General features: G+C 36.5%; 3 protein-coding genes across 7 annotated transcripts; 1 reads left to right on the top strand and 2 right to left on the bottom strand.

Moving 5' to 3' along the window:
* Positions 1-7,206: 7,206 nt before the first annotated feature.
* On the bottom strand, positions 7,207-83,824 carry LOC101744031 (cadherin-89D). 2 transcript variants are annotated; one of them, XM_062669178.1, is made up of 22 exons: positions 83,659-83,824; positions 76,018-76,187; positions 58,586-58,685; positions 44,558-44,771; positions 40,611-40,719; positions 38,979-39,181; positions 38,343-38,471; positions 37,038-37,230; positions 36,107-36,265; positions 35,649-35,782; positions 34,501-35,095; positions 34,079-34,237; positions 33,681-33,861; positions 32,814-32,977; positions 30,177-32,332; positions 29,479-29,688; positions 14,089-14,258; positions 13,592-13,660; positions 12,909-13,115; positions 10,591-10,902; positions 9,075-9,191; positions 7,207-8,791 (listed from the first exon to the last, which is right to left on the bottom strand). In XM_062669178.1, exons 2-22 carry the CDS (start codon positions 76,076-76,078, stop codon positions 8,308-8,310), a joined length of 6,126 nt encoding a protein of 2,041 aa, XP_062525162.1. In that variant the 5' UTR covers positions 76,079-76,187; positions 83,659-83,824; the 3' UTR covers positions 7,207-8,307. The 2 variants fall into 2 exon arrangements, with proteins under 2 accessions (XP_062525162.1, XP_062525163.1); XM_062669179.1 differs by lacking the exons at positions 7,207-8,791; positions 9,075-9,191; positions 10,591-10,902; positions 83,659-83,824 and adding an exon at positions 11,436-11,576 and having other exon boundaries at positions 44,585-44,771.
* Positions 19,099-27,266, bottom strand: LOC134199071 (uncharacterized). Its single transcript, XM_062669210.1, has 2 exons — positions 27,159-27,266; positions 19,099-21,517 (listed from the first exon to the last, which is right to left on the bottom strand). The coding sequence occupies exons 1-2, from the start codon at positions 27,185-27,187 to the stop codon at positions 19,624-19,626; spliced, it is 1,923 nt and encodes a 640-aa protein (XP_062525194.1). The 5' UTR covers positions 27,188-27,266; the 3' UTR covers positions 19,099-19,623.
* Positions 80,570-101,866, top strand: LOC110385287 (uncharacterized). 4 transcript variants are annotated; one of them, XR_009973421.1, is made up of 3 exons: positions 80,570-80,721; positions 80,801-80,904; positions 87,714-88,056. XR_009973421.1 is itself a non-coding variant. In XM_062669221.1 (2 exons), exons 1-2 carry the CDS (start codon positions 82,827-82,829, stop codon positions 101,198-101,200), a joined length of 1,002 nt encoding a protein of 333 aa, XP_062525205.1. In that variant the 5' UTR covers positions 82,695-82,826; the 3' UTR covers positions 101,201-101,866. The 4 variants fall into 4 exon arrangements, 2 of the variants coding, with proteins under 2 accessions (XP_062525205.1, XP_021204034.1); XR_009973422.1 differs by lacking the exons at positions 80,570-80,721; positions 80,801-80,904 and adding an exon at positions 82,695-82,865; XM_062669221.1 differs by lacking the exons at positions 80,570-80,721; positions 80,801-80,904; positions 87,714-88,056 and adding exons at positions 82,695-82,865; positions 100,238-101,866.
* The last annotated feature ends 3,713 nt before the right edge of the window (positions 101,867-105,579 follow it).

The raw sequence follows: 105,579 nt of genomic DNA on the forward strand, positions 1-105,579 counted from the left end.
TTATTGTCCGTGGTCAAATTGAGAATAGATTAAATATTGTTTGTCTTTATTAAAGTTTGTCTAAAGTGTAGTCTTTGCGAAATCTGTGATTATAGAAGTATAATAAATAGTCTTTGACAATAGAACCCTAATAATGTTCAAACTCATGATTTCAATTAATTACAGTCGATTTTCGACTACTGCGGGTCCACTAGTTTTAATAATATCTTATTGTTGTGTGCAATTTGTTTTTGTGAGATCGACAGCTCAATACCTTATTCAAAACCATTTGATATGGAGTTTAGATCGTTTTCTGTAGTGCGGTGAAGATTTTTATTGTTTACAATAAAGACAAGAATAATTTACAAGAACATCCTACCAGCTACAGCTACGAAACATTCATAATATTCTGTCTGATGGGTAGGGCGGTCGTCAGAGCATCAAATCAACCTCAAGTCTCAAGACGGGTCATGCTTTTTTTTTATTGCTTAGATGGGTGGACGAGCTCACATCCCACCTGGTGTTAAGTGATTACTGGAGCCCATAGACATCCACAACGTAAATGCGCCACCCACCTTGAGATATAAGTTCTAAGGTCTCAAGTATAGTTACAACGGCTGCCCCACCCTTCAAACCGAAACGCATTACTGCTTCACGGCAGAAATAGGCAGGGCGGTGGTACCTACCCGCGCGGACTCACAAGAGGTCCTACCACCAGTAAAAGCGAGCATAAAATTTTACAATTTTTTGTTCCCGAGTAAATTTTGTAAAGCTCTGAATATATCAAGTAGAGTTCATTCTAGCTTCAGCGTACGTGGGAAAAAAAACCTCTGAAAGTGCTCTGGAATATAAAACGAAGCTTAAATTTTATTGAATGCAGTTAGGATTTCCGATAGCTTGATCATACAAATTTTTCTATCAAAACTTTATTTAAATTCAACTAAAACCCTTCGTCTGCAGTATTTTCACTTAAGCGTTCAAATATTTGAGGTTTCAATTCATAAAGTTTTATCAGATTTTTCTTTTAATTCTTAAAAATACATTGATAGTTTTGATTCATGATTAAAAAACAATGAAGAATTGAATTTTTATAGTTCAAGGAAAATTTAAGAAAAATCTGTTTCTTTGTGTTTCGTTTCGATCGAGTAGAATATGATAAAATTTTGTTTTCTTAAATATTTAACTATTATCATAATATTATTTTTATTTTTATTCTTGGCCATCTGATGGTAAGTGGTTACCGTCGCTCACAAGCTCGTCGACCAATATATGCAATAAAAAATATATAAATAAACGTGGGGTGCGACCGAGGATGCCTCTCCTTCGTCTCGTGCAACTAATGATCGAACTGGATTGAATCGGAATGCATTAATGTCTCGTGATTCAAACTCCGTACGATGTATCTTGTAATATTATTTCATTATATTAGGGGTTAAAGTATTAAATTGTCGATTTGTACTAAAAAATTGAAATTCGTTTTTTTTTTCATTTAACATATTCATTTAATCAAAACATCTACCAATAAAAAAAAAGCATTATTTTGATTACCATGCCCAATAACTTTGCATAGTTTTAACCAAACGTAGAAGCGATGAGGGTTAGCGCTTATGCTGGTTTTTGTTCAAACTTTTGATTTGTCCACTACGTTAATGAAAATTGCCTGAAAATTGAAAATGTTTATTTTATTTTACTTATTTAAGTAGGTATTTATTTATAGACGTTTTCTAATAGATATACAAAAAACTAGCAAAGTAGCTTCCTCGCTAAGAACCTACAGAAATTCACTCCACACACACACTTCACACATTCAGTTCTTAAAAATATGTAAATTATATTTTCGCACGTGCAGAATCAACGCGTGACCAAAGGTCCGTGTGCCACTCTATTGTAAAGGTCTCGATTAATTGATTAATTAAAACTTTTGTTAAAGCGCTTATAACGCTTTTAAATTAATGGTCGGTCGGTCCACTTAAAGGTCCCTTTGTTCTTGACCGGAAAACTCTCTTCAGATTGGGTTCATCGAACTTTGGCCAAATTTAATTCAAATCAATTAGTGATCAGCTGAACTTAGTTTCATAAAGTCGCTTCTGTCACAAGTATGATGGTCATTAGTGAGGTCGATTCCCTATACGGGTATTAATATTATAGTTTTCCTAGTTATTCCCTCCGTTATTTCCGTGTAACATTGTGTGTTGCATTGCATTCAAATATTTTAATGCATTTTGGTTTAAGGATAAACCTTGTTCTTTCATGGTTTTCTACCAAAATTCTATCAAAATTCTCTCAGAAACAAGAGATCGTGTTAATATTTGTCATTATCCAGTGTTCGACTATCCTGAGATGGATGGACGAACTCACAGCTCACTTGGTGTTAAGTGGTTACTGGAGCCCATAGATATTTACAACGTAAATGCGCCACCCACATTGAGATTAAGTTCTAAAGTCTCAAGTATAGTTACAACGGCTGCCCTACCCTTCAAGCCGAAACTTATTACTACGGCAGAAATAGGCGGCGTGGTGGTACTTACCCGTGCGGACTTACAAGAGATCCTACAACCAGTATTAATATTTTTTTTAATATCTTATTTTGGTGTGCTACTAATCCAGAGAGAATAATTGAAGAAAGTAATTTATTTAATATAAGTAAATTCTTTGACCAGTTTCATTAATTCGTGATAAAATTTTATATACTTATTTACTTATTAATAGTATAACACCTATCTCAGAATCGAACCACGGCTTGGTTTTTTTATTACAACTGTACCATAGGGATTTTTTAAAATATTTTGTAGACAGAAAGGTCTAAGCAGAATTTCTGTACGATAAAGCAAGTAAGCCAAAACGCACATAATAAATTACTAGTGGGTCGCAGTCCTACCCACACACGCTCGTGAACTTAATACTTTTGGGACACTTCATAATAATATCATAACTCGATACCCAAATATTTTGTCAAGCGTTTCACTCTTATGTACGTTCGTATTTAGAGGGCTAGTTAGAGCTACCAGCGAAACGATCTTTTTCAGATCAATCTTTCCACATCTTTGATGAATATAATGAAATATTTTAATTTGCATTGTTTTGTTATTATATTTATTTTATTTTATTACATTACTAGCGACCCGCCCTCGCTTCGCTTCGGAAACTGTAATTATTGATATCTCCACAATTTTATTGGGTGTTATTAAACACATAAACCTTCCTCTTCAATCACTATATCTATTAAAAAAAATCATCAAAATCCGTTGCGTAGTTTTAAAGATTTAAGCATACATAGGGACAGACTGATATAGGGACAGAGAAAGCGACTTTGTTTTATACTATGTAGTGATGTTACAATTTAGTATTTACACATTATGGTCCTGTCAAGCGGATGTAATGGTTCCAGAAACCGGGTCGGTTCCAGGTAACGAAAAGATAATATTTTTTTAACAGCTACTCATAACAAAATTTGTTTTTTTTTGTTTAACTGTTAACAATTTTGGAGCTATGTTGTTATTTTATTCTCTAAATGGATACATTAATTGAATTTTGGAACGAAGTTCCTTATGGGACGATGAGGAGGGGTACCCTAACCGGGAAAAAAAGTCCATAACGTAAGATTTTTATTATTTATAATATGTATAGTCTTAGTATGATGGCTATACAGTGTCTAATGTATAGTCTACGTGATGACGGTTATTATTATTATTCATATAAATAGCCGTTTCTTTGTATATTATTATTATATATATTTTATAAATCATTGTCAATAAAATAAAGTTGATAACTTTGTAAAGTAGTTTTTTTGTTGTTTTTATCAATAAAAAAATCATAATAAAAATGTATACCCCAATAATTATTTTCTTTATACCTCGAATAGAACTTAAAATTAATATTTTTATAATAAGGTAATTCGTTCCTATCCGGTGTCCCACGACCCCACACATCATTTTTTATTTGATTGACTGTAATCATCATTGTGTGATTAATTATTTTTTAATTGAGATCATGTTCGTAATGTGTGGACGAACTTATCTATTTTTAAGTTGTTGCTGTAAAGCATCTTGAGACATGAGGTCGAATCTCAATTTTATTATATTTATATTCAAATATTTTATTGTTAAGATTCAATAATGTACTTTAAATTAAAATAATATAATTTGCTTATACTTTAAATAGCATTTGACTCTTTTAACGCAATTAATATAAGATTTGGGAGAAGGTACCCGAGGGTCGCCTTGTCCTTAATCCTTTGACATGTAAAATGTTCAGCTTTGAATGCTGACTTAGATTAATCCTGTTCAGAGCGGTCCTACAAAATTTACTGTCCTAGTTTTTTGAATAAAATCAAATTGAAACTCCTCGCAGCTTTGTCAACTTTGTTGGTTGTATCTTATGGCCAGGTGTCGACAATAATAGAGATCACTATAGCTCAAATCTTAGCCAGTGTACTTAACAGTGAAATTTTAAAATTATCTCAGCGACAATTACTGGAAAGTTGAACGAACCCTAACTAGAATGACTGAGACGTAGCAACTCAATGGTTAGTTTATCTCCCGGGTCTAATAGGCAGTAAATTCTCTCGTACATATGTATATGTGGAAAATAAAATATGTTTCCTGTACCTCCTTGTAAATATCTTACGACTTCATTTGGTATCATAATGAGACCAACTCCATACGTTTTCTACCCAGGCTAATTCTGCCTGAAACAGTCATAGCACAGCCTTTTTTTTATTGCTTAGATGGGTGGACGAGCTCACAGCCCACCTGGTGTTAAGTGGTTACTGGAGCCCATAGACATCCACAACGTAAATGCGCCACCCACCTTGAGATATAAGTTCTAAGGTCTCGAGTATAGTTACAACAGCTGCCCCGCCCTTTAGACCGGAACGCATTACTGTTTCACGGCAGAAATAGGCAGGGTGGTGATACCCACCCGCGTGGACTCACAAGAGGTCCTAAACCAGTAATTACGCAAATTATAATTTTTCGGGTTTGATCTTTATTACACGATGTTATTCCTTCACCGTGGAAGTCAATCGCGAACAATTGTTAAGTACGTATTTCATTAAAAAAATTGGTACCCGCCTGAGATTCGAACATCGGTGCATCATTCAACACGAATGCACCGGAAGTCTAATCCGTTAGGCCACGACAACTTCATAAACATAGGTAGTTATAATATGAATATTGTTTAAGTACAAGATTAATTTTCGCCTAAAAATCAGTAATAATAATTCCTCGGTAAAGATGCCTTAATCCGTCATATACCTATATTATTTTTGCCAGCATATTACATTATTTTACTACTTATTTGATAAGTTCGTTCGTCTTGTATCATTTTTCTGGTGACAGGGCGCCCTGTGAACTCACACGGCTGGGTAAGTGTTTCAGTCGCGAAGTATTACAAGCTGTAATTGAACTTCATTTACGATATGTTTAGATAAATACTTAGTCTGGCCATAAATACTGTTACAATTAAAAATAAACAAATTATTACATTTGAATTTGGAATCTGTCATTTTTATATGATTGCTCATTGAGTTTTCTCATTTTGGCGCCAATACATTGTACAATATTTTGCGATATTAAAATGGAGTGGGGTGAGAAAGAGAACCGAATCGCTGTGATTGCATTACACAAAGTAGGTATGGAGCCAAATGCAATTTTTAAAACTCTCCATACGTTTGGTATTAGTAAAATGTTTGTGTACCGGGCTATTAGTAGGTGCAATGAGACCTCCTCTGCTTGCGATAGAAAAAGATCTGGCCGTCCACTTAGTGTTCGTACGAAAAAGGTGGTCAAAACAGTAAGGGAAAGAATTCGAAGAAATCCTGTCCGAAAGCAAAATATTTTATCTCGGGAGATGAAGATAGCACCTAGAACCATGTCGCGTATTTTAAAAGATTACTTAGGACTTGCAGCCTATAAAAGACGTACTGGTCATTTCTTAACTGATAATTTAAAAGATAATAGGGTGGTAAAATCGAAACAACTACTGAAGCGGTACGCAGAGGGAGGTCATAGAAAATTTTTGTTTACGAATGAGAAAATTTTTACAATTGACCAACATTTTAACAAACAAAATGACCGTATTTATGCTCAAAGCTCTAAGGAAGCTTCCCAATTAGTCAACAGAGTGCAACGTGGGCACTATCTGACTTCAGTAATGGTTTGGTAGGGTATTAGCTATGAAACGGTGACTGAGTCATACTTTTGTGAAAAAGGTATCAAAACATCGGCACAAGTGTATCAAGATACCATTCCTGAGAAGTTAGTGAAGCCCTTTAACAACGGCATGTTCAATAATCAAGAATGGTCCTTCCAGCAAGACTCGGCGCCAGGTCATAAAGCTCGGTCTAGGCAGTCTTGGTTGGAAACGAACGTTTCGGACTTCATCAGAGCTGAAGACTGGCCGTCGTCTAGTCCCGATCTTAATTCGCTGGATTATGATTTATGGTCAGTTTTAGAGAGTACGGCTTGCTCTAAACGCCATGATAATTTGGAGTCCCTAAAACAATCCGTACGATTGGCATTGAAAAATTTTCCCATGGAAAGAGTGCGTGCTTCTATTGATAACTGGCCTCAACGTTTAAAGGACTGTATTGCAGCCAATGGAGACCACTTCGAATAAGCTTTTTATACTTTAAATTGTTTTATATTTATGTATTTAACTAACACACTGTAAAAGTAATAAATGTTATCTATACTAATATTATAAAGAGGAAAGATTTGTTTGTTTGTTTGTTTCGAATAGGCTCCGAAAGTACTGGACCGATTTGAAAAATTCTTTTTCCATTAGAAGCCGACATTGTCCCTGATGAACATAGGCAACTTTTTTTTTTTTTTTTTTTTTAAATGTTTGTTATAATGTTTCCGAAGCGAAGCGAGGGCGGGTCGCTAGTTTGCAATATAATTTTTTTTTTCTTTGTCTCAGTATTTATGGCAAGACTAGGTATATTACAGAATTATTCTTTTTTGCTTTTTAGTTAGTGTATTTAACACCTCTCTTTATTTTAATGAATTCTTTTACTTAATCCGGCTCAAACCGGAGAGTTTCTATACTGACCCTAGCAAGAGCAGTGCTTCGCAGAATCTACCACCGGATCGGAAACGCGACCCACTGAGAAGATCCGGCGAGAAACTCAGTGGGCTGTGTCCGTGGGTTGCTCAGTGGGTTGTTCGTCCTACCATTTACTTAATTTATAACTGGATAATGAACGAAAGAAAATGAAAAAAAATGTGTATATAACATTCACTTATTTTATTACGAGCAGTACCTATTTACATAAAAATTATACTTTACAATCTCTATTCATAAGGTGGTTACATAGTTAAAACTCTACGATACACTCCAAAATGGCACTTAACGATTAAAACAGAAAATTCATTATTCTTTGGACTTTAAAAACCGAAAACGTAAGGACAAAAGGCATACAAAAAGTAGAAAATTCAACTATTGTTTTTTATACGTTTTGCTAGATGTGACAAAATCCAAAAAATATACTCTACAACTAATTTAGTTTTAATAATATCTTAAATATATAAATTTAATAGTCTTGGAATTCGTCCGTGGACATCAGCATGACTAATGAATTCTTTAGATTAAAACAAACGATTCAATCTGGCACTAAGAATCTAAATTACAATTAAACATTGCCTTATCGTTTTTCCTTTCACGACGGGCTTGCTTCACCGACTTTACTATTTGTTACTGGGTCACAATTGTGTGTTTGGATAATAAGGATATAATCATAAGAGCTGGCCTCTCGTTTGGCCATTGTTCAAGCTTCAAATTTTGTGGCCATCGCCTATTGCGTACGGACAATAAAAGTGGTTTTAATTGTACAAAGTATTTGTTTTCTTACTGATATTGTTCTCTCAAAGAACATCATTGTTATTTATTTATATTTCATTTTTAAAATTACGTTTCGAATTCAAACTTTTAGGCTAAACAATCTTTAAATACAAATTTTAGACGCACGTTTTGAATCCGAATTTTAAACAAAGTTATTTTACTTCCTTAGAAGTTTCACAGTCAAATTTGTATCCTTCTTATTGACACAACTCTAATTACTTTAAGCCATTTTCAGACTCTATATTTATTTCTGACGATCTATCGCAATACGCTACAACTAAGCAGACTATGTCGGTTAACAAAATATTTTTATTGAGGCTAGCAATCAAGATGTGACATCTTTCAATAGTCCATTCGCCATTTTCTGAAGAACATCGAAATTATTATAGAATTTACAAGAACAAGCGTCATGTGAGCAAACATTGAAGACCGTCTTGTGAAAGTCGGCAAAGATCACATTAAATAAAGTTATAATGCCAACTGTTACTATAAAGGCCTCGCGAACATGAGCCTTTCACTCCCCTGCCTCCTCACGGCGTCGGCGGCAGCCGGGGTCGCCACGAAAAGCTCCACGAACTTCCCTCGCTTGAGCTTGCCGCTCGCTCTCCTGTCCATCCTCGTGTCAAACACATCTTCTCCTTCACTGTTGTCGTAATCCGCTGCCGGCTCGTTCAGAGCTTCTTTCCTTCTCAATTCTTTCTTATGGTTATGAATGAAGTAAGGTTGACCAACATTGGAGACGTTGGGAGTGGATATTTGTCTGGTGATCTTTGTACCAGAGCCTACTCTTTCGAACGAAGGAAAGTGCCTCTGCATATTTTCGGAGAAGGACTGCCTTCTGTAATGGTACTGCCGGGTGTCGAGCGGTTGGTGCGCGAATGAGGCTCGTCGTCGAGGGTCCTCTTGTCGGTAGGGCTTGCTTCTTGCCTCTTGATTTCTATTCGATTTGAGTGAGTCTTCATAGCTGCCTCTGCAATGTTAATAGCAAACGCTTAATATGATTGTGCTGTCCAAAGTTTTTGTAGGTATAGATTTTAATACAGTGCTGTTGTTTTCACATACTTCTGTGGTGGCAATAACATGTTTTGTATAGCTATACGATTTCACCCACTATTATGCATATTTCTACGCTTCCGCGGGTTGAAATACCAATTCGCAAAGTAGGTTAAACATTCTCAGTGTGAGTTTACGTACTTAAGGCTAGTGCTAAACAAAAAAATGCAAAACTATTTTCAAATGTTAGTTATACATACCCGCTGCTCTCTTCCGAGGTGTGAAGGCTGGAGTGGCCACACGGGCAGCGGGCCTCAGCGATGCCGGAGTCTTGTCCACTGGAATTCACTGAGGTTATCGACGTGTCTTGTCCTTTCCTATTGGGATTGTGTGTTCATTATGTTCGTGTTTTAGTGTACGGAGTAAGATATGAGAAAATTTAATGTCAAATGTCTATTGCGTAGTTGAAAATAGTCAAGACGCCTCGGTTGATTCTGGGGCGAATTTGAATTTATGTGCATAAGATATACAATAGCTTTATTATCAGCGAAAACGGAAAGGCCTGCTTAACGTTAAGTGTAGCCACTTGCGGTAGCCACTGCAACCCAGAGTCATTAAAATTTGGGGAAAAGATTGAAGCACATATTTTTATTTTACTATCAGATGACCAACTTTTTAAATTGGTATGTATTAATAGCCTTTTGGCAAACACAGACCAGGATGCTGGTATCATTCTGTATGGAATTTGACAAGTTTCAGATGAGATGAACTTGTATTGTGACTGAAGTAAAATTTTATTGATATAAGTAATTAAGTTTACCGATTGTGTTAGTTATTTTTGAATTTTAAATCAGTTTCAATTATATCATTAATTACTTTAAGACACAAGCAAATGGCTCAAACTCAACGAAAGATATATTAAGAGGTAATCCTTGGCACTTGTGAACACATTTTACATACGATGATACAATCAAAATGCCAACTATCGTGTAAGATGTTACAATGAGCTACAGGATATAGCTGGACCAAGACTTCACCAAATTAATATTCATACACCAATTATTTTAAACCGCTTGAACTTAGTTGAAATTAAACTTTCGATTGGAGCTTTTGATGTTAAAGTGAATTGTTGTTAACTTCGATTGGACTTTTGATGTTAAAATGAATTGTTGTTAACTTTGATAGCGAGCCTTCAACTATTTGAAAGCTCTAATAAGTTTGTAACTTTATACACAATTACTGCAAAAACTGCGAATGTTACAAGCTTTTATTGGCCTTTACGATGCGCATCTTTATGGGGTGCTAGTTCGATACAGGGTTATGTCTTTTTACTTTTTGAAATCCATTTTTACTGATCCTATTTCGTATTCGAAGAAATGGATGGACTCAGCCAATTGTGGCGAACTGAAAGAGGTGTATGTTCAGAACGATGTATTGATCATGTGCTCAAACCCTCAGAACCCAAAATCAAATTGCTGTTTCGTTCTTCTGTGGTCTTATAAAGTACCATACCACAAGATCAGAGAGAGGCATTTTGCAATGATGCCATTTTCTCATTCCCATTAATATCACTAAAAAATCACGATCACGTTGTCTGTTTCTATTGCACAGCACACAAGTTACCAGAATGTTGGCAGCATCGTATAGCTGTTATCCGAAAGAAAATTACACTCTGATCTCAAGATGTGGGCTCTAGTAATTATTAATACTAATCAGTAGCTTTGATTTCATTGTTTCATAGGAGTTAGTAATTGTTCTAAAAATACAAAGACTCACCTTTTCTGCATGGGTCGTTGATTGAACTTGATGCACATTCTCTCGTGCTTCTGATTCAAGCCGTCTCCCTCCGCGAATTGGGTTTTCACGCATTTCTGATGAGCCTTCCCGAACTCCTCAACGGTGTTGCCGTGGGGACAAACTTTCTTGGCGTTGTGGTTGATCACGTCTATGTATGAATCCGCTTCGCTGTAAGACTGGTTCAGCTCCTGGCACTGGTTCCCCCCCGACGGGAAAAGGCCTCCGTATTTTGTTAAGTGCTCAGTTGAGAAAGCGTTAAGACGTTGTTGGGAATATGGCTTTCTGTGTTGTCTGTTAGGAAAATATTTGCGGGTTTAGAGTATATACAATAGGACGTACTCCGAAGTTATTTATAAAAATATGTTTTTAAGGGCTTATGGCTCCCGAAACATTAGGAATATATAGGTGGAATATTATTAATTACTATCAACTATAAACATTAAATATGAAATCTTCTTTAAGTCCAAAACACTCCACAGATTAGATTTCACTATTACTTTAAAATAGGCCTGCGGCTCATCTGTAGGTCATGACTGTTTGCCAAATTGGCGGGGTCAATGAAATGTGATTTTCATTTATTGCTTTTATAGGCAGACGATCATTATTTTAAATAGGTATTGCGTTTGGTACCACTACTATTATACAATTAGTTTCTAGAATTAAAAAGTCAACAAATTAGGTATTCGATGCATAAATAATTTCGGAGTTTTTATTGCGTAAAATGTAAGCAAATAATAAGATAAATAACGAAAGAGAGTTGTACGGTTAGCGCCGCGTGCTGTTCACCTAAATAGGAGTGCACAAAATTAAATAAACTAACTACATTTATAGTGAAGATGTTTATTAATAAAAAATAAATTAAATAAATAACCATCTACAGAAGCTAAGGATTTATAGTTTAATAATATTTTTCTCTTCATTTCAAGTATTTAGTGACGTGCTTTCGTCTTTTTCTCTTGTGACGTCTGAAAGGAGAATAAAACAACGAAAAAGAAGAAGTAATTTAATTGTTTTAGTTTATATTAAATCAATGTAATATAACTGTTCAAAATTTAATTCGTTTTAATTATTTTTGCGAGGTGCTTAATTATACAGATTTAATTTGGGATGAATTAAAAAAACTAATGACATTTTACTTGATCGATTTCACGGCTGGTCAAAGAAGCCTTAATTAAATAACGAATTGCAAAGCCAATTCAAGGTTAATTTAACGTTTTTAATTGCCTTTGTTTTTTCCCGGTCCGTCGCGATATGCAAATATGTTCTTTGTCAAAGTAATTTCAGTTAAAATCGACTTGTAAGTGAAAATAAAGTTTCTTTGTAAATCAAGTTTCACTTCGAATGTTCTCCGCGGCTCGTTTGAACAATCTTCGCTTATTAAAATTATTTCTTACTAACGAAAATTCAATTTATTTCAAATTTGAATTCAAATAAACAAAATAAATTTACAATAGGATTCGGAATAAGTGTGAGTAATAAGTATATTCAACTATGTCCAGGCGAGTAAGAAAATCATTTATGCAAAAACTTAATTGCATCTGTAAAATGCAGCTACAAACGGATATAGTTTCAAAGTACAAAAACATAAGATACAAGTCTCCCCCTCAAGGCCGTTGGAGCTCGGTTGCAGTGTTATGAAATTGTAATTCTATGTGGCAGGACCTCTTGTGAGTGCGCACAGGTAGGTACTACCACCCTGCTAATTACTGCCGTGAAGCAGTAATGCGTTGCGCTTTGGTGGGGCAGCCGTTGTAACTATACTGAGACCTTAGAACTTATATCTCAAGTTGGGTGGCGCATTTACGTTGTAAAAGTCTATGGGCTCCAGTAACCACTTAACACCAGGTGGGCTGTGAGGTGTCGTCCACCCATCTAAGCAATACAAAAATATATATTTAATTTTAAGTTATATTCGAGGTATAAAGAAAATAAAACTGCAGGATTCGCAACAACCCACGGTCATTCGGTAACGTGCGAACTTATTGTGGTACACTTCATTCACGGTTGTTTGCATAAGAGTTAGTGTATTGCGCAAACGAACGCTCTGAGATCGTGGTCAATTAATGATAAAAAAATATGTAATTTTTTGTACGTTATTACAAAGTTAAGTCGTACACTGTGTGCATTACTAATAAAAATCTTACGTTACGGACGTTTTTTCCCGGTTAGGGTACCCCTCCGCATCGTCCCATAAGGAACTTCGTTCCAAAAATAATAATAATAATAAGTACAGCTGCTGGATACTGCATATTTGTGACGAGCTCTGCGGTTGGGAATGTTAGATGATGAAGCCTCACCTTCGGCTCCTCCGCACGCAGAGCACGCACACGGCCGTGGTGCAGGCGCCCACGAACACGATGCAGCCGAGCGCCACCACGCTCAGCTCCAGAGTGCTGAGCAGCTTCCCGCCACCGCGCGCCTGCACCATCGCCGCGCCTCCCACCTCCAGAACCTTGAACCCTGGCAAGCTGTGCCGAAGCTCGGACTCGCGCTTCAACAGCGACCTGCGACGAGTTACGACTTAATTAAAACGAAACAGTTTTAAAAACGATCCAAATTTGTATACATAAATAATGAGTGAATTTTGAAAAATGAAAAAATTTACTGATGGTAGGACCTATTGTGATTTTGCATGGGTAGGTACCACCGCCCCGCCTATTTCTGCCGTGAAGCAGTAATGCGTTTCGGTTTGAAGGGTGGGGCAGCCGTTGTAACTATACTGAGACCTTAGAACTTCTATCTCAAGGTGGGTGGCGCATTTACGTTGTAGATGTCTATGGGCTCCAGTAACCACTTCACACCAGGTGGGCTGTGAGCTCGTCCACATCTCTAGCAATAAAAATATATTTGAATTTGTTGATTTTGGTCTGTTTTAAGTTTTAATACTATGGAATTAAAATCCAAATTTGCGTTCCAACTGACAGAGACATGAAATAAACCAAAGGTCTCTTACCTTCAGTTTATTTCATGTCACACTTACTTCTGAAGTTCATCCATGTCGATGATCGCGTTGGAGAGCGGGTCCACCGCGTAGATGTACATGTCGGTCCTGAAAGAAAGCAGCGGCTTACAATTTAATTCATAAAGGATAATTAACTGGTGAAAACTCTCGGCTAAATTCTGTACAGGTCAGTGTATCGACGCTATGAACTAAAATACATATTACAGCTATAATAAGTTGGTCAGACTAGATACGCTTTACTCTCAACACTTTAGTCCACGATGCTATCCACACAGCCGAGGATAGGCGGGAGTGGCGCAGGATAATCCAGGAGGCCACGACCCTCAGAATTGAGGATTATCGACATAAGAACGAGCAGTAGCTGGGATAACGATTAAAATTAAATTGTTTGCAGCAAGAATAACTCTTGAATTAAGGCAGACTTTGATATATATTATAGAGATGGGATTGGCTCAGGGGCTCTGAGGGCAGACTGAATTCTGCACTCCTGGATCAAACAAGAGAAGCTGACGTACGCATGGCCGTCTCCAGCCGCCTTGGTGTTGGCTTCAAGTCGCCGGACTCGGATGTCGTAGCCGGTAATGGCGGTCAGAGAACGAGTGATATTTTCTAAGCCTTTCTCGACCTCCATCGGTCTCGCGCCAACGACCAGAACCAGCTGTTTGTTTTCATCCAACACGTAGACCTGATGAAGATAAAGGTTTCTGAGTATTTAGGCTGAATCTCTCTGAATAAATATACGTTTGGAATAATTGAGTTTGTTAACGCCTTTGCCGTATCTGCGTGTCGTCTATAATCTATATTAAGCTAACTACTCTGTAATTAAAATATAATCTGTCTCCTAACACTTTTACGAGGAACAATGTCGTTCCCGCTTCTTTTTCTACCTACTTAATTCAATTTATACAAGCTTCTTGCTTCTATACTTAATTACTTCATGTAATTCATCAAAATACAAACTAAACATCTCTACTCTAAACAAATTATTGTACAAATATAAAATAAAGTCTCGTTATAGAAAACAACGGGATTTCATTGTATCATCAGATACAAAATTTGGCGCCCGAACAGGGACCTGATCCTGGACTCTTGGATGGAACAACCCCTGGAAGACGTATACCAGTTCTCAGACACATCAACTGCAAGAAGGTGTCGTCGACTTGAGGAGCGTGAGCCATTTTAATTTTATAAGTTTTCTCCAAAATCAAAATGTCTAACAAGGAAGACAAAGCCCTCTCATCTAAATTGAAGGAATTAGTAGCCAAACGTAGCTCTATCAAAGGCCAGTTAACTAAATTTAAAAACTATGTAGACAATGTAACCAAATTGTCTCATTTGACTAATGTTCAACTAACTGAACTTACTTTGAAAATTAGCAAACTTGAAGCCCTTTCGACCAGATTCGATGAGTTGCAGACTGAGATCGAGGTTCTCAACCTTGAAAATTTGGAGAATGAAATCCAAGATCGTGATGACATTGAAACTACCATCATTCTTAACCTTGCCAATGCCAAGGCCTTGCTTGAGACTCATTCTGAGTCGTCAAGACGTGATTCAATAGCTCAGAACATTCAGTGTCATCATGATCAAAATTATATCGGATTCAAGCTGCCACAAATGCATCTGCCAAAGTTTGATGGCTCATATTTCCGCTGGTTGGAATTCCGTGACACATTTACCTCTATTGTTCACAACAACGACCGTATTCCCATAATTCACAAATTTCACTACATGTTATCTTATCTAGATGGTGATGCAGCCCGCTTAGTATCCAATCTTGAGGTCTCCACAAATAATTATGCTGAGGCCTGGAAATTGCTATGTGACAGATATGATAACAAACGTCTGTTAATTAATCACCATATTAGCTCATTATTTAACATTCAGCTTGTTCGAGAGTCTGAAAAATCTTTAAGATACTTGGTTGATCATGTGACTAAGAATTTGAGAGCATTATCCAGCTTAGGGCAACCAACTGATAAATGGGATGTTTTATTGATATTTATGTTAACTTCTAAACTAGACAGTAACACCCTTACTAAATGGGAAGAGTTGCGCAATACATTTGAGGATGTCCCAACATTGGAACAATTTCAGAGATTCTTATCGGACCGTGCAGACGTTCTAGAATCCTTGAATCATAATAAAGCTTTACAACTTACACAGGAGCACAAACGGATAACACCACGTTTTGTACCACGCTCTAATACTAATCAACATTACAATAAAGATATAACCACAAAGTCATTCACTGCTACAACTGATAAAAATGTTTATGTCAAAGTTCCACCATGTGTTGTTTGTAAGGGTGATCACCGAATATATAATTGTCCCATATTCAAATCTAAAAGTTTTGAGGATCGTTTAAAGGAAGTAAAGATTCATGAACTTTGCTTTAACTGTCTGAGACAAGGACACACCACATCAAACTGTCGCTTAGGACCTTGTCGTGAATGCAAGAAACGTCATAACACTCTACTACATGATCCTAAAGGTTCAGTAAATTTAGTCACTGATCTCACTTCTAACCAATCACAGTCAGTGGTTAATTTTACAAAATCATCAAATCAAGTTCTTCTATCTACTGCACTTGTAAGGGTTTGCAACCCTGTTACACATCAATCATTGAATGTTAGAGCACTCTTAGATTGTGGAAGTCAATCCACCTTCATTTCAAATACACTTAAAGAAAAGTTATCTTTAGCTTCTAAATCTATTGATTCACTTAATGTCATAGGTATTGGCAATCAATTGTCAAAGAATGTTGTTGAGATTTGTACTACACAAATAAAATCAAATAATGATTCTTACAACATAATTACTTCTTGCTATGTTTTAGATGAGTTAACAGGAAAACTTCCTCAATCTCCTGTTAATTTAAAAAACATTTCTATTCCTTCAAATTTACAATTAGCTGACCCCGACTTTCATATCCCTGCACCAGTGGACTTGTTGATGGGGCTGACATTTTTTGGGATATTCTAGGAAGTGATGAAAAATGTCTTGGTCAAGATCATCCTAAACTAAGAAATTCTAAGTTTGGCTGGCTTATAGCTGGTCCTATAAATAGCAATATATACAAGAACATTCAATGTCACAATGCTCATATGAGTGCATCTGATTACACAGACCTTGATAGAGCTGTATCTAAATTCTGGGAACTAGAGAGTGTTCCCCAACACAACAATTTAAGTGCAAGAGAAAAGGCATGTGAACAGCATTTTAAATGTCACACCTTTCGTCTGAGTACAGGGAGGTTTTGTGTAAAACTACCCCTAATTGAATCTCCTGATTGTTTAGGAGACTCCTATAAGTTAGCGAAGCAACGTTTCCTAAATCTAGAAAAAAGATTTAGACGAAATTTTGATTTAAAGAAACAATATGTTGAGTTCATAAATGAATATAGGGAATTAGGCCATTTATCAAAGTCACCTCAAAAGATTCCTAAGTTATCATATTTTCTCTGTCATCATGCAGTATTTAAAAATGACAGTGAATCAACAAAGATTCGAGTAGTGTTTGATGGTTCTGCTCCCACTACTTCTGGCTTCTCTCTTAATGATATTCAAATGATTGGGCCTAATATGCAGGACTCCCTTTTCTCTATCCTTTTAAGAGTCCGTCAGTACAAATACATTTTATGCGGTGATATTGAAAAAATGTATCGCCAAGTTGAAGTAGCTCCTGAAGACCGTAACTTGCAGTTAATATTATGGAGAGAAAGTGAGTCCTTACCCATTGAAACATTACGATTAAATACAATCACTTATGGTACTGCCAGTGCAAGTTTTTTAAGCACAAGATGTCTTTGGCAGATCGGAGAAGAATGTACAGATCCTTTAATTAAAAATATTATACAACATGATTTCTATGTTGATGACCTCATTACCGGTTCAAACAATCCAGAAACATTAAAATACATTCACAAATCTGTTGTACATGCATTAAATTCAGGATGTTTTAAATTAAGAAAATTCAAACTAACTTACTGTCACTGTTTAATGATATTCATACTGTTACACAAGAAAATCTAGCATTGAGTGAGTCAACTAATACTCTTGGTCTAGGATGGAGTCCCTCGAATGATAAGTTATACTTTCCTATATCTTTACCACCTCCAGATAACATAACAACTAAAAGAAGCATAATGTCAAATTCATTTAAAATATTTGATCCTCTTGGTTTACTGAGTCCTTGCACAATTCAACCTAAAATAATTATACAAAAACTATGGTCACAAAAATATGACTGGGATCAAGCTGTGCCCCAGGACATCATCAAGTCCTGGAACAATTTCTGTGATAATTTACCTTTTTTATCTAGTCTTCAGATTTCTAGATATGTCCTCTGTGATTCACCAGATGTTATAGAAATACATGCCTTTAGTGATGCTTCTCAGTATGCCTATGGAGCATGTCTTTATGCAAGATCAATTACCTGCGAAGGCAAAGTAACAGTTAACTTACTATGTGCCAAATCTAAGGTAGTTCCTTTGAAACCTGTAACCATACCACGTCTAGAGTTATGTGCAGCCCTTCTCTCTGCTAGGCTTTGTAGGAGTGTACTTGACTCCATTAGATACTCACCGTCTCGAGTTGTTTACTGGAGTGATTCTAGTATAGTTCTAGGATGGCTTCACAGTGAACCTAATAAACTGAAACAATTTGTTGCTAACAGAATTAGTGAAATCTTAGAATCTACTCATCCAGACTCTTGGCGGCATGTACCTACCAAGGAAAATCCTGCTGACCTCATATCCAGAGGTATCAGTCCTAAAGACTTACCTAATCTAGGTTTATGGTGGACAGGGCCTGAATATTTATACAAACCTGAAATAGAATGGCCAGTACTCAAAAATATTACTTACCTTGACTTACCTGAGTTTAAATCAAATCAAACCATATCAAATGTGTCTGCAATGATGAACCCTATAATAAACATTAAAAAATATTCCAAATTAAGCAAAATTAAAAGAGTATTAGCTTGGATTAAGCGTTTCATGCACAACATTAAAAATCCTTTAATGAAGATAACTGGCAACTTAACACCAGAAGAGTTAAATCAATCTTTTTATTATTTATGTTTTATTGCACAGCAGGAAACGTTTATGCAAGAATTCATCTCAATAAATAATAATAATTCATTACATCATAAGTCAAAATTATTGCCTTTGTCACCTTTTATAGAAAATAATTTAATAAGAGTTGGTGGAAGAATTAAAGCATCAAATTACATTTATGACAAAAAACATCCCATTGTTCTCAGTTCTTCTCACCACCTTACAAAATTGATTTTTGAACATGAACATACACGCAATATGCATGCTGGTCCTCAACTCTTACTAGCTTCAGTCAGGCAGTATATTTGGCCTATTAATGGTAGGAACCTAGCTAAACGTGTAGTCCGCAATTGCGTACTCTGTAGACGCTTGCAGGGTAAGACTCTCTTTCCTAAAATGGGTGATCTCCCTTCACAACGTATTGTTACGGGGTGGGTCCAGGAGCTCTTTTTAAAAAAGGACACGGTGACTGGCACGGAGTTTATTTTATTAAAGAAGTAGTACAAAGGATGTATGTTTCCGCTACTCAAGCCAAATCTGTTCTGCCGCGCTTAAGCAATATATTGTCTTTATATAGAGACAATGCATTCAAGAATGCCTTAGTCGGCATTATTATTTATATTACGTTATTACTGAGGGGCATATGTAACATCCCCCTCCTTAAGATTCATCGTCACCGATGAATGGTCACGGACGTTGACGTTGAGATAAACTAGAGCGGTAAGTATAGAATTTGGCTTTTGTTTTGGATAACAAAATAGGAAAACTAAAACATACGATACAGGATAAAACAAGTAAGTACTTAAAATAAAATAGTAACTATATCTTAAAGAAATAAACGTTAAGTACAATATCAAAAACACTTAAGTAATTATTAAGTAAAATACGAAAACAGGATATAGTAAGTAAATCTATAATTATTAAAGGTCTTAATTATAATTATTAATTAAACTTATACAATTTATTTAAAAGAATATAATTTATTATAACCTTACTCGACGACGACATTATTGGACGAATTTGACAACATAAGATTTCTCCTAAAAGGCCTAGGGCATGAATAATCTTTTTCACTATTTATTTGCACAGTTTGTGTAACATTATTATGATCGTTTTTACGATCTTTGTTGCATTGATTAAAGATTTGTATACAACAATGAGAATTATGTTTACTTGAACAAAACCATCTACGAAATCTAAATATAAGGTACAAGAAAAATAGAACAGTAAGAGAATAACTTATAGACATATAATGAACAGCATATTTTTGAAAGTGCGAAGGACTTTCCAAATGATTTAATTCTTTTTCTAGAGTATCTAGATGAATACTGGCATGTAACAATGAGTCTAAATTATTAAGGTTATTTAATTTTAACAAGGGAAGTCTAGTAAAAGTTTTATTTAGTTTTGTACGTTCGCAACAATCATCTTCCAAAATGTTGAAATTAGCTACTTGAGTTGTTACATTAGAAATAAATGTTTCACTAGACGAAAATTGTAAAGTTTTGAAGAAAGCTTTACAGTCTTTAAACAGGGACATTATTCCTGTTCCTAACAAAACATAATCATAGTTGAGACTATTACTAGAACAAGTTACATGTAATTTTCCAGGCTCAGATTGAACAAATATCCATCTATTTTTATTAAGTTTAAAGAAGGAATCTACGTGACCCCTTAAGAGTTTTACCGAACATGAACTTGGAACTTTATTGACAACTTCGGTTAAGATAACTGTCTCACACGTTGGGTTCGCAAGCGTCGAATACACATTACCCAATTCACAAATATAACACTTTTCACTCACGAATTTGCACTTGTCTAAGTCATCTAACAGTGAGTAAAGCATACGATCTGTTGTTAATGCCATGTATGGCTTGTTTGGTGCTATAAGTGCATAAGTGTCTGGTTTTGTTAAGTCATAAGGAACTGGCATAGGAACAATATGGTAAAGGTTATAGACTTGAGGTAACACGAGGGGTATCTTAATTATAGTGATAATACGATTATTATGATAGTAGCATACTAGTTTAGAAATATCGATAACTTCGTGAATGTTCTGTAAAGATATTGATATAGGAAGTTCGCAATGCTTAGGTAGGTCATTTATATGTTTCTCCAACTCGACATATAATTGATATGGGCTGAGTACAGTCGGGTGCAAAATATTCATTTTACTAAATAAAATAGCGTTGTTTATGTCTTCGATATCGAAAGACAATGCAATGATTATACTTTCTAAGGACTGGAATAAAGAATTAAATTTTGTTTTTATTTGTAATTTATCGTTAGAATTTATAATATATTCGAATGCCGAATTTATGATTTCTAGATTTTTATTTAGACGTTTCTCGTTTTCACTGAATTTTAACATTGAATTATTAAATGTGGAAATTGTAGATTTTATCACATGTATATTATCACGCATAAGATGCGCTAAAGCTTTTTCGTCTGACTGTACTTGGTCGATAGCATCAGAGAACTTGACACCGTCGTTGGAATCTAGAGTGCCAAAGAATGTTTTAAGAACAGAGCCACCAAAGTCGAGTAGCCCACGTTTTGATCTATTTTGTTGACTACTAGTAAGATAGGATACAGATGCAAACTTTTTGATGTTATTATCGTGTTGACTTTGTAATGACGAAATGGCGTTCATGCAATCGAACTGGATTTTGGAGGACTCGAAGTCCTTACAGAAAGAGTTTACTTTTCCAAATAATTGATCTACTTTATCAAGATGAGACTGTATGTTATTAGTGTTTAAATAAGTTACAACATTCCAGTTATCATTAGTAAATTTGACGTCAGATAGTCTATCGTAGTATAGACCGGGACTATCTGTTATCTGGGTTATGATTTGATGACTTGTACATAGCACTAAGATGGGCCTGAAAGGGAACAGAAATAGTAATAAGTAAGCATTCGTTTATTATCACCACTAAATCAAATATTGTAAAATAGTAAACATATAAAATAGTAAAAGTTTCAAATAGTTATTCAGTGTAAGATTATTATTATAATTATAATATATATATATTTTTTTTTTTTGAGTAACAGAATTAAGTATGTTCGAAAATAAAGGGATTATTTAAACGAGTTAGCTTTTAATAAGACTATAGTGCGTCGTCATTTGCTAATTTTATTTCATCATAATGGTGACGCACGTGTTTACGGTTCATTAATAAGGTGACCGTGTGGTTGCCGTTTATTTTTATGATTTTGTATGGACCTTTCCATACAGGAGATAAGGCTTTGTTTTGCTTATGATGACAACGGACGTAGACCATGTCACCAATATTATAGGTAATCGGTTTCGAGTGAGAGTCGTAGTATTTTTTTGATCTTTCTTTTGACGACTCTATATTTTGTAAAGCTTTTTGACGGCTGTAATATAACCGGTGATTAAGTGCTCTTATATAATCGCTGTATGTATTAAGGTCGAGAGAGTCTATACTTTTAGGGATGTAGGGTTTAAACCCGAATAACAGTTCTAATGGTGAAAAGCCTGTGGTAGAGTGGATATTGGAATTGTACGCTAGCATTGCTGTTCTAAGATATAAGTCCCATGTATGTTGGTTTTCAACTATATACGACCTAAGATATTCTTTCAGAGTCGAATGACTTCTTTCTAGGGCGCCACAAGTCTGCGGGTGATATGGAGAAGCAAAAATGTGTTTTATTCCGAATAAACGCTCTAACTGCTTCATTACTTCGGAAGAGAAGTTAGCACCTTGATCTGTAATAATGATCTTAGGGATACCGATATGGGAGATATACTTTACTAATGAACGAGCTGTTTCTTCGGCGGAGCATGTGACCATGGGATATGCTTGAGAATATTTAGTGAGATCGTCTTGTAACGTAAGAATGAATTTGAATTTGTTATGGTGTGTTTCGGGTAATGGCCCCACTAAATCTAGGAATAACTTTTCATTAGCTCTAGTGGCGGTAGACGTGATTATCATTGGGGAGCGATTAACTTGGCGCAGCGGTTTGTTTATTTGGCACGATTTGCAATTTTTGACATAGTTTTCTATGTCTTGTCGCATATTTTTCCACCAATATAGTTCTTTTATTCGTCCTAACATACGAGCGACTCCGGGGTGACCTGCAGTCGTGGAATCATGGTGATCTCTTAATATTTTTTTTATTTCGGAAGGCGTAGGATATTGGATATTGTTATGGTAAATATTTACTTTGATTTGAGTGTCATGAAATAGAAACGCAACGATATTGTAAATTTTTGTAAATGACAATTTCGTGTAAGGGTCTGAGAAATCTGATATAGCACATTCCTTTTCCTCGCTATACCATGTAGTTATCATGTCACGGTAACAACGTAAAACATTAAAAATATCTTTATACGTAAACTCATCGTAAAAATGAACACGGACAAACAAATGTGTAAATAAATGACTGGCGTTACCGGTAGAATAAAATGAGTACAGTTCTCTCTCCACTTCACGTATGTCAGGCATAGTTGTGGACATTTCTATGATTTCTGAACAATATGGTACAGACTCATCAAGGTCAATTGAGGTAGGGTAGGCTATCAGCTTACATTTAGCTTTAAGTAGAGAGTCGTTAAATTCCTGAATATTTGTGTTAAACGGATCTTTCGATTGTCGGGACACTTTTAGATATTGTTCATAGGTTTCAGGAGTTGACGGTGACGGTTGCGAGGGCAGTGATGGAGAAGGGACTTTTGTAGGAGGTTGAGTAGGGTGGCTAGGCATTTCTTGTCCAAGAGGGGTTTCTGAAGGGACGGAACCTGGGGCGTTGAAGTCTATGGGGGGTGGTAACGGAGACAAGTCATCGAACGTAAGGGGCTCATCTACTCGAGACTGTTCATCAAGGTATGGGGGTGGTTGTAAAACGGTTGGTTCATCGAGAGTATGAACGAGGTTGCGAGATAAGGAATCTGCGTTACAATTTAACTTCCCCTTTTTGTATTCAATCTCGTAGTCGAATTCTTCTAATTTTAACCTCCATCTAACTAACTTAGAACCCGGGTCTTTGCAGTTAAATAGCCACTGCAAAGGTTTATGATCGGTCACGATTTTAAACTTGTGTCCATACAGATAAGGTCTGAAAACTTTTGTGCCGAAAATGATAGCTAAACATTCTTTTTCGGTTGTAGAATAATTTCCTTCTGATTTGTTCAGGGTTCGAGATGCGAAGGCTATTGGGAGATCTTGACCTACTTCGCCTTGAGAAAGAATAGCAGAAACAGCGTAATTGGATGCGTCTGTTGTTAGTACGAAGGGTTTAGTAAAATCAGGGTACTGAAGGATAGGAGCCGAGGTTATTTTGTTTTTCAGTTCGTCGAAGGCTTTTTGTTGTTCACAACCCCATTGAAACGTAGCGTCCTTTTTTAGAAGGCTAGTTAAAGCTTTAGTAATATGGGAGAAATTTTCAATGAAGCGACGATAATAACCGACTAAACCTAGAAATGATTTTATATCACGTGGAGACTTCGGAACTGGGAAGTTAGTGACACAGAGAACCTTTTTGGGGTCAGGCATTACTCCTTTATCTGAAATAATATGTCCAAGATACTGTGCTTCTCGACGAAAGAACTCACATTTGTCCGGTTGTAATTTTAGGTTGTGTTCACGGAGCTTATGAAATATGTTTCTGAGGTTTTGACAATGAGACAAGAGATCGTGGTTGAAAGCGACTATATCATCTAAATATGTATAGCAATGAGTGCCTTGAAGGCCGCTTAGTACTATATTCATGAGTCTTTGAAATGTGGAAGGAGCATTTCGAAGACCAAAAGGCATACGCGTGAACTCGTAATGGCCCGAGGGCACACTAAATGCTGTTTTTTCGGTATCTTTCACCTTGACTTGATGAAACGAAGACGCGAGGTCAAGAGTGGTAAAGTATTTACTGTGGCCTAGCTGGTCCAGGATATCCGTGATGTTCGGAATAGGATAGGCATCACCAATTGTTACTTGATTTAACTTCCTATAGTCGATAACAATACGCCACTTAGGTTTACCGGAGGAGTCTTGTTTTTTTGGTACTACCCATATAGGTGCTGACCATGGTGAGATAGAGGGTTGAATGATTTTTTGACGTAGCATATCATTTATTTGTCTATGTACTTCCTCTTTATGACACTCAGGGAAACGGTAACTTTTAACAGCGATCGGTGTGTCAGATGTAGTGCGTATTTCGTGTTCAAGAGTTTTTGTACACGTGAGGCTGTCGCCTTCAAGAAAAAACACGTCTGAGAATTCGGAACAGATACTGCGTAAACATGTTTCTTCCTCCTTATTTAAGTGTTCGCAACGAATGGCATCTTGAACTCGTTTTTCCCGGACTGAGTTAAAACTAATTTGGTAACAGCATGACTCGTGAGTACTGTCGGAAGTATTAGACGGAGGGTCATTTTCTAGAATCAGAGACACTGGTTCGAGGGTGAAAGATAGGTCATGTAACCTTACTTCCGACTCAGAAGTATTCAGGACAGACAAATTAATTTTGTTATTTGGTTTAACACTAACTAGACATTTAGAAAAATACACACTAGGATAGTCTACATGCGTGTTTTTTAAAATTAAACCTTCCTTTAACTCCGGGTTAGTAACAGCGCACTCAATAAACATTTCGCTTCTTGGCGGAACGATATAGTAGGGTTGTGACATATGTAACTTGAAACGCTGCGTAGAGGGGCTAAGTATGCCCAGGTATTTCTCTGAATAATTAATAAATGCACTATTTTTGTCTAAAAAATCTGATCCTATAATACCATCGTAATCCAGGTTAACATCTTTAACTACGTGAAAATAAAAAGGTGATAGATTCGATTGGTTAGTTTTTATTGACAAAAGGAATTTGCCCAGTGATTCACAGTGTGAATTTACGTCATTGATGCCTTTGAATTTTATTTTGTGATTTTCAAGAACTGGTAAACAAGGAATACTGGTACTTTTTATAAGAGATATTGAACTTCCCGTATCAACTAATAACGAAATAGGATTCGTGGTATGGGATGTATGAACAAGTATGTAAGGTAACGGTGTGTTTTTATGCTGAGAAATATCGTACACTGTCGGCAAATATTCTTGAGATATCGCCGATGGCATCGTTTGAGGGGTAAGTTGACTGATTGATTTACGAGTAGTATCTGGCTTAGCGGATACCGGGGTTGACTTATCATGTGACTTTGTAAACGATTTAGTAGAAGGCTTGGTAACCGGATTAGTAGACGAATTAGTAGACGAATTAGGAGACGAATTAGTAGACGAATTAGTAAACGAATTAGTAAACGAATTAGTAAACGAATTAGTAAACGAATTAGTAAACGAATTAGTAAACGAATTAGTGAACGAATTAGGAGACGAATTAGTAGACGAATTAGTAGACGAATTAGTAAACGAATTAGAAGACGAAATAATTGGCGAATTAGTGAACGAACTAGAAGTAGTTTTGCACGCTTGTGCATACGACCTAATAATTTCTTTGCATTGTTGCGATTTAGTAGAGTTACGTAATTTTGTGCCTGTTTGGTTTGCAGGCAATCGCCGGCACATTTGCGATACCTGACACGTTAGTTTAAATTACTGTCGGTTTTCTCGATTTCGCAACATTTAAAAGGCGAAGATTCCGAGTCAGGTGGAATATGATTAAGCGGGCGATATTTATTATACGAATTATTACGTAAGTTGTTATTGTATTCGCGTTTCTTACATTTCGCAATGTGATGACCTGGGTTTTTACAGTAACTGCAAACGATTTGAGGTGGAATTTTTTGTTTTATGTCTATTTTTGTTGAATTAAATGAACTAGCTTGTAATGATAATTTTGGCTGTTGATGATGAGTTGAATGAGACTTAGCAACGAAGTTCTGGATTTTTTCCTCTTCAATGGCGATATTAATTGCTTCGTTAAGATTTTTGGGGTTACGACATCGCACCATGTTACCAATACGAGGAGTCAGTCCGAACATAAAAGAGTGTATCGCCAGGTCCTCTGTCATGGCAATACGACCTGATAGGTCTTTTTTTGATGTATTAGAATTATGGATTTCGGTCTGCATCTCGGTTAGGCACGTATCGATTCGTAATGAAAATTCAGACACAGATTCGCCAGCACGTTGTTTACATGATTGCAAATCGAAAAATAGATGACTGTAGTGTTTAGTTTCTCCAAAATTTTGACGAAGAAATTCTCTCAACGATTCGAAGTTATCGAATATTTTATTTGAGCATGCTATTCTGGCTTTTCCTTCTAGCTTTGAAATTATAAATTTCAGTAATAGTCTTTTTTGACTGTCTGATGCAAGATCTAACGCATCCTGGCAGTTAGTCAAGAAGGCCGTAAGGGTCTCCCGACTTCCATTATATGGGTTGATAAAATTACATAGTACTTGAATAGGATATTGTTCGCTCAAGACTATTTCACTTTTAGTAGACATTATTACGAGTATTCGCTTTTGACAGTAACAAAACAGACACTAGCAGAAAGAAGGTCAACTAAAAAAATGTAATAGTTATACGAGACGAATGATTCACTCACCGCAAGAATATCAGAGCTGTTAACTTCATCGGAGTACGCACGGATGATGGGATGGCAGCAAGGCGTTTGGCAGGCTTATACTGGAAGTCTTAATGTCGCAAACGGCAGGAACCGGCTTAGCAGGAACGAGTCAGCAGGAACGTTGCAAACGGCTTAGCAGGAACGAGTCAGCAGGAACGTTGCAAACGGCTTAGCAGGAACGAGTCAGCAGGAACGTTGCAAACGGCTTAGCAGGAACGAGTCAGCAGGTACTGGAGCTTCGGGCGAATCTTCGGGCTTGTTTCACAGGAACCAGCAGGACGTCTTATTGGTTTTTGCGTGTTTTTGTCAGGTTGACACCAGCCGATCAATACTGACCGGCACGAGCGGGTATGATGTGGCAGATTTTTGTAAGTTTTTCTTTCTCACGATGTTGAAGATGGCGTTGAAGATATTTTGCAGGTTTTCTTCCTTTACGATATTGATGATGAGAGCAGCGGCAATGAGCGCAACGTAGAATCAAGAGCTCGAGACAATCCGGATAGCCAGTGTAACGTACTGACTATCCCACTTCTGACACCACTGTTACGGGGTGGGTCCAGGAGCTCTTTTTAAAAAAGGACACGGTGACTGGCACGGAGTTTATTTTATTAAAGAAGTAGTACAAAGGATGTATGTTTCCGCTACTCAAGCCAAATCTGTTCTGCCGCGCTTAAGCAATATATTGTCTTTATATAGAGACAATGCATTCAAGAATGCCTTAGTCGGCATTATTATTTATATTACGTTATTACTGAGGGGCATATGTAACAGTATCACCCCAGACTTTCCATTCAAATCAGTGGGGCTTGACTATGCTGGACCATTTTATATAATAAATAAAAAGGGGCGTGGTGCTAAAATACAAAAATGTTATCTCTGTTTGTTCGTCTGTTTAAGATATAAATGTCTGCATCTCGAGGCAGTTAGTGATTTAACTAAGGAGGCATTCATTATGACATTGAGGAGATTTGTGTCACGTCGTGGAAGACCAACAGAAATATTTTCTGACAATGGTAGGAATTTTGTGGCAGCAGCCAAAGAGTTAACTTCTTTTTTTAAATCTAATCTTGAACCTATATCTGAGTTTGCAACTCAAGAAGGGATAAACTTTCATTTTATACCCGCTTACGCTCCACATTTCGGCGGCATCTGGGAGGCCGGCGTTAAATCATCGAAATTCCATATTGTACGCGTCATGGGCAATACTCACCTCACTTTTGAAGAAATTTCTACCCTCTTCGCGCAAGTAGAAGCCATCCTGAACAGTCGACCATTATGTCCATTATCTTCATCACCAAACGATTACCAAGCTTTATCACCTGGACACTTCATTATTGGAAGACCAATCAATGCTCTCCCATCACCAAACCTTGAAGGTTTCAATGAGCTTCGACTTCAACGTTATGCAAGACTTGAGCAAATTAGACAACACTTTTGGCGGAGATGGCAGAAAGAATATATTTGCGAATTGCAACAAAGAACCAAATGGAAGTCTAACGCTGTGTTTCTTGCTATTGGAGATTTAGTTCTTATCCGAGAAGACTACGTGCCACCACTCAATTGGAGACTCGGACGCGTGACGAAACTATTTCCCGGACCTGACGGAATATCCAGGGTAGCTGACATCAATACCTCTAAGGGATGTGTGAGACGACCTCTTACACGCATCTGCCCTTTGCCAAAATCGGAAGATCTTCAGGATGATCACCATGAAGGTTGAAAGAAGGATCTTTCAACGGCGGGGAGTCTATGTTAACGCCTTTGCCGTATCTGCGTGTCGTCTATAATCTATATTAAGCTAACTACTCTGTAATTAAAATATAATCTGTCTCCTAACACTTTTACGAGGAACAATGTCGTTCCCGCTTCTTTTTCTACCTACTTAATTCAATTTATACAAGCTTCTTGCTTCTATACTTAATTACTTCATGTAATTCATCAAAATACAAACTAAACATCTCTACTCTAAACAAATTATTGTACAAATATAAAATAAAGTCTCGTTATAGAAAACAACGGGATTTCATTGTATCATCAGATACAGAGTTAAATAAAATTTGGTACGCGTAATTATCAAAGAATAATGTTATATTCAAAGATCTCATTATAATGCAATTTTAACTAGCTTAGCAAACCGAAGAACCATGTCAGAAAAGGTGCTGGGTAACAGGAAACGTTTTATTATAAAACCCTTCCTTGTTGTACAAATTATTATATAATTAATATATAATAAGAACATAAACATACATAATCTAAAAAAGACTCAACAAACTTACAAAACCATCACACTATAACTTACGAAAACATTAGCGATGGCCGACTTCCCATCGTCAGCTCCTTTCTTATCTGTGGCTTTGACGTCGAATCCGAAGACTCTTCCGGCGTCCCTGGCCAGAGCCGCCACCACCCGGACCGTCCCCGACACGGGGTCGATGGCGAACCGGGGGGCCTGCTCGTTGAGTATCTGGTAGCGGATGTCTGCATTGATCCCGATGTCAGAGTCTGTAGCCTGGGGAGATGTCAGACCATTGAGGCTTAGCCGTTCAAAGAAAACAAGCTCGTCTGTGTCGGCGCGCACCGTCCGAGATGCGGTAGGATGGTGTCCAATGGCACCCTATTTATATTATGCAGCTTGTTATGAAAATGCGATTAAAGCAAGCTACTCCAGAGTGCCGCAAATATAGTCACGAGGACTGCTCGTTAATTAATAAATGGCAAAAGGAACTCCAAGACTTTTCTGCTTACATTATGAAATATTTTAAGAGAAGGCGCACGGGCACTGGGACTAATAATTTCCATTTAAAATGATATTAATCTTTTGGTTTTCAAATTTTTGAAACAAATACTACAAAACCAAATTAGACAAGAACAGAATTAAAATATATCTGGACAAATCTAGTAAATACTTCATTCACTTCAAATAATAATAATGTAGTTAATAGAAAATAATAATTCCATGATCACATTCACAAAATTAACTGTTATTAATTATCCTACCTTTAGCTGCATAACTTGATATCCGAAGGGCGCGGTGGTCGGTATGGCCGTGACCAAGGGACGATTCCCGTTCGTAAACTTCGGGGAATTATCATTCACGTCTTTAATTCTTACTACTACTTTGACGTCATACTTGGTCATTCCTTCCAACACATCCTCGGCTACAGGGTAGATCATATGAGGGAGTTCTCTACTATATTTCTGTCTTTCGGCTCTTACTATGACCTCATAAGTGTCTTTGACCTCTCGATCTGGACTTCGAACGAGATACAAAGTGCCGTTTCTTGGATCAATAACAAACGTTCGTCTGATATCTGTATCATTTTCGTTCAATATGTAATATCTCATTTTAAAGTTTTCATAATGCTCGGTCAAGTTCAGTGAGACTAACTCCACAGGTGCATTTACGTTCTCTTCGATTTCTAGTTCATAGTATCGCGATATAAATACTGGCTTGTCCGACATCTCTACTTCGTCGGGAACGTCAGCGACAGTAACCATCAGTATGGCAGTCGAGCTCAAACTTGGCAGTCCCAAATCTGACGCAACTATAGTTATGTTGTGCGCCGACTGATTCTCGAAATCGAGACGACCTATTGTTGTGATGGTTCCTTCTTTGGAGTCGATCGCAAACAAACTCTGTTGGTTCTTCCTTTGAGGAAGGCTATACAAAATCAAGCCGTTGCCGTTGCCAATGAAATCAGTGTCGTTTGCAAACACTTTAGCGACCGTGGTCCCGATCGGTGCGTTTTCTTCAATCGTAGCTTTGTAAACAGGAATCATCATAACCGATTCGAAATTATGGTTAGACAGTTCGTCAGCCTCGGGGTGTTTCCATTCTAATAATTCATCGAAAGCGTAGAATTTGGGTGAGTTATCATTTACATCTAGTACTTGAACTTCCACACTGACAGAAGATGATAGTTTCTTTTCGAGGCCATTATCTCTCGCCACGACAGTCAGTATATACTTATCCTCCGTCTCTCTGTCCAGCTCTCCGTTGACGCTGAGAACTCCGGTCAAAGGTGATATTTCAAACGGCAGATCCGTGTCTGAAGGTTGAATGAAATACGTTAGATTTGCGTTCTGTCCAAAATCAGCGTCAGTTGCGTCCACTTTTCCTAAAACGCGTCTGGTGTACTGAGCTTCTTCAACATTGAAATTGTACCAAGTTTTCTTAAATACCGGAAAGTGGTCGTTGACATCCTTGACGAACACTCTCACCGAAATGTTATCGTTCAAATTTCCACCATCTAAAGCGGAAATGTTCAATCTGAATTCTGACTCTGGCGGCAAGCTTCGTGCGACAATAACGTGGCCGTGCCGTTCGTTGATCACAAAGTATCGCTTCACTTCTAGTGCGTCAGCGGACAGTTTGCTCGGTGGAATATAAACTTCTGAATTGAATTCATATCGTATCTGTCCGTTGAGTCCGCTGTCGAGATCCAAAGCGTTTAATTTTATAATCGTTGTTCCGATAGGAATGTTTTCTGGTATCAAAAATAAAGGCCCTAATTGATCAACATCAAGAGCAAATTTATTTTTTGGTTTTACTTCAATGATTGTGAAGCCGGCTGTTCCATTAAGTTTTGTTTCTCTGTGAATTCTGACTTTCGAATTTTCTTCGGCTTCAATAAGCTCTACATATCTGTCCATGGGCATTATTATTTGGTTAAATTCCGGCTTATTATCGTTCTCATCACCAATCATTATGATTAATTCGGCCTCCGAACTCAGGCCTCCGGTATCTCTAGCCACCAAGCTTAGCTTGTACATGATCTTTTTCTCTCTATCCAAACTGTCTCCTATAAACTTAACAACTCCGGTGTTTTCGTCAACATCAAACATTTCTTTGCCTTCACCGAACAACGTGTACATGAATAAAGCGTTTGTTCCTTCATCAGCATCAGTAGCCTTTATTATATTGTCCATCTTAATTTCTGTTCCTATCTTAGAGTTTTCCATAATGAAGCCCTCATAAGTAGCATGTTCGAAAACAGGCGGATTGTCGTTTTCGTCTTCAATGTATATTGTGACTTGATATATTCCTGCGCCGGAAATTACACCTTTGTTGAACTCAGCTATCACAGTCATCCTGTAAACATCACGCTTTTCTCGATCTAAAGGTTTCTGGGTAAAGATAGTTCCGTCTTCCGCTGAAAATAATAAAATAATACAGATATTAGTAATAAATAAAATTATGAGCTATGTGATGTCGTCCCAGTACCAATCTCTCGTCACGTTGTCGTAAGGCGGCGTACCTAGGGACTTAACAAATAATGCACTGCAGCAGTTATCTACATACACAGTTATGTCTTCTCTCCTGTTACCTAGTTACCTATCCTGTCTATTTCTGCAGCAAAGCAATCACGTGGTCCAGTTTGAAGGTACAACCGTTATTCTAAATACGAACTCATGTCCCAAAGTGGGTAGCGAGAATCGTGTTGTGATATCTTTAGGCTCCGGTATCCACTTTACACCCAGAGTATACAATAATGCAACAATAATTTCGGCGTTGAGTATTTGAGAAGAGATTTATCCCGTCCCAACCTTGCGACCACGGACCGAAAGATACTAAATTATATATTTATAAGTTTATTCACGTTATAACATTGTGTCACTAGTGTTATTACTAACCTATAGCTATGTCGTCCGTAACGTCTTGTTGATTTGCGATCAAGAATCTTACATTTCCTGTGCCGTTACCATAAATGGAACTCATGTTGGTGTGGAAAATTTGTCCTATAGCGGCCCCGGCTGAGTTTTCTTTGACGTGGAATATTATCGGTGAATGTGCACCTCTGCAGGAAAAAACGTTTTAGAGTAAAAAATTTTGCAATACTGTAAATAATTAAATAGATATTCAATATCAGTTTTTTTTTAGTAAACGCGAATTAATTCCAACATTTAGCATCGCGACGCTACTGAATTCTATGGGTCATATCAATGGGCTCCGCTAACCTCTAAAACCTAGAATGTGAGCTCACCCGCTTACCCAATAAATAAATAATTATTGTCAGCCATAACCCGCAGAGCCAACGGCATTATCTACGGAGACACATGAAGTAGTAGTCCCAAAATCAGTTTGACCGACAACAATGACATCAGTTCATCTGATCCACTAATCCTTTATTAGACGCTTGCAGCTCTAGCCCTGGGACCAGGCATAGGGACTTTGGTAGCCGTATGGAAATCTAGCTTATAGCATCAAACCACTGCGTTTCTCACCGGAGCCGATAGTAGATGAATCCCCGAAGCCAATTGGGTGGCTCGGACGCAGGTGGACCATAATACTACTATTTTCACTAGTTTACAATAGGTTAAGTTATCCTATATAAACATATTTTACGGTTTTCTACAAGTGTCCTGCGCTATGATGATTTACTAACTAATTCCACTTTATTAAAGGCTTGTGGCAATCGTTCATTAACTCAACAAAGACTTAATAATTTAATTAGGAATTGATGCAAATTTCTAGATGAAGTGGAATTGTTTTCAACTTACTTCAATAAAACCCCTCTCTCATCGTTAACGTCAACCACGTGAACTGTGGCGTTGGTCACTATGGATAGGTTGGCGTTTTCTTGTAGGGCCACCGCTTCAAAGTCGTACATTGGACGATTGTACCGGGAGAGATCGTCCACTACGGTTATGACCCCGGATCTTTCTTCCACAGCAAACGGTACTGAAAAATATAATATAAAAGATAGTTAGATGATCAGTACAATCAAACAGCAAGGACAAATGAAGGCTACCTCACCACAGAATACATCAACCTCATCAACACCGACCACTAATACTTTTCTTCGTTTCATAGTGTCGCATAAATGCGAATATTTTAAAATAAAGTTAGACTTAAGATAAAGCTATCTAGCAAGATTAATTTCTGTGTAATGCATTACCTCCTTCTTCGTATCCATGTAGCAAATCATAAGAAACATCGTTTTGTTCAAATGCGTCATTAACTCTAATTTGTCCAACACTTGTACCAATACCAACATTTGATCCAACCCAGAATTCGTATGGTGCTCCCATAAAGTCAGGTATATCTGGCTTGTTACCTAAAAATATTTTGATTATTATCTTTTAGCATTGAATTGATATTTATAACTGGATTTTTTGCAAAGACCTTTTCATTATCTTCTAGATAAGTTTAATTTATTAGAATTTTGAAAATAGGTGTAAAGATAAGGGGGTGTAGTGTATTAAATTTAAATTATACTCTGACATTCTTTAGTTTAAATGGATTATTTTACTTTTCTATCTTCTAAAACACATTAAGTATTGTGCAAATGCAGCAGATGCTTTTCTACGTCATAGGTACCTTTAGTTCCTCTCGTAACTTCAATAGTAACTACGGCCAGTGAATATCTCCTTTCACTGGGGTTGGCCGGTTGGTCGGAAGCTTCGACAAATAAAGCATGCCTTCCCTCCAAAATGGGAGATTCAGCCACACTAACAGTTCCAGTGTTTGGATTTATTTTAAACGGCGATGTTATGGTCAAATTGCTTGTTCTTTGTAAATCGTATAGCACCATGCCATTTTGTCCCAAATCTGGATCTACAGCCTTCACTTTGCCAATAACAGTGCCAACTTTCGCGTTAGATTTCATGCTGAATTCGTAAAGGTTACTCGGTACAAATACTGGGTTGTTATCATTCGCGTCGAGTAATGTAACCTCCACGTTAACAAAAGACATTAGTTGCTCGTCATAGTATTCTATATTTTCAGTTTTAGTGCCAACTTTATCAGGAAAGACGTAAGTAGTCTTTTCTAAGGGAGCGTTGGTTTCCAAGGGCTGTCGACGCCATTTTGCTATGCGTTGGCTGTCAGCGAAAGTCCCGACCACGCTCGGGTTTGTCTCTTTGGCGTAGACTTTCATCCTTAGAGACGAATGGGCTTCTCTGTCGAGGACAGTCTGGAAATTAAATTAAATATTTTTAAGAGTCATCTATATTTCATGTTACTTAGCTTTAAAGTATAGTTCTTCCATTAAAAAAAAACAACGTATTTTGTAAATTATTTGAATAAACCATAATAACAATACCGCGGATATTAATCTATATTTTTTTTAAATTAATAATACTATAAAAAAGTAAAAAAAATTATGTTAATTTTTTTTTACTTAAAGACGCAAATATTTTTGAGCGAATATGTATAAGATTATGGCCAGCAATAACACAAAGGTAATTTTTTATCATGCTAAATGGCAGGGCCCGGAGATTCTAGGTTTATCTGCTTGATCAATAAAATTGATTGATTGTAGAATCAATAAAACACTGTGTTTATTCACTGGTTCCTTATTTTAAGAATCAAGGGGTCTATGACTTTTCTGGTAGGTTATAGATCAGAGAGTGATACAACAAAATCGAGAATATGTGAAGTGTTTCGTTCATTCTTTTAAATAGGGGTATAGCAGTTACGCATATCTAGTAGTAATATTAAAGCCTAATTCAAAATATTATTCTTACTTGATTCCGGACAGTGAGCCATCCGGATCTAGGATCGATTGAGAAGGCTCCTTTTGGATCGTCAAGCTGATACGTGAATTCACCATTTTCACCTTGGTCTTTATCGGTTGCCATCACTTGAAGAACACTAAACCCTAAGATAAGAAAAAGGAAAGCAAACAACAGTTTTAAAATTTAAATAATCACAATCATCATTGTAACAAACATTTTTTACTGCAGATGCAACAGAAATTTAACACCGGCATAATTATTGATACGGTAGACCGAGCGTCTCATCTTTGAAGTCATGACAACTTCAAATTTACAGTTTAGTAGATACCTATTAGACTGTCCCATAAACTATGAAAAGGAGGAAAATCCAATGAAAATAATATTACTGAGGATAACTGAAAATAGACCACCTGGCCACAAGGACCGAAGATGTACATTTACTATTGGAGAGTTTAATCTAAACTTACCATTTGGGAGGTTTTCCACTATACTAATATTGTAAAAATCAACTTCAAATTCAGGTAAATTGTCATTTAGATCCAAAAGCTCTATTTCAACTCTGGCTTGAGCCGTTTTTAGAGGATTGTTCAGCTGTGAGGCTTGAACTTGAAGGACGAACGTGTTTGCTGAAAGAAGTTATACAGTTCTTAATATACGTTATTTGGATCACTTTTATAAAGTGATCTTGCGGAATCTTAATCTAGTTATTTTGTAGTCAAATACCCAAAAATTGAGAAATTTATAGATAAGTGAAGAGATAGTAAATTATTGGTTGAATCCACTTCAGATTTAAACAAATTTTACATTTTTAAATTAAATTATATTATGGAACGAGTTACGTTTTTTTTTTTTTTTTTATTGGTTAGGTGTTTGGTCGAGCTCACAGCCCATCTGGTGTTAAGTGGTTACTGGAGCCCATAGACATCCACAACGTAAATGCGCCACACACCTTGAGATATAGTTCTAAGGTCTCAGTATTGTCACAACGGCTGCCCCACCCTTCAAACCGAAACGCATTACTGCTTCACGGCAGAAATAGGCGAGGCGGTGATACCTACCCGTGCGGACTCACAAGATGTCCTACCACCAGTAATTAAGCAAATTATAATTTTGCGGGTTTGATTTTTATTACACGATGTTATTCCTTCACCGTGGAAGTCAATCGTGAACATTTGTTAGGTACGTATTTCATTAGAAAAATTGGTACCCGCCTGCGGGATTCGAACACCGTTGCATCGCTCGATACGAATGCACCGGACGTCTTATCCTTTAGGCCACGAGGACTTCAACGACTACGTTATTAAATCTAATGAAATTTATTTATGTAATAAAACCTCATGAATAATTGCATCTAATTGCAAAATCTAGCTATCAAATATTAATAAAGCTTGCAGTTACCTTGTAAGTTATGTTCGGCGTCCAAATCTAATTCTTTCTCCAAGAATAGACTTCCATTCACAGAATCCAGAGAAAAGAGCTTTCTGTCGTTCCCAGAGATTAATTCATAGCGCAATGTAGCGCCGACGCCTAGATCTTGATCAATTGCATGTATAGGTTCTGGGAAGAGTATTTCTTTGTGGATACGTTTGCCCTAGGAAGAAAAGAGAAAAATCAGATTCGAAGGCTATAAGAAAAGTCAAAGGAAACCAAATTTGCAATTAAGATTGTTTCGTAGTAAAAATATAGAGTGCGTTAGGAAATAATGTGATAATAGTGTCAGTACAAGCTTTATGTACCATCAGTAATATATCAGCAGCATTTGTATCCTTCAAAATCTCCTTAGCATTAGCTAAACTCATTAATATATTTAATGTGCACTCATCAAAACTTACGACCTTCAAAACTTAGTAAAATTCTTAACATAAATCAAGAGCTTATAAATAATGTCGATGATAAGATCCAGCAAACTCAAATAACAATGAAATGGAAGTTACAGCAAATCATTATAACCTGTTGCTTTCCTCTGTTCTTGAAAAAAATAGTATAATTTATATCCGCCTGCCGCTTGCCAATTCATTCTTCATTGTGCTTACTCACCGAATTTGTAATGATATTAAAATTAGGGCGAAATCTTGGTCCATGCGAATTGACTTGCGGAAATATATTATCAAATTTACACCTAATGGTTTCTAGGGCTGATTACTTATTTTATTAGTTTGGGAGGAGGGGAGTGTTAAGTCCCTGATTTTGTACTGAAGGTAAGACGCTCCCTCTCCTATGTGGGGTATTCAGTAAGGATACGAGGGTCACATCCACAGTGATGCGACTCAATCGTCGATTCAATTCCGATTCGCTGAAGGTACCTTCCGAAGCATTCTTGTTCAACGTTAGAACACACAGGCGGAGTCAGTCGTTTGCATAATGTCTTATGGTCCATAGTATTAACCATGTTTGTACTAAAACTTATTTGCCGATTTGAAGTTTTTTTTTTTTCCTACCTAAGCAAGCCTTGAGAGGCTATATCAGCGTCGCCTTAACTAGTAGGTGAGCTCACGGGGCTCAAACCTGATGACGTTGCTAACACGAGACCTAGCAAAAGCCGTGCCGCAGAATCTACCACCGGATCGGAAACGCGACCCACTGAGAAGATCCGGCGAGAAACTCAGTGGGCTGTGTCTGAGGGTTAATTTACTCGTCAAGCCCTTCGTCGCAAGTGACGGGTTCGACGAGAACGATGACCGGGGAAATTGTTGATTTACTTACCATCAATGGATAAAATTCTGGAATCTGTGTTCTGTACGCATCTTTCGTGAACTTTGGAGGCAGGTCGTCGTTGTCTTGTACCACGATGTGAACTGTAGTGTTGGAGCTTCGAGGAGGGGACCCGCGATCCTATTTGTAGAACAAACAAAATTTAACTCTAGACTTCAGTTCCGTAGAGTCAGAATGTAGACTTCTTTAAACTTCAATTACGATTCTACAAGATTTTTATGTAGTTTTTTCTTAATTTTTTATAATAATAATAATAATGATAATGTATTTATTTACTACATAAACTCTCAAATCATGATCTAGAATACTATTTACATATTTAAAAAATTTAGACATTACGCAAATGGCATCAACAATATAAAATTAACCAATGATCCTCACACTAGGCATAGCCTATATCGTGAGGACCAAAATGCGATTTACTATGTATATAATTGACCTCAAATCGACATCACTATTATTAATAATTATTATGCTCAAAAACATGCGTTACAAGATTTAACATATAATAATAATAATAAATTAGACCTCGATTTATTTTGAAAAAATTAAGGTGAACGAAAAACAAACATTATTTTTTATTCAGCAGGCAAATAGCTCTCTCTTCCTGAAAAAAAAAAAACTTACAGAAGCCATAATAACAAGTTGAAATTCTTTGTCTCCGGCATCGTAGTCCAAGACCTTTCGAAGAAGCAGAACAGGTTTGTGTGAGCTCTCCAAAGCGAAGTGACCGTCATCGTTACCAGATACGATGCTGTAGTGGACGTCCGAGTTCGGAGTGTTGGGTTTGTCGCGATCGAAGGCTCTGATATCTTTGAAAATGGTTAAACCTGCAACGAAGACGCACTGTTGTGGATCCCAGTGTATTAAAATGCAATAGCTGTCAATACACAGACGCGAGCTTGACAGTGAGGCACCGGGGAGTTTGAATTTTAACTGCTATTCGTCTTACACTAAGTAGTAAAATGAAACAAAAGATATGATTATTTTAAGATATAGAACAGCTACAGTCGTGAGTGAAATAATAGTTTAAACTATTGAAATTATTAAGTTATATTTTTTTTTATTGCTTAGATGGGTGGACGAGCTCACAGCCCACCTGGTGTTAAGTGGTTACTGGAGCCTATAGACATCTACGACGTAAATGCGCCACCCACCTTGAGATATAAGTTCTAAGGTCTCAGTATAGTTACAACGGCTGCCCCACCCTTCAAACCGAAACGCATTACTGCTTCACGGCAGAAATAGGCGGGGTGGTGGTAGCTACTCGCGCGGACTCACAAGAGGTCCTACCACCAGTAGCTTCATTTACATTCTGTAGTTGACATAGATTAGTAATCGAAATCCCCCGACGTCCTAATCCTCTTTTTGTTTACATCAAAAGTCTTCGAACTCCACATAATGAATCGTTAGCTCAGCGTGTTTGAACGAGACAGGCTCGGATATTATTAATGAATTTCCTCTCGATACTCAACGGTTTTGTGTTTATATCGTTTTTTTCCTGTTTTTATTTTAATGGGTTTTTTGGATTTAAATTTTCGTGATTAAATATGTATATCGCGACGGAAAATAAAAAAAAAATTAAGCATTACCGTAACGGTAAATACACAATTATAATTTTTCAGTTTTACTTTTTAATGGATTTCACAAAGCAGCAGTGCTAACTGCAAACTGAACCAAATTACTTTTTTAAAATCATATGAGCTCACAGCGTACTTAGCATTAGATGCTTTTTTTTCCTCCTACCTATGGTGATAGCCTTGAGAGGCTATTTCAGCTTCACCCTAACATGTAGGTGAGCTCGCGGGGCTCAAACCAGAAGTGTTGCTAACACTGACCCTAGTAAGAGCAGTGCTTCGCAGAATCTACCACTGGATCGGAAACGTTATATCTCTGAGAAGATCCGGCGGGGAACTCAGTGGGCTGTGTCTATGGGTTAATTCACTCGTCAAGCCCTTCGTCGCAAGCGACAGGTTCGACGAGGTCGGTGGCCGGTGCTTGTGGTACCTAAGAGCAATGTTAATAGATAGGGAGGACCCATAAATAAATAATTTAACAAAATTAGATGCGGTATAAGCTTTGGGCTTATACCCGTTAGACTCGTTAATTTCAATATAAATGAAGCACGACATAAGATAAGATGCACAACATCTTGATAACATATTGCCTTTGTAGTCGAACACTGACCTCGCGGTACAGTAAGTGGTATCGTTAATGACGGGCCTATAGGAGCGATCAAAAATATAAAAGCCTTCTCACCTGTTGGAGTTAATTCATCAACAGTAACATGATATGGGGTGTCGAGGAATATTGGCACGTTGTCATTGACATCTTCAATGTACACTGTCACCGAGAGGTAAGCTGAGATCTGGGGATAAAAAAACCTGGTTAAAACACTCAACACCTAGTAATTGATACATGGGCGAGACATTTGTAAGCAAATCTGTATCTAATAGAAATAGCCTGATACACAAAACTTCGATTATCGAGTAATAAACAACTGCAAATATGAATAAAGTAACAAACCCTTGTCTACACAAGTTGATAAGGGATAGAATTGAAAAAAAAAATACGATAACTTAGTGGAATGTATTTACGTTTAAAATTGCCAAATAAAATGTAATATTGCTTACGGAATCAAACTAAAATCCCGTGATACTGCTCTCTGCACTGATGAAATTATAAAAATCAGACAAAGCTTTTGAATCCAAAAACTAAATCACTTAATATCTAACACAGTATTTGTATCGCTGTAAAAGACGTCCAATGCTAAATTTAGGATTCTTTAAAATAATACCACATTGCTGCTGTAATGCCTTGGGGCATATTAAATAAACAGGTTCTAAAAAAGGCCGCATTTAACATCAGAGTTGTGATGTTTAAAAAATTGTCATAACAGACCCGTGGAGGTCAATTCGAGACTATCCCGAGGGTAGTTAGCGGGTCAGTTACTGAAGTATTAAAATTATCTCGACGCAAAAATGGGTGAAGGACTCCCCTTACTATCGGTTTGTGTTGACGTTCACGAAAATTAAATGTATTTAGATTGGAAGTACTTGAAATAATTAATTTTTCGAAGCCTTGTTTGATAATCATTGATCGTTCAAAGATTTTATAATAGAAAAAAATGAGCTAAATAACCTTTAGAATTAATGAAAATGTCAGAATATTCTAAAATTAAATACGTTCATTATTTAGAATATATATTTAAAAATGTATGTAATGGCTTGTCATTAATTTATTCGGATTTGGTGGTTCGAATTTAGACGAACGGCCAAAAATCGTGTTGAGTCTATTCGTTTCTTCTAGTGACGAAATTGTGATACAATATCAGTGTTATTGTTGCAAATTGATAGCCCATCTGTTAATAATTTAGTAACACCCCTGCTTAGAAAGGGTCGAAGTATCAATAGTAATGCGCAAGGGCTGTTTTGCTCCACATTGGAATAGATAGGCTATTTGCGGCATAACTAAGTAGCTTGATGGGACCTCTCCGTGCAGACTCAGAATACGCTCTACCGCTGGAAAATGACACAACAGTATCCTAATATAAACCTTGGAGAATGCTGGTCCATATTCACAGTCGCCTTCATGACACGTACAACGTGAGATGTGGCTTTTTTTTATTGCTTAGATGGGTGGACGAGCTCACAGCTCGCCTAGTGTTAGGTGGTTACTGGAGCCCATAGACATCTAAAACGGCTGCCCCACCCTTCAAACCAAAACTCATTATTGTTTCACGGCAGAAATAAGCGGGGTGGTGGTACCTACCCGTGCGGACTCACAAGAGGTGCTACCACCAGTAATGGTAACCAGTTGCTGCATTATTCTGGTGTTGGGGTCGTTCTAAAGCGGTGACTAAATATACCTCACGCAATGAACGTAAGCATCATTTAAATAGATCGAGACAGTGGTAGTGGCAACTGAGGTGAGGCGACCGGTAGAAGTTCCCGACCATTTTTAATGAATGCTGTTTTCATCGCTTCGTTTTAATCGATTCAGACAATGCCGAGAATATAATGCTTCCGTTTTTATTATGGGGCCGAGGACGGGTCGAATTCCCGTGCGTTACCATTGATGTCGGGTAGGACGTCAGGACGATGGGATGCCTCGCACACCTCTTTTGAATTAGACCTTTTGATCTAGGTATACTTTATTTTTTAAGTAGCGACCCGCCCTTGCTTCGCTTCGGAAACTGTAATTTATTTTTAATTTCTTCTCTATTTAATGGATGTTATTATACATATAAACCTTCCTCCTTAATCACTCTATCTAATAAAAAAAACCGCATGAAAATCCATTGCGTAGTTTTAAAGATTTAAGCATACATAGGGATATAGGGACAGAGAAAGCGACTTTGTTTTATACTATGTAGTGATGATGATGAAGATAAGCATGAGCTGACCCATATATCCTGGATAGTAGTTATCGTAGCTTGTAGACAGTGAAACGTGAGGTCATTTTGAGACCTAAGGTTGTAGTACCAATTATTATAAATAGTACCGGCCATACTTCGAGGTGTATAATTGTAACCTGCCGGAAATAGGCAAGATAGCGGTATGTCCTGGATTATGTATACGGTACACGGTCCCACGATACTAACAATAATTGCTCAGATGTGTAAATTTCTTTTCTTTTTTTCAATATTTTCTCTTTAGCGTGAAGGTACCATGCCCGCTTATTTATAAAAAAAAGCTACGTTTTCGCGTTGCAGACTAAGTCAGTCGCCATTTGTAAGCAGTAGAAAACTCAACCTTAAGTTTCAAAGTTAGGGGTAGCAAGAATGATTGAGCTTCAGTGAGCGCTCAATGCCGGGCTGTAAATTCGCTTCCCCGTGCTCAGGAGAAATCATGTATGTGGCAGAATCTACAGCTTGATTGGCCAGAAGGCCGTAAGTCACAGGTCAAGGCGTAGAGCCTAAGAGTCAATGTAAACATTACGAGCTATCAACGTAAGGATACCGACCATAGATTTTAACCTATGCGCAGTTCATTGACTTATCTTCATTGTTCAGTTTAGGTCGTCCGATACGATTTGTCGGAGAGCGATGAAATTAGGCAGCTTGAAGCAAGAGTCTAGTACCCACTACAAAAAAGCTTAGCATCTATCTCACTCGCTCATGAGCACTAGTGGATAACAAAGTGCCTATTGAGGATAGCAACATAAGCGGATTCCAGAAAAAGCTCAAGCTACATGAATTGTATACCAGATGAGTGATTTACATTAACACTAGCGCACTGTTAGCATAGCAGTGTTGACCGTAGATTCTTGCCGATGTCCTGTGTCGGTTAGTTCAAGGGCTATGACCTTCAACGCCAACAAAAACTCTCAATTCTCTAATTAAATTATTTGCGACAGAAGTAATTTAAAAATCGTGTGATTGTAAACCGACCTTCGAAGCCTCCATTTTTTACGACACACGTAAAAAAAACGTAAAAATACGCTCCTCAATTCGTTTCTGGAGTTTATCTGCACGTGATAGGCGATCAGCGACGTCTCGACCGTTCCTCATAGATTTGACGGCCGGGATGCCTATTTATGTACTTTATAGGCCATTAGTAGTGCGAAAAGCTATTTTGTATGTGATTTGATTTAGATTAAATTGGGAAAGTCACTAACAGATTAATAACTTCGATGATTTTGAGCTAATAGGTAGATAGGTACTTTAGATCTCTTGGACCACAGGCTATGCCTACATTGGATAGCTGATATAGATTTTCAAATTATCACGCAAGAAATCTTGGATATTATAATTAAGCAGTAAGGTGTTTTTAGTTGCAAACATAGTGTTCATTATCTATGTTAATGTTCCTCAACACTAGGCGAGCGAGAAACTGTTTTTAAGATAAAGATACAATTGTTATGCCACTTTAGGGGAATTATACCCCGCCCTACGGTACTTACTAGGCAGTTTTTGTAATAAGCCTTATACGTTAGTCAGTCAGTGGCTATCGTGCAGTGATCCACCGCGGTCGCTGATGCAAATAAACATGCAATTATACTTAGTGTTTTATTGACCGCTCCGATGAGCTTCGGAAGGGGTATCATTCCCCTAGACCATCATGTGAATGCCGCCACACACATTGAACTTGATTTCGCACTATCAACATCAATCGTCATATCATTGAAATGACACAGAAACACGATAACGGCAAACTTTTAAGCTCCTAAAGTCCCTAATTATCATCTAACTGTAACACCATCACCTGGTTCAATCCAGCACCGATCCTCACCAGGTCATCTCCCTCATCGAAGTCGCAGCCAAGTCTGAACTTCACCACGTTCTGCGGAGAATCACTGTCTACTAAGGAGTCGATGCTCTGAGCTAAGATTACGGAGACGTGGGTCCGGTTCAGGTCTCTGTACGTGAAGAGATGAGCGTCTTCTTCTCGGTCTACTGGTTGCAGATTCAGGTTTTTTCTGGAAAAGAAAAAGAGGGAGTGTCAAAATTATTTCGTATTAAAATTGTCTCGTATATAAATTAATTTATCTCAGGGTCAGTAGTTGTACAGTTTTTGTATAACAGCGACATCTATTATTAGTCTTAAGAACTATTTTAAATTTTATCACACAATGCTTAGAAAGGAAACTAAACTTAAAAGTACATAATAATTAAAAACTAAAGTATTATTGTACCTTTAAATTTCAGACTTTACCAGAGGAGGAGTACATATGTATTTATCTTCTTAAAAATTAGTAACTAGCAGCCAGCATTAGATAAATGAATTATCATCCTACCGTAAAGAATTGTTCAGTTTTTTATCGCGCCACCTATTGGAGGATCAGTATACGAAATTTCAAATTAGTTTTCAGACGAATACTATGAATAATAAAGAATAGAAACGAAATGTAAACTTCTATGCTAATTGACAGATGGCGTCCACAGCAAATTCTAAAATTCTAAATCGTTTTGGATTGAACAAAGCAGTTGGATGTTTTAAATGAGTCGTCTATTATCAAAGGTGGCAATCTGTGCATTTGGACAAAAAAAATTTATTGATATGTCAATACAGATTGATTTGAATATAATCGTCTCCTTCAAAGAATACGGTTCAAAACCTGCATTAAATAAAGGTTAATAGTTAACCTGTTATTTATCTAAGATGTCGTTCCGAAGAGTTTTGTGACTGCTAATGGAATACAAAGTCAATAATTCCTTTTCTGATTTTCCAATCATTGTCCAAAAGCCGGCTTTGATAATAGTCAACTCAAATATAGAATACCAAGTATATAATAAAAATATAAATAATAATATAGTTAAATTAATCAGTTAAATAAAATAAAACGCGAATTAAGTCGAAAAGCTATAATTATGTGGCCGCCTCGCGAAAATAGGAGAAAAACTATTTTATAAAGATTGAACAGTCGATATTTAAAGTTTATAGAACAGCGAAATTGTTGCTATCTACTGGTAGTAGGACGTCTTGTGAGTCCGCACGGGTAGGTACCACTATCCCGCCTCTTTTTCTGCCGTGAAGCAGTAATGCGTTTCGGTTTGAAGGGCGGGGCAGCCGTTGTATTGTTAAAAGTGATATCTTAAAAATCGTGTTTCAAGGTGGGTGCCGGCATTTATGTTGTAGATGTCTATAGGCTCCGGTTACCACTTAGCTCCCGGTGGGCCATAAGCGGCCACTCGTCCACCCACATAAGCTAATAATAAATAATTTCATTCATCTTGTTTATACATAATTGTATATTATATAACCATGATGAAACACAATATTTAATTATTACCAAATGTACTAATTTTATGTAAATGGTACCGATCACAAATCATCACTGCGTTATAAATATTAATAAGGATACAAAAAATGTCAATTAGTCTAACGTTATTAGTAACCCGGAACCTGTCGGCCTTGGTGACGGCAATAGGTTGAAATATTTAAAAATTTTAAAACTGAATATCTTCATCAAATGCTTACTGAATTGCTTAAAAAGCTGTAAGGAAAAATATTTTTTTGGTGCGATTTTCAAACTTACCGAATTATTTTAACCAGTCTCCGCCTAATTACTAAAAATCAACCATAACTTAGTCAACGATACTTTATAAATTTATATTCACTGACTATCCAAAAAATAATAATGTAACTAAAGCATGTCAATGGTAATCAGTAAATAAATTATGTAAAAAGCATTTAAAAAAATATGGCCTCAGTCTCAACGCAAGCCTAGTGACTTGGTTAGTTTAGCAGATGTGTAATCTGTATTGCCTCAATATCAGAGATATTTTATTAGCATTTTACGCGGCGACATTATCTCTTCTCGTGTTTTATATTTTAAGGTGACTCTGGGCTCGACGAGTAAATTAACTCTTAGACATAGCCCACTGAGTTTCTCGCCGGATCTTCTCAGTGGGTCGCGTTTCCGATCCGGTAGTAGATTCTGCGAAGCACGGCTCTTGCTAGGGTCCGTGTTAGCATCGTCATCAGGTTTGAGCCCCGTGAGCTCACCTACTAGCCACGGTTACGCTGAAATAGCCCCTACGGCTATCAGATTAGATAGGAAAAAAAAAAAAAAAAGTGACTGTAATAGCCACTTAACACCAACTGGGCTGCCAAACTCTTAAAAATTAAGTGCCAAAAATAAAACTGAATGTGGAGAAGCCTAAAAAACCTAAGTTTTGGGCCACATAATTTCACCGCTTACCATCAAGGCTAGGTTGTGAACCAATAAAAACTGTTCCCAAAAATAATGTTACCATGACATTAAGATACCTAACATTAAATTTTACTCAATATCGATTTTAATTATTACATTTCGATCATTTAACAATCGACATTCCGTTTTATTATATTGTTCTTTGATTTCGCAAATCAATAAAAATACGTCTTTAAATGGTAGATGTTTTGATAAAGCACTTCAAGTAAAACAACTTTCTGTTTTTAATGATTAGTGAGGATGCTCTGATTTATTGTAGCAGATGGACCACTATTTTTATTTCAAAGAGCAATATTGAAGCATATTATTATTCATATAAAAACTGAAAAAGAAAATTGACTGTCGTGCAGACGAGAAAATTTTACGAAGCTGTTTTGTCTTTTACTATTTGCATATTAATTGCAGTCTTAAAATTGAATACACATTAATGGGTATTCAAAATCTAATAAAGATGAGCAGACAAGCTCAAGGTTGACTTGTTCGTAATCTTGCGGAGCCCATGGACGCCGCAGTATAATCAAATATCTTCGTCCAACTTGAGGTGGATGTAACTTTCACTTTCATTGGTTTTATCTTAGCGACACATGAACCTTTAAGAGATAATATGTATATGAGAGTGGCAGGAGTCATTATGCAAATTGTGGTCTCTCGTAACCGTACTACGTGCAACCTAATCCATACATCAGCCCGCTGAGTTTCTCGCTAGATCTTCTCAGCGGTTCGTGATTCCGATTCGGTAGTAGATGCATTCAAACCCTATTGTCGTGGCTGCCGCTAATTACTTATACGACCACGACGGGGCAACGCAAAAGCGCCGAATCCACTCTCGGTGCTTTTAGACCTCACAAGCACTGGTCACCGGTCTTGTCGAACTTGATGATTACGACGAAGAGTTCGACGAGCGAACTAACCCATAAACGCCACCCACTGAATTTCTCGCTGGATCTTCTCAGTGGGTCGCGATTCGGGTCCAGCGGTAGATTCTGCGAAGCACTACTGTTGCTAGGACTAGTGTCAGCAAATTCTCTCAGGTTGAGCCCGTGAGTTCACCTACCCGTTCGGGAGTAACTGGAATAGCCTCTTAGGCTTCCAGCGAATAGGTAGGAAAAAAAAGATGCATTCGCGATTGCTCTTGAGTTGTTAGGTCTTCTTTGGAGGCGCTCGGGTAGCTCTTAGCAAATACCACCCCTCTTGGGCAAACTTCACCCACCTGCCCTGGTGAAAATGAACAGGTCTCCGGGCCACCAGTAATCACTCATTCATAAAATAAAATAAAGTATGCAAATCGAGCTCTTTTTAGTACAAACTTCTTTTGCTAGAAGAAAGCCCGTTTTGTAACAGTTGACACCCCTAAGGCACTAAAGTCGCCCAGAGGGTGGTAGCGGACACCACTAATAAAATGACACGGCGTTGACAACCCTGTCCTGCTGAACACCTCTAGATTATTTGCGTTACATTATAAGCTAGGTTTTTTTTTTCGAGAAGCCACAAAACGTTTCTTAATTATATTTCACAAGGCAGATTTATGATCGTATTAAAAATGTTGATCTAATTCAACTCGCGGATCATCCTTTCTACTCTTCGTGTTGACCTTGTTCTAACGTTATAATGATCTATGTTAAAAATGTTAATTTTTTGTCTCACCGACTTAGAATTAGGGGTTCGAGTTCGATTGATGTTGCGAATTAACTCGTGCTGATTATTAGCCAGTCTCTGTATTTGTTAAAATTGTTTTACTGGTTGTAGGACGTCTTGTGAGTCCGCACGAGTAGGTGCCACCACCCTGCCTATTTCTGCCGTGAAGCAGTAATGCGTTTCGGTTTGAAGGGCAGGGCAGCTGTTGAAACTATACTAAGACCTTAGAACTCATATCTTAAGGTCGGTTGCGGCATTAACGTTGTAATTGTCTATGGGCTCCGGTAACCACCTAATGTCAGGTGGGCCGTGAACTCGTCCACCCATAAATACAATAAATAAAAAAATTACAATATGCGGGCTTGTTTAATTGGGCTATGGCTGGGTATAATGTGTTTGTCTAAACAAAAATTAAACAAACATGATTTTTACAATTTTAATAACACCGAATTAGTTCCTAGTTAAACATGTTTTTTATAGATACATATTTAAATTGACGGGATATTAGAGTATAAAGCGCAGGATATTGTTAATTGTGCGCTCAATAACGGAAAATAATAATTTGACACTTACTGTCGGCTAATTTAAAAATGCTTGGTATTTTTATTAGTAGATATACTAGCTCACATGCATGCGTCTTTCATTGCAGTCCATAAAAATACAGTGAAGTCTAGCTGAAGATGAAAGTTAAATATTCCTGAGTGGAAGGAATAATTGTTTTCTTTTTGTTTTTTTCCCTACCTATTCACTGGTAGCCTAAGAAGCTATGCCCGGACGGGTAGGTATGCTCACAGCCTCAACCTGGGAGACTAGTACTAGCTAGCACTAGCCATAGCAAGGTCAGTGCTTCGCAGAATCTACCACCGGATCGGAATCGCGAGCCACTGAGAAGATCCGGCGAGAAACTCAGTGGGCAAATAATTGTCTTTTATCCCACATGTGATTATTTCGGCACATATCATGCGAACATGAAGACTGTAAAACATTCGCAACTGGTGGTAGGACCTCTTGTGAGTCCGTGCGTGTAGGTACCATCACCCCACCCATTTCTGCCGTGAAGCAGTAATGCGTTTCGGTTTGAAGGGTGGGGCAGCCGTTGTAACTATACTGAGACCTTAGAACTTATATCTCAAGGTGGGTGACGCAATTCAGTTCTAGATGTCTATGGGCTCCAGTAACCTCTTAACACCAGGTGGGCTGTGAGATCGTTCACCCATCTAAGACATAAAAAAAAACTTCGGAAATAACGACTATAATAAACGCGACATTAAAGACAAGGCACAAGTTAGTTTCTCTCTCCACTCTTTTTTCCCTGATGAGAACAAACTCATTTTTAGTGTTAACGTCTAATTCTTGTTTCTGTTTCTTGTTCGAAACTTGTACACATGACACAAATATATTATACTAGTTGACCCGGCAGACTTCGTAGTGCCTCAATCGATAAATAAAAGACCTAAGCTTTTGTATAAAAAAAGAGATAATGGTGTCGTGGGACACCAGGTAGGAACGAAGTTCCTTCGGCTAATGTAGAATCGACACAATTTGCAAAAAAAGAAATGGTCTCAATTTTATGTAGGTTTTCTTGGTTTTTCTCTTAAATTTTGCTGATTAGTTTTTATTTAAGTACGGGAAAGTATTTAGGAAATTCAGTATTTTAGGAAATAATAAATTACGTAAAATAAAAAAAATAGTAATTCAAATTATCAATTAAAATAACAAAATATATCTCTTTATTTTTGGTTGACAACATAAAATTACATAGAAATAGAAATAATTACTAAATAGAGAGAGAAGGGATTAGAGAACGAAAAGAAAGAAGGAGAAAGAGAAAGGTATTATACACTACTCGCTTGTGTATGCGACTGTCACGCCTGCGCACGTCTCATTTAACGGTTTTATTCCACGCGCTTTTTTCTACGGATTTTTTCTTACGGTTTTACTATCACATTTTTTTCAGTTCGGTCGCGCAGCAAAATCCCTATCCCCTCCAAGCCTGCCGTAAGGAACTTCGTTCCAATAAACTTAAAACAAACAAAAGGAATTCGTCCGACGGGGGACACATCAAAGGAAAAACAAAATTGTTATTTTTATTTAATTCCGAGAATTTTCATATTTATCTACCTTTTAAACCTTCTCTGGACATCCAAACATAATTCAAGACCACAATTAGCCAAATCGGTCCCAGCCGTTCTCGAGTTTTAGCGAGACTAACGAACAGGAATTCATTTTTATAACTAGTCAGGTCATAAGTATTGTCACACAGTAAAAACTTTTCTTTTAGAATGCTGGCCACAAAAAAGTTTATTGAATTCGAATTTCGAATTGTTCATGAAAATAAAAATGTATACTTTTAGAATTTTACTCATTTTTAAATATGGAGTGGACGCTTAAACAAGACCGTGTTGCAGTTATTGCGTTGCATCGTTGCGGTTACGCGCCAATTCAAATTTTTAACATACTGAAAATTTTGAATATAACCAAAAGATTCGTTTATCGTACCATCAAACGATACAATGAAGACTCTAGTGTAGATTACAGGTCAAGAAGTGGTCGCCCTCGGTCTGTTAGGACTCCAGCAGTGATAAAAGCTGTGAAGGCGCGAATTCAAAGAAATCCCAAACGTAAGCAGAAACTGTTGGTCCTTCAGATGGGATTAAGCAGAACCACGGTGAAAAGGGTGTTAAATGAAGACTTAGGGCTTCGGGCATATCGAAGAAAAACAGGACATCGTTTGAATGCTCGTCTAATGGAACTGAGACTGAAGAGATGCCGCGCTTTGTTGAAGGGGTACGCGGGAAAAAAATATCGGGAAATTCTTTTTTCGGATGAAAATTTTTTTACCGTAGACGAGAGCTACAACATACAAAATGATAAGGTGTACGCACACAGTAGTGAAGAAGCGAGCAACCGTATTCCGCGTGTCCAACGAGGTCATTTTCCATCCTCGCTCATGGTATGGTTGGGAGTTTCTTATTGGGGCTTAACAGAGGTACATTTTTGTGAGAAAGGTGTAAAAACGAATGCAGTTGTGTATCAAAATACAGTCCTGACGAACCTTGTGGAACCTGTTTCTCATACCATGTTCAATAGCAGGCACTGGGTATTCCAACAAGATTCGGTGCCAGCTCATAGAGCGAAGAGCACACAAGACTGGCTGGCGCGTCCAGATTTGAATCCGTTAGATTACAAGATATGGCAACACTTGGAGGAAAAGGCGTGCCCAGAGCCTCATCCCAATTTGGAGTCACTCAAGACATCCTTGATTAAGGCAGCTGCCGATATTGACATGGACCTCGTTCGTGCTGCGATAGGCGACTGGCCGCGCAGATTGAAGGCCTGTATTCAAAATCACGGAGGTCATTTTGAATAAACTTTAGTATCATAAGAATCTATGTTTTGTTAAGTTCATTTTGGTATATGAATGGTTACATAATGAATAAACTTGTTTCAATTATTTTGCATTAAACATGTGACAGAATTTATGACCTGACTAGGTATATATATAGATTGCAAAATCTTATCGATACATCCATGACGTTCACTTTTAATGACATAATGTGTTGTATTTCTGCAATAAAATCTATATTGAGGATATGAACAATATTGAAAACCGCAAATCCATAAATTAGTGATAAAAATGTGTTAATTTAGCGTTTATTACGTTTTAAAAAAAAAAAAAACACGTTTGACCCTGGGAATATTAGGCACCTCACACAACCGCAATATCTGTTAGTTCCTTTAGGTCTAAAGCAATAATTTCCATATCATTTGCTCGATTTGTGATTTTTAATATTACAGGTGCAATCTTCTTTGCGCAATGTATTGTGTAAAGTATTTTTATTATCTTCGTCTAGAGGAAGTGAACGAGATGTAACGGCTTGCATCAGAAATGCAGATGCAACGTAATTACTCACAATAATGCATGCAATGATGCTCCGAATACCAAATTGAGGAAGATTTTTAACGTATTTTGAAATTGTTATTGTGTGTGTGTGCGTGTTAGTTGTAGTGCAGTAGCCTAGTGCTACTAATGACTTCAAAAAGTACCTATAAAGAATTCGGTCAATATTTTGTTTAGTCATTGATCATCGAAAAGTCAATATAGTGAACCAAATCTACACCGTGTAATTTTTTTTTTGCTATAACTTAATGGTTTATCAAAGTTGTATTGTGATATCATAATATTTTAACTGCACCGTCAGGTTTGGAAAACCAGTAAGTTCCTGATAAGAAATGTTCACGATTGACTTCCACGGCGAAGGAATAACATCGTGTAATAAAAATCAAACACGCAAAATTATTATTCGCATAATTACTAGTAGTAGGAACTCTTGTGAGTCCGCACGGGTAGGTACCACCACCCCGCCTATTTCTGCCGTGAAGCAGTAATGCGTTTCGGTTTGAAGGGTGGAGCAGCCGTTGTAACTATACTGAGACCTTAGAACTTATATCTCAAGGTGGGTGGCGCAATTCAGTATAGATGTCTATGGGCTCCAGTAACTACTTAACACCAGGTGGGCTGTGAGCTCGTCCACCTATTTAAGTAACAAAAAAAAAAAATAACTGGCAACACGAACACCGCATCCCCATGAACCGAGCACTCTCGTTGGCAAACTGTAAACTAATATTCTAAATCAAACCGCAGACTATCAGTAGAGAAAACATTACATGAAATAAAATAGAAAGTTTTAAAATTAACCGTAACAATTGTAATTGTAACAGTTCGCTTAAGGAAATCGCCACAAATGAAACCGCAGTGCTGGACTATTTAGATTAACACTTTATACCAAATATTGATAAACTTACTAAGTTAACTAAAATGTATTTTTAAGAGCTTTTCCATCCTTCAGACTGACCGCTTGACTGCTTCGCGACTTTTTTTTTACCTAAGTCTTGAGAGGCTATTTCAGCGTAACCTTAACTATTATAGTGGGTGAGCTCACGGGGCTCAAACCGGAGTGTTGCTAACACTGACCCTAGCAAGAGCAGTGCTTCGCAGAATCTACCACCGGATCGGAAACGCGACCCACTGAGAATGGGTTAATTCGCTCGTCGAGCCCTTCGTCGCAAGCGACGGGTTTGACTAGGACGGTGGTTTGGTGGCATAATTATATTGACATACATATTATATTTACATACAGAGCAACTTGCTCCGTATGGTTTTGTGCCATAATGATTTACTGTCGCGAAGTCCGGTCACCGTCCTTAAGATTATACGGCATTAGGAATTTGAGAGCACTTGTCCACGAAGCTTCGGAAATTGTACAGCTGTAAAAATATTATTAAGACCAAGACAAGGCTTGTAGCTTTTAAACATCTTCTAAGCTTGGTGTAAATGATTTAAAAGTGCAGTTATACAGAGAAGAGGGCAATTTTCTAACATAAGTATATTGTTAGCGTTCAAATGAAATTTTAGAACTAAAAACATAACTTATATGGCTCGTGAAGTATTTTTATGGGGTTCAAATAAATTTACTTCTATTACTTTTTATTTATTGAAAAAAAAACACATCCGAACATTATTATGAATGTATTAAACACTGCCTCGCCTGGGAAGACGGCAGGATACACTCCGACGAGGTGGGCCACAATCGGACGGAGCGTTAGGGACTATTGGGAGTGAAACCGGCGAACTATGCGAGCATTGTCGAGCAAGACTGCTTTTTGCATTTGGGCCACCACCGACTTTTTGTTGAGACCAAGCCTCTCGAGAGGCTCGAGCCTCTTATTATTATTATTATTGTTATGTTATTATTGTCAGTTATATTACTATTCTGTATGTATAGGAAAAAATATTATGAAAATATCTCTCAATCAAAGAACATGATGGGTGATATTTTTCCGGACAGCACAATAAGTCAATCAAAGTAATTAGAGTTTCTTAAATATGTTGTAAAAATAAAATACTTCATCGTTTCGTAATTCAACCTATTTTCAATCGATCATTAAGTACTTAGTCCGATTGGGACATTCAAACACACAAGCGGTATCGTAATAGAGTTATTATTTTTGTATTAATTCATTTGGTTGTCGTAGACGAGCGTTTTGTAGCGGCCTAGCTTGAACAGCGAGCTCGGTTTGTATGAATAACCGTTGTGGGATCTAGCCAGCCTTCTTAAGCCACATCGGGGTAAAACCTACCCAGAAATTAGTGGTAGAGGGAAAAAAAGGAATGTCTTAACAGAGGTGAAAAGCAGATAAAATAACTTTTATTTTTATTGCTTAGATGTGTGGACGATCTCACAGCCCACCTGGTGTTAGGTGGTTACTGGAGCCCAGAGACATCTACAACGTAAATGCGCCATCCACCTTGAGATATAAGTTCTAAAGGTGTCAAGTATAGTTACAACGGTTGCCCCATCCTTCAAACCGAAACGCATTACTGCTTCATGGCAGAAATAGGCAGTAAAAACGGACGATAATTTGAATGACGACATTCAAAGCATATTAATATCGATTCTTATTCAAGCACCCGTGCAGATAGGTCCTAACGTGCCGATTTCTGCTACGAAGCACTCATGTGCTCCGGCTTGACAATTGAAACAGCTATTTTACAATACAATAGTCGTCGACTTCATGGTGGATGCCGCCATTAATGCTGTAAATTTGTGGCAAACAGTGACCACTTAATATCGGACGAGTTAAGAGCTCGTTCACCTTGACTCAAAATTCGCATTATTGAACAATATATAAAAGTAAAAGGCTGTAAAATTCGAGCATTAAGAAAAAGTTCAATATAAACTGTCACGCGCTTTGAACGCTCGTCTGCATAGCACACCGATTCAACTTGAAGTAGCACTTTTACTGTGGTCATTACACAACTTGGCGCATCAACGGTTACGTCACTAGTGTGAAAAATAACATTTTGCTTTGTGACTGTACCGGTATGCTTTTTTAGTGTCACGCTTACTTTCAGCATTTTTGGGGCTACAGGGTTATTGTGCTTAGATGACGCGTTGTTTTTTTATCGGATAATCTGATTTATAATGACATTATTAACGTATTATGAACGTGTCCAGATATAAAAAAGTAAATTAGACTGTAACTTTGTTTGTTCAACTTAATATTTGTAAATATCAGATGATACCTTGCTATAACTTGCTCTTAGCTATGAACGTAGAATGCTTTAGAGGAAGAGGTAGACGTAAGAAAAAATGGATGGATTGCGTGAAAGACGATATGTGTAAGAGGGGAGTGAGCAAAGAAATGATATTGATAGAGTATGGAAGGAGAAAACATGTTGCACCGACCCCAGGCGGCTGGGACAAGGGCAGGAGAATGATGATGATAATCAGATGATACCTTGCATATTTATAGCATCAATCAGTTTGATAAAGGTTTATGGATATACGTCAGAGATGGTCAGCACATGCCGTAAGTTTGTCTAAGTTATCTGTACTTTTGCTTTCTGTGTGGGTGATGATATTTTGTTTTAGCATAAAGACTTAACTCAAGTCACTAAATAACGAAATCATTAAAAAAATCGGTTATCTGTAAAGTCGGTTTACTGATTGCTGACGATAGTTGAACGTGACAACGTCATAAGAAAATACTGATGGAATGGTTTAATTTTTCAATTATCGCAATTACCGTTGCTATAAACAATTGACACCACATTCACTTTTCACTGAACTTCATACTTGACGAAAACATGTAAATGTATTATTGTATAGCAGCTGTCCACGCGGATGCATCGCTCACTCAAGTAGGAGAGAGACAGATGTCGAACGCTGCCGAACGCGGAGGCTGATTGTGCCTCTTTGTCGCTCGTTGCGTGCTCTCGCTTGCACTTCGAGCCTTAAATAGAACGCCTCAGAGCGAGGTAACACCGCATGTGTCATGTTTTTTCGTGCGTGCAGCCGGCTCCATCGAATTATAAGACGTTGTCACGTCAATAAAAAATAAAAACAGTAGAATCTGGTGTATCTGTAACTGTGTCTGTGAATGTAAGAAGTATAGAAAAGGCTTTTCTTACTCTATTTGTTTGTTCGCGCACATCTTCGGAACTAGTGAAGACATTTTCGTGTAGTTTTCACAAGTTAATTTATACTAGAATCTATATTCAACGCCGAAGCATTGTGCTATTGAAGTTGAGTTGAAATTGGAATTTACTTATATAATGTTAAATTTTAGAAATTACATAACAAATATATTATGTTATATACTAATGTTGTGAAATGTTCGATATTAATATGTCGTATGAAAGTAGCCCCACTAAGTAGTAAGTAGTAGCACTTTTGTCGAAATTGGGCAATATTTCAAATACAAATTCCCTGGGAAAAATCAGACTGCTTTATACCTCTGCTGACCACAGATCTTTCGCCCACGGGATATAAAGTATCATTCGCGCGGGCGGAATGGTAGTTTTTAAATAAAGACGTATACAGTTCGTTTGCATTATAGAGTTAATTTATAGATTTTTTGTTTCTATTCTAAAATTCTTTTACTCATATGTAATTACACTTTTCACTTCAACATTCAAGATTTTTTTAGTGAAAATTTTTTTAGAATTCCGAATATATTCTAACAAAGTTTTAAGTTTTTTTTTTTTAATTTGCTAATGATATTTTGAAATTTACGTGACGAATTTAGTTTGTTAAGTATAAAGCGAATAGATGTTTGCGATATACGATTCTTGGATAAAAACTGACATGCTTGAGGTTCGTGAGACTGTTGAGACACAGTAAACACTGAGGATCAGGTAAGCTGTAGGTGCCCATCGCGCATTAACCGCTATGTATAAAAAGAGGTAACTCTAGAATCTCTGTAATAATGAATCTCTTCATTATTACAGAGGTCGTAAATAATGAAGATACACAGAATGAGTACAGAAAATTTCTCCGAATGTTTATATATTTTATCAACCGAAAATTAAACTAGTAAAAAGAAATATTTTCATACTTTGTCCAACTCAGCTGTGGCTTGAATTTAACAGAAGATTTACATTATTTTTAATTCTAAAACCTGAAGCGATTATTCAACAATCCATAGCTTAAATAACCGTTACTTCATCACAAAGTAAAGGCAGCTCGTTCATCATTTAAGGCTTGTAAAAAAGAAACCTAAACGATTGGACAGTATAGAAATAACCGGATATTAATCGAGCTGTAATTAAAGAAATATTAACAATTCTATGATATCACTTTCGTTCACAAATTGAAGAAATCTAAAATTAGTCACCAATTAAAGTTTTACATAAAGACATAAAATTCTACGAAAATATCTGGCGCTTATATTTAATACTTTCTAATTTGTGATAAGCGTTCAGTATGCATCGCCCCTGGTATATTGGATAGGACGATCGGTGCACTTTTACCAAGCGATGTGACCACACCGGTGTTCGAATCCCGCAGGCATATACTCAAGGTGGGTGGCGCATTTACGTTGTAGATGTCTATGGGCTCCAGTAACCACTTAACACCAGGTTGGCTGTGAGCTCGTCCACACAACTAAGCAATAAAAAAAGGCATATACTTTTTTTTCTAACTGCATTTCTTACGCGTTGTCACTGACGACTGCAATGTTGAACGAAGGATCGGATAATAGATAAGACGCAAAATGTATACGCTCCTTACATTACTGTTGGTAACTAGTATTGTGAGCTGTTATACAGGTTAGTTTACCATCGTGCGGCATGTTTCTGCCATGAAGCAGTGATGCGCTCCACTTCGTAGAGTTGAGTGGAGGATAATCACTACCAGAATCAGATGAACCTTAACCTCGTCAAAGGTTATGGACATACCATCGTGTCGGCTCTTGACGTGACGACGTGACATTCTGACAAATCGATTAAGCTGCGTATTCATGTGGCCTAAAATCTAAGATAGGTAGTACGGAGAAGTTTTTCAATTTTTTTATTATTTTGGAAGTCCTCGTGATAGGAGAATCTAAAATATCAGCTGTCAGTAACTTTCGTCTTATTGCTGCTTAAATTAACTCACCTTGGATGGACCTCGACTTTGAGGACCTCATCTCCAACTTTCAGGTTTTCTGGTATCCTCACGAACTTCAGGTATTCTCCCACCGGGTAGAAGTTACAACCTGCGAAAATGAAAGCATTAGTAAAAATACACTGTATCACAATTGATTCAAAATGATGTTTCTTGAAAGGATTGAATTCACAATATTAATTAAAGTAATATAGTTTTACACGTAACTCGGATAGTAGTGCAGCGAAAATCGATAACGCATAATCGATTAGACGAATTTCTCTGTCATAATCGATACCAGTTATAATGCGGTGTATATTATTACGTGTGCGAAACGCGTTTCTTTGAAGTTACTTAGTATCCTGATATGATAGCATTATCCAACACCGTATACTCATTGTTTTGTATTAGCTGATGCTAGTAGATGATCGTGGGTTTTGAATGAAGGTTTTGCCTTGCTTTAAACGATGTCAAGACTAATGCAGTGCCTTTTTGGAGTCCAGTAGACATCATGACGCGAACTCTACCACTATTTTGACACTAGAAGTGAGTGTGACGATTCGTCTACCATTTAATCCGGAACACATGACTGCTACACGTTTCACATAGACTAGACAGTGATATGTGCACTAATAACATAAAAATCATTAGTCATTAAAAATAAGTAATATAAAAACTAAAAGAAAATGTGATATTGTGAAGTTTTGAAAAATATAATTTTTGTGGAATTTACCATACATTCACATGTTTTTTTTCTTGATCTAAATTATTTAATAGACTACGTTTACGTGTATAGTCACGAATGCGACCACAATGCGTCCAACTCTAATTAGATTACTCAGGCTAAGATTACAAAATACTAATAGGTATATAAGCAGTACTCTGTTTAATACAAATCACATTATTATGTTATAAAGATGAATAGGTATTACACAGATTTCCAATATTTTAAATTCAAGACAATTAGGTAGGTACACAGTTAAGAATTTATGATAATTAAATTTATTTAAAAATGAATTTAAACTAATGGTTTCCTATTTATCTAGAAGATTATGCCTTTTTTATTACGTTAAAACTACCTTGAATTTTTTTAAATGGTATCACATTGATGGGTTGACGCAATGGTATTTCCTTTCAAACAGGACAGCATAATTGCGTCATGGTAAATATAGGCCGGATGATGGTACGCCTCTTGGGGCTCGCGACACGCGACTAATACATAATAAGCCTCCATTTAGTATAATTTATGAAGAATAACGTGATTTTAATGCCATCGAAGACACATCAACAATGTTCCCATGGATGTCCCACGCGATGGCGTGTCGAGAAAAGTACCGTAGCTATAATATGATAAACGTAGCGGTCTCTAATTATAATTCTAATCGTTTTACCGCAAACCGTCGGAGGAATTATAGCTTTAGAAATAATACTAACACAGCGTAGTACGGCAGTGTAGTGGAAGAATACCTTTTAACAAATTATTCAAGTCGTCGTGGTCTAAAGGATAAGACGTCCGGTGCATTCGTGTTGAAGCGATGCAGCGGTGTTCGAATCCCGCATGCGGGTACCAAATTTTCTAATGAAATACGTACTTAACAAATGTTCACGATTGACTTTCACGGTGAAGGAATAACATCGTGTAATAAAAATCAAACCCGCAAAATTATAATTTGCGTAATTACTGGTGGTAGGACCTCTTGTGAGTAGGTACCACTACCCTGCCTATTTCGGCCGTAAAGCAGTAATGCGTTTCGGTCTGAAAGGCGGGGCAGGGCAGCCGTTGTAACTGTACTGAGACCTTAGAACTTATGTCTCAAGGTGGGTGGCGCATTTACGTTGTAGATGTCTATGGGCTCCAGTAACCACTTAACACCAGAGGGCTGTGAGCTCGTCTATCCATCTAAGCAAAAAAAGCTTGAATGCCGCTACCTGCCTATTTATTGACCTATTTGAGATCTATAGATAATATAATAAAATAGATGAATATAATTATTGTATAGAAAAGATGCATTTTTTTCCGGCTTATATTTTAACACACGATGTTGTTCCTCCATTGCGGAAGTCAATTAATTGTCAATCATTAATTAAGTACATATTTAATTCATTAGAAAAATGGTACCTGCCTGCGGAATTTGAACACAGCTCGATACTAATACACCGGGCGTCGATCCTTCAGACTATGACGATTTAAAACTTACATTACTTGATATTCTAATTTTATTCGCCGTAGAGAATTAATAAGCTTTCTAAAACATACAGAATTCATTTATTTGTCTTTTCACTGTATTTGGTGTTATTCAGATTAAGAACAAATAAAATTTAACTACACATAAATGTAAAATATAAATACTTATTTACCTAAATACGCATAGGTTAAGAGCTAATCGTGTTATCTGCAACGCTACCTAGATTATTGTTTATAGTATATAATAATGTTCAGCAATCGAGTTTGAAAATCAGAAAATTGCTCATATTTTTTATAACTAGATGTCAGATTTCTGGCGTGGGAAATAATCTCGGGAGTTCCGTGTGGTATCGCTATTGTTTACAATTGAAGTGTTTGATGGGTGGGTTGTGAGTGATCTAGCGAGATTATCATGGATTAAATCATACGTTAGCCTGAGAAAAAAGGCGGAGATTAGTGGTTTAAAACCATAAGTGCATATTTATGGTTAGCTTAAAATATTTGAATATATTTCTTTAAACTTTAAGTACACCGCCGTCAATAATTTTTTATCAGTTGTTATTGCTCATCTGATGTTAGTTTAGATGGAATTGTTGAGTGAAATGAAACGTACAATGTAATAGATGAGACAAAAATGTTATGAAAATATATCTCTCTCTCTCTCTCTCTCTCTCTCTCTCTCTCTCTCTCTCTCTCTCTCTCTCTCTCTCTCTCTCTCTCTCTCTCTCTCTCTCTCTCTCTCTTAAAATATGTAATGGTGGAATATAACGTGTAATGTGTGTGTCTCTAAAATAAAACTCGTTAATAATATTTCGTATTGCCTTTAATTAAAATGTCTTTCAGGAATCGCTTTGAGCGATACGCTGCCCCGTTGTTTTCTGTAGAGTGCTCTTCATTTTTCTCTGCTCTTTTGATGTGCAGTAACGTTTAATCAATCAATTAATCAATGGAATCACGGAATTAATGGAAAGCTCATTTATGTTGAGGTACCATAAATATCATAATATGCCCGTTAACATTTTAATTGCATTGCGTCTACTGTAGGACATTTATTTCAACATACAGCATAAGAGCGACCTGCAACCAAGGTTATGTTTTAAATTATTTAATGCTTCATATGAAAGAATGACTGATTACATATGTATATCAATTTTGTACCGAAGTTATTCTAGCATAGATAAGATTGAATGATATAGACAATACAAATTCCCACCTCGTTACTTAACACAAAAGCTCTGTCGTTCCTATCAGAGAACAATAGGTAAATCTATATGTAATACAAATATGAGGCGTTTCTCAATTATAAATATATATTTTGTGGCTATTTATGATGTGGATCACTACTATGTCTCATGTTCATTGTTACAAATCAGACAAAGATCGTACACTCAAGAAAAAAAACCATAATAATATGGAGCAGACAATTTGAAAAGCGCTGAAAGTGTGGTATAAAGATGTAGGTCTAAAAAAAATAAAGGCACTCAAAATTCATTGTTGCGTAAAAGAAGGACGCAAACATCTTTCTGATAAAAACAATCCTCTAATTCGCTCTCACACTTTGCAATACCGTTTAAGCGTATCTTCCACAGAGCTATTTGCACTTGGTTCTCTCACCTTCTCTATATCTTCGTCTAGAACTTGACTGCTTACAGTTTCAAGGCCGCTGTGAACTCTAAGCCTAAAGGAGTCCTAATCACAAAACCTTGACCATTATGTGGACGCAAAATGTACTCTTAGCTGCACAGCTGTCTACATGCTGGCTCTCTCGTACGAGTCTCTCCGTTGGAAAACATTTTTTGTCTGGTTACGCGGCATTTATCTTAACGCGTCTTCATTTCAGAAAGCGATTGATTCTTATCCCAGGTTTCACCTTAAGTAAAGATTATTCGTTAAGGTTTAAAAGATTAAGTTTTCGAAATAAAGCATACAAATAGTACTTGAGGGTAAGCAGCGGCTTGGCTCTGCCCTTGCATTGCTGACGTCCCTAACCACTCACCATCAGGTGGGCCGTATGCTCATCTACTTACTAAGGCAATAATAAAAAAACATGGCTAGTGACAGTTAGAGAATAAAGGTGCCGCGTATTTAATATTGACCGTCTCTTGGTCTACACTGATTGCGGTACTAAGTTATTCCAAGTCTGAAGTTTATAACAGGCCTGGACACGGTTCGCTAACGGTGCTCCAACTTTCTTGTTTATGGTCAAAGTTTTCTATAACGCATAATAGTTAATAATATAAAAGTGCATAGAAAGTCTCCAAGTTATTACTTATTGTGTACGTCAAACATATGCAAGCATATAATTTGGGTCGGAGAGTCGATACGTCGGAAAAAAATATAGATGTTTTTATATATTTTTTTCAACAATAGTTAACTCCTGAGCGGAAGACCTCACCCTTGTCACAGTGACAGAGACATTAACACCGACCATTTCCAATCGATCACCCGGACATCTCTTCAGCACACGAACCCAAAGTCTATCTGATGTTGAACGTTGTGAATGCATAGCATATGTTGTGAAAGGCTAATAATTTATTCATAAACAAATTACGATTTTAATTTGATGAAAGTGAAGACAGAAAGTTCTTATTCCAGTTGAATAATTCCATTACGCGATGAGTGGACGGCTGGAGAGCCGGTATCTTGATTACGGAAGCACAAGAAACACGCGTTAGTAGATTTTCTCCTGTGTTATGGTCTACAGCAAATAAATATAAGGTACAAGAGCATCGTATACCTTTAACAAAGACAGAAGTAGACTCCGTCGCCGACCGTTCTACTGATCTGTCACAAACCTCTGGTCCGATCGAAGGGCTATGACATTATGACCTCATGTGTTATGAGCAACAGTGATCCCTCAACATCGAGTGAGATATAAGTGAATTTGTGTCTAAGTAAATTCATATCTGAGCAGTTAATAACCGTAAAAATATGTTTACGTAATATTTATGGTAATTTAAGTAAAATAGTTCACATCGTGTTGAATCCGTGTTTAATTGACTAAGAGATTTTTGATGCTATTAAAACACGAGCAGTCAATATTTCGTAAGATGATAAAGGACGATGGCCGAAATGAATTCATGTATTTGTTAATAAATATCCCTGAAAAACATTAATTGTTAAACACTCACTCTCGATTGCACTCGATGTATGCTACAAGAACACAGGATAATGGAGGAATTAGAAACATTCATTGTTAATTATAGAGCTGTATAAGTTATAAGATATTCGCTAAGAAAGCACCCTTCAATTTACAAAATGAGCAAAATCACAAATTATTTTAAACATTCACGTCTTTAATATTACATACATACACTAATATTTTCTAACGGGTTCTCACTACAAATTTTACTATTAATGAGATTACGGGTTGACTTCAAAAGAGTATACTCTTAATTAGGGCGCTTGAAACAATGTGCTCGCGTGTGTATATGAGTAATAACGCATTCAAAGTTCATTGAAGAAAACGCGAAAAATAAACACCTTCATCATTGTAGGTACTTTCGTTCCAATTCCCATCCAGTTACATTCCAGTAGGTAACTTTAAAATAAACTTCGAACGCAATTTTACTTATTATAATAAATGAAAACAAGAACGAAGACTTTTGTGTGAAGTCTTTGTACGGTCGTCTTTTATTTCCATATCACTCAATACCACAACAATGAATACGTCAAGTTTAAAAAATACTAAAAAACAGATAAGTTTGTATCTTAAAATATAAAATCTTAATCTTAGAAATGCAATCGTCGTCCCGCGATTGCTAAAGTATTTATATTACCATAGCGTTTCGCAATTAGCCTGCAGTTTGTAAATCTTCGTCTAGTTTAATGGCTCCGGTTTTTCATCACTTTATAAATTTTGGTAATCTCACTGGATTTTCCTATTAAATTAAGGTTAATTAATGACAACAAATTAGATCTTTGGTGAAATAATTTTGTTAAATACATCATATCAATCAATTAAAGCCCTTTATTATTATTTTTAATACGTATTCTATTTTTTCTTAACTAATCGGAAGTCGCTCTGGGCTTTGGTTTGACATGAGGTTCTATGTCGACATTTGAAAATTAGTTGATCATTTTTTTATTTATTCTAATGTTATAATTGTTTTTATTGAATTCAATGTTTCTGCTATCCCGAGTATCGATAAAAGGTAAGACGGGTATTACAAATTTTTACTCTTTATTAAACATTCTTTAAATGCAGATGACATAAAATAAACATAAATATTAAATTATATCTATTAATAATTAAGCGTTGAACGATGTTGTAGAACACTATCAATTTAATTTTTAAAATTCGAATTCGAAAATTGCAATATTTTTACACAATCAAATTAAAATAGTTTCATAATAATTTAAATGTCACGGGAACTAAATGATAACCAAAATGACACCATATTATTATATTTAAGAATGTTTTAGTAAAAATTCTAATTATTATTACGGTCTGATTCTGAGTTTATTTTCGAAACCGTGAGAAAATTTTGATTGGTTACGTATCATTGGTGTCCTAAAACCGTGACTATTTCACAGAAAATCGGTATTGATGGTGTTATCCGAAAGGTAAACAAGACACAGTTTAGAAGTCTTCGTTATCAATGGGTTGACACGATCTGAGCACGTACGATCTAATTTATTTTATTGCCTTTGCAGACAGCATAGGCATACGGCCCACCTGATAGTAAGTGATTACCGTCGCTCATGGACGTCGGCAATGCCAGGGGCAGAGCCAAGCCGCTGTCTACCATTAAGGACCATCTAATCCATCTAGTACCATTTGGAATATTTTTTGCAGCAAACTAATTAGTACGTTATTTTACCTTGGTGGTTATTGTAAACATGAATTTCGGTAATCCTTAGATATGCGTTAGAATACATTTTTTCATTGCATTTAATTTTCCTATCCAATTTTCCTTACTAATTACTGGTATCTAATTACTGGTAGGGGTTTTATCACTGGTGGTAGGACCTCTTGGGAGTCCGCACGGGTAGGTACCACCACCCCGCCTATTTCCGCCGTGAAGCAGTAATGCGTTTCGGTTCGAAGGGTGGGGTAGCCGTCGTAACTATACTGAGACCTTAGAACTTATATCTCGAGGTGGGTGGCGCATTTACGTTGTAGATGTCTATGGGCTCCAGTAACCACTTAACATCAGGTGGGCTGTGAGCTCGTCCATCCATCTAAGCCATAAAAAAAAAAAGGGAAACGTGACACTATCCCGTACAGATTGGCACCAGCGTATTGTTTGATGGAAAATGAAGCCGTATTACGATGCTGTTGAGACTTCAGCCTCATGTCGATTCGTAATGTTAAATGGTGCGTGAGATCATCTGATTATTTTATGCGATAAGCAAAAATGGTACGTAATGTGAGTCGTGCGACTGTGTGTCTGTTTGTCCGGTATACAGCCAACAGCTTATTGATATTGTTAGAATGAAAGAAAATAAAAAAAATCCGATTAACCTTAAACCGCCTTTAATACTATAAAACAAAAGGCCAAGACATTTAGAAGTGAAAACCGCCAAGGTCATTGCCCCCTCATCAGCAGCACTCAGTACTGACCTACGTTTTCCATTTCAACCAGAAACCCGTTATGATGGCTGATTATATCGTGCGGGAAGTTTATTATTATTTATACTTATTTGTGACTTGGTTACGTTGGCTCAGAACTATTGTAAAGTTTGATGTGTGTACTTTTGTTTTTATTCATTTCTACTATCTTGCCACTACATTTATGTAAGTCAATAGATATGATTTTAAAGTGTATCCTTTAGTAATAGGGCATTTATTAGGTTCATATGGGCAGATGCCATTATTCTGCCTATTTTTACTGGGAAGCAATAATGCGTTCCGGTTTGAGGTGTGGACGTAGAGATAACTCAGATATCAAAGCGTTATTGTGATTGATGTCTCTGGTAATAACCCTACACCAACACCAACAACTCAACACCAACAATAAAATAATACAGTAGAGTAAAATGATACCGTAACTAAAACGAGATCAATGCCCTATGAGCCGAAATTAAAATTAAAATTTAAAGGTTTAATTATATTGCATAATCATTTTCTTTGATCAGTGATGGTCGCGCTTTGATGGCAACAAGACTTTCGTGTTTAAATTTAATTCTCTCTGAAATTTCTTCACATAACAAGTTCGAATAACATAATGGTTTTTGCCATCATCGCTTCAACTTTCAACTTGAATTAAGTCGTTGATCTGATGACGCAACCTTAAAATGCCGGATGGAAAAACGAAAGTAGTGATAATCATCAGATCTTGACATTCTACAATTACCGAACTACAACAAATGCAAAGAAGGTTGTCTCATCCATGCTCTAGGAACTCCCTCGCTGACATTCAAGATATGGGACTTGAATAAAAAACACCACCACTTGAACATCTCCGTAGAGTACCTTAATTTCCCTTCCCTCGTAGTTTCTAGTAATTATTTTCAACGAAGTTTAATTCTGTAAATGTTATCACTCTACTTGCTGTAGGGTTGTCGAGGTTTGGTTTTTAACATATCAAGTGCAATTCAAAATGTTATATCTCAGGCTATCAATAGTGAGTACTTCAACGCCTATAAAATATAATGAATAAAACCTCGTGACAATCACAGCCTTTCCTACGTGATAAATAAACTCTGGAATGTTTTGCCGCGTGAACAGCAAGTGGTGTCGGTTCTCATTCAACAAGTGCAATCAGGGCTGTCGAATGTTTTTTTATTTTTTATTTTTACATAATTTTTTATAATATAGTTGATTTTATTACGATAAATTATTTATGAATTTTTATGAATGTAACGAATTTCTTATTTATGTATATGACAAAAGCATACAGGCACATGTTAAATATCATTTATTTTGTGTTTTAGGGTATAATACTTTCCCTCAAATGTAAATTCTGCTACAAATATTGAAACATTAAGTCAGTTCGAGCCACTATTACCTACCCTTTTATCTGATGGTGACAGGAATATTCAACCTGTGCTGACCGAGCCTATGACAACATCAACTACTCATTACAGGAATAAGAGAGACAGGCAGAAGAAGCTTAGTGTGAGAATGAAGTGGGTATACAGGATGGATCAATATGTGTTTTGAGAAACATTGTCAGTCATTAATAATTTCCCCTTTTATTATGGCACCACCTATTTTATATTCGACGATTTATGGAGCATTGCTGTCTAGAATGGGGTATATCTGATTGCATCATGCAATAGAGTTACACCCTCACATATCTTTCCTTTCACTTTCAGTTTTCTGAACCGTCTCGCCTTTCTTTGAAAAAAAATATAACTAAAACATCTTCTGGTTGACAATCTACATTTTAAGATCAGCCAAATAACTTAAATGTCAACTTATCACGAGAAGATGTCATTAAAATGATTTTATACCGACTAGAGTTCCCGCAGAAGTCGAAATTCGGCTATAATTAATTGGAATTGTAAGTTTGTACACTACTATGATTGTATTTTATACTTGTATAATCACAAATTTCGCCAAGACTACACTATAAAAATATTAACAAAAACAAACAATATGTAATCTCAATTTGACAACAGACGTCAAGAACAAAAGTTTGACAATAAATAGTATGCATGCGTGTGTGCGTCAAACACATGGTATGTAGGGTGTGTAATGTTTTCTTTATTGATTTAATGTATCTTTTAAACATTATTTAGCAAAAAATATTAGCATTGTGCACTTCTTCTCTATATTCTCTATAAGTGTGGAAAATTTCATACTCCTCCGTCCGCGCAATTTTCGTAAAAAGGAATACAAAGTTTTTCTTTCACGTATTAATATATAGATAAGACTCAACCTTGGCGTTTATTACAGCTTCATTCGTAGCGCGAGTCGTGTTCCTGTGTTTTTGCCGAAGTCAACGACCGCGAGGGCGGTATTCATCAATACTAATGGGTATCCGAGCATAATGTGTTGCTAATTCAACTTTACTGTAATTATTTGTTACATTCAAATGACCACGACCGCAAAACTGTTGGGTGATATGCAGAGTTTAGTAGAGCAGTCTAGCGAGTTTGATCCTTATTTAAAGTATATAAGGCACAATGCTTCCAGATTGGCTGTTTACTAGATTGGTTTATCAAAACTATTGGAGCTCAAAATTTAGATTTCGACGATACAAATGCGTTTGTGTAAAATCATTGCGTGTTAAACAATAGTTAATATTCTACTTGTGTAGCTAAATAGCATGTGTACATAGAACATACACACCAAAACACTCGCCATCTCACCCAAGTATGAATTGAATAATTTACCAAAATAGATTTAACATTATACAGATGAACATAAATTTTAAAAAATGAGACAATTCATATATTTTAATAAGTAGCTAATCCGAATAGTAGCTTTTTTTTTTTTTTTTTTATTGCTTAGCTGTGTGGACGAGCTCACAGCCCACCTGATGTTAAGTGGTTACTGGAGCCCATAGACATCTACAACGTAAATGCGCCACACACCTTGAGATATAAGTTCTAAGGTCTCAGTATAGTCACAACGGCTGCCCCACCCTTCAAACCGAAACGCATTACTGCTTCACGGCAGAAATAGGCGGGGCGGTGGTACCTACCCGTGCGGACTCACAAGAGGTCCTACCACCAGTAATTACGCAAATTATAATTTTGCGGGTTTCATTTTTATTACACGATGTTATTCCTTCACCGTGGAAGTCAATCGTGAACATTTGTTGAGTACGTATTTCATTAGAAAAATTGGTACCCGCCTGCGGGATTCGAACACCGGTGCATCGTTTCAACACGAATGCACCGGACGTCTTATCCGTTAGGCCACGACGACTTCAAACGACACGACGAGCTAGAAAAAAATACTTACAAAAAATCCGTATGTTAGGGTAATATATTCCCACTAAAAAGTTGTAGCAAGCAAGCACGCAATTAATAACACAATTATATACCGACCAACTTAAATAGATTTGAACAAGACTCAGTGGTTCTAATTTAATAGGGTAATACCTTACACAAGGGATTTTCGTAATTAACCGTAAGCACAACTAATGGCAGTATAATGAGCTTTCGAAAGAGTTCTAAAAAGTTAACTTTAGAATCTTCACACTTCGTTAGAGACTGACCTTGGAAACCCTGATGTTTTATTTAATTGATAAATTTTAAAGCTTTTTAGACTGTATCGTTTTATCTTCTATCTATATATCAACCTATCTCTATATATAAAAATAAATTGCTGTTCGTTAGTCTCGCTAAAACTCGAGAACGGCTGGACCGATTTGACTAATTTTGGTCTAGAATTATTTGAGGAAGTCCAGAGAAAGTTTAAAAGGTTTAAATATGAAATGTTCGGAATTAAATACAAATAACAATTTTGTTTTTCATTTTGATGTGTCTGTCCCCCGTCGGACGGATTCCTTTTATTTGTTTTAAGTTTATTTTGTACAAAAGCTCAGGTCTTTTATTTATCGATTGAGGCACTACGAAGTCTGCCGGATCAGCTAGTTTTAAATATATTGTTTATTAAACAGATTAGTTTCGGCTTAATAACAAATATAGTTTTGTTAATAGCACTGTTTGACTGTGGGAAATGTTTTTCTTGGTCTTTTATATTTAAAAGGGATGATGAGGAATCGTTTTGGCTGAAGAGATTATCCATCATCCATAGCCCCACGCGCCACCTGAGAAGTCAGTTACAGAGTGAGTTCATGCGTGTTCTCTCGTTTCGCTGCATCCATGCAGAGTACGTTTCCAGAGTTTTTATTTACAACAAACTCGGACTCAAGACTTAGGGAGTAAAATCAGAAAATAAGATGAATGCTACTACGGTCGAATGTATTGACTATTAAATTAATTAATGTCTTTTGGACATTAGATGGATGATTGTCAGTTAAAAATCTTACTCATGTCAATAGCCAAAAATAAGTAACAAAATCATATATTTTCTAAGTACTATACCACCTGCTACACATTCGTAAATAATTCAAACCGACTCCCATAGATTTCTCCGCATTCGTCAAATTAATAAAAAAAAATACGGTGTCAACATCTCAGTACCAACTCTTGAACTAGGTTAAATTAAGACTAACTTAACTCTTTTATTTATTAAGCAAAATTCAATTTTATCACAGTACCGCAGAGCTTATTGTGAATGCGAAATGCATTGCTGACATTTAAATTCGAATGCAGAAGAATATCCAAGTAATGGCTTAAAATATAAGGCGCGATTTCCCTTGCATTTAACTCTGGGTCGTGGGACTAGTTTTACTTGATACAATGGCTTAAGAAACTTTGAGTTTAAGATTTCATTGTCACACATCTAATTGTTGTTTCCTCAGGAAGTAGGAAGTAGATTTTGTTTCCCACAGTTATATGAATGCGATTCCTCAAATATATCATAGATAATCCTACATTAATTTGTCGGCTGTGATACAATGATTTATATACGTCTAACGGAAGCCGCTTAGTAACAATTTGCATTAGACTGATAGAGACGACTTGATTGCTGATGATAATATATAATTATTATTAAAAACGAGAGTTGTTATAATTAAACACATGCACAGTCTTATATATCTTTGTCTAGAAATTTAGAAGAGACTGGATTGCTTTTTTATGCCAGAATTTTTTTTTACTTTCTCGATACAGAGTGGTCTCTCCTAGGAGTTTATTTTAATGTCTCGAGTGCAGTAGTGGTATAGTATGTATCGAGGGTGAAGAAAGCGTTTGATTATTATTTGATATAAAAATCTTCACGGTGATCCGATGATGAAATGATCACCACTTTAATATCGCGGCACGTGAGAACTCATAGTAAAACGACCAAACCTTAAGCTTCTCGTAAAGTGGATGGTGAAATGTTTCGCGTATGGTAAACACAGTACGTAAAATAATTGGCAATTTATTTGAAATGTCACAGTATTAAAAAGAGCTGAGAAGTGTGTGTAATGTGTGCCTTGATGGGGCTATGTTAAAAACATCATGTGTCAATGAGTGAATACTGAATGAGTATTGGAGCCTATAAACATACCCGCATGCAAGCCAGATGAAAGTGTAAGTGGAATTTAGCTTTATGTACCTATCATCATCATCATCATCATTAACAGCCTACAGTCGTCCACTGCTGGACATAGGCCTCTCCCAATCTACACCACTGAGCCCGGTCTGCGGCTCTCTTCATCCACTTCTTGCCGGCCACCGTGCGGAGGTCATCGCACCATCTAGCCAGGGGGTACATGTACATTTATAGGTACATATAAATATACATAATATACTTGAACAATATTCCTTTTACTCATTTTTATTTATACCTTATAATATTATCATCAAAACACGCCTTTCACAAAACATTAAATTGAACACGATATAAAATATATTCAATAAATTTTTGAAGCAACTAGCTTTTAAATTTATATAAACAAGTCAATCCTGATATTCTTAGAGCATTAATATTAATTCGCCCATTGGCGGACGTCGTCCAAAACACACACTAACGAGTGGGCGGCGAAGAAAGTGAAACTTTATGTAACTGAATATTTTATTGTCAATTTGAATATTTACGATCAAAAAGTGAAATGATGATACTGAATTGAGCTGTGTTGTTTAGCTGGCATACGTTATTGTTGTGTGATTGTGGAATCTGAATGCTTTTTATACTGCTGTCAATGGGGGAATTAATACCACACAAAGCTTAGTGAAAACATTCACTCACATATCCAAGTTTTAGAACAATTGCTCTGAGGATGTTAAGTATTCAGGACTGGTTCTCATTAAGAAGTTCTTAAGTCACTTTTCAACCAGAGCATCTGATCTCGAGGTCCGCATGCACAGGGTACAAAACCAATGTGGATCGAGGAATACAGCTTTTTTATTGCCTTTTAAGGCATACAAGCATATAGCTCACCTGATGGTAAGTGGTTATCATCGCTCATAAATGTTAGCAATGTCAGGGGCACAGCCAAAGTCGCTGTCTTCTGACGCCATTACTTTTTAATACAGTGACAGCACGTAGAGGGAGAATGCATGTCAACAGTCTATATCTTTCATCAACTGGGAGAAGAGCCGTTCTTGGACATGCTTACTCAGGCCCCGACTGGTGGTAGGACCTCTTGTGAGTCCGCGCGGGTAGGTACCACCACCCTGCCTATTTCTGCCGTGAAGCAGTAATGCGTTTCGGTTTGAATGGCGGGGCAGCCGTTGTAACTATACTGAGATCTTAGAACTTATATCTCAAGGTGGGTGGCGCATTTACGTTGTAGATGTCTATGGGTTCCAGTAACCACTTAACACCAGGTGGGCTGTGAGCTCGTCCACCCATCTAAGCAATAAAAAAAAGAGTCTGAGTTCAAACAGTGAGCCTTGCTTTGCCGTAAGTGGTATTTTCCAGAAGAAAAATTTCAACTCACTTCAACCCGATAACGGTCACAGTAAATGTGTCAAAGAAAATAACAACCGTCAAAGTAACATGAGCATCTCGCGGTTTCGCTCTGAATCCTTCGTAACTTAGTTCGTTGAGCACGGAGTGAAAATTCACTTTAACACGAAAATATTTATATTATTGACGTCAAATTTATTAAAAAAAATCTCGCAGTCTCTATTTATTTAAGGCTACATAGAAGAATAGTATTGTTATACTCTTCAACGTCCCATGTCTCTACATCATTATTTTTTAAAATAAAAAATCACTGGAAGCTTTCAAAAACAACTAGATTTGTATTGATTAAGAAGACAGATTAGAACTACTAAGCCGTTGCTTGCTACAGTGGACTCTCCTCCAGCCAAGTTTGAATAAGGGAAGAAATTTAGAAAGTAAGTGTTTTTTATAAGCCGTTATATAATGGTACCTCGAAGTTACGAATAAATACCAATTAGCGATGGTACTCCCTATGTATAGCCGAGGTACATTTACATAAAAATCGAGCATGAATGCAAATGCATTAATTACAAACTTTGTAGAGTTTGTGAAGTAACACATAGAAAAGACTTCAACGCGTTATACTTCATAATTTTTAAGTTTAAACTGGCAATAATTTGGATTTTGACGCCAGGAACTACGCTTGTTGTAGACGGAAACATAGATAGTTGTTAATTGCTGAAATCAAAAAAACGATTGACAGTGCTGATACGCACTATTATAAGTCGTTTTTGTACATAATAAAAGTTGTTAGTACAAGTATTATTTTTATTGTTAAGACAACGTGTCCCAAGAAGAATAGTATTTCGCAATTACAGGCACTGTCATTGCAGGCAAGCAATTAAGTGACCCGCTTGATAGTAAATAGCTATTATCGCCCAAGGACCTTTACAACGTCAGGGAAAACCTAAGCCGCTGCGGACTGCTATATCAAAATAGAAAAATATACAGTATTTAAAAGAAAAAAAACCATGTCATATCTTAATATGAGTCGTAAAAAGATAATTCCCACAATTAAGCATGCAGTAATGTTATTACAGTACATAAAGTACGTGAACCGGCTTATTACCCGTGTAATAACTGTTTTATTAACCGAAACACGAGTCAAAGGTTTTCAGCATACATTCTCATAACTTTCACTGAACTTTAAGTAAAGTGGTTTGCTTATGTTGTTTGTGCTGCAGATGATTGAGAGGATGTGGCGATCCGATCATCGTTCTCGTCGAACCTGTCGCTTGCGATGAAGGGCTCGGCGAGTAAATTAACCCACAGACAAAGCCCACTGAGTTTCTCGCCGGATCTTCTCAGTGGATTGGGATTCCGATCCAGTGGTAGATTCTGTGAAGCACTGCTCTTACTAGGGTTAGTATTAGCAATGTCGTCAGGCGTGAGCCCCATGAGCTCACCTACTTGTTAAGTTACACTGACATAGCCTCTTAAGGTTATCAGCTGAGGTAGGAAAAATGGGGTTTTCGGGATACTCATGAGCTAGCACCATCAGTATACTTCCTTTTGTTACGAGGCAGTCCAGTTTGATAAGACTGCTGAGTATTTTTGTGTGTTTCAGACCTATATTTCCATATGGCAATGTTACGGCACTTACGGTAAGTGGTAGGGCGGGTGCTTTCCTAAACCCCACCACAAGCCACTACAGGATAACACATGCAAAAGCATAGACGAAGGATCATTTTTTAGTTATATACTTGAATGAAATGTTGTTTTTGTTGTTATGCGATCTATTTCAAACGTGTAACATATAGTTTATGAAACATCACGAGCGTGTTCAACATCACACAGCAGTTACATATTTATCTCGAGTTCATCTCGATTCTAGTAACGGCGCATATTACATTTTCTTGGTTACTTGTTTTGTTTAACATATTGCGTGGAGCTTATAACCGACTTCATAAAGCGAGTTACTTAGTTTGATCCATATTTTTATATTTACGACATCAAAAAAAAAAAAAATTTAATTTACTAAACTTTTAGAATTCCTTTTTGGTGATAAGTGACAGCAAGATCAAGGGACATTACGATGAAATGCACTTATTTCACATCGTATATATCAGTGCTTCAAAATTCTGACTAATCATATCTTCCATTTAAAATTAGGACTATTCATAATTCTGTATACCTATATAATAGTACGCTACAAATAAGATATAAATTCATCGCGTATCGAGTGCATGTGATACCAACAATATAATAACAGTAAGTCGTCGTGGCCTAAAGGATAAGACGTCCGGTGCATTCGTATGTAGGAATGCACCGGTGTTCGAATCCCGCTGGCGGGTACCAACCAAATTTTCTAATGAAATACGTACTCAACAAATTGTTCACGATTGGCTTCCACGGTGAAGGAATAACATCGTGTAATAAAAATCAAACCCGCAAAATTATAATTTGCGTAATCACTGGTGGTAGGACCTCTTGGGAGTCTGCACGGGTAGATACCACCACCCCGCCTATTTCCGCCGTGAAGCAGTAATGCGTTTCGGTTCGAAGGGTGGGGTAGCCGTTTTAACTGTACTTGAGACCGTAGAACTTGTATCTCAAGGCGGGTGACACATTCACGTCGTAGATGTCTATGGGCTCCAGTAACCACTTAACACCAGGTGAGCTGTGAGCTCGTCCACACATCTAAGCAAAAAAAAAAAAAAGTCGTGAGATCATTTGAAATTGGGCTCAGATTTATTGAAATGCATTAAAAATTACAAGATTGTCAACATAATAATGGTAAGTCATATTCCAATTTTAAACCCATCTAGTCTTCTGGTCTCTACGGACATAGAGCTCGAAGAGTACAAAAAAGTAAAAAAATAATTCTTCTGGACCATGAGGTCATTGAACACTCACCCAAGACATGCCTCGCGGCGACGCTCGCCAGCAGCACCCACAATATTTTGAACACAAACATTGTCTGACACTTTAACACTAACTCACTTGCACGTGCGACACTTTTGCATTTTGTCACTATTTCGTCTCATTCACTCGTGTAATCTACTCGGATGTAGCCTCACGAATATCTGGAACAAAGGAGCGTATTAAGTTTTTAAATTATAGTCAATGGATTTTCGCTTCTGATGATGGAAAGATCTATATGCATTGTCAGGACATATACGGTACGGGTTAGGATGTCTTATGAGCCCGCACCACTGGCCTGCCTATTTCTGCCCTGACGCAGTAATGCGTTTCGGTTCGAAGGGCGGAGCAGCCGTTGTAACTATAGTGAGACCTTAGAATTTATATCTCAAGGTGGGTGGCGCATTTACGTTGTAGATGTCTATGGGCTCCAGCAACCACTTAACACCAGGTGCACTGTGGATTCTTTCACACATCTAAGGAAAAAAAATACATATAAACTTATGAATATCATTAAGTAATTTGGAACAGTAGCTACGTGTAATGACATCAGTTATTTATTTGTAGGTTTTACATATTAGAAGGTGGGTTTTTTGCAATTCAAGCAATTGTGTTATATTATCGTTGTCCTACTCTTCACTTATTTGAGTACGTGCAACATAAATAAAGACAATTAAATTCAAATTTGGATCTGTATTGCATGGACCCGATTAGCAACTCGATAACGCCTCTTCAATAATATGTCTTGGTTTGGGAACTTTTTGACATGTGCTCACAAGGCAACGTGCTGGAGTTATTATTTATCAACAAACGTACTAATACACAGAACATCACTAACTAATGTACTACACATAAATCACGAGGAAAGGTCACAGATTAGTTATACAATAGAAGTGATAGTGTGTCATGATTCTGATCACAGGAAGTTTTTCGAATACGGTTTTATTGTATTGATTTTAAATGTCAACACGTTCTATTATTGACTAGCTTTTGTCTGTAGATTTACTTGTACATATATTTTAAAGTAGTTCTTAACCATAGCTCTTGTGTGTTTTTCGACGCGAATTTTGTGAGTGGATGTAACAGAAAAAAGTTGATAAAAAAACTTTTTATGTTTCCTAGAAAATATTTTTAACAAATGCTCCAAATACTACAAAATAAATATAAAAATGCTTCGATCATCAATAGTAACTGTTGATCGAAGTAAAAATGAATTGCTGTTCGTTAGTCTCGCTAAAACTCGAGAAAGGCTGGACCGATTTTATTTGGTCTTAAAATATTTGTAGAAGTCCAGAGGTTTAAAAGGTAGATAAATATAAAAATGGTAGGAATGAAACAAAAATAACATTTTTTTTCTTTGTTTTGATTTCTTTTTCCTTTCGTTTCATTTTGTTTGTTTTAAGTTTATTTTATACAAAAGCTTAGGTCTGTTTATGTATATACTGAGGCACTACGAAGTCTGCCGGGTCAGATAGTATAAAATAAATTGTATGACTTCAAGTGAAAACCGGTCACAGTCCGTTATGACTATCGCTGACGATTGTTTTTAAGAAGCAACGCGCGTGTCATCTGTAGAACTTTGATGGTACTACGACGGAAATATTTCCTGGAATATCAAAAATAACTGTACCAAGTTTCCTTAAAGTTCGGATGAGTTCTTTCGGAACTTATTAAGAACAATGATCCATACAGACATTCATTTATTACAAATAGGTTTCGATAGTAATGAGACACGCATATATTTTCGATAGATAAATTAGCTTTTTCCATCACATCAACTATATCTTTGTAAAAAATCAAATATGTTAAGTTATTGTAGCGTGAAAAGATTAAGCGTGTTTGTATCAATTATATATTGGTATAATGCTTTAATATAATAAATCAACAATTAAATTACAATCGGTAATATCCACCACCGTATGTGAAGTTAACAATTAGTCTAAAAAATCTAAATTGTATCTATTTAAGATGTATCTTCTAGACATACGAACATAATTTAAAATCATCTTTATAGCTCGTTATGTAACCTAAGTTTCTTTTCGAACTATGTTTCATTCGATGTTTAGTGTTTATTCCAAATTAGTAAATGACCTAGGTTAATAGGTTACGTTGCTTAAATTCCGCAATTGAGGAAGACTTAAAATAAAGATTTAAATCAGATTTCATATTGTTATGATATCGCGATAGCGTAGTTATGTAATTATCTTACGTAATTGTGTTAATATTGACAATTTCATTTTACGATTTGTCATCGGGCAGAGCGTCGTGGCCGGGCGATACCTCATCGATATAAATGGATTCGGTTCTGGAACAGCTGAATTCTTGGAAGTCAAAACCTTTGTCAATGTAGAGCGTAGCTCTAATATCATAGATAATACACAGAAATTAGTTATAGGTAAGCAACTCAAGCACTCAGCAAAAATGTTTACGGGCGTTGGCCACTAGATGGCTTCGCTACGATTAGTTTCTCATTGCTCCTGTAAATGGCAGTAACATATTACCTATCCTATATGTTATTTTTAATGAAGGATTTTGTAAATTTTCATAAACCACAAATTAATAAAATTTAATCACTTTGTCTATAACAAATAAAGACTTGTATGATTTATTATTTTTTGTTTTTTGTTTTTAGATATACAATAAATAAAAGCCTTAACTTTTACAACATATAAGTTTAGGGGCATCCGCTACAAGATGTCGCTAGTTTTCATACAATTTGTCTTAAAGTATCGCAGTTTCAGGGCCCTGTCTAATACTACATGTACAGGTGACATGCAGCATTAGAGAGTAAACTGTTATTAAAGTACTAAAGTATTTTTTATTAAAGGAAGGAATTAAACTAAATTAACTTATTAAGAATTAAACTTAATTTACTAGATTTACTAAAATTATCAAGTCATATTATTGTAGTCAGTACCCGTGGAAACAAACTAATATTTCGATTTGTGTAACCGGTCTTAATGCAGTTCATCGTTGCCATCAATTGTTGGACACAAGTGGAACGCTTGTGCATTTAGTGTTGCTATGAATTTGAACGTCACGTAGATAACGACTTTATTTTTAATTTATACATTTTTTATGTCTTTCATTAATCCCGTTTCTTCTCGTGGTGATGGCAGCTGTGGCATCTATCGACACCAGGAATGGCTTGAGATAAGATTATGATTTTCAAAAATATAAGCGTGTCTAAGTTAGTCTAAGTCTAGTCCAACTTGTTCGTGTTGTCACTACACTAGAGTTGAAATCCCATAGACAAGCAGAAATACACAGAATGTTGGTATCTATCATTCAACCCCATAATAACGCCCTATATAGCTTATAGGGTAAAACACAGATAGATGCCACAGCGGGATAGATGCCTCATATTCTAAAAACCTAACTTCCCGCACTCATGACAAAAAATTTATTGAATAAGCAGGAACCACAGTTACCCTGTATCATGTACCATTTGACATAAGCTTATTGTTATAGAACGAAAACAATAAGTCTCTATAGAAACCGTAACGGCCCGAAGACAGCCCGTTACACGGTAATCGGTTACAGTTCATTGATAGTATTAATTGCCGAACCACACGTGAGCGATGTACTCGTGTTGTTATGAACTACATATTAAATTTTGAAGTTACCTTTTTATCGGCAAGATGCTTGCTTGCTGCTAGAGATTTTCGGGGCGCACAGATTGGTGTGAATGCGGAAGTATGTTTAATAAAGTCTAGTCATATCGTATTAAGAGTACCTAAATAGATCGTCCGATTATAATACTTTAGAGCAGAAACAGACAGAGCCCTGTCGTATCTATATTTCTCATATTATTATACTTTACACTGATACAACCTTTTGCTTACAAATAGTTTATATATTCATACCCTTGCAGTGACTGTATGAAAGATAAGTCCTATGTTGCGATGTACAGGTTTAGCAGCATTTTTGATAGGTGACTAGCTGACCTGGCAGACTTTGTAGTGCTTCAATCGATGACCTAAACTTTTGTATAAAATAAAGTTAAAAAACAAACAAAAGGTATCCGTCCGACGGGGGACATATCAAAGGAAAAACAAAATTGTTATTTTTAAATAAATTCCGAGCATTTTCATATTTATCTACCTTTTAAACCTTCTCTGTACTTCCACAAATAATTCAAGACCAAAATTAGCCAAATCGGTTCAGCCGTTCTCGAATTTTAGCGAGACTAACGAACAGCAATTCATTTTTATATATACAGATTAACTTAATGCGATTTGAAACTGCCTGTAAAGGCTTACTTTAATTTTAAGGAAACAAAAATTTTTTGTTAGTTATTTGTATCACCACTTGTTCTCAACACTCCGACCAGTTTCAATCCTTTAAATTAAGTTGACGATTTTATATTTCAATACTCACTAGCCTTCCAGCCCGCAGCCATTATGTTAGAATCTAATTAGCGGATCTTCTGTCTAAAATATCACATTATTTATTAAAACTAACCAATAAAACGAAACTATTTCAAGGAATTCATTAGAATAACTCGTATTTTTATGTATATGTAATATCACAGCAAAATTTTTAAAACAGATTCAAATGGCGTGTCTTGAGGACACGAAGAATTACTTCCAAGACGTGGTTATAACGTCGTGTAATATTTTGAACTGAAGATGCTCATGTGATTATGGACTGTGCACCTATATCGGCCTTCTCATGCCACGTGTATTATTGATTTAGGTATGTAGACGAGTTCAGGACCTAGCTGGTATTAAGTTTCGCACTAACTATGTCGAATAATGACCGTTTTACTCTGTAGAGGGTTTAAGCGCGGCGACATTGCGACAGTGAAGGGCAGGAGGACCTACGCTCGTGGTCTGAGTATACCTGCTACTACCAGTGAAGTCAAATACTGAGGAGAAGGTGAGTAAGCCCCCACGAGCTGAAACTACTGCTCTGCATCTTTTTACCGTTTTAACAATTAAGCGCCCTAGTTCTAAGATACTTACTGGTGATCTTACTGGTGGTAGGACCTCTTGTGAGTCCGCGCGGGTAGGTACCACCATCCTGTCTATTTCTGCCGTGAAGCAGTTTATGGGTTTCGGTTTGAAGAGTGGGGCAGCCGTTGTAACTATACTTGAGACCTTAGAACTTATATCTCAAGGCGGGTGACACATTCACGTCGTAGATGTCTATAGGCTCCAGTAACCACTTAACACCGAGTGGGCTATGAGCTCGTTTACGCATCTAAGCAATAAATAAATAAAAAATACCATGGTGTTTTCCAAAGTCGCTTAGCATCAGATGAGCAATAAGTTCGCCTGTCCGTTCGCTTTTCCAAAATCAAAGAGAATTAAGTTATTTATTAACATTTTAATTTTCCAATAAAAAACGAACAACTAAAAATGGTTAAACGAAGCCCAGACTTCACCACGACTTGAAACTGAATATTCAATTACCATCAATTTCAATCAAGATTTGAATTTTATTTCGCTTTCTATTGAGATTTACGTATTACGTAATGCATTTATGTTAATATAAAAGCTGATAAAATCACATGAGCTTTCATGTGTCAGCTTCCCACTGATAACGTTTGTACGCGGCACATAGGCTGAACAAATTTGCAGGTTCAAAAATACATTTTATGTTCCTAAATTTTTGTATGATAAGATAAGAGGCCAATTTAAATATAAAAAAACAAATGATCGATAACAAGAAATAAAAACATTATCATGACATGAGTGACCCGGAAAGAACCGGAATGCCTCACTGCTTCGTGGCAGAAATAGACATGGTGATTGTACCAATCCATATGGGCTCATAAGATGACCAGTAATTAATTAATATTTTAGCCGCTTTTTTTTATTACATAGTTAGATTACTTCTTAGTGGAAGTCATTCGTTAAAAAGTGTTTAGTTTAATACGTATTTCATTAGTAAAATTGGTATCTGCCTGCGGGACTTTAACACCGACACAGTCCCATCGCACGATAAGAGTACACCGGACGTCTTATCCTTCAGGCCACAACGTCCTGCGAAGTAGCAGTGCTCTATTTTCTTGCTTAGCTTCCTGATTTCAAAGCCCCAGCTCTTCTACATTTTGGTCACATTTGGGTGACATCTCAGACCTCCCACCTGTTTCTATCACATAACAGCTTATCGCTTCATGCATGTCAGTTAGATGGATAGCTGTTGAGAGGCAATTGAGTTTTTTTGTATTATATTTCAAGATGTACGACTTAGGACCATGGGTCGCGTTGTGGTCTGAGGGGTTCAGAAAATATAGCTCTTCCAGTCATCAAACTCGACGTTCAGAATATAAAATCATCCCCGAACTCTTACTTTGCTGTAGAAATAGCACTAGTATCAAGCCAGGTGGGCTCAGTGTATGTCTTAGCAGCGCAGGATGTTATTGAACCCAAGAAGTTATGTCGTGTTGCTTGGAGATGAAGATTACAGCATAAAAAACCCAAAACTACTCAAAGGTGGAACTGTCGGACAATATTCGCCCGGCCTCTCTAAATAAGATATTTACAGCAATTATATTATACTTATTCTTTTTAATATCGTAAAATTACACAATTAGGTACAAATTGAGAGTAATTTAATATCCATTATCATCATTCAAGTCAACATGTGTTATGTCATTCGGTTAAAGTTAAAATTGGACTTAGTGAATATGGTTTAAATACGTTGCGAATTCAACATCATTTCTTAATGTTGCCAGATCTTAGGCGGCTAGTGTGAATATGGATGTTGCCCGAATTCATTTTGACAAAAAAGTGGGATCCAAATTCAAAACCGGTCATATTTAGCAGTTTTTTTTACACTAACAAACAATAACTATGAGACATGTTACGACATTGCCAGTGAAGCACAAAGGGGTGAGATAATTATGTTCCTACATGTTCCTAGGATACTCACTAACTATATTTTAGATTATAATTGCTACTTCATGTTACAGAATTTTTTTGGATAGTTTCCACAAGTTTTATATTTAATAATATTTTCCAATTCCTACAAAATATAAACAGAATGAAACGTAACTCTCCATTTTCGTAATGTCACATTTCGATTTATACATATGCATGATATTTTTATTGAAATATTTTAATTAAATAATTAGCATGTCACATAGAAATGAAAGTTTTTAATAACTGAATAGTAAATTTTTCGAATGATTTTTATGTTTTCATGAATAAATTTCATTGATTTGAAAATTAAATTGCAATTTAAAATGAATTCAATATATTTTTAAAATTTTGTCATTTTAGTTATTGTATTTATTTTTTATTTTTTAATTCACTTTTTCAATTTAATTTTAAAGAAAAACAGAAAATCACGGACAAGAGTTTGAAAAGTATAAGTATTTTTTTAAGTGTAATAATGACGTAGATTATTTAGTTTTGCACTGATTTGAGAATTTTAAATAAATTAGTAGGAAAACCGAAAACTTCAGTCAAATTCGTGATTATACAATAAATGTAGAGTCACAATTCAATACATAAAAATAAAAAAGAAGAACTTATCATTTTATGTGTATATTTATTATAAACAAAAGTTTATGAGACTAGCTTAACATTTCTTATTTTAATATTGTTATAAATCATATTTTTACATGTACTATAAATATAATTAAATAATAAACACTGTTACAATTGTAAAAAAAAAACTCACCAATTATATCCAAAAAAGAGGCATCCAATTAATTATACTGAAGCACAAAAATTTCGCACACTATGAAAAAAATTCGTCGTTCTTTTTTCAAACGTAAAAGAAGATGGCGAATTAAAAAAAACCGCGTCAGACGCGTACCGGTCGCGTCTTCTCACCGCACGCGACTGTCTTGAGTTTACTGTTTCGACTCCACGCCTGTAGCAAATCAACATATTTAGTCTGACACGTGGCTTCTCTTTAGTTTTCGAAGAGATTAGGATAAGTTTGTGACGATTCGGTACAGATAGTTTAAATGAATAGCTGTTTAAAAACTATGAACAAGATGAATTAATTCTAAACAAATTTATTGTACCGTTTACTAATTAGAAAGAAAAAAGAAATGTTTTTCGAACCTTTTTTTAATAATTTCCTAAGCCAATGAAGAATGTGTGTGACTGTGATTTTATAATTACTAAAAGCAATAGCTTAGTGGCAGCATATACGATTGCCAAAAATGTATCAAGTATTGTTGAAATCGGACACGTGTGAACTTCTTTCTTTAAGTATTCACTGTTGGCAGATTTTGGTGAGATGATCTGTTACACGGCTAGCATTAGGCCGGCTATTAATTAGAACCGTATAATAAAGGCGAAAAATAGCAATACAAACAAACAAACAGGCGATAAATTTAAAATATTATTATGACTATCTCTCTAACGGCGATTGATGTAAAGCATTTTATAATATTACGCAAGAGGCTTTCCAAAGCATCTGCAAAGGTCAAGACACTAAATAGTTTGTTTTCTCCTTATAAATCACACACGTTTCCAGAAATTTTCAAACCATTCATACATCCAAAGAAATGTAATAAATACGGAAAATGTTAATAAGATTTATGTTTTAAAATACAACTTCCAATAGAAGGAACTTATACTGAAGTTGATTAATGTTTTTAAGTACTATCGGCTATCTCATCGCAATATCGGTGCTAGTTTTTTTGTTGTTAGATCATTTAATATTTGTGAATGGAAAGCACCTAAATAATAATACCATATGTATGTTTATATAATATTTCGTGTTAAATGATTATTTCTTTAATGTTGTCTTTCTTTAATATACAACAATGTCGTTTTTTTTGCTTTTGATAAAGCAAAACTAATATTTTACTGAATATAATATGTAGTTAACATAAAATGAAATAGTTAATTATAAAAATATTATATGATAGTTTGCAGTTTCTGATAATTTAATTACATTCGTCATCGTGTCCTAAAGGATAAGACATCCCGTGCATTTATGTTGAGCGATGCATCGTTGTTTGGCGGGTACCAATTTTTCTAATGAAATACGTATTCAATGTTCACGATTGCCTTCCACGGTGAAAGAATAACATCGTGTCATAAAAATCAAACCCGCAAAATTATAATTTGCGTAATTACTGGTGGTAGGACCTCTTGTGAGTCCGCGCGGGTAGGTACCACCGCCCTGCCTATTTCTGCTGTGAAGCAGCAATGCGTTTCGGTTTGAAGTGTAAGGCAGTTTTGTTAATACTAAGACTTAGAACTTATGTATTGAGGTAAGTGGCGGCATCTACGCTGTAGGTGTCTATGGGCTCCGGTAACCACTTAACTCCAGGTGGGCCGTGAGCTCACCCACCAAACTAAGCAATAAAAAAAATAAAAAAAATCGTCAGATGCTCCAAGCATGATGTTCAGTGTTGAAAGTTTCAAAGTTAAGAATCTTTTCAGTATGTTTTTTTTAATTCAAATTTCTTCAAATAATCTTCTACAAACTTCAAACTTCATCATATCACTTCTGAGCACAGCTATCCTTCCACATAATATGAAGTGCAGTCCACACAGCGACGCTGCCAGTCGAAAGCTAGTGTTATATAAACTTAATTATGTACATATGTATATCCTGTCGGTATCTAAGTTTATTTGTTCGTGTCAATTGCAGCTCGGTGCTTGTAAGAGACCTGTTTGGCATCACCGTCAATACACGAGAAGTGTCTTTGGCTTGTTTCCTACAAATTATTTTTATACGCATTGAACGATGCTCAGAGCGAGGTGTGATAGAAATCAAATCAAATCAAATAAAAAAAATTTTATTCAACATAAATGAAAGTACATACTTGTTGAACGTCAAAAGAACTACCGCCAATTCACAAGAACTAGCCTCCGTTCTGAGAAGAATTGGCAAGAAACTCAGCGGGCATGTTTTTTTTTTTTTTTTTTAATAAGAAATTATTATTTATTAATTTTTTAATATTACATTTTTTTTTTAAATATGAGTTTTTTACAATGATTATTATAACGTAACAATTACTACAATATTGAAATGCCCGGAGCGAGCAACTCATTCCCACTTTGTGCAATCTTCAAAACAAATAATATTATATAATTAATATTCAAAAGCTGCTGTAAGTTTTATAGTCTCATTCGTACAAATTGATGACAAGCAGAGCGTGATCACGAACTGATGATGGGCTCAAAATTATGAGTATTCGTTAAAAGTTAAAAGGCTTTTTTGTTACTCACACAAAAGTAAAAATCAACCTCTATACTGAAGACGTTACAGTCGAGTTTGGCGTGTCTTGCGTCTTAAAGGCGATGTTTTAAAATTAAATAATTTGCTTTCTAATGAACACACGCTGTGGCTTTGAATAAAGGGTGAGCGAAAGTGAAATTATTTCATTTTATATAGAATTATTTTTGTTGGTAATTTATGTATTGTTATGTGTTTTAAAATTCGTTAAAGGTTTTCAGAATTAATCTACTTTAATTAAATACCTATAGTTCCTATCCAAGTTTTAGTACATTGTGTATTCAGAATTGTCTCCGCCATCATGAAACAATAACAACAACAAATAAATGCAAACAAAGTCTTGTATAACATGTGAAGTATAAAATGTATATCGTGTAGGGTAGAGCCACTAATAATTACAAAAGTACAGCAATTGTCACTGTCAGTCTGCTCTATTCTTGAGGGGATTACTTTTACAAATATAACTTACTGTGAAATAATTTTAGTTTGAAACTTATTTTTTTTATTATTATAATGAACCTGGTTCCATCGAATGTAAATGATGACGTAGCTGCAGCTCTACCAGCCCTATAGAGTAATATCGATGAATAGATCGAATAGCACAAAAGTCGGGATTGCAATAAGCTCACTGGCAATGTTCATGACCTGTTCACTGGTCTGCCAACATGACTCGGTAAAACTGCTAATAATTTTGCCAAATCCATACTTACTGTGTGCCGAATGCTCACAGACCAATTGGCGTAAAACTAATAACCGGATAATTAAAGTTTCCTACAAACTTTCGATTTTAACTTGACTCGTTACCCCAACGTGAGCGGTTTCAGGATTAACTGGTTTATTACTAATCCATGTTTTAATTGAAGCAGTTGTTTATGTAAATGTTTTTGTAAAACGCGAAAGATATTATGTACTAAGACCGAACTAGGAGAAAAAAGAGCTATTGAAGGAAAAAAATATTGGATCGTGCGCAGTCTAATTAGACGTGAGACGTGGTCACTCGAAGTATCACGCCACGAAATCATATCGCTCTTATGAACGCGGTATGAGTAGTTTTATTTATGAAGATGTTTTATTTCTCAAAAAAAAAAAACTCTAAGTAATACACGCGTACTTGCGGCAGGTTTTTTTTTATTGTTTAGATGGACGAGCTCACAGCCCATCTGACGTTAACTGGTTACTGGAGCCCATAGACATCTACAATGTAAATGCGCCACCCACCTTGAGATATAAGTTCTAAGGTATCAGTATAGTTACAACAGCTGCCCCGCCCTTCAAACCGAAACGCATTACGGCTTCACGGCAGAAATAGGCAGGGCCGTGGTACCTACCCGTGCGGTCTCAAGAGGTCCTACCACCAGTAAAAAAGGCTACCGATGCTCATATACATCACGTTGTGATAGGCATCATCCACCTTGAAATTTTGATTAAAATTTCGGTTGCACTGAAACAGAACTGTACAAATCGGAAAAAAAGGCTGAGTTCTACGCTGCACGATAAATTTGACCAAGTTTTAATTAGACCAATTCCAGGAACGGATGTGTTGTCTACACGAGTCTGGATATCTTGTCGACGGAGAATGTCTGAAAGTCGAAAGATCCACGATCGGCTGTTCAGTGCGACGGCATCCCGGGGCAAATGGCATTTGCGCGAGTCTGCGCAACTTAAGCCCTTGATATTTCTAAGAACTGATGGCATAAAAATTTGGCGCTTAGGTAGAAAAGCGATGGGGTTGATACCCACCAAACAGATCTAATACATGGAATGATGCTCAAACCTTTGAACTACCAACCTAAGAATATTCAGTGCATCATCAATAGCAATCATATATTTAATAAAATTTACTAACTACTTAAAATGGTAAAATTTTACTAAGAGGAGGTTTTTTATTCGGGTGTTCCACTGATTGCTCCTATGACATACAAATTGACATACAGTCAATTGAAGTTAAGTTTAAAATTAACGTATAAAGTTAAAATGTTTAACAAAAAAATAAAAAGCATTTTGTACTAGAAAATGCGTGCCAATAAATTATTGCTAAATACTCATTAATAAATTAATATGTATCTGTTCCAATTGTCTTTAAAAAAAACTGGTCGAAATATTTGACGTTGACTCCGATAGTTCTACCAGTCTTATGTAACTATTAACACATTTCACGTCTGGTTGCGATATTGATGCTATGAAAATAGAGTCGGTAGTAGGAGGCACACTTAATCTAATCCGGTAGAAACTACCGCCCGATCCATTTCTAGAATTAATATTCCGAGGCAATTTATGCTACGGCCTAATTTTATAATATATATATACGGCCTATAAATAGCGGGCGTCGAACCTTTCCAACTGTTCTTTCTCTGCAGACAGAGCGGTTGGACAGACCGGCGCTGGTTGAATTTCAGTAATTACGCTATTAATCCTGCGAGTTACATATTAATTGATTCTATTTTCTAAGCCTTTCATAATATTAGCTCACTTCACTGATGAGCTGTTTGAATATTTGGAGATCCTAGCCATATTGCCGATTGGAACTAATGGATGCTCTATTGTGTGTTCAATAGGGAGTGTTGACGAGATATTTGAGCGATATCTTTTTGGAACGAAGTTCCTTATGGGACGATGCGGAGGGGTACCCTAACCGGAAAAAAACGTCCGTAACGTAAGATTTTTATTAGTAATGCACACAGTGTACTACTTAACTTTGTAATAACGTACAAAAAATAACAAATTTTTTTTATATATGTTTTTAATAAATCATTGTGAATAAAATAAAGTTGATAACTTTGTAAAGTAGTTTTTATTTATTTTTATCAATAAAAAAAAATTAATAAAAAATTTATACCCGAATAATTATTTTCTTTATACCTCGAATAGAACTTAAAATTAATATTATTATAATAAGGAACTTCGTTCCTATCCGGTGTCCCACGACACTCCACATCGTTTTTTTTTGATGAAGAGGTTGTTATGTGCCCGGTGGCTCTTCCAACTTATACCATATTGGCGGGTGAACCCGAGAGCTTAGTCAGGTGGATGAAGGTTTGCTAACAACCGTGCAAGCTCTTCACAGAGAAACTTAATCAAAGGCAGCTGCTTCGCGAGTTAATCTGTTACTGCATTGGAATCGCAATCCGCTGAAAAGATCCGAAAGAAAGATAATTAGAGCAGTCTCAGTACCTTTTCCTTTTTAATATCACTCTATTCGTTGGCGTTGTCGGTCTCGTACGTGGTACCTGGTACCTTGTATACTTTACGTATGAAATTTCATCAGGGTACTACATACTCGAGAACAAACCAGCAGCCCGACTGCACCCCTGGCTTTGCTGATGTTCAATAAATATACAGTAATCATTCATCACCAGGAAGGTTGCATGATCTCCATCTCCCGCAGAAAAAAGATGTGTGGTGTCGTGGGACACCGGATAGGAACGAAGTTCCTTATTATAAAAATATTGATTTTAAGTTCTATTCGAGGTATAAAGAAAATGAAACTGGAGGTTTCGCAACAACCCACGTGCGAACTTATTGTGGTACACTTCATTCGCGGTTGTTTGCATAAGAGTTAGTGTATTGCGCAAACGAACGCTCTGAGATCGTGGTCAATGAATGATAAAAAAATATGTTATTTTTTGTACGTTGTTGTAATAATAATTAGGTCGTACACTGTGTGCATTACTAATTTGTACGTTATTACAAAATTAAGTCGTACACTGTATGCATTACTAATAAAAATCTTTCGTTACGGACGTTTTTTCCGGTTAGGGTACTCCTCCGCATCGTCCCATAAGGAACTTCGTTCCAAAAAGGGTTGAACGATTATTGTTTTTATCAATCAAAATCTTTCGTAACTACATCTTGCGTAAGTTAACTTCCGAACCTTCAATACCTAATCCAGCTTAAATATTTGAAAATCTTCAATCCCCGTTCCAAGACCAGTACTATCATCACTAGTATACCGTTAAATTGTTTTTAACTTTGTCCACGGTCAGATAAACCACAGACAGTAACAACACGCGACCACAGAATAATATCGAAAGGAAATTGAGAGAACGCCCTGGGATTAACGGGAACGGTTTTTAGGTGTTAATGAACTTTTGACTTAGTTTGACTTAGTATGACTTATAATATTATATAAAACTTGCAGATCTAGTTACTCGGTGAGGCGTGAGGAGTACATTCCAAAGATTTACTGTTCTATGGAGACAAAACTTTTGAATACCCGTTGTATTTGAAACAAGTGTGAATATTGATTGATCGGAGTGAAATTATCGTTCACATAACTTAAGGATTACCTAGTCGCTAATGTATCAATAAAATCATTAAAATGATTAATTAGGTGGACAATCTTAGGGCCCACTTGGTGTTAAGTGGTTGCCGAAGTTGGCTGTAAACGAAATACAAAGCCGTCTAACTGTCTAATAAGCTCTGCCATGTACTGCCCCTCAGACTGGAACGTATAACTACTACAACCCATTTATTCATAAAACTGTTTCTGACTGTGGAAATTAAATATTGTTCTGATGGTAAGACATGATACCGGAATATTGAAAATGAGAAGCTCACTCGTTGATTATGTCGAAGAGTAATGGGCGACGGTAACCACTCACCATCAGGGTAGGCAGCGGCTTGGCTCTGCCCCTGGCATTGCTGAAGTCCATGGGCGACGGTAACCACTCACCATCAGGTGGGCCGTATGCTCGTCTGCCTACAAGGGCAATAAAAAAAAAAAAAAAAAGAGTTCGACGAGTGAACTAACCCAAAGACACAGCCCACTGAGATTCTCGCCAGAACTTCTCAATGGATCGCGATTCCAATCCGGAGGTAGATTAAGCGAAGCACTACTCTTGCTAGGGATAGTATAGCAAATTCTCTCAGGTTGAGCCCGTGAGCTCACCTACCCGTCTGAGCGTATCTAAAATAGTTCCAAAGGCTACCAGCGAATAGGTAGGAAGAAAAAAAAGAGAAGCTTCCATTATTACCAAATCAGTAGGCGTTTCATTACATAATATTTGCAATACGCATAATTAGAATGTAATTAATTAAAATTTATCAAAGCGAATGCGACACAGCTCGGTTCATTTCCTTATTAAAATTTTGGCATTTAGAAACAGGGTCACGCGCGGTTCGCGCCGATCGTCATGTCATTAGGAAGGTGCGATCTAACGTCAACTTTAGCGCCCGTAATACTGACATATGTTACGAGTCAACACACAATGTAACATGCGTTGTGATGACAATTTGTATTGACTACTGTCGGATTACTATAGAGCTGATACAACAGAAAGTAGGCATCGGTGGTCTGACAATCCAGCGGCCTAAACACTCGTCTAAGTTCCAAGTAAATATTTTCTTAACGCGATTTTTAGTTTTAGTAAATACCCGATATTCCTATTATCAGAGGGAGCTCTGATGCACAAAAAAACATAAGTATAGAAATGGGTAGGTATCAAGCTAACCTATTTTACACCAGTGTTAATTTAGGTAATTTGAAGCTGGAAAATATATTTTGAAATAAACGAACAGCTCTATGTATTTTCCTATAAATAAGAAGTACAGTGACAGCAATAACGCAGTGTTGCAATAGAGTATTACTGTACACTATTGACGTCGCCACGTCCGCCGGTAAAATTACCTAGCTCAATAAATTGCTTCCTTACCTTCAATGCATAGTAATAGAGATGTTTACAACATATATGTATGAAAATTAGTGCAGTTGATTGTAAGTAAATCAAGTGACGTAACTATGCCTGAAATCCTGAAAACCAACACCAATTTCTGCCAAGTGGATACGGACCTAAAATGTTTTTATAAAAAAGTGTAAAGTGGCGCCCATAGGATTTATAAATTTTGATTTAGTTACGTATTATAAAGCGCAATGAGATCCCGCTCGGGTCGGTACCACTATACCATACAGTCCTGGTCTATTTCTACCTATAATCGGAGAGGCAGCCGTCACATCAACTGGTAGTTCGTTTCCAAATGATTCTTGTCCACCTAATGGTTGTCGTCTGGAAGAGATCGCTTTTAGCGATAAGACCGCCAATTGTACTTTTTTGTTTTTAATGTATCGCACTGTTTATTTGTTTTTTGGTGTACAATAAAGAATACTCTCTGTCTCTCTCTCTCACACATCAACTGAATATCTGATGATTGGGCTAGCCGTGAGCTTTAGCAAACCAGAAACATTTAAGTACACACCTTATTCAATGCGTGTAGTCAAATCTGTACTATCACTGTAATATCTTTATATACATATTTCTTCTGTGCGTGTGCTTGTCAGTGAACTCCTCCTAAACGGCTGGACCGATTTGAATGATTTTTTTGTATGCGTTTGGATGGCGTCCTGGATGGTTTAGATTCTCAAATCAGCCCGGCAGATGGCACTGCAGTCGGTATCTAGGCTATTTCTTTCTTAGAAATGATTTATATACGTTTACCGGGCCTGCTAGTGTAATATACATTATAAAGTGTAGATACGGCTTACGGAAACGTTAGCGGTTGAGAACCTACGTACCATACATGAGCTCATCACGACACTTAATGCATATGAGGTTTTTTTTTTTGTGAATTATACATCGTTTATCTTCTATGTAGTCAAATACCAGCTTCGAGAGAAAGTGTTGAAATATTAATTAAATTCGAAAGTGTCATTGATCATCAGAGATTGCGTCACAGTTTGATCGATGTACTTTTATGTTTTTATTTATTTAATAAACACACGCTTAATGTCGTCGCTAAGCATGTTTCGATTTCATTGATAATATTTTACGAGCACTTGCTTAGCTACACGCACACCTTTTTTTTTTTTTTTTATTGCTTAGATGGGTGGACGAGCTCACAGCCCACCTGGTGTTAAGTGGTTACTGGAGCCCATAGACATCCACAACGTAAATGCGCCACACACCTTGAGATACAAGTTCTAAGGTCTCAAGTATAGTTACAACGGCTGCCCCACCCTTCAAACCGAAACGCATTACTGCTTCACAGCAGAAATAGGCAGGGTGGTGGTACCCACCCGCGCGGACTCACAAGAGGTCCTACCACCAGTAATTACGCAAATTATAATTTTGCGGGTTTCATTTTTATTACACGATGTTATTCCTTCACCGTGGAAGTCAATCGTGAACATTTGTTGAGTACGTATTTCATTAGAAAAATTGGTACCCGCCTGCGAGATTCGAACGCCGGTGCATCGCTCAACACGAATGCACCGGACGTCTTATCCGTTAGGCCACGATGACTTCAAACGACACCTAAACGAATATCTGTTGCTAGTACCCGGGTACAAGAGCAGGCAGTAAGCATTCTAGGTAATTCCGTATTCTAGAAAAGAATATCACTTATTATCAAATAAGACACACAAATTGTATTATAGTTTTTAATTAATACTGTTGGCAGGCCGGATTGCGAATTGCGTAGGGGAAAAAAGTCAAACTGCTCTATATTACTAAGGACTCTTCTTTAAGCTGTATATAGAAAGTCATGTTTGGTATAAACCATTTCATTCCAGATCACTTGAAAATCATTGTAATTTTTTTTTTCTATTGCTATATAGTCAGATGAGCATACGGCCTACCTGACGGTCAGTGGATACCGTCACTCTTGGACGTCAGCAATGCCAGGGGCTGAGCCAAGCCGCTGCCTACCGCTTAATACTCTCCACAAGCCTCGTTTGAAGAAGGCCATGTCAATTCATATCATATCGTAATCATTTTAAGAAGTAGGGATGAAGTTTATTCCAGTAATTGGTGACGTAACGAGTAAAAGAAAATGTTGTCTCTGACGCGTCCTTATGGTATCCCTTTACGACACCTATAAGCATACATCCCCTTTTGAGATTGATAACAGCATAGTGAAGAAATATTCTCGAAACACTATACGGGTGAGAATTGCGTAACACAGACCGATTCTCCCACGGTTGGCTCAACTAAAAAGTACAAAACCATCAAACTATTCGCGTACTTAACGCCGTCTTTCACGGTCTTCGTAACGAGGACCGTAATTTGGCTATACGCTGACGACAAATTAATTATTAGCGATGCGTAAACGAAACTATGCTATTAAGAAATCACTTGTTTGTTTATTCAGTCTTTGTCAACCATCGCGTGCTGATGAAAGCTCAGGTTACAGCTGAATAGGCTTTGCTAGACCAATAAAACGATCCATAAGGATATACGGAACAATATGTTAAGATACTCATCTGTAAGTATAGTGTATTACGGCTGCTATGAATGTTCAACATCAATAATTACTATTAATTTATTGCGTGTCCGAAGCGCGGAAATGTCATATTCCTTGATGCGCGTTTAGAGAATGATTAAACAAGTTCTTACAATATTATGTAGTATAAAAAAATATTTTATTAGAATATAGCTGTACACGTCCGCTTCGCTGGCCATTTAAAATTAACATTATTATTTCTCACCCCCACACAGATTTTCATCATTAACGCCCCCGCAACTGGTGTAGGGAGTCCAACACTCATATAAATATTAGCCTATCTATTAAGTGCATGTATTTTCTACATGGATACCAAGTTTAAAGTCAATCGGATGCATGGTTAAGTAGTTATAACGGAACATCCGTAAAAACCACTGTAGATTTATATATTAGTATAGATTGAGCGGTGACCTCAAAGCCTCTGTTGTACCGTATAAACATGACCCATCCTTCGTCCAGGAACACATTAGCGTTTCCCGACACAATTTGTGTGTAGGTGTAATATGAAATATTATAAAAATATGTGTATATATTTTTGGCTTACAAGCAGACAGACGCACTCCCCCTATTAGTAAATAAAATTCAAATATTGATTTTATCTTTTTATTAAATATCTACTGACAGTTATTAACAATAATTTCTATTCATCTCAATGCAAACCGGCTTAAAATATCATATTGAATAATTCTAACACATTAGCAATATAATGACACGATCAAATACGACTTTTTTACTTTCACTCTTACCGAGATGTAAATAATAATTTTATGGATGTGGTATTTTATGGTGGTATAATCAATCTTCTACACTGCTTATAAGTAAATATATTAGACTAGTAAATTAAATATTTGTGGTTGTAATATATGTGGAAACGATTAGCGCGCCACCTAGCGTCCTGTTGTGGTTCTGCAACTAAAATGAAAATGACTTAGTCTAAAGTGACAACTACTGTAAGTTGTGATTCAAACGAATCACCTACGAGTGAACATTAAGTTCTTATATGTTCCAGTCTGGGTTTGTTACGGCTAGAGAAGTAGATAGCAAAATACAAACTTTTGATTTGTTAGTTTACCCTTGTCAACCCGTTTTTAGTCAACAATAGTCAAATTTTTGCTCCGTGGCTGTATTGTTGGTGTGACATCATACCGGGCGCAAGTAAAACAATTGTTGTATGAAAATAATTTTACTAAAACGCTTTATACCTACAATGTGGAACACTTACAGTTTTCGTCGTCACTTATTTATATAGTTTATACTATGAGTTACATGCCACGTCCAAACTCGTAATGTTGTTCGTGACTCCTCAAATATTAATTTTAATTCATTGAAATTCAACAATTTCAAAACCACTTTCTCAATGCATGCACAACATAATAATTATAATCTGCATCCATCAAACTACATTTTATTTTATTAAATTTACTAATTTGATTACAAACGAGTATGTTAATTTTGTCGCTAATAATATTTCCGACATTTTTGACGTAAATATATATCTACATCTATACTAAATATTAGTATGATGTTTGTTAAAGCTAAGCAGTTGCTAAGCTAAGCAATGTTGAACTAGTTTTAAGATATTCCTGTAAAAAAAACTCTCCACGAGACAGGCAGTGCCTAGTGTGGAGAGTTTTTAGCAAACTGTTATGTGTAAATGTTTTCAAGGTTGATAAATAAATTATTATTGTTATTATTATTATCATCAATTTGTCCTTCAATCTGTAATGAACTAATAATTTTTCATACCAGTGGAACTTTTTTAAATTATTTTTTAGAGTTTAGATGGTTGGACGACCTTACGACCATCTTGGTGCTAAGTAGTTACTGGAGCCCATAGACATCTACAACGTAAATGCCGCCACCCACCTTGAGACATGAGTTCTAAGGTCTCACTTTTAACAGTAAAAATAGTATAGGTAATAATAGTAATTTTGGAAATGACAAACTGGAAATAATAAACGCTATAAATGCCATCCAAGTAACTTTAATAATTCCATGGTTTTACTTTTAACAATGCTGCCGAGAATATTGGTTCTTATTTTGAGCAACAAAGGTCTAGAACAAAATCCTTTTTTACGTGATAGAAGAAGAAGAAAGATGGGACGCTTATTTCCGAATAAATAACAATGCGTAGATGAATTAAAAGCTGTAATGAGTGTTAGAAGCTACCTCAAGCATTAGGTTATATATAGTCTTACTCTATGCTTAAGCACCACATTGACAAACAACAAATACCACTCCTTTTCTTTGGATTTAGGAATTTTACAAATTTATTAGCGCTTGGTAGTAAAAGTTTTATAGCGCCATCTTACGGGAATCAGAAAGACCATCTCAAAATATCTTCTGACATTTTTACCGTAAACTAAATCTGAAACTCTCACGTTCATCCAAAGATGGCGCTTTTATAAATAAATATAAAAGCCATAAATTTTATTAAAAAAATGCCATTTGAATAATATTTTTCATATTAATATTATGCTCTTGAAACTATTAAAATATATTTTTTATGTTTTGATCATTCGATGTTGAGGGGTCACGTGAAGTCACTAACTAGCACCAAAACGTGAATCTCTGCCACTGCTTTATTTACGATTGAATTCTCAATACCTAACAATTTATCTTTTTTTTTTATTGCTTCGATGTGTGGTCGAGCTCACAGCCGCCCACCTGGTGTTAAATTTTTCATGGAGCTCATAGACGTCTACAACGTAAATGCGTAAGGTCTCAGTATAGTTAGAACGGCTGCCCCACCCTTCAAGCCGAAACGCATTACTGCTTCACGGCAGAAATAGACAGGGTGGTGGTACCTACCCGTGTGGACTCACAAGAGGTCCTACCACCAGTAATTACGCAAATTATAGTTTTGCGGGTTTGATTTTTATTACACGATGTTATTCCTTCACCGTGGAAGTCAATCGTGAACAATTGTTAAGTACATATTTCATTAGAAAAATTGGTACCCCCGTGCATCGCTCAATACGAATACTCTGGACGTCTTATCCTTTAGGCCACGACTGAGCGTCTTCTTATCTTCAACACATTTATTAATTTAGACTTTACAGGCTTGTGACTCCTCTCTAGCATCGAATTAATTCTCTATGAAGGCGTAAGATTTTCAAAAATCGATATATAAAATTATGGTAGGCAGCGGCTTGGCTCTGCCCCTGGCATTGCTGACGTCCATGAGCGACGGTGACCACTTACCATCAGGTGGGCCGTATGCTCGTCTGCCTACAAAGGCAATAAAAGTAAAAGCAAAAAAACATGTACTTACTTGTGTACTGTTGAAAGCAATACTGTGTCGACCGTAGTACAGAGACGTTTGGGACGGTGAGAGACTCGCCACACAAACTCGTTTAGTGTTAAGGCACAAGATGTTTTGTTCTTATCCTCTTCACACGAAAAGGGAAGATGGTTATTTAGATTTTATAGTTCGATTTCATTTACAGGATACGACTTGCCATGATCCGCTCTTTTTAATACCAAACTTTGGATACAAATCAGGAGGTAATTTTGAGTTAGATGACAAGGCGAGGCAAAGAATTGCTACTATCATTATTTAAGTGTTTTTTTTTGTCGTATAAGCGGCTCCATTATCTTACGACCTACCTGGTGTTAAGGTGTGGATACTGGAGCTCATAGACATCATATCGTGGATACTATAATCCATCATTAGACATGAGCCAAGTCTTAATTGTGTAAAAGGGTTGTCCCATCTATCTGACAGCTTCGCGGCAAAAATAAGCAGGGTGATGGTACCTAGCCGTGTGCGCTGACGATATGCCCATAATCAGTAGATGAGAGTGTGGATCCTCTTAGTGGTAAAGCACTTACCTAGATTCAAGACTGAAAAGCTGGAATTCATTATATGATGTTGGTTTAGAGTTAAACGTTTGCACTGTAATATATTGAGGCCTTTACAATCGCATTTTCTGTTTTTTTTTTTTTTGTTGTAGCGGTCATAATATCTATCCAAGTTCACGGATAGGAACATTTTTGTCATTGCCGGGACATGGGCGATGGATTCCTTCAGCCCTTGCTTGTTTTTTTTTTAAACTAAGATACATAGGGTAGGTAGCGTAATAAAACAAAGCTCACGAGGGAGAAACTTTTAATTATTTGAATAGTCAATTTTTTTTCAAGAGTGAGAGTTCGATAGGTCTTCCCCTTAAACTTTTCACCTTTTAAAAGAACAGGAACGTAATTATTTGACCGCAAACGACGTCTTTTAGAGAAATACATGTATTCAGCAACCAGTAAATGCTTAGCAAACATTCGTTCATCAGCCTTTGGTTTGGATAGAAGTGTTTTGAAAAGGAATAAACCTCCCAAATTTTTAGCAGCATTTACTTTTGTGCTCAAGAGATTAAAACCGTGGAAAAAATGAAAAAAACACTTTGCATTTTGTTATGGGTGAGTTATTTTAGCGGAAACGTTACGGTTGGAAATATGAATGAAACGGTATTGGTATCTTGCATTAGAATTAAATTCAAGACTGATATAAACTGAAATAAATCAATTATGCATTCAGTTTCCAAGTTGCCTCAACGTTAGCGGTGCGATTATCGGTGTAGTGTTTATGGGTTCTATTAACTGTCAGGAGAAATTACGTTCATTATTTGATCGATTACTCATTTACTCTAGTAAAAGATTAGCAGCAGGGGCAGAAATTTTGTGAGCATTGTGCGAAGGTTTCTGTGATGTGTTTAAAAAAAAACAATTATTTTCAGAAACAATCTGTAAGATGGTATTAATACCGTTAGATTATGTCAATTTCATCAAAGTTCAAGTATCTATGACGACAACTACAGATCTGTACCTAAAATATACATTTTTTTTTTTTTTTTTTAGTTTATTCTATACAGTAAGCTGTCGTAAGACATTCAACCGTAGTTTTGATAAAAAGAATTTCGGCGGTGCATGCACAATGTCCATTGACATGTCCATATCAATTAATCTACAGTAAAATATACATGTATTTAATTTTGTAATTGTAAACACCGAATGTTATGAATGTTTTTTTTTTGTTTAGATGGGTAAACGAGCTCTTGGCCGACCTGGTGTTAAGTGGCTGCCGGAGCCCATAGACATCTATAACGTAAGTACCGCCACCCACCTTGAGACATGGATTGTAAGGTCTCAGTTTTAAAATTACAACGGCTGTCCTAGGCAGGGCGGTGGTATCTATAGGTATATGCGGACTCATAAGACGTCCTACCACCAATAGTTACGCAAATTATAATTTTGAGGGTTTGATTTTTATTACACTACTAGCTGACCCGGCAGACTTCGTAATGCCTCAATCGATAAATAAAAGACCTAAGCTTTTGTATAAAATAAACTTAAAACAAACAAAAGGTTGTTATTTTTATGTAATTCCGAGCATTTTCATTGTTATATACCTTTTGAACCTTCTCTGGACTTTCACAAATAATTCAAGACTGAAATTAGCCAAATCGGTCCAGCTGTTCTGGAGTTTTAGCGAGACTAACGAACAGCAATTCATTTTTATATATATAGACATTATTCCTTCACCATGGAAGTCAATCGTGAACATTTGTTAAGTACGTATTTCATTGGAAAAATTGATACCCGCCTGCAGGATTCGAACACCGTTGCATCGCTAGATACGAATGCAGCGGACGTCTTACACTTTAGGTCACGACTACTTCGACGAATATGAATATGTTATCCATTCAATTAAGCAATCCAATTAAGATTTCAATCTCCTTCCAGCTACAGTCCTGAACTAGAGCTAGAAGACTATGACTAAAAACTAAAGGAATAAAGTCATAAATACGAGTAAACCATGAAGTAACTTTATATTGAAAATTTTCAGATACATCTCAGTTTCAAATTGAACAACGTCGATGCCAGCATAGAATATGGGATCGTCAAGAACAATAACGATTGGATACCGATCACTGATCCAGAAAAATATGTTCAACGGGGACAATCCGGTGATGGCGAAGTAAAACCGTATCATGAACTCAATAAAGAAGCGGAATTCTTGAAAAAGATTGTTCACCGTGATACTATGAATGATGAGAAATACACTGCTCTTCGACAGTCGAGAAACATGAGATCCAAATGCAAGGATCTAGGCGATGCATTACTTAAATACTATTTCAACATTGCCAATGATTTCAACAAAGACATTTTGGTTTATTTGATCAATCTATCTAAATCTAGATGTCATGATGACGATAAAATTGAGACTGGAAGTATTAAAAAATCACCTGTTTCGTTGTTTAGATACGACAGAAATCCGAAGAAAATTCCAGACGGTGAAGAAAACAATTTAGCGCATTTTGAAAATAATAGAAATGAAGTATATGCGGAAGTGGATTCTAATAAACATAACATACTTAATGAACGAACATACGAGGTGACAGAAGACACAGAACTTGATCAAAATGTTGGAACCACGAATAATCCATTAAATTACATTCATGAAAAACCTGAAAATGACCTAAGAGAGGGGAGCTTGAATACCACAGCTAAACTACAAGACATACTTTCAAAATATGGAATAAACATCAATGATGATTTACCCAATTATGCTCTATCAAGACGTCTCACAAGATCTATGCCAATAAAAATGCCTAGGTATAACAACCATTTGCCTCTAGACCCATTGTTAGCAGTTTATCTATCTAATTATGGACATTATTTACCTGGTGTTTATGGACTAAATAATAAATATTACAATTTATATGGGTATTTAGCATCAAATAATATCCATAACAACAGACCTTTTGGATCTTATAAGATATTTTCTGATACCGATTCTAGTTTATAGACACACAAATTTTAAACATAAAGAAAATGTGTGGTGTCGTAGAATACAGGATAGGAACGAAGTTCCATATAAAAAAAAATCGCGCTGAAATATCGCTGTGCGGAAAACAAGGCCTTATTCCACGGACTTTTTCTTACGGTTTTACTATCACATTTTTTTCAGTTCGGTCGCGCAGCAAAATCCCCGTCTCCTCCAAGCCTGCCGTAAAGAACTTCGTTCCAATAAATACTCCTAGTATTCAGTTTGAGGTCATTAAGCAATTTATAAGATTGTAATAGTGTTTTAGTAACATTTACGGGACGTTAAATATGAGGTTCTATAACTACCTGAAGATCCAACACGAAAAGAGGCTCTGAGAGCATAGGGATTAAGACTACACCAGTGGTACATAATTTTACGTGCTGCAATATCCAAAGATAGAAAGAGCCTTAGTGGTTATCAAACTCCAACAAGAGACAGCAATAGAAGAAGAAGATACACAACTTTTTGTCGCATTCGCGCGTAAAAACATACTTGGATGTAGTTAAGACTTTGATCAATGCAAAATACCCTTAACCTTGTGTTAGTCATAGGTCATAGTTAATAGTTACTTGTGTCTAAGTGTGACTATAATGTAATATTCATATGCACTAATGAAAAAAATACATCTCCAATTAACTCACTGAACGATCTTTACTTGATCATTCGTTTCATTTCACATCCTTAAATGTTGGAGACTCTCCAACCGCAGCGACAGTTTCATGGGAGGCCGTGATAAGTGACCATTGTACCGGAGCCAGTTCCACCAGATTTCTAGCCGAGGTTTTTACCTATTTAAATTGCCTGGGGTTTCGCTTCGTTACCGTAAATCTTTTTTATTTTACCTCTATACATTTCGTTTGGTTTAAATAAACCTTTTGAATATTTTTGGTTCAGATCTAAATAAAACTTTTCGAGGCTCTTTTTAGGTTGAAAGCTTTTTTAAATAGCTTTAAAGGAATACTGTGCGTTATTTTCGAAGAGAAAATTATTAATAACATTGGTGGGAAATAGGAGCACTCACACACATTTCACTTTTTAGATACTATTTTAATTACTGTAGATGAAATCTATACCTATTTTTCTGACACGGATTTTCTGAAACGGTATTTCAACAACATATTATTTTGTGGCCTTTGTAATACCATAGGGAACAGCCAAGTCGTTACCTACTGCTCAGTGCTCTCCGCAATCCGAGTTTAAAGAAGGACATGTCATAGCGCTCGTGAAACACCGTGGAACATAGTTCATCCCAGGACCAAAAAAGATATGTGGAGATACACTATCGATGAGCGCAGCAGGTTTATCGATGATGATTTTTCAGATAGCATAATTTTATTCATTCATCACTATGAACTCCGCTCCGGTTTCGTGAGAGGTCACTACATCTCTGTTATCGTCGTAAAAAGGAGATGGAGGGATAATCTCGAACTATTCGTCAGAGCGCTCTTGATACTCTGACATCAGTCGTCAGCATACCAGCTTACGGCGAGTTATAGCTTAAGAATGTCAGTCAATGATAACAGCAGAATCATACAGTTTTAATTTGTTCGTGCGAAAATAGAACCAATACAACCGTTATTAGTACCAATAAATCAAGTTCATCGTATCTTCCAAAAGGTGGTAGAACGGCAAGACAAATTTGTGAAACAGTTTTAATAACATTTGCATTTAGATATCAATTTTGATCTAAAAAAGTAATAAGGTACCCTGACGAACAAAACTAAAATCTAAATAAGTATCCGTGCAATTAAATTGCAAATTGAATTTTTTGTAGAAACTAAGTTCGTTCTTATATGTCTGAGCTCGAGATATCTAGTAGGTATTACAAAGCCCAAATAACCCCAGACGGTAGAGATCTTAGCAAACTCCTTTGGAAAGATTGGTCACGCAAAAAGGCAGGGCTTTTTTTCAGAACAAATTTTCCAACCCGACGAATTTTTGCAACTCAAAAGGAAGACTTATCTCAGACGAGAATTCATTTTCAGAATATCTGAAGCACTCTTCTAGATTAAATATGTAGATAGATCTTAGGCGAAGGAAATTTGGAAACTAAAAGCCAAAAGAGATTGATCTCCTTGATAGTTTCAAATTGCAGATCAGGAGGACATACATAAGTATACGTTGTATAATATTTTGTATAGTAACCGCTTGATTAGAAGAAAACAAATTAAAACAACTTTTGCGGACTGTCATTCACCACCAAGAAAGCTGTAAAGAATTCGAAGCTTCAAAAAGAATATTTATTATAACTAGTGGTTCCGCAGTAGTCGAAATTCGACTATAATTAATTAATATTATAACTTTGTACACTATTATGATTCTATTGTCAAAGACTATTATACCTACTTCTATAATCACATATTTCGCTAAGACTACACTCTAGACAAATATTAATAAAGACAAACAATATTGAATTTATTCTCAACTTAACAACAGATAACAATAAACAAAATGGTATGTATATTATGCGTGTGTGTGTCAAATACATGTTAGGGTGTGTAATGTTTTCTTTATTGGATTACTGTATTTTTACGCATTATTTAAAAAAAATATTTGCATTGTGCTATCCTTCTCTATAAGTGTGGGAAATTTTATACTCCTCCGTCCGCGAAATTTGCGTAAAAATGGGTACAAGTTTTTGCTTCACGTATTAACATACAGATGACAATAAAAACCGCGAAATTTAACTGCAAAAGTATTATAGTTTTAATTACGGCTCTGACTTGCGAAAATCGAAACCTAATTTCAAGAAAGCAGCGATGTCTTCCCATGCTACTGATACCACCTCCTCATGATGCATCTTGTGTAGTAGCATTCCATGCTATTATTATTTCCTCTCATCCAGCCCCTAGCACTCATTTTGGGTAGTAGTGGTTCAGCTATTGTGTTTCATGCGTGACGCAAAACTACCATAAGGCAGACGACTTGACAATTCGAACAATGGGATGCAATTAGTCGCAAAAGTCTACATACATCTGCTAGTACAGTTCCTATTGAGAGCGGAAGCTGTTGCCAAAATTGTACTGTGGGTTATTGTCTTGGAGCGTGTCCAGTTGTCCACGTACTAATTACACAGTTGAGTATAAAGCAAAATGTACGTTTTTTTTTTTTTAATAGCTTAAATGGGTGGACGAGCTCACAGCCCACCTGGTGTTAAGTGGTTACTGGAGCCCATAGACATCTACAACGTAAATGCGCCACCCACCTTGAGATATAAGTTCTAAGGTCTCAGTATAGTTACTGTTCTCTGTATTGATGAAAATGTTATTTTGAAGCATATTTACATCGTTCAAGACGCTATTTCCATACAAAACCAGATAAATTCGAAGAAGAGCGAAGAGCGAAGGAACTGTCCTGCACAACTGCATCACGGATCCTGCAAACGATTTCCGATTGGCGTCTGAATCAACGACTGTCAATGTTGAAATAAATATTTTATTGTATAGACTAGTGGCTCTCGTTGTACGCGTTTGAATTTTTTGGGATCTGGTCGTACATTTTCGTACTGTGCATGTGTGTTTGTAGCACCCATTAAAGAGTATCCTAGCTTAGTAGTTATTATTCTATTTATTGCATGTTAAATATTCAGCATATTTATTAAATTGATACAAAAAAAGGGTGGGTGTACTTATGTACGCGCGTAAGAAGTTATACTTTATTTTTATTAAATTTATTTCTTTTTTTTTATATAAATTTTAATCAATTTGAAAAAAAATCGATTAAGCAACATCCTCAAACACGCATATTGGACATCCCTTTTCTTCACATCGTATAAATTCGGTAATTCTCGGTACGGTTCGGAAAGTTCACCTGCGGCTATATTCAGACTCGCCAAGTTACGTCGGTCGTATTGTAATGAGCGATTTAGTGGGCAATTTCATTCTGTTAATTTTGTGTCACGGTGCGCGCGCATCGTAAAATTTCACTCTCATCAATTTTTCATAACGCGCCTAAAGAAGTATAACTTCAAAAATCTAAATGAAGCTAACACGAATTAAGAAACTACGTACATATGTTCCCAGAAGTTAGCGCGGAACTTAATAAACAGTTTCTTACAAAACCGAAGCCCGGTTTCCAAGGGTCGGTGACCGGAAAACTTTTAGTTTTTCCGTTAGTCCGCGCCGCCCGGCACGTAGGAAATGTGTTTCATTTCCGCCCGTGTTACACTGCGGAAGAACTGTGTGACGTGGAATGTCCACAATGTCGCGGTATGGATCCGATCAAGTGTGCGGAGTGGAGGAAAGTGGCTTGGTCCTCTGCCTATTTCCTGCACAGAATAGTTGAGAGGTAGAATAGTCTTTTTAGGTCGATCTAATGGTTTTGACGGTTGTTCTTACGGTATATACGAGTTTCTATAT

The sequence above is a fragment of the Bombyx mori genome, chromosome 6 (genome assembly GCF_030269925.1).
Source record: "Bombyx mori chromosome 6, ASM3026992v2".
Lineage (NCBI taxonomy): Eukaryota > Metazoa > Arthropoda > Insecta > Lepidoptera > Bombycidae > Bombyx > Bombyx mori.

What these genes read in the sequence shown, in the direction of transcription:
- LOC134199071 (XM_062669210.1), bottom strand. Translation starts at nt 27,187, where the DNA reads ATGAAGTTAACAGCTCTGATATTCTTGCG. An exon ending in ACAGCTCTGATATTCTTGCG is followed by an intron (nt 21,518 to 27,158) that starts GTGAGTGAATCA and finishes GTTCCCTTTCAG; the next exon opens with GCCCATCTTAGTGCTATGTA.
- LOC101744031 (XM_062669178.1), bottom strand. Translation starts at nt 76,078, where the DNA reads ATGTTTGTGTTCAAAATATTGTGGGTGCTGCTGGCGAGCGTCGCCGCG. An exon ending in CGCCGAACATAACTTACAAG is followed by an intron (nt 36,266 to 37,037) that starts GTAACTGCAAGC and finishes AACTTCTTTCAG; the next exon opens with CAAACACGTTCGTCCTTCAA. An exon ending in GCGGCTGGAGACGGCCATGC is followed by an intron (nt 13,661 to 14,088) that starts GTACGTCAGCTT and finishes GCTTTCTTTCAG; the next exon opens with GACCGACATGTACATCTACG.
- LOC110385287 (XM_062669221.1), top strand. Translation starts at nt 82,827, where the DNA reads ATGAGACATGTTACGACATTGCCAGTGAAGCACAAAGGG. An exon ending in TGCCAGTGAAGCACAAAGGG is followed by an intron (nt 82,866 to 100,237) that starts GTGAGATAATTA and finishes GAAAATTTTCAG; the next exon opens with ATACATCTCAGTTTCAAATT.